The 116053-nt window shown below is 37.7% G+C and overlaps 9 protein-coding genes and 1 long non-coding RNA gene across 17 annotated transcripts; 3 read left to right on the forward strand and 7 right to left on the reverse strand.

The window, feature by feature from the left end:
- Positions 1-5033: 5033 nt before the first annotated feature.
- Positions 5034-14371, reverse strand: LOC136251004 (uncharacterized). 3 transcript variants are annotated; one of them, XM_066043397.1, is made up of 3 exons: positions 14250-14331; positions 9685-9817; positions 5034-6649 (listed from the first exon to the last, which is right to left on the reverse strand). In XM_066043397.1, exon 3 carries the CDS (start codon positions 6645-6647, stop codon positions 5133-5135), a length of 1515 nt encoding a protein of 504 aa, XP_065899469.1. In that variant the 5' UTR covers positions 6648-6649; positions 9685-9817; positions 14250-14331; the 3' UTR covers positions 5034-5132. The 3 variants fall into 3 exon arrangements, with proteins under 3 accessions (XP_065899469.1, XP_065899462.1, XP_065899452.1); XM_066043390.1 differs by lacking the exon at positions 9685-9817 and having other exon boundaries at positions 14250-14371; XM_066043380.1 differs by lacking the exon at positions 9685-9817 and having other exon boundaries at positions 14140-14259.
- Positions 14372-21137: 6766 nt separating this feature from the next.
- LOC136268431 (uncharacterized) lies at positions 21138-28966 on the reverse strand. 4 transcript variants are annotated; one of them, XM_066063785.1, is made up of 3 exons: positions 28874-28964; positions 28648-28781; positions 21138-22716 (listed from the first exon to the last, which is right to left on the reverse strand). In XM_066063785.1, exon 3 carries the CDS (start codon positions 22686-22688, stop codon positions 21204-21206), a length of 1485 nt encoding a protein of 494 aa, XP_065919857.1. In that variant the 5' UTR covers positions 22689-22716; positions 28648-28781; positions 28874-28964; the 3' UTR covers positions 21138-21203. The 4 variants fall into 4 exon arrangements, with proteins under 4 accessions (XP_065919857.1, XP_065919860.1, XP_065919848.1 ...); XM_066063788.1 differs by lacking the exon at positions 28648-28781 and having other exon boundaries at positions 28874-28966; XM_066063776.1 differs by having other exon boundaries at positions 28648-28962.
- A 3715-nt stretch (positions 28967-32681) lies between these two features.
- LOC136268455 (uncharacterized) lies at positions 32682-38984 on the reverse strand. 2 transcript variants are annotated; one of them, XM_066063808.1, is made up of 2 exons: positions 38845-38984; positions 32682-34265 (listed from the first exon to the last, which is right to left on the reverse strand). In XM_066063808.1, exon 2 carries the CDS (start codon positions 34259-34261, stop codon positions 32810-32812), a length of 1452 nt encoding a protein of 483 aa, XP_065919880.1. In that variant the 5' UTR covers positions 34262-34265; positions 38845-38984; the 3' UTR covers positions 32682-32809. The 2 variants fall into 2 exon arrangements, with proteins under 2 accessions (XP_065919880.1, XP_065919887.1); XM_066063815.1 differs by having other exon boundaries at positions 32682-34145; positions 38845-38978.
- Positions 38828-40204, forward strand: LOC136268470 (uncharacterized). Its single transcript, XR_010707015.1, has 3 exons — positions 38828-38992; positions 39044-39153; positions 39979-40204. It is a non-coding gene; the product is annotated as an uncharacterized lncRNA (long non-coding RNA).
- Positions 40205-56952: 16748 nt separating this feature from the next.
- On the reverse strand, positions 56953-79101 carry LOC136268476 (uncharacterized). Of its 2 annotated transcripts, none has more exons than XR_010707016.1 (2): positions 76460-79101; positions 56953-57092 (listed from the first exon to the last, which is right to left on the reverse strand). XR_010707016.1 is itself a non-coding variant. In XM_066063835.1 (2 exons), the coding sequence occupies exon 2, from the start codon at positions 59385-59387 to the stop codon at positions 57867-57869; it is 1521 nt and encodes a 506-aa protein (XP_065919907.1). In that variant the 5' UTR covers positions 59388-59389; positions 76460-79079; the 3' UTR covers positions 57724-57866. The 2 variants fall into 2 exon arrangements, 1 of the variants encoding a protein (XP_065919907.1); XM_066063835.1 differs by lacking the exon at positions 56953-57092 and adding an exon at positions 57724-59389 and having other exon boundaries at positions 76460-79079.
- Positions 61665-63866, forward strand: LOC136242050 (52 kDa repressor of the inhibitor of the protein kinase-like). The gene is made up of 3 exons (XM_066033380.1): positions 61665-62376; positions 62414-63457; positions 63509-63866. Exons 1-2 carry the CDS (start codon positions 61665-61667, stop codon positions 62914-62916), a joined length of 1215 nt encoding a protein of 404 aa, XP_065889452.1. The 3' UTR covers positions 62917-63457; positions 63509-63866.
- LOC136247401 (uncharacterized) lies at positions 77995-81090 on the reverse strand. Its single transcript, XM_066039081.1, has 3 exons — positions 80815-81090; positions 78674-80748; positions 77995-78580 (listed from the first exon to the last, which is right to left on the reverse strand). The coding sequence occupies exons 1-3, from the start codon at positions 81088-81090 to the stop codon at positions 77995-77997; spliced, it is 2937 nt and encodes a 978-aa protein (XP_065895153.1).
- A 1233-nt stretch (positions 81091-82323) lies between these two features.
- On the forward strand, positions 82324-83792 carry LOC136268489 (uncharacterized). The gene is made up of 3 exons (XM_066063849.1): positions 82324-82498; positions 82552-83070; positions 83122-83792. The coding sequence occupies exons 1-3, from the start codon at positions 82351-82353 to the stop codon at positions 83439-83441; spliced, it is 987 nt and encodes a 328-aa protein (XP_065919921.1). The 5' UTR covers positions 82324-82350; the 3' UTR covers positions 83442-83792.
- On the reverse strand, positions 83186-86489 carry LOC136268500 (uncharacterized). The gene is made up of 7 exons (XM_066063860.1): positions 86029-86489; positions 85348-85461; positions 85195-85295; positions 85008-85131; positions 84551-84901; positions 84308-84492; positions 83186-84236 (listed from the first exon to the last, which is right to left on the reverse strand). The coding sequence occupies exons 1-6, from the start codon at positions 86236-86238 to the stop codon at positions 84427-84429; spliced, it is 966 nt and encodes a 321-aa protein (XP_065919932.1). The 5' UTR covers positions 86239-86489; the 3' UTR covers positions 83186-84236; positions 84308-84426.
- Positions 86490-93331: 6842 nt separating this feature from the next.
- LOC136268510 (uncharacterized) lies at positions 93332-113579 on the reverse strand. Its single transcript, XM_066063872.1, has 2 exons — positions 113206-113579; positions 93332-94865 (listed from the first exon to the last, which is right to left on the reverse strand). The coding sequence occupies exon 2, from the start codon at positions 94835-94837 to the stop codon at positions 93350-93352; it is 1488 nt and encodes a 495-aa protein (XP_065919944.1). The 5' UTR covers positions 94838-94865; positions 113206-113579; the 3' UTR covers positions 93332-93349.
- Positions 113580-116053: the final 2474 nt, after the last annotated feature.

Here is a 116053-nt window from a genome sequence, read left to right on the forward strand (position 1 = left end):
CTATAGTGGTAGCAGCACAAATACCCTATACTATGGTCAACAACCCTTACTCCAGAAGCAAAGGGGCAGACGCTGCCAAACTAGATAATACCCACTAAACATGCACTCAGTGACTTGGATAATCATAACCTGACATTGATTAAAAAATAATGTTATGATTCATATATTCATATATTCTTGCTTTCATGACTCAGATGTGCCTGGTGAAAATCTCTTTATCAAGCATAACACAATTTTCAGATTGCCTGAATAATGGGTCAGTCAAATTATATCAACAGCTTTCAAATAGGTAAAGGTGAACGGCAGACCAACTTCTCCATAGGTCCTTTCTTATAGTATATGGCTAGTTAGATTTTGTGCAGTACCTAATAGAATAGGAAGCTGTATATAAACATAAGGAAGGCTCACCTTAAAGACTGTAGTTATATGCTGCATACATGCAGAGTCATAAATAGAGACAGCTTATACTTGCTCATGAATATAATCTCATGTCACTTTTACCTTTATATAGGCACTTTAGTGAGATGCCCTTCATAGACACAGCCTGACAATTTTATGATTATACAGAATTATTGCAACACAGATACAAAGTGATCCCTCTAGTTTCCCCCAATGAATTATTTGAGAGTATGTCAACAGAGTATATTATTACCCTGCAATTGGTAAGAGTCGATGGTGTTAGTGAACTAAAACATTTGTTAGGAATGATTTGGTTGAAACACTCAAATTTGCTGAGCAATAAAGCTGAAATTCTACAACTACAACAATTGTATACTTTTTCTACTGAAGATAAAAAGGTGGTCTTGAGGACCTGGCATGAGAATGAGTACATTGATGATTGAGATATGCTGTCAGTGGGCAGATGGTAACTTGCTACATTGCTGTGATATTAGTCATATAATGTGACCCTACAATACAAACCACAAAATCAATTGATGGTTTATTATGAATTCCCTATAGACCAATGCTTGAAGGCGTTTCTGAAGAAATAAAAACTACCCTAGGAGAGAAGATTTATTTTATCTTTGAGGGATATGATGAATTGCCGCAGTACTTACAAAGTGCTCCTGCATTTGCTAAGTTGACTGCCAGTGTATGTTGGTCTACACTTCTCGCCCTATAGCTTGTGTTAACTTGCGGCATTTGGTGTCAAGAAGGGTAATGATAAGTGTTTAAAGACCAAGTTGATGAGTTCATCTCAAAGGCGTTTAAAGCACTGAAAGTGCAGATAAGGAAGAATCCATTGATCAGGAGTTTCTTGTCTGTTCCTATTAATTTGACAATCATTTGCCATCTCTTTGTGATAGCTTCTTCTTTGCCAACTACAACGACAAAACTGTATAACTTGTGGGTAAACAAAACATTCTCTGAACACTTCTGAGAGGGTGGATGCTCAGATTTTCCACCAAATGCAAAGAAAGCTGTTTGGTTGCATTTAAAAATAAACAAACAAACCAAGCAATGTTTTCAAGCCGAAAGCTAAAGCAAAACTATGGTATAACCATTAATGGAAAAGGTGGTTTAGGGTTGCTTTTAATAATGCCGTTCATTTCGGTAAAGAAAAGTCATATAAGTTCATTCATATGACACTGCAAGGATTGTGGCATGGTACAAAACCAGTGCTTCATCTCAAATAATTTTTCTCTGTAGATTTTGAAATGGTTTAGCAACTTTACCCAGGAATTATGCAACTTAAGAACCAGAAAATTGTTCATCTAATGTTGCCCTCCAAGTGGATTAAAGCAATCTTAAGTGAACGATGTTTATGTGAACTGCTCCACCACTTATGTGAAGCACAAAATGCAGAGTTGTACCAACTAGTTGGAGACCATTTTGAAGGCAATGTTGACCTTCAGAAGTATACATTAAACCAGTAGTGCTCTTGGCTACTTCATAGAGCCATATCATGGAACACTGGATAAATTCAGGATTTCTTCATGTTTTATTGAAATGAAAGGAGCTGCAATTATACAGGATTCTTTTTAATCATGCCATGGCCTGGGTAGTCCTTCATGTGTTTCTCTTGACATATCAAATAATAACAATGGTATCAGCAGAGTCAAAGATGAGTATTACTATTGATTTTAGAGAAAACAAAAAAATGGGACTCTGTTGATACCATTGTAATTGTTTGATATGTCAAGAGAAACACATGAAGGACTACCCAGGTCATGGCATAATTAAAAAGGATCTGTATAATTGCAGCTCCTTTCATTTCAATAAAACATGAAGACATCCTGAATTTACTCAGTGTAGTTTTATTGGATTTGTCTTGTCCAATCAAGTTCCTGCCGTTTGTAAATACCTTCATCACAACACCCAGTTAAAAGAGCTGATTATTACAGAATACATTCTTGCATCTGCTTGATATTTGGTCACTGGCAGAGATGCTTTCTCATAACCATACTCTTCAGGTTTAGGATGCTAGCAACAATGTGCGCAAGCTAAAGGTGCAGGTTTTCTTTCTCATTGTAGAAATCTGTTATTAGCTGCATTAAAATTGCATTCCTGTGGCTTGCATTCAAAAAATAGTAAACTGATTTCCACTACCACTTTATTAGATTTCTTGACTTAAGCAACAACAAGATTGGTGACAATGGTGTAAAGAAATTCCTGAAGCATCCTCAGCATGATTGCAGTCTTGAACATCTTGACTTGGGATATAACGAAATCACAACAACAAGTAGGGACCCGCCGATTATGCTGGCGTAATTTTGAGCATAATAGGTGACTAAAAGCATTGAGCATAATACCAGCATAATAGGTTAAATATTTGTACCATAGTATAAATTCTTGCTGGAAAAATGACAATTGCAAAATAGATCGATATACTCTAATAGAGCAGTCAGTAACTCTAATAGAACAATCATCAAACTGACTGTTCTATTAGAGTATATCGATCTTTTCTCTTTATATGCAGCAAGAAATTATTATTTGTGTTCCAGCCACTCATTTTTTTCTTTCTATACAGTGTTAAACTAGTAGCAAAGCATATGAACTAAGGCATGAACATTGAGCATAATCGAGCATAATAGGTAAATATTGAGCATTAATTTAAGCATAATAGGTGAATTTTTTAGCAGTGCAGCATAGCATAATAGGTAAAATTATGAGCATAATCGGCGGGTCCCTAACAACAAGTGCACCAGCTGTTTGTTGTTGATTGTACAAGTCTTACTAGCTTTGAACTGTCAGGAAATGCCTTCAATGATAATGGAATAAACTTTTTGAAGGAGTGCTACATACAATGAACACTTACAATACGGATAAAATCATTAAATTTTACAGTGCCTACAAATAGTGACAGCACCAGTGACTGTTTGGCCAGTATGTTAATGTTGAAACAGCTAGAGATTCATCACGGTAATGATTTTGCTAACCATTTCATATTTAAAAGCATTTTAAGGAGTAACGTACAGTACTGAAAGCCTTACCACTGGTGGTGTATTTGGACAGCTAACTGTGCCTGAAGTTTTGCATGTGTTAAAGCACCCAAAGAATCTTAAAGAATTAGCAATACAGGAAATCAACAGGTCTGCCAAAGATTTTATGCTATTGTTGACCACACTGATATCAGTTAAACACTTTATATAGAGCTAAGATGAAGAAGCTGCAAAACCTATTTGACCACTCAGCTGTACTGCAAGTTTTTGAGATGCTGAAACAGAACTTAACAGATTTTATCACTGAGAATCCCAGAAGATGAGGTTGAATGCAATCTTTTGAGTTTACTGCAGCATTATTGTATCATAAATAATCCTGACGACTATCTTTTTTGCTAAAATAAATGTGGAGTGATCACTCAACCAAAGCAGGCTGTGCAGAATTTGTGACATGCATGGGAGGAGTTCTTAAAGTGCCTCTACCCTGACCACATGCAGAAAAGTATTAATTGTTATACCAGACATTAAGCTAGCAGGATAGACACAATCATGTATTGATGATGGATCCTAACAATGCTTTGTAAAATCAAACACTGTGGACTATTGTTACCAAATCTGACTAACTAGTACTGATTATGACTAGATTATTCATCCTTTTTGAGCTGGTGTGCTGCTGCTAGCAATATACAAGACATTTCACTCAACTGTAGAGCAGCATAGTGCATAGTGTGCTAAAGTTGTGTCATTTGTGAGAAAAGCATTTTCCATATCAATTATACTTCTAATGACATTCATTTTTTTATCTAGTGCCATTTGACCTTTGGTGACCTTTACAGCCTTTTTGTACTGACAATATAATTTGGCCAGAGACATTATTATTTTACATTTTAATCCAGATTAAAGATGTCAATCTAAGAAACAACTTGGCTTTTGTTTGAAGTCAATAGTTTCTTCCATTCCAAAGTTATAAACACTTTTATTTGTTATAAAAAAAGGAATTTCTGGTAATTTCATTCCAAGTTATGGTCATTTGTATTGTTAGCCATGAAATCCTATAAACTACATACCTGCCCATTGGTAACTTACACCCCAAGGGCTATTGACTTCAAATAAAAACTGAGTTTTTTCTTTCAACAAGATCTTTAATTTGAAACCATGTTATACTAGTATAAAATCATGCCTCATGATCAGCGAAATAAAGACAAATTTAAAATGATGAAAAAATGGCCGTAAAGGTCACCAAAGACAAGAAACATGCGATGGTACATCCACTAAAATAAATATCATTAGGAGCACAGTCTGTGTGCAAAGTTTGATACTTTTCTCACAAAGTACACCAAAATTAATGACCATATTTATGCGCTAGCTATACATATGCTGCTAGACTACAATGAAACTATTGAGAACATTTTATCATTAAGCATTGCTATTCTAGAGCATGCAAATTAACCCATCTCATCATTCTTGTAGTTGTATTGCAAAATAATTATTCTTTTTAAAACTTGAAAAATATTATTAATGGGATAACTACAAATGTATTTGCGCATCCATTTTACCACATGTCATGATTCTCTTTGAACACTCTGGACATTGAGATTTTATATTGTCAGGTAAGTAACACACTATACAGCATGCATGCCAGACCTGATCATGAGAACATAGCTATAAAAATTTCACTAAGATAGCAATTATGGTGATACACTATAATACAAAATTACACATGTACATGTACAAAAATACGTGCAAAAATCAATTGACTTCATCTTCAAGGGCAACATGAAAGTTCACACCTCTGTAACAGTGTTTAATAATGCACTGATCTTCCTTATTAGGATGAAGTTTCTTGTACATTGCCAGTGCGCCCGCTTGGAAATTTGAGCTACCACCTACTAGTACTAAACAATCAGATGTGACTGCAATTGTACGCTGTAGTTGAGCAATGACCACAGCATTGTCAAAATTAAGATACTTCTTAAAGCTGTTTTCAAATTCACTGATAGTTAGACTATAATTGCCAAAGACAGAGTTGAAGAATGCTTCATACAGCATTTCTTCGGGTTTCGTACTATTCTTAGAGTGTCTGTAATGAAGACTGCCATATTGTCCCAAGTCAATGGCTAATGTCCTGCTCCATTCTGGGTGAATGTTTAGGTATTGTGTGAGGTTCGTAGCACACTTCACCATATACTGCACCACATCATTGTCAGTGAATGCATCCAACCTCCTTGCCCAATTATAAACCTTTTCTACTCTGACCATCACACCATAGTACTTACCACAACTGGGATTAAACTTTTTAATATATCCTTTGCTAAAGTTCATCATTTTCACACTAGGGAGCAAGCCAACAGTGACAGTGTTGTCAGTACGGAATGATGGTGCCTTGAGATTGTCTCGTGTACGCCTTATCCCATGCCATAGAGCAAATATTAGTGTGACACTATTAGAATTGTGAGTACCCAATATATATTGTGAGAATTTTTCCATTGACATTGGAATGGATGAACTAAATTTTATACACACTTCATGTACAAACTGAAAACCAAGATCTCTGAAGAATTTTAATGCCTGCGCAGGAAAGTTTGTATCACCGCATTGTCTGCTACCATTTATTCTATCAACTTTCCTAAACAAGCCAGTTGGAGAAGACGCATCACCATTACATGTAAAAACAAGAATTGTTGTTTTGGGAGCATTTAACAAAAACTCTTCCCATGCCACTAGTTCTGCACAACCATTTTCTGTTGTTTGGTTATTCCAAAATTCCATATCATAAATATCCCCAAATCTCATTGGATTAGTTGCACCTGCAACAATTGGACGGAAATTGAAGGAGTTTTCAGAAACAAAAGGCTCAACAACTTTCATGTTAACAGAGTTTGCAAAGTATTGAAGACCCCAAAGATTTCTTGTAGCTGCTGTTTGTTGTTCATACAATCTATACGGCAAAATGTATCCCTGAGATTTATGTTGACTTGCTATATGTGGTGGTGAAAGAGTTTTACCAGGGGAGTTCTTAGTGACAGGCTTAATTTGCTTTTTTCCATCAGTGACACCTAGGTGGTTTCTTCTGTTTGCAACTTTCTTCACATTGCGATGGAGAACATCATCTTCCTGAGTTAGCATTGTTACCTTCAGCCACATATTTAGCTTGTCATACTCATAATAATATATTGTGCCACACACAAGTATTACAAAACAGATGAAGACAATGAAACTATAATATACACAACGAGTTCCACCTAACACGGTGCTCTTGCTCATTCCTGTAAGCCAACATACATCATACATAATTAAAATAACATTTGTTACACTACAGTGCACCTTAAAATAGTGTCATTTATATACAATTATACAGTAATAACATACACAACTAAGCACAATATTTTAAATGACTTAAACCATAATACAATATTTTTATGCATAAAACATTTTGCATGATTCGTTTATACTGAACAAAAAAATTTCATAGATAGATTTATTAATAGCTAATGAAAACTGGTTGCATGTTAATTTTAGCAATGAAGTTTTAGTGACAGAAAATGTCTAGCTATGTGTGTGGGGCTTAACCAGTAAAATAGTAACCATGATGTTGGAGAAAGAGACAGCTGCAGTCATTACAAATTGTAGAGATCCATAGTGTAATTGACAATAAATGTGAAAGGTTAAAAGAATCAGGAATAGTTCTGGAATAATCAAAATAATCATCTTTTAAATGCAGTATTAATGAAATCCTAATAACACAGTAGTATGTGAGTATAGTTTAGAGGATTTCAATTTCTCTCTCTTCTTTACTCGTTTTGCACTCCATTATTTCTCAAATTGCCATTACAATACCAGTGGGGTTGAGTTGTGTATATTGTAGTATCACTCTTGGAAATAATATTGAGGAAGAGTTTTGAGCAGCTATAAAGAGGAAAAGCCATGGGTACTGTATTTACTAACAGGAAAAAAACATGGTTGTCATGTATGCATAATTCCATGTCCCTTCTCAAAAGGACACAATTTTTGTATTTATAGCTGCCCTGTACCTTTGCCACCCTACAAACCAAATTTAAGCAAAATCATCTTATGCGTTAGTAAAGCACAAGCTAAGCTCAACTTCTTCATTATTAGTGGAGGCCTGCATCTTTTTACACACTTACATCTCTATAAAATATATTATACTTATATTGCGAAATTTGGTGTATGAGTAAAGACATACTAACATACATACCAAGACTGATCACTCTGGTGCAAATTTAATAAAATTAATGTCCATGGAGTCATGCTTGGGTGATTATTTGTATAAAAAGGTCGATTGTTTTTAATGCCTGCTGCTTATGGGAATAACTTGAAAATAATCAGTGTATAGGTCAACCAACATAGCTCAAGCTATTGATAGATAAATAACCTTTACACTACCTTCTAAACAGTGGCAGCAGGCAGCGGAGTCACCTTTATTTAAGGGGGGGGGGGGGGGGGGGGAGGGGAGTTTGGGAGTCTAGCTTGGTGATGCCATGGGCCTAGTTGTAAGTCAAAAACCAACAAAAAAAAGGTAACTACCTGCTGACAATAGCTGCCCTCCACACCAACTATATCTCCTTAATTATAACTACATACGTAGCTACACTGCTCCTCTGAAGAATACTGTGGCTGCTTTATTAGAGTATCTTGACTGCTAAACTTCTCTTGAGTAGGCCAATAAGATGATATCCAAGTTTTATTGTTAGAACCATTCTTCTCAAAGGACATAAAGTGTCTAAGATTTTATTACACACATATTTTCCCATTCAGTAGGCTTGTGTTGATTATGCTGGCATAATTTTGGGGATGAAAAGCATAAAACATAACGGAGCACAATGGGCAAATTTCTGCCACCACAAGTATAACTTCTGCCTGAACTTCTGCTATAAAGTCAAGGGCTAACCTGATTTTGATGGTGAAATGCACAAGTAGAAAATGCACTGCAGTCTTACTACAAGTTTGCACTCAACAGAGTGAGTTTTTTATTGTGGGTTTGAGTTTTATAGGACACATGCAGTGATGTATCAACTAAATCAAGGCATGGAAAAGCAGTTTAGCTGAGGTTCAATCATTGAATTTGGTATTATATAGCTTGTCTCATCGTCTGATTTTGAATAAAATACTTGCTGTACCTAGAGTCACAGCACCATGACTGAACATTTTGCTGCTAAATACAGTGCAGTCACCCAGTAATTCACACCCCAGTTGTATGAAGGTAAGTTTTTGTTGAGTTTGAGGCAAGCTAGAGGTGGCATATGTCTAGTATGCCCCGAGTATTCAACTTTAGGGCACGCGCCTAGTAATATTCCCCGAGCATTTGGCTTTAGGGTACACGTCATGTACTTTATAGTTAGGAATAGGGTCAGGGTTAAGGTTTGGTTTCTTCTTTACTGGTATTATTTATATAGGCTTCTTCATGAATGACATATATAAGGTACAAACTAAGGGTGTAGGGTAGCTGGCAACGCAGTAATACAGTGGTTAGAGCACTGGGCTAGAGTGTGAGAGGTCCAGGGTTCAACCCTTGCTTAATTTATTCAAGTTTTTTTTGTTTTCGTAGAGTTTTTGTCAAAAATTTTTTATTCACGTGACTGCCATGACTCTAGGCACTGTGATATGATGATTATGATTATTGGAAGCTCAATTGGAAGACAATACAATAGAAGCTCTGATGATAATAAAGTTAGTGTTGAGTCAGTATAGCTAGTGAATGTCTGGACATTGAAATAGTGAAGTCTCTGCAGGTCTGCAGTGAGACTGGGGTTAATATCAAGCAAGGAAACTATTTCAAAAATCTTGAGATTCTCTAATAGAACAGTCAAACACTCTAATAGAACAGTCAACGCATGCAACAGAAAGGAGAACTATTTAAGTGTTTATCCCCAGGAGGCTAATATGTTCTTGGCATTTTGCTGCATACATAGTAGTTGTTGTCCTTTGAATACCAATTGCTAAGATCAATCAGAAACCATGCATAATATTTTATACATATGTAAATATTTGCATACAAAACTACAAAGATCATGTGTACTAGGCAATAAAATGTTTATAGCTTCTGAGGCACTGTAGATATGCCCCTCCCCAGGCGTCCCCTGCCCTAATATGCCTAGAGCACAATGGCGGATCCAGGATGGGGTATTTGGGGCAAATGCTCCCCCCCCCCCCCCCATCCCCAACTCCCTCACCTTGTAGAGGATCAGCCATACTTCTGATTAAAATAGTTAGCTACTAAATTTTATGTCAAGATCAGTTATAAACTCATGAAAATATGTACTAGCATTTATTACAAACTCACTTGAAACCAAAGTGAAATTGTCACCCAGTAACTTCGTGTGTACTAAGCACCTCTAAAATTAATTATTGTGTTCCTGTTGTTTGAGACATTCAGTGCCTTTAAACAGCTTTTAAGACTTCACAACCATATGCATCTGAAAAGGCCAAAATGGAAAAAATCAAAAGTGAGACACTACTAAGAGATGTATATTTGCTGCTTCAAAAATGCAGCACTGAACTAGAGAATCTGGTTCTCCCCAACCACCTACAACTTAGTCTATTTGTGCCCCTCCCCTTGCGAGCTCCTGGATCCTCCCCTGTAGAACACATCCCAATTTCAAGCTATTGTTATTATTTGTATGTTGCAGTTGAAGTGACACTTTCCATTTATATTCTATCATATGAAGAACTTCTCTACACAGAAAAGCACACAAAATAAAAACATAATGCATTTCTGAAAAGCATAAAAACAAGCATAATAGGCAGAAAATTGGGAAAATGCCAAAAAGCATAATAGGCAAATTTTGGAGCATAATAGACTCAAGCCTATACATGATTTTATTATATTGTGTAATTGGATTTTGCAGTGACTGTTCTATTAGAGTATCTAGATTTTTCATGTAAAACATGGTAAGTTGCAGTTGCTCAATTTTAAAAAAGCAAATCCTGCTACAATATTGACTTTGATTCGATGGAATACTAGAGAAAAGTATTGCATTGCTTGATTACTTTTGTAATACTCTAACAGAGCGCACATTTTTTCGATAATTTCTACTACATAGAATGTTCTAGAGCAATCTAGATTTTCCATTGGTAGATCTTTGAAATTATGAACCTTTACAATGAGTAGATTTAAATTAGAATTTTCATTTATAAAGTAAAAATTAAACAGCCGTGATAGCAGCGACTCAGTGGTTAAGGATTTGGGTGGTCAGTATGGAGGTCGCTGGTAAAGTTTTTTTCAACATTTTATACCCTATGGTATTAGTATTATCAATTAATTTATCCAAATTAAGGGTACACAAAAGGCTTATAGTCTGTACAAGGTGGTCCCCAAAACACTTACAGTACAAAAAGCAACACAGAAACAATGACTAGCTACAAGCAAAACAAAAACAAAACAAACAAGCAAACAAAAAATCTATACAAAAAAGTAACAACGAGTAAGAGGCATCAGTTAAACAAATAACAGCGGAGCTGTGGTAACTATTCTATTCGAGTATTTCGACCAAGCAATTTACAGTTTTTTTGGTTTTTGCCTTGTAAATCTATAGCTGTAACAGCAATTTCTTTTAAACCACAAAAGATTTAGCAATGATAGTTAACCTATACGCATACTAATGATAGTTAACCTATACGCATACCAATTTTAAGTAATTCTCATAAGCGGTTTACCCTGTAAGCATGACAAGTCGGTCTTTCTAATGCAAATAATCATTTATACACCTGTAGCTCTATGACTACAAGTATAAGGAAAAAATAGGAATTTTAAGTTCCATTAGGGATCATAGAAAACAAAAGCTGGGAAACAAGGGAGGTTGCCTACACTTGCAGATATACTAGTGAACATTTAACCCCTACTTCAGTCTATACTCAAGACCAAGACTGAACTAGGGATTAAATGTTCACTAGTATATCTGCAGGTGTAGGTGACCCCCAATTTTTTCCTATGATCCCTAATTGAACTTAAAATTCCTAATTTTTCCTTATACTTGCTTGTTTACAGTTTTTATAACATTATATTATGACTGGTGAACCCTGGCATACCGCATCAAAAGAAAGGATGGCACGAGAAATAAAGTTTCCAAACATGCACCCCGGTTATTAATTACTGAGTTGAAAGTGGAGTGTCCATTACACTTTGCTTACAGCTATGTTCAGCCTGTTATACAGCACTACAAACGAAGAACAGTAGGAGAAGCACCTCTGCAATCAATCCAGTCACCACAAATAATATGGACGTTTTGTGCGACCCAACTATCAATTACTACCTCGCAAGTAGAGCGGTTAACACGCTTTGCTTTGACTTACTTTCAACCCGTAACACAGTGTTATAAACGAAGAACAGTATTAGAAGTGCCTCTGAAATCAATCCAGTCACCATGGATAACATGGACAATTCCCATTTATAAATGTAGGGGAGCCATGCTTTGCGCTACCGTGGATCGACACCTTGGGCTGTCAGCAAAATGAAATGGGACACAAAGGAGGACAAAGGTAAGTCCATAATGCTTGCATTGTAAGTACTGCGGTATTCCAAAAGACATGTCTCCAGACGAAGTGACGTCGAACAGTTAAAATATCTAACCAGTAGCCTTAGCTGTTATCAAGTTACACTTGCCTGAAGGCATCAGGCAGGCAGGCGGGTGGGCAGGCGAGCAGGTAGTTAGTAGAAAATTCCATTGTTTTAAAAATTTCATAACAATCTTATGGAGGTATTTAGGATCGTACCGAAGACACTTTTTGGCTTCGTTACACTTAACCAATACTGCCAAGGTACCAGGATGATATTCTGAAGCTGGTTTTTGCCTGATATGTTTGGCCAGAAAAACCCAAATCTCCATGATCCCTATAATATACAGTACTACCGTGCTGTATGATTAATCAGATTTGCACCAACTTACAGTGTAGTACAAGATCGTGCTGCAATACGCTCTTAAAGTGTACCAAAGCTCAAGAAATTGAGCTAAGCATTTGCTTTATAGTGGTTTTTGTGAAGTATGCGAAAAGGGTAATCTGAAGAAGAAAAAACAAGAAATTATGCCAAATTTTGAAGGCCTCATATTTCAGGCTGTGTAGCTCCTCAGGTACTTGCCTATAGACTGCAAACTGTCTGTGGATCAAGTCTGGGATTTTTTTCTGCATTCAGCAGAGTTTTCAGGCTCATGTTTCAGACTCCTTGTGCCACAGGCTAATTTTTTGCCTCCCTGCAGGTCCCTAGAGGGATAGTTGAACAATGATTTCATGATTGCATATAGGTAATCTTGGTCAAATTTGGTATGTGGGGTGCTAAAAGTAGAGGGCATTTGCAGTATAATAATGATTCCAATTCGAGAAGGGAGCACGGAGCTACGTAAGCATGAAAATCACATTTTTTTTCTCCTTGTAAATGTGTGGCGTGCCACCTTTCTTGCCTGCACAAAACACTATCGTGTGTCTTAATAATATTATAACAAATAAGTCATTCAATCAATTCACTAGTCAAGTTGCTGCAATTGTTGTGCATAAATGTTTTATATGCTTTGGTGACAACTATAGTAGAGGGATGAGCAAGAAAAGAGAGGATAGATGATGAGAGAAAGAAGACGTAGTCAAAAGATCTAGTCTAAGAGGAGGAAGAGTAAACAAAACAGCAATAAAAATCTACAAAATAAGCCACAGAAGATTCACTTCAGTGGTAGCTACCTGAACCATTTTTGACTCGGAAGAGTGGTATATCTGTTGAAGGAGCTGATGGTGATATTATGATTGCTAAACAAGCAACATGTAGCAATGATTAATTTTCCGCCAATGCCTAGCATATCCTTTGGACTGTACAGCAGCTACTCATGCTGTCTTGTCTATCGCACTGGAAAGTTGATAAGGCAGTTAGTGCACTAATGAGAACCTCTGAATACATAACTAGCTAATGTATAAGTTGATTATGGCCTACATGTACATGTGTGAACTATTATGTGAATGAACGTAAAAATTAAATGTGTGCATATCTCTTGGAGCAGTATCTTTAAATAATCTTTAGGTGTAGACCCTATCATGTTAGTAGTTAGCTAGGCTGTTTGTATAGTTTTGTTACTTAAACAAATTCAAAACAAATTATTCCCCATTTCTTGGATTAATTGCTACTTGAAATTAATATGCAAGTCAATAATAGGTAGAGGAGGTCAATAATTGAGACACACACTGTCCACTATAAATTATGCTGGGATCATTTTTTGTTGTGAGTAATGCCCGGGGAAATAATACATGCAGCTCTGTCAAAAATTTCACTGTTCTGCGATGTTGTATGCATGAGTTGTGGCACGTTAAGCCTTATAACTGGTGAACTACACCAAAATCCTGTATGAGTTTCCAAATCCCACAGAAAATTAAGCAGATTTGAACCAAAATTCCAGCTTGTAATTATCGATATTTTGGAATCATTACTAATTCACAATGCCAAACATCAATGAAATGACACTAATACAGAAAAGAAAAGATTTCATTTGCACCTGTATACGGGATTAAGTTACAGTTGGTATCAGACCCCTCGGTTCAACAAATCAGACCAAGAGATCTCAATCAACTGCAAATAAGGAGAGTGTCCAACTCCCAGTACAAATCACTGCTACAAGCTCGCTTTTGATCATGTGTAGTGTCCGTAACCTTTCTGGTGTTAGAGAACAGTTCATAGCTAAGTGATTTTGGACAGGTGCGAATAAGGCAGCCTTTGTTGTTGTTTGATTTACGCAAAAAAAAAAAAAAAAAAAAAAAAGCTTACTTGTAGTCAGTGTTTTGGTGAATGTATTCCAGTTCGGCACTCTCCCTCGCACTCTCCCCATACACATAGTAATTGACAAAATCGACCAACAGCAGTGAACAAAGTCTAACCTTCAGAGGTGTTTATTGAACGTCCGCTGGCGTAGCTAAACTCGGCAGTCACGCATGATTAGTTGATTAGAGGGACAATGAAAGAATTATGGTCTCGCGTGGCCACACCCTCAGGGTGGCGCTTATCTATTAGAGATTAGCTATAAACTAGGGTTTCTACTGAAAAGTAGCCAATAGGAAGGTGCTTCATTTTGTTGTTTCTGAAGATTTTCACACAGATTTATACCTCATTACCAACTTCGTCTGTAGAAGAAGGGACATGACGTTATGAATTGCAAACATATGGGAATGCAAATTTAAGGCAGCAGTGAAAAGACTGCTGCTGTTGAATAGCATCAAAAGTTATCAACCATCTATTACTACATGATTTAGCATCAGAAAATCAGGAAAATATTGGTGTTGTCATCTGGCAATTTCAGTATTTTATAAAATTACTGCATTTTATTTTGTATTAGAAATGCGATACTATAAAATACTGAAATTGCCAGGTGACAACACTAATAATTTCCTGATTTTCTGATGCTAAATCATATATTAATAGATGGCTGACAAACGTTTGATGCTATTCAACAGCAGCAGTCTTTTCACTGCTACACTATGTTGCCTTAAATTTGCATTCCCATATGTTTGCAATACATTATTTTTCCTTTTTAAATCATAACCTTATGTCCGTCCAAACTTGGTAATGTTCAAGTTAAAGCAAACAAGTGCTAATTTGTTATGGGAATGTTTGCAGCAGTCATTATCAGCACAATTTTAACAGGTGGGCAAGCAGGTGTGGTCTAATCGACAGAAAGGAATCAGGGGTTAAACCACGGAACCAAACACTTTTTAGCTTACCATTGTTGAATATGCCCATTGCAATTTATTAGTTTTTTTTTCTCTCAGGCTAGATGGAATGCCCTTACCACCACCCCCAGCACTGGCTGTCAAGTGCTGGACAGCTGGATAACACCAGCGACTATTAAAAACAAAGCTATTCGAGGGCATCGGCATTAAGCCTGCCCTCATGGATAGGCCAGATCAGTACTGGCAGATGTTGGACGACGTACCGTAAAGAGCGATGACCCCTCAAACACATAATGGCTGATCTTAATAAAGAGAAGCAAAGTCTGCATCTCATCCAGTACAAACACCAACTATTATTCATTTCCCACTTGTCAGCCAATTGCAACATGGAAGCAAGTTTCTTATATACTGTGCATATGGTTGCAGTCGGTCCCATAGCTACCTCCACAAGTAGAAAAAACCAGCGGAGAAAAGCAAGCCCTCTCAACCTATCATCAAAAGCATGTCTCTTCTCCTGCTCATTAGTTACATAGCACCGGGACAATGGAGAACGTGAATAGGAGCTTGCAAATGGGTTATAAACACCCTATTGTCAAAAAATGCATGTTGCCTATTCCGACCCCAAAAGTCCTGAGCTACAACACCAAGTCATGCACCATCCTCTCGATTAGCAGTGGCATACCGTAGACGCTTGCCATTCAAAGGCTGGAGAGATTTATCAGTAGCAGCTATGGTGATCAAAGCAGTGGATCAAAATAACAAAGGATTGATTGTGGGTTTAGTTGTCATTAGTAATGAAACATTAATTGTGGGATTGTTTTCTTAGTGATGGTTTACTCCTGATGTCAAGCAAAAAGCTCTCCTGATGAAGCTTCCAATCACTTAATTAATACACGACAAGGCAAGTCTTGTTACATTATGTATAAGTTGTTTCTGCCGACTGAGCTGATAATCACTATTATGGTATCATTTCTTTAGAGCAGCTGGCCTGTTAAAGTGTGTGAGAAACAGATATGCAGCCATATCAATGATAGAATGTGACTATCAATGAAATGCAGAATTGAAACACTGAGTGTAGTAGACTAAGTATTATCATTATAAGTATTTTCAGTAGTGAGTTGAAAGAACCTTTCTGTGGCTGCCACTAATAAATCACAGAAATAATGTATTATTTTTGAATCCAATACTCCTATTGAGACCAATATAAGAAAATATTTGATGTAAATGTCAATTGTCAACCAAAAACTTTCTTAATTTGTACCAATGGCTTAAAATACTTTTGCCAAGATTTCCATCTGGGATATCTAGTTTCTACCGAATGAGAAAATTTATAATGTAGCTATGACCTATGACCTGAATCAAGGCTACAGTTCCAGTGCCCCATCAGCAAACACAACAAGGGGAATGACATATACTGTTGTACTTTAGCAGCGACTTCTCATATGCTTTATCAAGAGTTCGTAGTATAAGTACTAAAGGAGAAAGTCCTATACTACCAATGTAGCCTGTACAAACACTTTTACTGGTGATAGAGAACTGTTGATGGATATTGAACGTGGGAAACCATTGCACAATATAGAACAAGGTGTTGATATTCTACCTCACCCAGTGTGTTTGCTGGAATGTACTTCTGTTGGACACACTCTCTTACTACTTTATATTATGAACTCATGCTTTTATAAATTAATCGCTTTTGATAGAGCAACTACATCAGACATAAGGTCCATATAATACCGATAGCTACTAATGGACTATATACTGAGTTAGCTACACAGGTTTAATACTATTGATCTAAAGAAACAGTGGCGGGACTAATAAAGATCATGTGGACAATATAACTATGATACATCAAGGCACCTAGATGAGCGTTATAATGTAGGAAAAATAAATAGTATGAAACTGCCTTGTACAAAGTCTGAATACCATGTTGAGTATAGGCAGTGGCAATTCTAGAGCTGGCATACAGGGGGGCACAGCATGGACGCTGTAGTATAAAGTAGAATTTAAGTGGGGGTCTGGGGGTTGCACTGTAGGATTTTTGGAATTAAAAGACTTTAAAATAGCCCAAAATTGCTGCAAAAATGATAACTAATAATGCCAATCTATACTGCAACTGTTTCCCAAGATTTTTCAAAACATATGTTTCAGCAGGGGGGATTCCTTTTAGAATCACCTGTGAGTTGAACAAGAAGGGCTTTTACTTGATGTAGAAAGCTTCGATTGACTTGATCCAGTCAGCAAGGCAAGCGCATGCATAACATTATAATTATAAGGAACCTGGGATCAAGGATTTCCTCTGCGTTCAACCACCACACTTTTCAGTATAATTTCTCATGCTTCAGTAAAGGCCATTTTAGCTGGTGGAGACATAACTTTATGGGCATCAATGGCTTGGCAAAAAGGATCATCCTGATAATTATTCTGCTGATGAATGCAAGGCCCAGTTGATTATAAGCAGTAGATGTAAAATGAGAGAAGCTAAAGTAACGTTATCATATCTTAACAATGGAATAGATTCTGACAAGCACTGATCATATGCATGTATATAGAAGTTGCATCAAAAGTGTAATGGGAGACATTGTGAATATTTAGTCAGTGGAATTTCCATCCTGGTGAGAGCAGGAATACATATTACACAACATTCTCCTGTACAATAACTATAAACTAATCATTTTTGTCAGACGTTGCATGAGGAGACTGGGCCGGAGAAGCAACCGACATTAACCTCAGGGTTATGGAAATTTTTTTGGTGGTCTTGATAAGAGTAGCTACTGGACTTAATACAGTCCAAGACTTCCAAAACAAATCTTTGGTTTGAAATACTATGGTGTCAGTAACAGAAAGGTTCTTTCAAAAACTCAATACCGAATTCCACTGCAATAAAAATTTGATATCATGACTATCACAGAATAGGTATGTTGTATAGCCTCTTGTATCTTTCACTTATCTCTAAATATTTTTAAAAACGGCTCCTACACACAGCACTATAAATCTCCAAGTGAATTGGCCTTCTGTCACCAGTTCCTTTCTGCTTTCTTTATGGATACATTATTAATGATTCGAATTGAGACTGATTGGTAGTAAATATCACGTCAAATTGATCAGCAGAAACAGCAAAAGCTCTTTACAGATCATATCCATTCCCGGAAATAAGACAACTAATCCGGTCCCACAATTAATATTTTGTTATTAATGGCAACTAAATCCATAATCAATCCCTAAATTATTTCGATCTGTTGTGTGATAAGTTTGATCACCTGGGTGCTGCTAATAAAGTCGTAGGGCAATAGCAAGCTGCACACCTTGATTTAATGTAGTGTTCCGTTCCGTGGTTCCATAGTTTAGCCCCTAATTCCGTTCTGTTGACTAGACCCCACTATTTTAACATTAAAGTGGTCACATGACCAAAAATCCCTTCACATAGGATTTCCACTGCAAAATAAGATGATGCCTCAGCCATTTTCATTGTTTCTGATGATTTTCACCCAGGTTGACCTTATGATAAAACAAACAATTAAGTGCTAATATATTTTTGACTGTCTATTATTTTCAATATCAGTGCAGTTTTAACTGCAAATACCCAACAAGTGGTCATGTGGCCAACAATCCCATTACAACTATAAGGGATGTGCTATAACACTACAAGATGTAGAAGTATTCGTGATAAGGCAAGAAAATACACTAATAATTGTGACTTTGGTCACCCTATAATACAATGATTTTCTAATAAGCTGTCCAATTTAACTATTATGATATTTTTGGTCATGTGACCACTTTTTGTATGCTTTTGTGTGTTAAACTTATGCTGATATTCAATGCTACAAGCACTCCAATAATAAATTAGCACTTGTTTGCTTTATCTTAAAAGTCTGTCTGTGTGAAAATCACCAGAAACAACAAAAGGAGACACCTTCCTATTTTGAGTTGGAAACCCTACATGATAAATACTCTTGGAAAAAAGGAGTGCTACAATAATGAACTAAAGAGACGCTGTCTGGGATAACAATATTGAACTGAAGGGAGCAAGACAGAATTAAAAAAAAGTACAAGCCAAGACCTTTCGGTTTGGAAACATTTTAGAAACTACCATTAGATTTAGTGTTGTTCCAGTACCAGCTTGTTATTTCAGTTCCAGTTCCAGTTCTAGAATCATTAACCTTTGTGGGAATAACAGTTCTGGTTCCAGTTCTAGAACTATAACTGTTAGAATTACAGTTCCAGTTTTAGTTCTGGAAACATAACCTTTAGAATTACAGTTCCAGTTCTAGTTCTAGAACTACAACCTTTAAGATTATAGTTCTGTTTTTAGTTCTGCATAATTAGTTTAGTGTTCCATTTCTAAAACAATGCACAGTGTGCGCTAAACTATGGGTTTTGATTTGAATCTGTCATGTATCTAGGCAGAGCAACTACTACAAAACTAACTATACATGCAATGCATTGATGCTCCAAGGCTTTGATTATGAGGGATGATTTGAAGTTAATTATCAAACATTAAACTAGGAATGACAGAAACACCTAGGTAGTGAGAATTATTGGTTTCACTTCAGTGTTGCATTGGGTGTATACAATCGCTGGACTGGATCGTGGACTGGACCAGTGGACAAGCCATGGACTGGACTAGTGGATAGACCATGGACTGGACAAGTTTCTTCTTTTTATTGAAAGTATTAATTTTAGGAAACTGGTTGTAACTACTGTATTTTTTCCACAGCAGCACTAAATTTAGACTATACATGTAGGTGGACCTGTCAATTTACAGCTTGTATATAGAAAAGTAAGATCAACAGATAAACTACAGCTACTTAATTTTGCTTACTTGAATTCCCATAGCTTGTGTTAGAGGATGCATGTTGAACATCAATACTGTATACTAAATGTTAAAAGCAAGAAGGATGGTGGACGTACACACATACACAGAGCTAAGAGTTTAACTGTAAATGGAAGTATTTAGTACTCCAATTTTTAACAGCTATTTTGTACGTGTTTCAAGATTGACTAGCAAACAATTCCTGCTCAAAGCATTAACACAAGGTTGTTATTTGTAAACAACCGTAGAAAAATGAACAAGCAATGCAGGTGGGCAAAGTTGATTCTATGCACATGTGTAACAATATCATTTCTTTTATAGCAGTATACTAGCTAAGTTCAATATCTCAAAAGCATGGAAGTTAAAAGCTAAAAATAATTGTCCTCAGAAACAAGGAAGAATTAACAATGGTTTCTAGCCTGAATATTTATAGGTATGAGTCCAGTTGTCCAGTCCTCCAGTTCAGCCTAGTGTTTCTAGCTGTATAACCTTTTGCATCATTCTATTGATTCAGAATACTTATCAGTTGTTGCTTTTATCAGCACACTAACTGTAGTCATGTAATGAGCATCGTATTTGCTATTTTTATAGTATTAGTTCCAGTAGTTGACAAATTTTCTTTTTAGTTCCAGTTCTAGTTCCAGTATTTAGGAAAATAAATTATTGTTCTAGTTCCAGTATTGAGAAAAGTAAAATTATTGTTCCAGTTCTAGAACTGGAGCTAAAATAAAACCGCTGGTACTGGAATAATTACTTTTAGTTCCAGTACTGAGAACTGGAACAACACTAATTAGATTAGCTGAAGCTAACAATGAAAATTCAAAAGTGGATTGAATTGTAAGGTAGTAACTACTGTAGCTGCCAAATCTACTGGTCATACTGCCCTAATTTTTTACCCTACAGCTATTGTGTCTTGCATGGTATACAATTTTGCTGGGACAAAATTGTATCACATTTCTTGTCAATAATTATATGTGTAAATTAAGATACAAGTAGTGAGGTACATAGAACTGTCATCTACGAGTGACATCACCAAAAAATAATATATGTATAATTATATATATATTGCACAACGATGGATTCCAATTCACCCAATCATTCTGCAGTGTTTTCTAATGAGCTCTTGACATCATTCATTCGTAACTACCACTTATTGTATTAACACTGGTATCCTTATATGGGTGTTTAAAACTTTGAATTGCATCTGACCAGCGATAATAATCTGACCAGAATTCTAAACTCTGAATTTCCATACACCACAAGCATAACACATACACTAACCACAGTCTCATAAATTCATGTAATAAACAAATTAAATAGTATTTTACATAGGACAATAAAATCCAAATTTGTCATTAAGATGATTTCAAATCTAACTTAAAATTTTTACCATAATAGCAGTGTTTAATTATGCACTGTTGTTGGACATCAGGGTGATAATATTTGTAAAAAGAAATAGCAACATCTTGAAATGTTGATCCTCCACCAACAAGGACCAAACAATCAGACAATGCAGCTATTGTCCGTTGTATCTGTGCTGTGTAAGTGGGGTTGTCACTACCAACATGTTTCTCAAAACTACTTTCAAATTCTTCAATACTCCATGAATTGTTACCAAACACAGAAGTGAAATACACACTGTACAATTTTTCTTCAATGCGGCTACTCAGAGTCATCTTCTGAAGTTGCTTTCGAAAGCCATAACTGCCCAGTCTTCCTAGGTCTATTGCTAACGTTCTTTTCCAAGTCTGATGAGTTTTAAAAATTTTTAAGCTTTTAAAGTCAGCAGCACATTCCAACATGCGATTCATGAAAGCATCAAAATCTGCATCTTTATATAAAACTAAATTTCTAAATACTTTCTCAATTCTGACCATCACACCAAAGTATTTATCATTACCAAATCCTAACTGCATCATGTACTTTTTACTGTCTTCTAAAATTTTCTTGCTGGGCAAAAGACCTAATTCAACTGTGTTTTCATTCTCTAGGGTTACACCTTGTAAATTTATTCTGTTTTTTCGTATTCCTTGCCAGTGTGCCACAAACACAGTGAAGTTGTCTGGTTTGTGAGAATCAAATATGTAGTGTGAAAATTTCTGCATTGTCATCGGAGTACTGGAATTGAATGCAATGCACACTTGACGGATGAAATTAAATCCTTTTGCTTTGAAATACGACAAGGCTCTTTTAGGAAACTTCACTTCTTTCCAACTGCAACTACCTTCTACCTTAGCACGATCTGTAACTACCTTGATCATTCCTCCATTAACTGCTTGTTGGAGTTCAGGCTTGTATCCTTGTACAAGAAGAAGAATAGCACTCCTAGGAGAGTCTGATATGAACTCCTCCCAGGTAACTAATTCTGAGCAGTTTCTCATGGTTGACTGTTTATTCCAGTAGTCCCTATCATAGATGTCACTAAATCTCATTGGGTCTGCCATTCCATGAACCACTGCTTCAAACGACATAAGGTGGTCCGTGAAAAATGGCTCAACAACTTTGATTCCAACTGTGTTAGCCCAGTACTGTAATCCCCAGAGATTCCTGGCTGATGAAGTTTGCTGCTCGTAGAGTTGATATGGTAAGACATATCCATATTGTTGTGATTGTTCTGATGAAGTTGGAAACACAGGATTGGCTTCACGAAGCTTAAATCTCTTAGAGTCCTCCACAACATTGCTATCATTGGTACGTAGCAATGACATAGTTGTTTCTCTCCATTTGGGAATGTCATTGTAAGAATAGTACACCATTCCACCAAGCAGTAGGTTTATGCAAACAGAAAACAAACCAAAATAATAACAAATGGAACGATCACAGCAAGATGAAAATTTCATGTTGGTTTGCTCGGGTTTACAAGATCACCTATAAACAAGAGAAAGTGAAATTAAAATCAAACTTCTACCAAACACTTTGTCGTGCATACTGTGCAATCAAAATGGAAGACAATACAACTTGTGTGACCCAGTGGAATACGTAGTAAACTGCTTAATAGACAACACAGTGAAAACTCTGTTATCCAAACTCATCTAATGTTTGGATAACCACAATATCTACAACACTGACTTTAAGTAGTTGCATATGCCATGTAAGTAGTTATTTAATTGCCAATAACTCCCAACACAGCTATGAATTTCATATAAGCACCATTAGGAAGCCCATGAAAATCTGTATACCAGTAAATGGGTACCATAACTGCCTTTTTGTGTATCAAGATAAAAGTGTACATGTTATGAAGTTATAAAAATTCTCCTGTACATTGCTTTTGGACATCTGGTTTGACTACATGGTGCTGTGAATATATTTGTGGAAAACCCAAAGAAGCTAGATCATGGTCTTTCAATGCAGTATATAGTTGTAAGCATAATACAGGTCACCATGGATTTATGTGTGAAGAAGCCCTATATAACTCAAAGGAACCACAAATTACCGTATAGCCTAAATATTTCAAGGGGGAAATTGTTTCCTGATTTCACGGTTTTGGGGGTTACCAGCAAAAATTTTAGCCTTGAAATATTGACCTCCATATAGTCTAATACATTTTGGGAGTGTTTGCAAATCCGTGAAAATTTTATTTTTAGCAACATTTCTCAACCTCGAAATATTTGCCCCTCAAAATATTTAGGCTGTGTGGTAGCTGTTGCATGTGTATAATGAGATAGGAATGTGAATGTGTGTAAGCACAAGAGTTCATGATCTCTTGGTGTAAACCAGCCACTTCACCTAGTAATTCATATTGCGGGTGTATCCATTCACTGCATTGGACTACTAGACTGGATTACTGGACTAAAACTTTCTCTATTTTCTTAATTTCTTGCCTTTTACAGCCACAGAAGTATTTTAGAAATCAACACCATTCATTACAAGACATAAACACATATGAAACTATAGCACATTGTTCACACACAAAAAAAACTACATTAAAACTTCAGTGTAGTTCCTTATCAAAAATAATTTGCCTACTCCTACCAATAATGCAAGCATGTACAGGCACTGTTAATGATGCTAATGCATCTGTCTGTCTTCTCTAACCTTCTTTTGTAAAATAGCACATATTGACTGAAAATTCAGTCAGCATTGCCTAGCCTTTCAGTAGTCTATGTATTCGCTATAGAATGGCTAGCTCCTTGGTTTATAATGCTTGTAAACATATTGCCATGAATTTAGTTTAGTACAGTATCTATAAAACAGAAACTATTATATGCAACTGTCTCAGCAAAAACCCGACTTGTTCGCACAAGCATGCGTATTGAGAAAATAGAAATTTAAACATATTTCGTAAAATTACGCATGCTACAAAAAAAACTACGCAAGTTTTTATTGGGCCAGTACTCAAAGAAGGAAGACTCAAATTGATAAAAACTATATACCATCCTATTCGCCTGTTCATGGAGAGTTTAAAAATCTTTGTTTTTTGTTTTTCTAGCTCCAACGGTATGCGTGTCACATACGTTTCTTTACGATGTGGTAAACGTAAACAAGATTGTCATCGTTTCTTCTACCAAACCGCCTTCATATCCATATGCGCAAGCATCTACAGGACTAATACTATACATTGGCTGATGTGCTAATCCATGGTGAACGTTTTAAGCCAAATTGCAATGGTGTAGACTAATCCAAATGGAAGTACTTATGGCTGCGAATGTAAGCGCCTGTAGTTTATTTTCAGTATAGTCACTGTACAAATCGATTACCTTGCTCTTCCTACTGTCTATCGCTATAATTCCAAAACTACACACCACAGAAGGCTGAAATTTTGGTGGTCCATTCTTTGGACGCTGCTGATATTGCTGAGTGAATAAAAAAAAATTAATTGTGCGAACAAGTTGGGTTTTTGCTGAGACGGTTCTCACAGTACTTATTAAGTATGTCATGGTACCTCAATTTGTATAGGCGTACAGTGGGCTATTAACAACAAGAGTTAACAGTGTATGGGATATTGCTCTCCATCTTCCAGATATTTGAAGAGCTTCATTCCCACAATATACTTTTTGTTTACAAAGCTATTCAAGAATAATGGAGTTTATCAACACGTTGTCTTAATAGATATTGTACTAGAAATATACCATGACATATACAGGAATGCCACTCACAGATTTTCATTTTCAAGGGATATTACATACTTTATATGCTCAAATAGAATAATCACACAATGCATGTCAGTATAAATAACAGAACATTTCACATGACATTGCATAGCAACATACAACATATTATGTGATATTTCTGCTGTGACTCAGTTGATCTACAAAACCATCCTTTTGGGCATACCATAAATTCTTAGATAATTGACAAGCGCTGGTAGCTACGTACATGAGTGAAATTTTCACCGAAACTGAACCGTTCACCTTTCAGTACATCTACAGGTCAAGAAGCAGCCCTACAATTTCTAGCCTGGTTTACACAAATTATGAATATTCAAATGGGATGGAGGGTAGGTGTTTCAAACAGATGAGAGTAGTTTTGGTAAGGTCCAACATGCCCTTTGGGAGGTCTGGATGTAGTTTGTACAATGACAAAATACATGTTTGCATAACTTCACGAGGCAGACCAAGCCGATACTGTGTCTCTATCACTTCTTTGTCTTGGAAGATCATTGGAAAACTATAAAAGATTTTACAAGTCTGCAGAAAATCTGGCTCAGAAAGCAAGTATAGTAGCCATCTTGTACTGGTGTCACAACATCATGGAATATTATGTTGTGATATATGTATCACAAATTATGTCATGGCAATCACAACATCCTTACTAACTACATTTCCTAACATTATAACAATGCAACACATCGGATCAAGTGTTCCACTAAAATCTGACTGCTCTATTAGAGTATATCTATTCCAAACAGCTCAGATGTTTTTACTGAGGCAGCTAGTACTATTTATTTATGTAACCACTTGTGGTCTGTCTCTGTGGAGAGTGGGATGGGAAACAAGTACAGTGAAACCTCACTAAGTGGCCACCTCTTTAATAAGACCACATCGTTATAGTGACCACCTCATTATAGTGACCACCTTTAGTAGGTCCCAAACACAGCTAAGATGTACTTAATAACCTCAATATTAAGGCCACCTCATTATTTTTTTAGTCCTAGAGGTGTCTCTATTAATTAGGTTTCACTGTATGTACGTAACATAATATCAAGAGTTAATACCACTATTATTAACTCTTGGTAATATTACTGCCCTATTGTGCAAAGCCTTAATGAAGCGTTACATTATACCGTGATCTGTGACTGCAATGATGTGACAGTCAGTGTTGGGCAAGTTACTTTGTAAAAGTAACTAGTTACATATTACATATTACTTGCAACAGAACTATTTAGTTACAGTTACATATTACCCATAAAATAAAGTAACTGTAATAATATTACATATTATATTACTTTGTGTCCACAGCCTTAAGCTGTCACGTGTGAAACTACCGCCTTATCATGTGACATGATTGCGCTGTTGGACAATATGCAAATTTTGGTTATAAGTAAGAAGCTGGTGAATAAGCTTCATTCAGTAGGCCTCGTTACTTCGCTGTGGCTAGACATTACTCAGAGGATAACTAACGAGATTAGTAACTTCGTTACTTGTAGTAATAATATTACGTAATATTAGATTCGTTACAGTAACTATATTGCTTAGGTAACGCGTTACATTTGTAAGTAAAGTAGCTTGCATTATATTACCTGTTTTTATAGCGTATTTCGTTATATTACTTTGTTACCACAAAAGTAATAATATTACGTAACGCGTTACATAAGTAGCGCGTTACTCCCAACACTGGTGACAGTCAACAAATGATTACACTCGAGCTGTCAAATCTGTGAGTATATAGTACAATCAATGGTAAAATGTTTTGAGATTAAAACAGTGCTATTTTAATAAAGACCCATGAAGAAACTAAAGCTTATAGGAGTCTAAATATTGACAATAAACTTTGTTCAATACAAAAGCAAACAATCAAACAAACAAGCAAAAAGACCAACTGTTGACTTGATCCTCCAGGTTCATGCAATCTAATCGCTAACATGATCTGGAAGCATGGCATAACCTTTAACACGTGATGGATGACAGATTCCAGACCACTTTAGGAAAGAACAAGCTATAACGAAAGAAATTAGAGGAAATTTAGTATACATCAGGGATTGAAAATCACTTTCTATCGGGTAGTATTGAGAATTGAATGGTGGACATTGGTTTTGACATCCATTACCATAGTGCTACAAATGAAACAAAAACTATTTGAATAACATACACAAGTTAGTTAAATATAGCTGTTGCAATGATTAATTTTATGTCTGCTTTTATAGTAAACTTTTATAATGCCCTAACTGGCAACTGTGACACTTCTCAATGGAACATCTAGGAGGATTTCACTAGATATTTTGGACAGTTAGGATATTGTTAGTATAGTGCCCTTGTAGTACAGAGATGTACACTGAATATAAATAACTACAGAATACCATACGTATATTAGCTGGCCGTGACTGGTCCGGCAGCACAAATGTCCCATCATAAATAACATCTTGGATGATGGTATATACTTTATGTTTAAAGAAGTGGTTACTGAACCAAAAGGTTATTTTAGAGTCTAGTAGTTGCCCTGAGCATTCAACTTTAGGGGCCGTGAAAAGTACTGTAGTATTAGCGTTAGGGTTAGGGTCGGGTTCAGGTTTGGTTTCTTCTTTACCTTTGGGTTACGTTATTCTTACTAGCTATACACTGAGACTACTACTTGAGTAATATATAAGATAGAAAAGTAAGGGAGGTGCGTAGCTAGCAGCACAGTGGTTAGCACACTTTCCTAAGCTGCAATAATCCAGGGTTAATCCAGGGCTGAGTTGTGGGCTTTTTTTTTTTTGCTTGGTGACCCTTTTTTTTTGTCTAAGTTTCACTGTTGCCAGTACGGCTTATTGAACCGACTTTCAGTTCAGTATCCTCTGCCTATGTTCAAAAAATGGTCGCGTAAAATAAAACCAATCATTATAGTCTTTACATTTTAATTACTATATTGGATCTCATTTGATAAGCTGGGTTCAGAAAGTGAAGTATCTTGGTGTTTTTGTAACTTCAAAATTGAACTGGTCCGACCATTGTAAACATTGAGTGCATAAGGCTACGGTTGTCTCAATCATCTTCATCGTATTATGTTTGGTGCTTCATTTTCAGCTAAGAACATTGCGTACAAGTACCTTGTGAGACCCCATCTTGAATATGCTTGTCCTGTTTGGTCTCCCTTTACTTCTTCTAACATTAAATTGATTGAAACAGTGCAGCGCAGAGCAGCACGCTGGATCTGTAGCACCTGGAATCCACAATCACATTAGTGGTCCAAGTCATCGGACGACTGTATTAGTGAATTGTAATGGCCATCCCTGCAGTCTAGATGGCAATTCTTGTCACTGTCAATTTTGTATCATAATTGGAAGGGGCGTACTGGAATAAACTTTAGTGAGTTCAATACACTGTGTACAAGGTCACACTCCCTAACTTTAAAAGTGTTTCCTTCTACTATCAATGCTTTCCATTTTATTTTGTATCCGTGGCATTCTTGTGGAACACTATTCCTGAGAACATTTTAGCCCGAAGCCAGGTTAAACATTTCAGATCTAGATTGAAACAGTTTTTAAAAAAATATGATTGTTTAACTCTGTACTTGTATTGTGTATGTTGTTCTGTTTTTGTATTTGTAACTGTAAGGATTGTATGTAAGGGTATCACCTTGTACAGGCACATGCCTTTTGTGTATCCCTTTAAACAATTTGATATAATAATAATCATAGTCGTAAGATATCTAGTGTCTCACCCTTCCCAGCAGCCCACTGCGTCTTTCCTTCAAATAGAGTGATTGGTGAACACCAGAGAGAAAACTACTTGCAAGGGAGCGAGCAGGAGGATACCATCCAGGAGAAATCGCTTGTGAGCAGCAGAAGAAATCGCCTGTACAGGAGAAATCGCTTGTGGGTTTTGGTTTTAGTATTTCTAGCTTAAGCAGCAACTGTACACAATCGGAACTCAGTTCACAAACTTACATCTATTGGCCGTGAAAGGTCGTCATCGGTATGCATACAACCTCGAGAATAACAACCATCGTAGCTTAGGTCACGTGATCTGCACTATTTGTGCGCTTTATTAGAGCAATACAATATTATTCTCCTTCATTACCGCTACATCGTTTAGTACGGATATATATAATGACTGCTATCTAGCTCTACAGCTTGCAGTATAAAATAACTGATTCCAGGTGGCTAATAGCTACTACAGAAACAACTAGCTACACCTTAGAATACCGAGGTTTGAAAAGTTAATAATATATAGCTATAAATGCAATGCACTATATGTGATTCGGTTTGTGGTTGCTTGTACTGATGCAGTTTTCATAGCTAGCAATCATTGAAGATAGCTGGCTATAAACTACAAAAAAATAAAGACATTTGAGAAATAAAAGGGGATGTTCCTGAACTCTCCTTGGTACAGTATGCACCTGCCAATTTTGATCTGATAGTTTTACATACATAGAAGTATTTACGCATATACAGCACATAATTCTGGATTAAAATTAGCAACTCTTCATACTGTCGTATATGCTAAGGTAGTAATTATAGCTAGTTACGTAGTATATAGTATAGTATATAGTATAGCCTCATTTTTAATTTCCATAATCCTCTACAAAAGTAGATAATCAGCTCCTTGAATTTATACAATAATGATGAGTCGCAGCTGGTGCATAGCTATATGGATTGTACAATTAAACAACCCAGCTTATGCCTTTTCTGAATTGGGTGAAATGGAGTCATATTGAAAGTAAACCTTCCTAGCTATAGCCTCATCCTATAATTATATATTTCCTGTCACCAAGTATCATGGCCATTAAAAATTCAGTAGAATCAACACAAGTGACCTAGAGATAAAAAATGCAAAGCAGATTAATGTATTTTTCCCAGAGACCATTTTATGACCATGTGCAACAGGGGCATAGCCAGGATTTTTTAAAGGGGGTTCCAACAGCAGTATTGCCTGCAGAGAGACTTTTAATATTTTAATGAATCAAAACTCAGCAAATTGCTATATTTTATGCAAAAGTACATTAATTATGATAAATGTAAGTGCCCCTGGGGTGAAGCTAATACTAGATAAAAAGCTACCTAGTGGAAACAGACAGCATAACACACACATAGAGAAAACATATAGTAATCTGTAAGTGATAGTTATCTCACTGGTATAGGAACCATAAATCCACTGGTACAAATGTCATGACTTACAGTCAGTGGCGATTCTAGACCTGACCTACAGGGGGGGCCAAGTAGGGAACAGCAGGACTATTGTTGTATGACTGTAATATAAAGCAGAATTTCAAGGGGGTCTGGGGGTGCAATCCCCAGAAGCTGCAGGATTTTTGCAATTTGAAGCCTATAATTTATGCTAAAAACATGAAAATTGCTAAAAATAACAATGCCAACCTATACTGCAACTTTTCTCAAGATTTTTAAAAGTTATTTTTCAGCAGGGGTCCATGGCCTCCCTACCTCCCTCCTAGAATTGCCTATGCTTACAGTCAAAACAATATAACTATACAAATATGCATAGCATGAATTCATTTTGCATAACACAAGTGATAAATTACTGGAGTTCTATATCTTTAAACACTGCACACCAAAGCTATAGCAGTATAAGGTCATGCTCAGTTTTGTTATAATGTCTGAAAAACTTCATAATAGAAATGGATATTTACATGCATGTTCTATTAGAGTATACCTGACTGCTCTATTAGAGTAGATATATCGATCTTTTTAACAGTTTTGAAGAGAACTCTGTAAATCCTTCCCTGAGAGATGAATGCAAGCTTTATCCATTGTTGTGTTGTGCCATTACGCTATATTACTCACTCGCTTTGTCCTGCCACGCTAAATGATGTGATATAAGGTCCTGCTTGCAGAAGTCTAAATTTTATGGGGTGGGGGTTCCTGAACCCCTTGGAACTCCCCCCTCCCCACTGCAATTGCTTTGGCATGGCCAGACATTGTGAGCAGAGAACAATTTAAGAACTAGTCTGCATGCTATGCATCAATCAACCTTAGCTTGAAGAATAGTCTAATCTAAAGCCTATATGGCACGGAACTCGTACTGGCATACTTTAAATGCTAATTCAAGTTGTCTAATGACCATTATCATGGCATGTATGGGGCATGTAGAGATGGTGCATGCAGAATTTTAGACTATTGTATGTAATTTCAAAGATACCTTGGCTAAGGTCTAAGAATTACCGAAAATTCAGTTTATAGTTGGCTTTGTTTTAATAGGAGGGGGACAATAAGTATCTATGTATCTATTATGCAGTTGTTCAGACACATTTTTTATTGTTTCCAAAATCCTGAAAACAGCTGCTTAAAAAAACATCATTAGCTAGCTATAGTAAGCTGCCAATATATTGTAAACCAGCAATTTTACTTTATTAAACACTAATACGGAATATGCATATGAAGCATTATAATTTCATCCAATTCTTTGCAATCTGCAGTTTCAATTAAGTTGTTTAAAGTACATAAGCTCTCAGTTGCATGTGTATTTTAAAACATCATCTACTCATCATTACTGAGTTCTTAAAATTCCTGGCTATTTTTCAAACACCACTTATCCCACCCCCGCCACCACCCTCTTCATTTTGAGATCACTTTCACTAGAACAAATCACTATAAATTCATGCTACTACACCAGATCTATCCGTGATTGGAACAATTTACCCATTCACACTAAAGTCTCAATCTCTGGATGTATTTTTAGATAACTATATATAATAATCTTATATTTGTGATTTGCTGTAACTTGATTAAGAATACTGAAAACACAGTTACAAACTAATGTATTCAGGGAGCTCCCATCAGTTTGAAACTGTACCGTATTTCGTGCAAAAAATTTTCGTGATAAAAATGTTCATGTAGAAATATTTTCGTCTGAATTTCGTTAATGACTGCTCTATTAGAGTAGTTCGATCTTATGTAAAAATTTTTGTGCAAGAAATTTTCGTACAAGTTTTGCATACGAATATTATTTTACAACGAAAAAAAAGCAAATTACGGTGTTTTCAGTATATTCTTGATCATAATCATGATCTAATCATACCAATATTAATGCTTAGGAATTCAGGTTTTCCTCAAACATCACTAATTGATTTAAAATGCTTGCACATGTTTCAAAATTTAACATGTAGATAACTCAATTCAGAGATATGTAAAGCATATGTCCATCAATCTTAAGAATTATTGATTCCATTAAAACCTGTGAGAATATTATAGCTATACTAAAAACTTCAGTGTCAGTAACACACATTGGAGACTGGAATGTATAGGATTTCACACATTATATATATCTGAGATAAAAGTGTATTTGGTTGCTCTATTAGAGTATTTCAGTCAAAACTGCTTTAATTTAGTGGTTTTATAACACAGTAAACACACACTTTAGACATACTTTCTGTATCCACTTTTGCATGCAAAACTAATTGTGATGTTAAAGGTGTAAAAGTGCCATGCTGTGTTTGTGGAATCACAATACATAATATCTTTCTGCCAATATATACATTTTACTAAACACCAATTGTTGACCAGTCTGACAAAGAATTACTGTACTAGACTAATGTGACAACAGTTTGGCAGCTTTTGTGCATGGACATTAAGCAGTTGGAGCACTTAATGTTACTATGCATATGCTCTTTTTAGTGAGTTTAATATTCAAAATTTATTCGAATGGCCAGAGGATGATAAACTGAACTGAGACATAATCACACATTACAGATATGACAGATTGCTTACAAAAGTTATACCTTTTCACTTTACCACATAATTATATTGTTCATGTACATGTACAGTATATGGCCATTTAAAAATAGAAAATCATATACATACGTATAGTGTGTACACGTACACGTACACACACACACACACACGCACATAGGACTCGTATAATTATCCTTAACAGTGCTTAATAATACACTGATCTTGCTCATTAGGGTGAAGTCTTTTATACATTCCTTGTGCAACAGCTTGAAAACTTCCACTACCTATCAGTACTAAACAGTCAGACTTGGCTGCTATTGTACGCTGCACCTGAGCAATAACCACAGGATTATCAATGTTAAGATACCTTTTAAAACTATCTTCAAAGTCATCAATAGTCCAGTTACTACTGCCATAGACAGGTGTAAAGAATGCTTCGTACAATATTTCTTCAGGTCTAGATCTCTTTTTGTTTTGTAAGTACTTGTGTCTATATTGCTTACTGCCATACTGTCCTAAGTCAATAGCTAATGTTCTACTCCATTTTGGGTGGTTTTTAAACAATTGTGTAAGATTTGTGGCGCACTCTATCAAAAACTTCAGTGTATCTTTATTATTGTTCTTTGCTAAACCATGCAGGTATCGCTCTATTCTGACCATAACACCAAAATACTTGCTACCACTTGGATTAACTTTCGTCATGTATGTCTCACTAAAATCAAGCATTTTTGTGCTTGGAAACAAGTTGCAGACAGCAGCACAGTTATGTAATGGAACAACTCCCTTAATATTATCTCGGCTGTTTGCCATTCCTTGCCAGTGACCAAAGATCATAGTAACATCATTGGGGTCATGAGTACCCAGTATATACTGTGAGAAATGCTGTATTGACATTGGAGTGGTAGGATTAAATGTTATACATACTTCACGCACAAAATAAAAACCAAGATTTCTAAAATACTTCAGGGCTTCAGCAGGAAATTGTGCTTGTTGACATTCTCGGTCACCTTCTATTTCATTAGGATTAGTTACTGTCCTAACATATCCAGACTTGTTTGTTGAAGAAGGTTTGTTACCCCACGGCAAAACAAGGATTGTTGCTTTTGGAGCATTTAACAAAAATTCCTTCCATGTCACTAGGTCTGCACAACCGTATTTTATAGCTTGTTCATTCCAATAATTTCTGTCATAAAGGTCACTAAATGTCATTAGATTGGAAACCCCATTAACAATGGGAATCAAATCTAAAGATATATTAGAAACAAACGGCTCAACCACTTTCATATTAACAGTGTTTGCCCAATACTGAAGCTCAAAGAGATTTCTGGCAGCTGATGTCTGCTGTTCATACAATCTATATGGTAACACAAATCCTTGTGAATTTTGATGTTGTAATGGTGAAAGAGTTCCAGTGGGAGATTCAGTTATGGTAGATTTTTGCTTGCCATTTCTATTGCCACCATGATTGTTTCTTTTTCTCAAAACTGTTTTGTCGTTGAAATAAACAACGTTGTCCCTTTCATTTTCTTCCCTTATATTGGTACCATAATATTGATAACAATACTTAGCAAAGCAGAGAAGTATAATTATGAGAGATAAAATAAATAATCCCCTTGAAGACATGATGTTCTTTCTTATGTATACCATAAAACTGTGTACAGAAAGTTATATAGTAATGTCAGTGCTATGCAACCAAGGAAGCACTAGCCCTGCAGGTATTTGTACTTGTATATCTGCAACTGGCTTTTAAACGTTTGTAGTTTGATTATTTTATACATGCAGGTAGTATTATATGGTTTCCATAAAATTAATGTCAAAGACATTATAACGGAATCCATATCTTCATAGACACACAGTAAAAACAAACTGGTGAAGGTCACTACTAATTCTGCCACAATACTCACTATTTTTGGGTAATGACGTTCACTACTTTTGTTGTGACCTTCACTACTCTTCTCTAGTGACCCTCGCTACATAGTAGTGACCGTCACTACACAAAAATAGTGAGTATTGTGGCAGACATTAATAGAGACATTCACTACATTTAGTAGTGACCTTCACTAGTTTGTTTTTACTGTGTACAGGTTACATACAGTGTATACATATATGTGACCGGATTTGCGAAAAGGGGTCTTCCACACACATCCAATTTACCAACTTTGACAATTTATAACTTCAGATTGGAAAAGCTAATGACTTGAAATTTGATTAGCAGTGTGTACCAACATAGCTTAATGAATGAAGAAAATGTCAGGTTTGCATGTTTCTTGAACACTAAGTTATGGTCTTCTGAGTTCATAGAATTGGATGTGTGTGGAAGACCCCTTTTCGCAAAATTCGGTCACATATACCATCTATACGTGTACTATTATTTTAGTGAGAACTGCATATACGTACACATATTAATTATATGTGACTAGGCCTGCAAAGTGGGAACAAACTACACCCGTCACACAATAGCTTATATTTTGGTATTGGAATAGAATATCTGCATTCTGCTACTTGTATTATAAAGCCAACTAAATGTTTAATAAGTCGTGATGAAAATGTCATGGTCATAGTTAAGTGCAATAAAAAGTTACGCAACATTAAAATTTTGGGCAAATTTTACGTGCTCACATGCCCTCCCCTGTCACATATTATGTGCTTAGTGTATAGATTGTATTGCTAATTATAGAGTGGGGACTTCGCACTTCATAGAATGTCCTAGAACAATCAATATAATATTATACAATTATAGAGTATTATGATTTTACACTTGTTTTGTTTTACTTTATAACTCTATACCTAGCTTTATTCCTTTAATTTTCAAACCATTGACGAAGGCACCGCTATGATGATTGGCCTATGTACACACCAATTTTCAAGTTATTCCTACGTACGTTTTAGCTATCCAGTAGGTTTAATCTTTTTACACGAAATATATAAACATTAATAGCACCATGGATATTTATCAGATTCATAGACATGGCTTCACCTGTACCAATGTCAAAGAATCGAGTGACATGTTTATGTTTTATAACAACTTTTGAAAAGTGTGAAGAAAAAATCTTGTTAAACAAACTACATATACAGTACAGAACATCCCACTAATCCACATTATTATTTATACCTAAACAGAACCAGTCCACATCTGTGGCCAGTCTTTTAACACATTGCTCTTCAAATTGTAACTTGAAATTGCAACTGGATTTGCGAAAGGGCATCTGCCACACCAGTGGTGGATCTAGAAATTTGTAAAGGTAGTTTGCCATAAGGTTGACACGTGAGTGAGTGTGCAAAGTACACTGCTTTGCATGCATGTTATAGGGAGGGAGGTCTGGGGGCATATTCCCCAGGAAACAGAAAAATTTAGAATCTGAGACAACAATTTTAATATACAATTATATACACAGGTAGAGCTACCTGTACACATGGTAACTTGTTCATCAGCATTTCTGTAGCTAACTGGCATGAAATCACAGAATTAAAACTTTTTTGCTAACCCATGGATAGCCTATCTGATCAAGCCTAATAATTATATTTTAAAAAATTTTATTTTTATGGGCTTCACACATGACTTACTGTGCCACAACAACTGTGTGACACATTAGAGGTTATAGTGTAAAATTAGTAAATCAATCATTGTGTAAACATTAGAATGGCTTTGCATGTGTCTGCAGAAAACTAAGCATACAGAATGAGCATAGCATTAGGGCACACGCCACAAATTCACTGAGCTGTTGTGGAAGCCATTTTCAAAAGGGTGTTTTGTTGAAATCTTGAAACCCTAAATCCACCACTGCACACACATCCAATAATTATATTAGACTGTAATTTTGTTTCAAATTTACATACAAATGTTCTCCATCTATTCAGCTATGTTGTTCTTCACAGCTGACCAATATCAAGTGAATATATAGTCTAAAGTTATGAATTGTCGAAGTTGGCAACTTTGATGCATGCAGAAGACCCACTGAATCCCAAAAAAGAACACGAGCAAATTACTGTAAGACAAAAAGTGAATATCTATTAACTCAAGCTTGTTTCAGTACTTTTTATTGGTGCACTATACTCTACTTTAAAATTCCTAATTTTTTCATGTAGTTGTCATTATTACTATTTTAAGCCTCCAGCACTGAAGGTCTGACTCTTAATGTGCATGAAAGAACATGTAATATAAACCATCCCCAAACAGATGGTCTAGTGGAGAATTTCAACACTGCATTAAAGCTAATAAGCATTGCAAGAAGATTTGTATGGACTAACACAAACATTCGGTGTTTGAATATAGGACCCTGAGACCAAGCCACATGATTTTGCTGGTGGATCCCCTGCATTCTATTTACTGTATGACTGCATGGATTGCCTATCAACTACACCTAGCTTTGTTAGAAGATGCAGATTACTGCACTAAATTGTTAGTCGGTCATATGACTACGTAAATCAACTGCAAAAGCACAATCCAAATATAAACTCAAATCTCCATTGCAAGAAATCAGTGACAGATCTAGAGCTATGATACACATGTCTCATGAAATCACATGAAATTTTCCTATCTTTGCCATACCATGGCTCTTAGTGAAACAATTATTTATTAACACTAACTGCTTGCTTCTGGGACCTGTAGATACCTGATGAGAATGGAAGCAAAATTCTCGTCAACGCGTTATTACTTCTGTCATCTGCACACCAGAAGCATCACCAACACATGATCTATCTCCTGCCAAGTTGATCCAGCTCAACGTGCAGAAAGATCATCACCGTGATACCTGACCTAATTCCTCTCTATTAAGCAGGAGGAATTGTGTGACATGGAACCCCCACACACACACGCAAGCATGCACATATGCACACGTCCTGTTGATAAGCTGTCGAAGATGACCACTCATGTCTTGAAAGGGACAGCAAAAACAACATCAAGTCCCGGCCGGTAAGTTACACACAGACAGACAGACACAAACACATGCACGAACGCACACATGATGTTGTGAGTGATCTGTCCAATCTTAACATAGTCATTCTTCTATGCCGCCTACTGTAAGTTTAGCTAACTTGTACATAATGAAATTTTTTTGCCCATCCACAAGCCAAATTTTTTACGGGACACAGAAAATTAGTTTGCAGCAGTTTTAATGAACAATGAAAAATGACCACATGAAAGCCCCAAATTCTGTGAGTGAGAAACTAGTAATCAAGCCTGCATGGCCTAATGATATTTCAGGAGGCTCTGGCAGTCACGCATATCAATGGTGTTAATAGGTTAATAATGATTGGAACACTTTGCCTGCAATTGTAGTTTTTATTATCTACTTTACCAGTTAGGCACTGGAGGGTGTGCACAGAAGGCAGAGCCTGTTCGAGGTGTTTACCCATAGCCTAGGAGCCTAAGCGAAAATCTTTGAGCTAAATATCCTAAAGTGAAAGGTGACAAATACCTAGAAGGCTCTGCCTTCTGTGTACACCCTCCAGTGCCTAACTGGTAAAGTAGACAATAATAACTTTGTCTGCAATTGTATAGTTAACACTTATTCTGTAAAGAATCTTTATTAGACAATTACTTACTTGACTCTAGATTTACTTTTGTATAAATTGCTAATATTGTATTGTTATGTGCTGATCCGGTATAGCTACAGGCTGTGCCTTTACCGTTACTTTTATAATCATAATCAAATAGCATGCAATCACTTCGTGATCTGAGCCATTTGGAAATTTAATAATGCAGCATAAACCTGCCCAGTGATTTGACAAATTCTGCCATGCCTGCTCAACAGCTTGTCATATACTGTATAGCTAAAACTCTTGAGGTGCCGATTAGTTTTCGGTGTCGGTCAAGACTAGCTAAATGTCAAATCTCTTGCTATCATACGGGGTATTAAAGTCTTATCCATAGGGTGGGACCAAGAGTTAATAATAGTGGAGGGAGAGTGTCTAACACTGCATAGGCCTGTAAAAAATGATCCTGAGAAATTCAAAGGGATTCCTTCAGATGTGTAAAATGTTCACACACGCAGAACAAGGTAATGTGATGATTGCACACTGAGAGAACAAAGAAATGTGATGATTGAAACAATCTTCACCTATAGATAATACTACAAATTACAGAGTTTTACAGAAAGAATTCCTTTGAATTTCTCAGGATTATTTTTTACAGGCCTATGCAGTGTTAGACACTCTCCCTCCACTATTATTAACTCTTGGTCTTACCCATAGGGTGGGACATAGTACGACACCCGCATCAGCCGACTTACCGAACTACTGAGAAGCCAGGCAGTGAGTTACTGGACAAGATCCGGCTCTCGGTTCACTGGTTCATTCACAGTCAACGGTTGAAAACTGAATGCACAGCAGTCTGCAGATCACCGGACACACCTGCCCGTAACCTCAAAATCACAACAGGTAAGGTAAGGGCGGGCGCCATGTAAGTTTTACAAGCCGCATAATTGTTAGGTTGTGGTGACAGGTGTGACAAAGGCGCCCGGACAAAGGCACGCTGTATAGCTGTGATTCGTAGTTCTACTAACTCAACCCCGCGCTCAAGTGAAAAAGACGGATAATTCGTAAGTTACTATGCTCCATCATTATATCAATTTATAAGCTTAGTCTCGCGCGAGTCACGTAGCTAGTGTCGGCCAGAGTGAATTTTTTTGGGGCACACTTTCAACTTAGAAAATTTTCACGCACTCTTTTGTGAGTATGAAGCAGCTTGTGTTTGCTAAATAAATGGACTGAGGATTGATCTACCGTACTTGTCTCGTTAAATTTAATAATGATGCCGGGTTCTCTCAGCAGCCAACACCAGTTTAATGGTAGTAGCTATATATCACAGGATTATGAATTCTAGATAGTCACTACCTATGGTCTTGTAAAATCTGTGACTGGGATGAAGATGTTTGATCAACTACACAAATAATAATAAAAACCACACCCTCTTCATATAAACCATGGTAACCTGGCAGTTGGCCACCTTTTTGATTGGGGCTTACGAGCGAGTAATAATTATTGTGAATAGCTGCAACTGATGTTTTCCGAGTTGATGGAAGGGGATATTCTTGGTACTTCCTGAGAAGGACAAGCTCCAGAAGCTGTTAAGATATAGCAGAGCTGAATTTTTGGTTGCGTTGTCACGGGGCTATGGGGCTATCTAATTTGAAGGCAAAGAGTGATTACGTGTAACGGTTAGTGGTAGAGATAGCTTACAGCTACTGAACTGCATCATTAGCTACTGCATGTTGCTGTGTACTGTGCATGTTATGGTTTTGTCCTTGTACTATGTCTTGTATTGAATGCAGTTGTCGATGTACTTAGTTATACTGGCTATTTAATCAGTTTGCTATATAACTAGCTATCCACACTGATGGAACAGTTTTTACTTATGTCTGTAGGTTCAAAGATTTTATTGATAATGGGTGGGACAAGAAAATAATAGATCCTGATCCTAGTAAGAAATACACACAGGCTCATCAAGCTGCTGTCACCACAGATTCTTCACAGTCTGCAGCACAATCCAGTGCTGATGATCATTCATGCTCATGGCCAAACTGAAGATTCCTACACACAGCAGATACAAGGAGTACTACCTCCAATGCTTGTTGATGACATTATCCTTATACATCTATAGGCTAGGCCTCTGGGAAGCAGTTCAGGCCTAAGAGGAAGGCAAGCAGTCAACCAGCTAACATAGATTATTCCACTTTGCAGAGAGGCCATCAGTATTTTATGGCGGGCTATATTCCTGGAAAATCTGTCATGTTTTGTTTGAAAGATGAAGTTGTGTGGATAAAAGCTTTGTGTTACCATATATAGTAGGGATGCCACGATAGTTGTAACATATGACATGTCGTGACATAAAGTTCCATGATATGATATGACGTAACTTTTTTTTACGTCGTGACATAAATATTTCATAATAATGCACACTTTTGTCATTAATTATAATGTAATAAATACTAGATGGTAGGAGAAAAATACAAATAAGTAGTGTTGTTAATGCCATAGTAGTGAAGGTATCTCCAATATTTAAGTTGATATTTTGCAGACAAATCGTTTCATAAGTAAAATGTGTTGCAAAACTAAGAATTGATTATGTCGTGACATATGACATGTCGTGACATAATCTCCATGAAATATGACATAAATTCTATGTTGTGGCATCCCTACAAACTATTAATCAACTATTGAGCATCTGTACCATTTGTAATTCTCACAGATTCAATAAATGTTTAGATGGTATTTAACAAATAAACAATTGAGTGCCTAACAAGATATCAAAGGGTTTTGAAAATTGGTCAGAAGACAACACACCATCCAAATCTGATTAGCTAAGGAGGCAACTGAGACAGACATTACACTTGAGAGAATATCGAACTCTGATTCAATGGATTGCTCTCTCAATGTGATTGCGAAGAGATACAATTTGCTGAGTTTCAACCACCCTTTCACCTAAAAATTGTGGAATATTCAACTTGACACCAAGTGGCAGCAACAACTCTTCAATGGTGAAACCATGATCTGCTATTATTTCATCTTTCTGCAGCAAGCTCAGAAATCCAGATCACTCAACTAACTGAGTATCAGATATACATCCTAAGAAACAATGATGACATGTCCAGCTGAGCTAATTACAATGAGTGTCTTTAATGTATTGGCAGATTTGCAATTGCTGTAGGTTTGGGATTGCAGTAACAAAGTTCACTCTAATTTCTGTTACATCTAATATCGCTGTTGTGTGAGGATACAGTTCTTTACGTGAAGCCAGCATTGTGTTTTGAATTGTACGTAGATCAATCTGGCCAGCAAGGTAGTAAACCCAAATGATGATAACTAAAATTTAATAAATACTCGAGAAACTGTTGATGCTGAAATTTCAAAGTAATTTGCTAAACCTTGCTCCTTTGGATTTAGTTGTAAGCGGACCAACATTAAAAATAATTTGTCAGCTTGGCTTAAAGCACTCGGATGCCCTATAGCTGCTGAGTCTGCATGGTCCCTCCACTTTGCTTGACAAGGTTCCATTTCTTTCACCTCATTACACCTCGTTATAGTGGCCACATCTATGAAGCCCAGATGTATTTTCCATAATTTCTCATTAATTTGATTTTCACTAATGTAGCCACCTCATTAATGAGGCCAGTGGCCACGACCCAACTGATGAAATTATTGTATAATTCCTTCAATAAAATGGCCAGTAAATAAGCAGGCATTAAGCCCAACACTAAACAGAAGCCAACATGACAAATGTTATTTTCGCACATACTACAGTTGATCAAATAAAGGAAGCTTTCTTTGCTTGTCATGATATGCATACGTAATTGACCATGAGTGACTGTTCTTCTGTTAGAGCTCTCGAACTTATATGCGAAACCTTCATACTTGATGTCCAATTTATCTATCAAAGCTGCACTTATTCTGGAATTGTACTCGATGCTTAATTCAACTTATTTAATTCCACTTGCAGTCATTTCTGACTTACTGTATGTTTCATCTCTACCCAGCAAATAGTGTACTAGCCATACTCTAGCTGTGTGTGTGTGTGTGTGTGTGTGTGTGTGTGTGTGTGTGTGTGTGTGTGTGTGTGTGTGTGTGTGTGTGTGTGTGTGTGTGTGTGTGTGTGTGTGTGTGTGTGTGTGTGTGTGTGTGTGTGTGTGTGTGTGTGTGTGTGTGTGTGTGTGTGTGTGTGTGTGTGTGTGTGTGTGTGTGTGTGTGTGTGTGTGTGTGTGTGTGTGTGTGTGTGTGTGTGTGTGTGTGTGTGTGTGTGTGTGTGTGTGTGTGTGTGTGTGTGTGTGTGTGTGTGTGTGTGTGTGTGTGTGTGTGTGTGTGTGTGTGTGTGTGTGTGTGTGTGTGTGTGTGTGTGTGTGTGTGTGTGTGTGTGTGTGTGTGTGTGTGTGTGTGTGTGTGTGTGTGAATGGTACAGTACTAAAGCCCACCTCATTAACAGGGCCACTTATCCAGGGTTCCAATTTAATGTAATTTATTAACCTCTTAAACAAGAGCATCTTACAGATGACAAAACAAATTCCTGGTTTGTTATAGACCAATATCGTTTGTAAATGTAAATAACAGTCTCTTGTACAGGAGCAGTAACAAGTCAACCACACTTGTGACCTAGTGCATGAATAGTATACCGTGATTTGCTTTGTAAAATAATTTCATATGCAAGTACTTGTACGAAAATTTCATACACGAGAATTTTTTGCGTAAGATTAAACCACACTATTTTGACTAATAGAGCAGTCATTTGCATAAATCATACGAAAATATTTTTACACAAAAATTTTTATCACGAACATTGTTGCATGAAAATAAGGTATGTACACATTAACCAGTGGAACCTGTATGTATTTGAGACCAACTTTACTTATAGCTACACTAGGAACAACTATAAGGTTAAATTTATGGTGGAGAGTACAGTTCCACAGTACTTATGTGATACTCCATTTAGCACTTCCTTCAGATGTATACAATGCAAGTGAGGGTTGTAAATGGTTTAGTACTGCTGATCCAATTGATCCCAAAATAAAAATTTAGCCAAATTAAGTAAATCAAGTGGGCATCAAGCGTTACAATTATAGTCATTTTGGCACAATGTCCACAAGTTCCAAGTTAGTTCTACATTCATAGCATCATTTTACCAACAGAAGAATTATCTGCAAGAGAAATAAACAAGTATAGCTACAAGTACCAAAGAGTATTTTAACATGCATAGTTAATGATCAATAAGTGGGTGTGGCTCATGTAACAGGCCACAATTCCCATAGGTGGCCATTGCACTCTTGCTTGATGTCATATACGTAGACTAGTTGCCTACAATTCCTTAACTGGACATAATGAATACTGTGTAGACAGTAGCATACAATGTTGGTGTAGCTCCTAAAGTCACCAAAACACACTTAATGGTGGATGTGGCTCCACATTAAGTTTCTTGACAAGATGCAACCCACATGACCTCCATATCATACCTTCGTATTTCTTTCTGAACCAGTAGTAAGATGAGCCACAATCAAAAGCACAGCTGCTTGTTCAGTAAGGTAGAGTCACTATACCAATATCCCTTGTAGAACCATTTGCAACCGGTATCAAAATTTAATCAAGTGATCAAGAAGTGAGTTTGTACTAAATTTAGCAATCAAGAATCCTCAAAAGAGGCAAACAAGCACCTTAAACAATATGCCCTGCACTACTTGGCAAAGTTAAGTGATCAAGGCCCCTATTCAGATAGTAATAAATATAGTTGATCAAATATCTCGATCCCGGTCACTGGTTTTACAGGACCATAATAGTGACTATCCCTTTTTCAGTTATCTAGTGCCAGAATTCATAATACCTGTGACACATACCATCAAACTGGTCACAGTGTTGGCTGCTGAGAGAACCGGGCATCATTATTAAATTTAATCAGACAAGTACGGTATATCAATCCTCAGTCCATTTGTTTAGCAAACACAAGCTGCTTCATACTCACATGCTAATCAGTTTCACCAATAGCTGTGAATACCACCAGGTAGTTACCTCTGTGCTGCAAGGCATTATAAATGTGAGACACCAATGACAAATCAGTTGGGCAGCCTGTGAGAAACAAAGGTGAGATTACACCTTTCCCCTAAACTCATTTTGCACTTCTTTTCTGCTGTCAAACTGGCTGAGGCTCTGTGAACTAAGTCTCTGAATCTTGACTAAATTAGTATTCGGTGTTACATGTGCAACATTATCTGGAAAAATAATGTGTGAAAATTTTCTAAGTTGAAGTGTGCCCAAAAAAAATTGCTCGGCCAGATCACTTTTTCTTCTCAGTTTGTGTTGGGTCGGGAAGATGGTCTAGCTATAGTCTGGTTTGTCAATACTAGGAATTGTGCAGCTGGAATGTAATTAACAGAATTGCATTATTAGATTCATACCTGCTACAGATCATGACTTCACTTGTGAATATGAAACCTTATCACTTTGCATTCTGTCTGGTGTATACTGGCCACTCTAAATAGATTCTCTGTTTTCCATTTTCCACCACAGCCAGCTCTAAAGATTCCATTATTCTGTATTCTTCCATTATTTGTTTTTCTTGCATACTCAGTGTACAGGTTCCATAAAATCGATCTTGTAAGGTTGTCAGTTCACGTTTCAGTGTGCTATCATTTTGGCACAGATTCATGTTTGTATTATTCCTGCCAAGGCAATTCCTGCAACATATATAAGATCAAGTACAAGCTGAAAATGTTTTTAGGCTGTTTGCTATGGCTGTATCCAGGTAAATAGTGGCTTGAAAAGCTGTGAATTTCATAATGGAAATTGACCGTCCGCAAATGTGTTTGAGAGAAGGACAAGAAACAGAAAATTTATTTGGAGTGGCCTATATATTCTTGCAGCTCGCACAAGTGCTAATGTTGATACAGACCAGACCCTCATTCTGGCAACACCAGACTAGTCTGACCACTCTATCAATTGTTATTCAAAATACCAGAGTATTACAAGCATATTACAACAACTGGATTGGCCCGCTCTACATGAAACCAGCTAAAACTGATGATGATGTATAAATAATTCCACTGAGGAGTGGCCAATTCCCCCACAAAACTCCAAAATTGTGTACCGTACAACAGGAAATTGAATTCATTAAACCTTTACTGAATAAGCGCCGCTATTTGTATTAATTTTGTGTGTCATGTGTAGGGACCCGCCGATTATGCTGGCATAATTATGAGCATAATAGGTGCCTGAAAGCATTAAGCATAATGCTAGCATAATAGGTAGAATATTTTGTAACAGTATGAATTCATGCTATAAAAATAGCTATCACAGAAAGATCGATATACTCTAATAGAACAGTCAGTAACTCTAATAGAACAATCACATAACTGACTGTTCTATTAGAGTATATCGATCTTTTCTGTGATATGCATTTTGACAAGTAGGTTTGTGGCTCAGCCACTTATTATTTATCCATAAACTGGAAATTATTAGCAGTGCATGGGAACTGAGGCATAAATAATTGGGCATAATTTGAGCATAATAGGTAAGTTTTGAGCATAAATTTAAGCATAATAGGTACATTTTTGAGCAGTGCAGCATAGCATAATAGGTAAAATTATGAGCATAATCGGCGGGTCCCTAGTCATGTGCATATATATATAGCAGAGATCGAAGTGTGAAATGAGACACTGAACTTTCAACTTGACTTTTAACAGAAGTGAAGAATGTCAATTTTGCAGTACTTTACAGGTATCAAGAAGTAATAATCAACTTTGTTTGTCATCTGCAATTTAACCAGATCCATATGGTTAAAGTTCTAACAGATGTTATTACATCTGCTAACACATAGGCCATCACAAAGAGTGAAATATCCCAGGGATATATTTATACTTAACAGATGTGCAACATTATAAAATTGGGAAGGGCTGCTGCCAGTGAAACAACTGACACATTGCGATACTATGCTCTGACCTTTGGTTGACAGAGCCCACAGTTAGGTGACTGAAAAATAATTATAATTATTTTATAAAGGCTCTCCGAAAAGGAAATTTATAGAGTTGCCTCGCAAAAAGAAGCAGGGCAGTCCAAGGCAACGAGTTAGACAAGCAATATGGTATGTTCCAATTTTCTGTGCATAGAAAGAATCTACATTGACTTCTCTGTTGTTTCGTGGTGATCTGCTGTGAATAGGATGAAAGATTCCTGAGTTGTAGGGTCGTAAAATTGGAAAAGTTTCCAGACAAGGCTTTTAACAGCTGATATTCGTAAGTTCAGAGTTAGAAAATTGCTCAAGAATGCCAACAAATCTTAACAATAGGCTTTGTTGTGAATCGCTTAACAGGAAAGTGCCAAATCGACATGACATCCAACTACAGTGGAACCTAAATTATCCAATCTAATTGGGGGAAAGGGTGTTCATATAATAACATCAATACATTTGTATACAGAGCTTTGCTCAACTACTCCAATAAGGCATACACTTGTTTACAAAATACTCTAATTGAGCAGTCAATTTGGTGTTCGGATAATCAAGTGTTTGGTTAATCAGTATTCAGATAATCAAGGTCCCACTGTAAGTTAACAGCGTGTCCCTCGGTGTGTTCAGCGAACCCAGATATATTATCCAGTTGATTGTATATAGCACTTGTTCTTGTACCGTACCTCTAGTAAACAAGAAAAACAAACAGCTGCCTGTGTATTTCATCTCCAAAAACATTTTTGTCACTAATTTTATACTTTAGTAGCTCATACGTATATTGGCTTAGTGCATTTACAGCAGACAAACATCACGGGATGTAGAAATAAAACAATATAGTTTCCAGTGCTGCTTTAAAAACTCAGATACCTCCTTTTGAATGGTGACAATAGATTTTGTGTCCGTGGTCGTCAATTTCCCAATGGTTTCTGTATATTGTTATGCCTAACCACAGCATCCAGTGGTTGTGCAAACTCAATTAAAAGATCATTTTAAATACTTTTCCTTACATGCAACTGGACAATCAAACACACAAAATAAAGAACATCTGTAATCAAAGTACATACATAACTGCCATGTACATACATATCATCTATTCCACAGGAAACTGTGAAAACAATTTTCTGATGAAATGTTTTTAATTACTAAGTGGGCTCTTATTCCTTCCTGTCAGAAATAAAATTCACTTGGATTTAATCCATAAGCAATTGCAATAACAATGTCAATAGCAAAACACCACAGTCATTTGAGCCTTTCTGCTTGTGTAAAGGGTAACGTTGGTTTATGGTTTCCAGTTTCATTAAAGTATGTAGCGATTCCTTGCCCAGGGAGCTAAAAATAGATTCATGAAACTTTTACTTCACCAGTCTCACATCCAGTGGTTGTGGCAAGTATCCAGTGGCTTTGATCTTTGCAGAAGGCTAGTTTATTTTCATTGATCTGGTCAGCCGCAGTGCATGGCTTACATTGAAATAATGCCAAAAGAAGCTTAGAAATTGTGACTTAAGAATCCTCTGTGCTTATTTATATAATTATCTCAATGTCTGTTAGCTTCTCTCCCAAAATAATAGCTAGGGATCTGCCGATTATGCTCATTATTTTACCTAATATGCTATGCTGATCTCAAAATTTTGCCTATTATGCTCAATATTTATACCTCAGTTCCCATGTTTTTCTAGTAAATTTGAACTTTATGGGAAAATAGTAAGTTGTTGAAGCACAGACTCTAAATCCTTGCTTGTCAAAATACATGTTATAGAACAGATTGATATACTCTAACAGAACAGTCAGCTGTCTGATCATTTTCTGACTGTTCTATTAGAGTATATTGATATTTTTCATTTTGATGAGCAAGAATTTACACAAGTGTCCTGTTATGCTAGCATTATGTTCAGTAGTTTCAAGCACCTATTGTGCTCATTATTATGCCAGCATAATTGGCGGGTCCCTAACAATGGCTTCTTCATTAAATTTCTTCTGTAGGTGGAGAACAAACAACTTCTACCACAATGCTATTTTGCACCACAGATCGGGTTGAGGTATTTCCTCACCACATACAACAATGATATATCTGAGCAGAGTACTGGTAGAGATAAAGGTCGAGACTCAGATCCACTATGGCTCTTACAACTTTCCTCCATCTTATTGCCATGGCCTCTTCTTTAACCATGGATGTTTACTTGTCTACAGAAAATGTAGTAGTTGTGGATAGTGTGGCACAAACCCTTTTACAAATTGCTGGAATGAACTGAGTGATCATGAACTGCAACTTGCAAGGCACTTCAAGTCCACCTTGGATAAAATCTATGTTGTACCTTCTACCAATCGCAGTGCACTGAGTGATACCACCATGTCGCATGAAAGCATTGCAAGAGACAGATATTCTTTGGGAAATGTGCCCTAAAATTGTGTCTTGCCCATTCATTTGTTTCAAGACAGCCACAGTGAGAGGGTCATGTGAATCTCCTACTTCATACTCATGAGTTCATACATGTAATAGCACGCGAGACAATTAGTATTATATTTTAGAGTGGTTTAACCAGTCCAAGCGTTTCATCAATTTTTAATTTGTCAATGTTTTTTCTTCTGGAGAAGTGCGGATTCGTCAAATTTTACTTACGTCAAATTTCCTGTCATTATGGTACAAGAGTCTCAATATTTACGTATTTCAGAATACAATATTACTTTTTTATTCACCAAGATGTTTTCGCTAGTAGCTATTTGTGCATGAAACAAAACAGTAGACAATTGGAGACCAGAGGAGCCTGAACAGGAGCACAAGGACAGTCAATTACTCCTAACAGTTGTTGTAGCTACTACTCACCATCAGACATCTTTATCATGGATTTAATTGTGACAAGTCAATAAGTAATCCAGTAAGTGTACTGCTATCCACTTGCACTTGTTGAGATGGACGGAAACAAAGATATCCAATTTTGTAGATGATTTTAGTTGGATTTCTCAGGTGGTGCATTAGGTTCCAACCCATTGGCAACATTTATTCAACCATTCCATTGTCGCAGAATTGGGTAGAGTTATTTTCTCTGCCCACAGGACATTAGATGGTGTGGATCTATACAAGTGATGACCAACAGATGCACTCTGACCACGTGGTTATATGATTGCTATTTCAAATTCATGGACTTGTTATATATATCCTGCACAATAACATATTTAACCCAAACAAGATCATCTAAAGCTGCCCCTATAAGTTAATAAGCTTGCTACATGAACGTATGTTTAAAATGTGACCAAATTATGGAAGTGGTTGGCAAATGCACATGAATAAATTGGGATATGTATGATTGTTAAAGATTTTACTCTGGTAGCTATACATATCTTAAGTTGTCGGGGATGCAGCCAACTAACTTTAAGCTATAACCACTGGTGTAGCCATGATGAACAGCAACTTCTCATGATTGTACCTGTGTGAATGGTTGCAAGGGAAGTGGGCAATGGTTATCACCAGAGCAGGTCGTATGGAGACTCCAGTCTAAATGTAGGAATCTCAAAGCCTCCTGATGCAGTCGAATTGAAATAAATACACATACGTAGACAACATCTGGGCACCTAGCTGTCCAAGTATCAAGCCTTATAAACCAGCTGGCCAGTTGCCAGAGCATTCCCAGTACACCATACACATCTCTAGAAATCCACTTTGGTTGCATGGCTGTGGTGCACGCAAATGGATAGTGGAGTATTTTGAAGCCTCATGGCTCAGCTTGTAGTAAAACGCAACATTCAACTGACAATTCCAGTATTTAGAGGGCTTTAGAGTTCCACTAAATACTTTGGCCTGTGGTAAGATAATCAGTTCTCTGTTTGAAGGGTTCATGCATGTGTGAACTGAAAATGCAGTTAAATTTGTCACTTTCTTCCCTATACCATTAGGTATACAAATAATTTACTGAAGTTTACTATTATCTAGATTAATAAACCTATCATCCTTATCTCAATAAGTTTTCGATATCTAGATAATCGCACACCTCTAGAACAAATGTTAACACCACATTCTTTCAACATCATCAATGTTTGGTTCAATGCCATTATATGAATGCTCACCTAATAATTTTTGTGAATAGACCAGCTGTAAATAATTTAATTATTTGTGTGTGTGAGTTTGTGTGTATGTGTGCGTATGCATGTGTGTGTGCGTATGCATGTGTGTGTGCGTATGCATGTGTGTGTGCATGTGTGTGTGTGTGTGTGTGTGCGTATGCATGTGTGTGTGTGCGTATGCATGTGTGTGCGTGTGTGTGAGTGTTTGTGTGTGCATGCGTGTCACTTGCCTACACCCCCCATTGTAACATACTCACTGATGTGAGTTTTTACAATTATAAACAATAATAATAGTGATCATTAATTATTATATTAGTTACTGGATCTCCCAGCCACTAGGAAAAATACAGACGATTTCTGTTATGAAGGGAAGCCATCACGTGCTACCACCAAATCGACACTTTTTGCTATCAGCAAAGATGAATGAGACACAAAGGAGGACATTGGTAAGTCCATGAAGAATGTGTTATACAGTACTGCTGTATGCCAAAAGGCACCTCTCAGGCCGAAGCAATGTCGAACAGTGAAAAAATCAAGCCTGTTGTATTAGCTGTTATCGAGTTATGCTTGTCTGAAGGCATCAGTTGGTCAGTCAGTTTTTGTGACTTGGCCACCTTAAGATTTAGTATTACATGATTTTGATTTTGTAATCAATATAATTAGATATGTAATTTGTGTACAGAGCAGACTCACAGACATTTGCCTTTTTACCTGTATGATTAAGATTGAATCTGGTGGCACTTTAATAATCCAATTACTAAACACTAGTGCTTCCAAACAGACATTTTCAAAGGGAAGATCAATTTAAGAGGTGGGCTATTTAGCTTCTTTTCCCTATGTTGAAATCCCTTGCATGTGTTTGTTTCTACCTGTCCGTGATGTATTATGTCTGGTTCATATCATTCTCTTTCCTACAGGATTTGCTGATGATCGTGTACTTGGCCAACCTCACTAAGACTCATTTAGCTCTAGGAGAAAAATTGTTTAAGATTGTTACCTGAATATCGTCATTGTTGTAATAATTATTATATTTAAATTTTCACATTATTCAATGGGTACAATTGTGTGCCCACTTGTACATGGAGAGATTGGGTGTGTATTTGTTAAAAAAGTTAGGTACTGAAAAAAGCTAGTTGGTCTCATGTGGTTGAATGTTTTGGAGGAATGTTACTATTTAGCCTGTTCACAGTAGAGGTTTTCACACTTGGACTAAATAAATTAGGTGGTTTATACTGTGATTTAATTAATGGGCATTTAAGCCCAGAGCAAAGTTCAATAAAACTCTGAGCCGAAGAACACAGTTATATATACAGCTAGAATTACTTTAAGGCTACAGTGAATTTAGCTAAACTCTGTGTCATTTACCTAGCAAATAGCTGAACTTCTACAACTAGATGTGGGAATGGTTTGGCCGTTTCGTATGATGTCGTGTTATGACGAGTATAATGTGTCAGTTAAATGAGGTATGTACTGTGGCGGCAATGATGTGATAGCTGAGCTGAAATTAAGTGAAGAGATTTAGGAAATTTCACAACTGCATGCATGTAGCTATACTCTCAGATGTAGGGTACACAAATGAAAAAAATCAGTCATGATTTAAACACCCTGAAACCTATCAGTAATATTTTGTACATTGCAATTGCATAGCCTGGCACAGCTAATTTATGACAAAATGTGGTTATATACATGTTGCAAGCACGGCTCTAGGATGTTGTCTAAGCAGTGGCTAAAAAAACTATTTTTTACAACTAGGCAAACCTGAGAGCGGGGGGAGGGAGGAGGGGGGGGTGGTATTTGTTACACATGTAAACAAAATTTGCATTTATGTTTGATGCATATACATATTGTACTCTATTGTTGTGATTGTCTAAATAGCTAAAGTAGTGAAGAGAGAACTTGTGTAGTGAGGATGGGGAAGGCCGAAGGGGGCCCAGGAAATTTTTGAAATGTAGCTGTGATGAGATTGAATTTGAAAGCAATTTCAGAGAAATGACTGAAATCTGGATGTTTTAAGATGAATTGAAAGGATAAAAGAACTACGTATAGAGGCAGCGTAGTTACAGGGTTTGAAAAATAAACTATTGTTTTATTAACTAGGTTTTAGGGCAATTTTAATCGTGGAGTGTAATAAAAGTAACTATGACTATAGGCTGAATTGTAGGGCATCTCTAATCAAATAGTGGAGTGGAGAAACTTTATGCAAAATAGCTATCTCAAGATAGGATCTTGAGGTACTTTCAGCCAAATCTCTGTAAAAGAGATTTAAGCTGCACACACACACACATAATAATATTATTATAATACATAACTTTAAGGTTATACTTTTCTGTGGTGCATCTTGCTATGTTAGCCTGACTTTTACAACTAGCCCAATCACCATTTACAACTAGCGCTTTGGCCACAACTAGCCCCCTTTTTAAACCCCTGTGTTTAAGGTAATTGCACAATATATAATTAGAGTTTGTAAGATCTAGAGCCCCTTCTAGAGGAGGGGACACTTGTAATCCCTATTGATAATTAAGTGCCACCCCAGAGAATAAGTCTACTAGGATGAAACTAGAGATGCACCAGGATAGCTAATGATTACTGTAAGCAGAGGGTCTATACTGAAGGGACACAGCCTTCCAGAAACAAACTGACTAATTAAGACATACATACATAGGGGATGATTATTGTGTTGCATGCAATGACTGTTCTATTAGAATATCTCAGTATGAAATGTTTCCTTGTGAAAAGTGGCTCCAATGTGTATTGTATGATTATGGTAAGAGGGGTGGATGCTTGCCTAGTTTCAGGCCTGAGATTAGTTTGGGAAAAACGTGCACATGCGTGTGTCTGTTCACACACCCACATGAGCAACCAAACAAACTCCAAGCTACAAATTCATTCTATGAATGAAGGCTGTTTGTCATTTTCATTCATGTAAGTAAGGGACATACCCCTTTATCTCAAAAGGATATGCTATTAATTCCTTGTAACTTATGATGCCTGTTACATTGTTTTTCAGCCATTAAACGCCTGTTACAGTGCATACAGTAACAAGCCACACCCCCTTCAAGCTGAAAGGGTTTATAGGTAAGCTAACCTTCAATGTGGCTTTGTCTTGAGAATTTTCCTGAGAAAACATGACAGACAAACTATAAAACAGTTGAGATGATACTTCTTTGCTATTGTCATTAAAGTGGTTTGTTCAAGTAATGCTTCCTTAGTAACGTGTAGCAATGCGTTAAGTGATGAATTAGGTGTATTGTTAATACATTAGGTGCAAAACAGGGTGTGACTTTAACTGCATGGCCGGTAGCATTTTAAACCCAGCACACACCCACAGACAGACAGACAGACACTGAAATTGTTTTTGAAAAAGCGTGTATTTGTTTATTACACCCATATTAATCTTCCATATTATTACTGTACAAATTAACCTTCCTGTTGTAGTAACTACTCATTGCACTGTAACTCTAAAGTTCCCAGCTTCTAAGGTTTACCGCTTCTAAAAGTTGTGCAAACATGTGGCACAATAAAAAAATCATAGTGAAATCTCTTTATCAAGCATAACACCATAATATTTTTTCAGATTTCCTGAATAACTGGTCAGTCAAATTACACCAACAGCTTTCAAATAGGTAAAGGTGAAAGGCAGACCAACTTCTCCATAGGTCCTTTCTTATAGTAACTATATGAATAGTTAAATTTTGTGCAGTACCTAATAGAATAGGAACCTGTATATAAACATGGGGGAAGGCTCACCTTAAAGACTGTAGTTATATGCTGTATACATGCAGAGTCATAAATAGAGACAACCTATACTTGCTCATGAATATATCTCATATCACTTTTACTTTTATATAGGCACTTTAGTGAGATGCCCTTCACAGACACAGCCTGACAATTTTATGAAGGATAACACAGAATTATTTCAACACAGATGCAAGGTAATCCCTCTAGTTTCCCCCGATGAATTTTTTTGAGAGTACATCAACAGAGTATAGTATTACCCTGCAATTGGTAAGAATTGATGGTGTTAGTGAAATAAAACATTTGTTAGGAATGATTTGGTTGAAACACTCAAATTTGCTCAGCAATAAAGCTGAATCTCTACAACTACAACAATTGTATACTTTTTTCTACTGAAGATAAAAAGGTGGTCTTGAGGACCTGGCATGAGAATGAGTACATTGATGATTGAGATATGCTGTCAGTGGGCTGCTGCAGATGGTAACTTACTACAAGATTACATTGCTGTGATATAGGTCATATAATGTGACCCTACAATACAAACCACAAAATCAATTGATGGTTTATTATGAATTCCCTATAGACCAATGCTTGAAGGCGTTTCTGAAGAAATAAAAACTACCCTAGGAGAGAAGATTTGTTTTATCTTTGAGGGATATGATGAATTGCCGTAGTACTTACAAAGTGCTCCTGCATTTGCTAAGTTGACTGCCAGTGTATGTTGGTCTACACTTCTCGCCCTATAGCTTGTGTTAACTTGTGGCATTTGGTATAAAGAAGGATAATGATAAGTGTTTAAAGACCAAGTTGATGAGTTGATCTCAAAGACATTTATAGTGCTGAAATTGGAAGGCAGAAAGCAGATGACCTGAAAGTGCAGATAAGGAAGAATCCATTGATCAGGAGTTTCTTGTCTGTTCCTATTAATTTGGCAATCATTTGCCATCTCTTTGTGATAGCTTCTTCCTTGCCAACTACAATGACACAACTGTATAACTTGTTGTGGGTAAACCTTCTCTGTTGTTTTTATCAACATGAACACTTCTGAGAGGGTGTATGCTCTGTATTCACTAGATGATCTTCCACCAATTGCAATGGATGACTTTGAAAAGCTGTGTTTGATGGTATTTAAAAATAAACAAACAGACCAAGCAATGTTTTCAAGCCGAAAGCTAAAGCAAAACTATGGTATAACTATTAATGAAAAAGGTGGTGTAGGGTTGCTTTTAATAATGCCGTTTATTTTGGTAAAGAAAAGTCTTATAAGTTCATTCACATGACACTACAAGAATTGTGGCATGGTACAATGCCAGTGCTTCTTCTCAAATAATCTTTTTTCTGCAGATTTTGAAATAGTTTGGCAGTTTTACTCGGGGAATTATGCAACTTAAGAACCAGCAAATTAAACAAAAAATGGAACATGGAGTAAGACTCGTCTTTGACTCTGCTGATACCATCATTATTGTTTGATGTCAAGAGAAACATATGAAGGACTACCCAGGTCATGGCGTAATTAAAAATAATCTGTACAATTGCAGCTCATTTCATTTCAATAAGACATGAAGACATCCTGAATTTACTCAGTGTAGTTTTATTGGATTTGAGCAGGAATGTCTTGTCCAATCAAATTCGTGGCTTTTGTAAATACCTTTATCACAACACCCAGTTAAAAGAGCTGATTATTACAGAATAAATTCTTGCATCTGCTTGATATTTGGTCACTGGCAGAGATGCTTTCTCATAACCATACTCTTCAGGTTTTGGATGCTAGCAACAATGTGTGCAAGCTAAAGGTGCACATTTTCTTTCTCATTGTAGAAATCTGTTATTAGCTGCATTAAAATTGCATTCCTGTGGCTTGCATTCAGAAAATAGTAAACTGATTTCCACTACCACTTTATTAGATTTCTTGACTTAAGCAACAACAAGATTGGTGACAATGGTGTAAAGAAATTCCTGAAGCATCCTCAGCATGATTGCAGTCTTGAACATCTTGACTTGGGATATAGCAAAATCACAACAGCAAGTGCACCAGCTGTTTGTTGTTGATCGTACAAGTTTTACTAACTTTGAACTGTCAGGAAATGCCTTCAATGATAATGGAATAACACTATTTTTGAGGGAGTGCAACATACAATGAAGAATATTGGTTTGGTTGACACCGAGCAATGTAACATCTTCTTTACAACATGGATAAAATCATTAACTTTTACAGTGCCTACAAATAGTGACAGCACCAGTAACTGTTTGGCCAGTATGTCAATGTTGAAACGGCTAGAGATTCATCATGGTAGTGATTCTGCTTGTTTTACTAGATAGAGACATTAAGCCAACAGGAGTTTTAGGATAGACACAATCATGTATTGATAATGGATCCTAACAATGCTTTGTAATATCTTGCAAGCCCTGTGGTGTAACATGGACTATTGTTACCACATTTGACTAACTAGTACTGAGTATGACTAGGTCATTCATCCTTTTCAAGCTGGTGCGCTGCTACTAGCAATATACAAGACATTTCACTCAATACTAGAGCGGCATAGTGCATTAAAGTTGTCATTTGTGAGAAAAGCACATATCAATAATACTTCTAATGGCATTCATTTTTTGATATAGTGCCATTTGACCTTTGGTGACCTTTGCAGCCTTTTTGTACTGAAAATATCATTTGGCCGGAGACATTATTTTACATTTTAATCCAAATTAAAGATGTCAATCTAAGAAACAACTTGGCTTTTGTTTGAAGTCAATAGCTTCTTCCATTCCAAAGTTATGAACACTTTTATTCGTTATAAAATTCTTTGAATTTGTGGTTATTTCATTCCAAATTATGGTCATTTGTATTATTAGCCGTGAAATTCTATAAGCTACCCGCCCATTGGTCACTACACTCCAAGGGCTATTGACTACAGTGTTGGGAGTAATGTGTTACTTATGTAACGCGTTATATAATATTATTACTTTTGTGGTAACTAAGTAATATAACGAAATATGTTATAAAAACAGGTAATATAACTAAAGTTACTTTACTTACAAATGTAACACGTTACCTAAGTAATAATAGTTACTGTAATGAATTCAAATTATGTAATATTATTACTACAAGTAACAAAGTTACTAATCTCATTAGTGATCCACTGAGTAATGCCTAGCCACAACAAAGTAGTGAAGCCTGCTGAATGAAGCTTATTCACCAGCTTCATACTTGTAATCAAACACAATCATGTCACATGATAAGGTGGTAGTTTCACACGTGACAGCTTAAGGCTGTGGACACAAAGTAATATAATATGTAATATTATTATAGTTACTTTATTTTATGGGTAATATGTAACTGTAACTAAATAGTTCAGTTGCAAGTAATATGTAATATGTAACTGGTTACTTTTTAAAAGTAACTGTCCCAACATTGACTTCAAATAAAAACTGAGTTTTTTCTTTCAACAAGATCTTCAATTTGAAACCATGTTTTAATAGTATAAAATCATGCCTCATGATCAGACAAATTTAAAAATGATGAAAAAATGGCTGTAACGGTCACCAAAGGTAATTAATTATATAAAACATGCAATGGCACATCCACTAAAATAAATGTCATTAGGAGCACAGCCTATGTGCAAAATTTGATACTTTTCTCGCAAAGTGCACCAAATGACCATATTTGTGTACTAGAGCTGTACGTGTGCCACAGAGTACAATGAAACAGTATATCATTAAACATTGCTATTCTAGAGCATGCAAATTAACCCGTCTCATCATTCTTGTAATTGTATTGCAAAATAATTCTTTTTAAAACTTGAAAAATATTATTAATGGGATAGCTACAAACGTATTTACGCATCCATTTTACCACATGTCATGATTCTTTTTGGACACTCTGGACATTGAGATTTTATATTGTCAGGTAAGTAACACACTATACAGCATGCATGCCAGACCTGATCATGAGAACATAGCTACACACAATTCACTAAGATAGCAAATTAATTATGGCAATACACTATATACAAAATTACACATGTACAAAAATACTTGCAAAAATCAATTGACTTCATCTTCAAGGGAAACATGAAAGTCCACACCTCTGTAACAGTGTTTAATAATGCACTGGTCTTCCTTATTAGGATGAAGCTTTTCGTACATTGCCAGTGCACCTACTTGGAAATTTGAGCTACCACCTACTAGTACTAAACAATCAGATGTGACTGCAACTGTACGCTGTAGTTGAGCAATGACCACAGCATTGTCAAAATTAAGATACTTCTTAAAGGTGTTTTCAAATTCGCTGATAGTTAGACTATAATTGCCAAAGACAGAGTTGAAGAATGCGTCATACAGCGTTTCTTCGGGTTTCATACTATTTTTAGAGCGTCTGTAACAGAGGCTGCCATATTGTCCCAAGTCAATGGCTAATGTCCTGCTCCATTCTGGGTGAATGTTCAGGTATTGTGTGAGGTTCGTAGCACACTTCACCATATACTGCACCACATCATTGTCAGTGAGTGCATCTGCCTTCCTTGCCCATTTATAAACCCTTTCTACTCTGACCATCACACCGTAGTACTTACCACCACTGGGATTAAACCTTTTAATATATTCTTTGCTAAATCTCATCATTGTCTTACTAGGAAGCAAGCCAACCATGACAGTGTTGTCAGTACGGAATGATGGTGCCTTGAGATTGTCTCGTGTATGCCTTATCCCATGCCATAGAGCAAATATCAGTGTGACACTATTAGAATTGTGAGTACCCAACATATATTGTGAGAATTTTTCCATTGACATTGGAATGGATGAACTAAATTTTATACACACTTCACGTACAAACTGAAAACCAAGATCTCTGAAGAATTTTAATGCCTGCGCAGGAAAATCGGTACCACTGCATTGTCTGTTACCAGTTATTCTATTAGGATTATCAACTTTCTTAAATAAGCCAGTTGGAGATCTTGCATTACCATTGCATGTAAAAACAAGAATTGTTGTTTTGGGAGCATTTAACAAAAACTCTTCCCATGCCACTAGTTCTGCACAACCATGTTCTGTTGTTTGGTTATTCCAAAATTCCATATCATAAATATCCCCAAATCTCATTGGATTAGTTGCACCTTCAACAATTGGTTGGAAATTGAAGGTGTTTTTAGAAACAAAAGGCTCAACAACTTTCATGTTAACAGAGTTTGCAAAGTATTGAAGACCCCAAAGATTTCTTGTAGCTGCTGTTTGTTGTTCATACAATCTATACGGCAAAATATATCCCTGAGATTTATGTTGACTTGCTATATGTGGTGGTAAAAAAGTTTTACCAGGGGAGTTCTTAGCGACAGGCTTGATTAGCTTTTTTCCATTAGTGCCACCTTGGTGGTTTCTTCTGTTTGAAACTTCCTTCACATTGCGATGGAGAACATCATCTTCCTGAGTTAACGTTGTTCCCTTCAGCCACATATTTAGCTTGTCATACTCATAATAATATATTGTGCCGCACACAAGTATTACAAAACAGATGAAGACAATGAAACCATATACACAACGAGCTCCACCCATAATAGTGTTCTTGTTCATACCTGTAAGCCAACATACATCATGCATAATAAAAATAACAACGTTCACACTACAGTGCACCTTAAAATTGTGTCTTAAATTTTAATGATCTACCAATGGATAATCTACATTGCTGTAGAACATTCTATATGTGTTCTATAAGAAATCTTAGGGTATTACAAAAGTAATCAAATAAACATATAACCAAGCACAATATTTTAAATGATAATACAATATTTTATACATAAGACATTTTGCATGATTTGTTTATACTGAACAAAAAATATTTCATAGTTAGACTTATTGATAGCTAATGCAAACTGGTTGCATGTTGATTTTAGCAATGAAGTTTTAGTGACAGAAAATGTCTGGCTATGTGTGTGGGCAGTGGCGTAGCCAGACCCGGGCATCAAGATATTCTGCCCTACCATCAGCTTTTCCAGTTATTAAGCATGTGAGCTTAAGAACACCGGACTCGCCGTACACCAAAAGACTGTTCTAGAATACACACACGAAGTACACTAACTTTTAAATAGATCTTTGAGATTTCACACGTATTGCAAGTTGTGTCCGAGGTTGTGTCCAGCGCTCGTCCCGAGGGTTATTTTAGGGGTTTTCCCAAGGGTTTTCCTTCTGTATTTGCAGGCAGGTAATTTCGCTGTTACACGTGATATAATTAAACACGTGTTGACATCGATCGTGGAGCATAGGCCTCGTTGTGACAGTATTTTCAGAATTCCAGCTGTTCGTCTAGCGATTAATATGAGTGCTGTGAAGCAGCTATCATTGTTTAATTTTGTCAAGCAAAAGTGCACTGCGAAGCAGGCAAAAGCCACAGAAGATCCTGGGCCTTCCTCCAAAGAAGAGTCTCAACTAATAATCGATATCAGTGAGGATACAAGCAAAGTTACTAATCAAGAGTCAGAACAGTATCAGCTAATCAACTTGAGGGAGGATCCCAAAGTTGAAGGTGAGTTTTATAATGATGATGGGATTGATGATGAGATTTATGCTGCTTTGGTGAAAACGTCTAAAAGCCCTAGCCCTTGTTGTACACCTGTTATGGTGTATAGTTCAGATGATGATGAAGAAACCAGCTTTGCAACTAGGTTCTCACCTCAATTCTCACCAGGTCCTGACGAGGTTGATGGCATGAGTATGAAAGTGCCACAATCACATCATGCAATTACATGTAGTAGCGCAGCATTGGACAAATCTTTCTCCATAGGCACAGCCACTAGTAGCACGTCTCAGTTGTTTGGGGATTACCGTGGGCCCAATAATGATACCTCCAGCACAGCTGCAACTGGCTCCACAACTGAAGTATGTAGTGCTTCATCCTTGGCCTGTACAACTACACTTGAGTTTTCTTCATGCTTGCCAAAAGATATTGCTGAAACAATAGCCTTTCCTCCAGTTCAGCCTGTTAATACAAAGTATCCCTTGACTATGATTTCAAAAGTACCAAGGTGCTTTAATGCAGCCTGGTATAAACAGTATGAATGGCTAGAGTATTCAGTAGAGACAGATGCTTGCTATTGCTACCCTTGTCGGTTGCTTGGTGCACAGAGTGCTATGGGTAAGAGTAGACCTGAACAAGTATTTACTTTATCTGGGTTTAAAGACTGGAAGCATGCTACTGGTAAAAAGGGAGCTCTTGTTGGTCACTCAAATAGCCTTAGCCACAAAGAAGCTATGGTGGTATGGGAACAGTACAAAATTAATTCCAAGCGTGGCACTTTGCTTCCCAACCAGGTAGACAATTCCTGGGATGTTGTTATTCAAGAAAACAAACATTACATAAAAACCATAGCAGAAGTACTGTTGCTCTGTAGCAGGCAAAACATCTCAATTCGTGGTCATAGGGAAGGGATAGAATCTTCAAATAGGGGAAACTTTCTAGAAATGTTTGAATTGATAGCAAAACATGATCCAGTAGTACTAAAAAGAATGTCTATAACAAAATCTGCAAAATATACATCACACATGATTCAGAATGAGATATTAGGCTGTATGGGTGACATAGTCCAAGCCAAAATTTGTGCAGATGTCAAGAAGGCTGGTATGTATTCGATATTAGCAGATGAAGCGAGAGACTGCAGCAAAGTTGAACAATTGGCCATTATTTTAAGGTATGTTGATCTAGGGTCTGCAACAGTACATGAACGGTTCCTAACATACGTTGAAGCAAGGTGTCAGAATGCAGAAAGTCTAGCTGCTCACATAATAAGCACCTTAAATGAACATAAATTAGATACAAGTGCCATAGTTTCTCAAGGTTATGATGGGGCATCTGTGATGAGTGGGTGTTGCACAGGTGTACAACAGCGTATCAAGCAAGTGGCTCCCCAGGCTGTTTATGTGCACTGTTATGCACATTGTTTGAACTTGGTTTTAGTGGACACCACTAAAATAGTATCAGAGGCCTCAGAATTTTTTGCCTTAATGGAAACATTGTATGTTTTCATGTCCACAAATAAGGTACATACATTGTACATAGAGCAGCAACATCATTTATATCCCAACAAACCACCTCGTCAATTACAAAAGTTGTCAGATACTCGTTGGGCCTGTAGGTTTCTTGCTGTTGATGCAGTCTGTAGTACATTTCGGGCTATCCTTGCAACACTGCAGAAAGTAGTTGATAGTGACGACAAAGTAAAAGTAGTTGAAGCCAAAGGAATTTTGCTCCAAGTACATTGCTTTAAATTCCTGACAACTCTTGTCACATTCAGTCAATTGCTGTTTCTCACAAAACAACTATCTGATCAGCTCCAGAGTTCACAAACTGACATGGCCAAAGCAGCTGAATTGGTAGAGGGAACCATGAAAACTCTTCAACAGTTTAGAAGTGATGGAGAGTGGAGAAAGTTGTATAAATATGTCAGTGATGTGGCTTCCTCACTTAACATTGAAGTTTCCCCACTAAATAGTCGGCCCCAACGTAGCCAGCGATTGCCAAAACGGCTTGTTATCCTGCAATCTGTAGGATCAAGACAGCCAGTAGAGAGTCATGAAGAGTATAAGATTTCCCTTATATTATCCAGTTATTGATGCCATGATGTCTGAGCTTCACAAAAGGTTTGAGGGTAACAATCTGGCACTGATGAAAGCAATCCAGTGTTGCAGTCCAGAGTCAGTACATTTTCTTGATATAGACCACCTGGCACCTTTAATTGAAGGATATAATCTTAGTAAAGATTTGCTCACAGCAGAATGTTTAGTAGCTAAACATACATTAGATGAAAAAGACCTCACCTCCATTAGTGATGTGCTCAAAGAAATCTATCCGTTAAAGGTTGCATTCCCTACCCTGGTTAAACTTCTTCAAATTTCTCTCACTATAGTGGTAAGCACTGCAGAGTGTGAAAGGTCATTTTCATGCCTTAAGCGTACTAAGAGCTTCTTGCGATCCACAATGTCTGAGGAGCGGTTGAATAACTTGGCTATCTTGTCCATCGAACGGGACCTGTCAGCAAATATTTCAATGGATGAAGTTATCCAGAAGTTTGCTGGGAAAGATAAAAACAGAAAAATAAAATTATCGTAAAACTTGTACTGATGACACTATTACTGTCTACCCACTTCATACATGCACAACTTTTCTTTGTAATTAATAGAACATCATCACTTTCAGTATAACAGCTGTGCTGTTTGCATTTAATATAACTTTTGTAGCCAATCATGTAATTTTATATGTACTCAGTCGTTTGATGCTATTTGCAATAATTAACTTTACTTACACTGACTATGCATTGATGGTTTGACGTCTCTGTTGTCCTGTACAGATTCCAGAACCACGAGGTGCACCACGTAAGGCAATAAATAGAATGATGAAGATCGCGTGATCGTAAACCGCACGCCGGGGGCTGAGACAGCACGAAGAGTTTTAAATTTCTGGTGTTGGATGTATGTGTGATCAATATAGAAGATATGATCGTGCCCTCATCGTAGTGCAGCAAGGGAACGCGCGGAATGGAGGCTGGCTGGTAATCTGACAGCTGTAGTTTGTGAAACGATTAAATGTTAGCGAGAACACCCAAGTCACCCATTGGAAATTTTGAGTTCAATGCTTAGACATTTTAATGACGGTATGGAATAACGTCTTATTTGAACAGGTTATTTGTTCTGATCTGTTGCAGGTGCCAGGTGGTTTTACGGCACTGCCACGTGATAGTAAGCGCCCTGTGCTATACAACCAGGTCTGACAAGGTGTGGTCAGTACAAGGTAGCGAAGGCAACCAATGTTTTAGCGTTTATGATTAGTAAGGCTGTAGCTTCCTACACACAGATATAGGATAGCTGGATCGTACAGATAGTCATCGTAGTTTCCTGCACGCAAGGATAGTTAGATCATGCAGATAGTCATCGTAGCTAGGTGTGTTTTTTTTGTTGATAATATATTGATGTCCATATGAAAATGGGCATGTGTATGTGTGTTGCATGCTTTGGGGTCTGCCCACCCAATGCCCGGGCATGGCTAAATCTCTAGCTACGCCACTGTGTGTGGGGCTTAACTAGTAAAATAGTAACTATGATGTTAGATCAATTGGAGAAAGAGACAGCTGCAGTCATTACAAATTGCTGAGTCATTACAAATTGTAGAGATCCATAGCGTAATTGAGAATAAACGTGACTGAAAGGTTAAAAGAATCAGGAATAGTTCTGGAAGAGTCAAAATAACCTTTAAATGCAGTATAAATGAAATCCTAAAAATACAGTCATCCAAATGGTATGTGAGTATATTTTCAGAGGATTTCAATTTCTCTTTCTTCTTTACACATTTTGCACTCCACTGGTCCTCGAATTTCCATTAAAAATACAAAGTTGGCTGAGTTGTGTGTATTGTAGTATCACTCTTTGCAATAATATTGAGGAGCAGTCATAATAAAGGGAACCTTTGTCACCCTACATACCAAATTTAAGCAAAATCATCTTATGCGTTAGTAAAGCACAACCTAGGCTCAACTTCTTCATTATTTTTGCAGGCCTACATCATTTTACATACTTACATCTCTATAAAATATATTGCTGCGAAATTTGGTGTATGAGTAAAGACATATTAACATAGCAAGACTGGTCCCTCTGGTGCAAATCTAACAATGTCCATGGAGTCATGCTTGGATGATTATTTGCATAAAAAAAGTCGATTGCTTTTAATGTCTGCAGCTTATGGAAATAACTTGAAAATAGTCTGTGTATAGGCAATGTGCAAAATAACGTTCAAACACCGGCAATTTCCGGTCAATTACACCAGGTGTCAGCCTATAATTGATTTTGCCCAGCCCTTTCAAAGTTTATAGTGTTAGGATTGAGCTAGGAAGGAGGCCAGACATGATGGTATTGACATGTACTTAAGTTATGTGTTGTTGGCTTGTACTGACGACCACAAAGGCATGCCCAAGTTTACCTCTGAGGTTAACAGTTTACTATGTTGTGCCAGCCTACTTGTATCAGTCACCTGTACTGCAGTAGTTAAACGTATTTATAATCTGATTGCCATTAGTACTTTTACTTGTGGTATTCATGATATCACCTGCACAACCAGATTTTAAGCTAGAATGAACAATGTATCTGTTCATATTAGAAATAGAGCCACTATATATTCTAAGCCTAAGCTAAGTTTGACCATATACAGGGTAGCTATATCATTCAAAGGCAAGCAGAAGGTCTTGACTGAAGTCCTTATGACTCGTTTCCTACAAAGGCCCAATTGATTTCATAGAAGCCCTTTCATGTGGCCAGTAGCTACCCTTTAAAATGCTGTACTATCAGTATCAGTGAGTGTTTGACAAGTAATCGGCTCTACAGTACATTGGTAGCCCCAATGTTTGAAACAAATATACAAGTGGTAGAAACAAGTGGTAGAAACACAGGAAAGGAGAAACAATAAAAGTTAAAATGTCCGGTCAAATTGCTTTATGTCCACTTAAATTTCACAATGCCCTGACAGTACGACAGGACACGTCTGAAAAGTTATTTTGCACACTGATAGGGCAACCAACATAGCTCAAACTATTGATAGATAAATTACCTTTACACCAACTGCTAAACAGTGGCGGCGGAGCCACTTTTATTTAAGACGGGGGGGGGGGTCTAGCTTGGTGATGCCATGGCATAGTTGTAAGTCGAAGACCAAAAAAAAAAAAGGTAACTACCTGCTGACAATAGCTGCCCTCCATACCAACTATATCTCCTTATTTATAACTACATCCGTAGTTAACTGCTCCACTGTGACTGCTTTATTAGAGTATCTCGATCTTGACTGCTAAAATTCTCTTGAGTAGGCCAATAAGATGATATCCAAGTTTTATTGTTAGAAAAATTCTTCTCAAAGAACAAATTAAAGTATCTAAGATTTTTATTACACACATATTTTCCCACTCAGTAGGCTTGCGTTGATTATGCTGGCATAATTTTTGGCATAATAGGGGATGAAAAGCATAAAGTATAATGCTGGCATAATAGACAAATTTCTGACACCATAAGTATAACTACTGCCTGAACGTCTGCTATAAAGTTAAGGGCTAATCTGATTCTGATGGTGAAATGCACGAGTTGAAAAATGCACTACAGTCTTACTACAAGTTTACACTCAATGGAGTGAGTTTTTTATTGTGGGTTTGAGTTTTGTAGGGCACATGCAGTGATGTGCCAACTAATACCAAGGCATGGAAAAGCAGTTTAGCTGAGCTTCAATCAATGAATTTGGTATTACATAACTTGTCTCATCGTCTGATTTTGAATAAAATATTTGTTGTGCCTAGAGTCACGGCATTGTGACTGGACATATTGCTGCTAAAGTCACGGTCAGTAATTCACACCCCAGTTATATGAAGATAAGTTTTTGTTGAGGTTGGGGTTGGCATGCGTCTAGTATGCCCCAAGTGTTTGACTTTAGGGCATGCGCCTAGTAATATTCCCCAAGCATTTGGCTTTAGGGTACCCGTCATATACGTTAGAGTTCGGTTAGGGTCAGAGTTCAGGTTTGGTTTCTTCTTTACCAGTATTATTTATATAGGCTTCTTCATGAATGACATATATAAGGTACAAACTACTAATGGAGTAGGGTAGCTGGCAGTGCACTAATACAGTGGTTAGAGTACTGGGCTAGAGTGTAAGAGGTCCCGAGTTCGATCCTTACTTTAGTCAAATTCTCTCTCATTTTTTAAGGATTTTTGTCAAAGTTTTTTTTTATTCACGTGACTGCTGTGACTGTAGGCACTGTGATATGATGATTATGATTATTGGAAGCTCAATTGGAAGACAATACAAAGCTCAGATGATAATAAAGTTAGAATTGATATAGAACTAGTTTGTTACTGCAATGGTAGTGCATTCCACCATTTAGTAGCTTATAATGAAAGAAATGCTTGGTGAAACTTAAGAGTTAGTGTTGAGTCAGTATAGCTAGTGAATGTCTGGACATTGAAATAGTGAAATCTCTGCAGGTCTGCAAGTGAGACTGGGGTTAATATCAAACCAGGAAATTACAGTCAAACACTCTAATAGAACAGTCATCGCAGGCAACAGAGAGAATGAGAACCATTTAACCCTTAAACGCGCATAAGCCTATATATAGGCAGATTACGCATGGTCTTGAAAACGCATAAGCCTGCTTTTACGCATGGTTGTAAACAAAGCGCTGTAACTTTTGAAGTGTATACCATATGGTTTTGTGTAACTTGTGCCATTCTATTCGTGATGTAATAAGCATTAAAATGATACCTAGGGGTTTACCCTATGACCAAAGCATAAGATCAAAAATCGGCGTGAAAATAATTTTCAACAACTAACCACAAAAAATATATTACATACCTTTAGAAAATGATCCATAACTCCTTGACAGTTGGTCCGATTTGCTTCAAACAAGTACTATTCGAATGGCCATTCAATGGCGAATCAGGCCATATATAGCTCACGTGACTAAAACCCAGAATCGAAACTACGATTGAAGTGAAGAATGTGGTGTTGCAATAAAGCGAGACATCGATCTTCTTCGCTTTTTAACAAGTAAGCCATTGTTGTTACAGTGGTTATTTAACCTTCCCCAAGTAGACCAATGAATAAGTTTTCTATTGATATATGGTTTTAGGCTAATAGATTTAGGAAAGACTGTCTTACCTCACCATATAAGTTTGTTTTGTGTAAACACGCATTCCATAAATGTTCTGTGTGCATTCAGGACTAATTCCTTAAAAGTTTCATGCGCGTTTAAGGGTTAAGTGTTTATCCCCAGGAGGCTAATATTTTCTTGGCATTTTGCTGCATACATAGTAGTTGCTGTCCTTTGAATACCAATTGCTACAACTCAGAAACCATGCATAATATTCTATACGTAATTATTTGCATACAAAACTACAAAGATGTACTAGACAATAAAATGTCTATAGCTTCTGAGGCACTATAGATATGCCCCCCAGCTCTAATATTCCTAGAGCACATCTCAATTTCAAGCTATTGCTATTATTTGTATGTTGCAATTGAAGTGACACTTTCAATTTACATTGTATAATATGAAGAACTTCTCTACACAGAAAAGCACACAAAATAAAAGCAAAATGCGTTTCTGAAAAGTATAAAAACAAGCATAATAGGCAGAAAATTGGGGAAATGCCAAAAATCACAATAGACAAATCTTGGAGCATATAATAGACTCAAGCCTATACATGATTGTATTATTTTGTGTAATCAGATTTGTAGTGACTGTTCTATTAGGGTATCTGGATTTTTCATGCAAAACGTGATAAGTTGCAGTTGCTCAATTTTAACAAAGCAAATCCTGCTATAATATTGGCTTTGAATCGATAGAATATTAGAGAGAAGTTACAATGGTATTGCATTGCTTGATTACTTTTGTAGTACCGTAAACTCCAGTTATTAGGTGCATACTTCACCAGGCACTTGTCTAGCAGATACCATCACCTGTATTGATAACCCACCTGGACTGTTGTTTCCTCAACTGAAGTACGCTATTTGACTGAACACTGGTAACTAAATTGCTGTAGTATAAGCACGAGTAATATATATTCTCCTAGCAAAAACCTGTTACAATCACTTATTAAGCGCACGCGCTTAACAAGCGTAGTGTACTTCACGAATAATTCCTCCGAAAATTATACTTGTGCTAAATAACCAGAGTCTACGGTACTCTAATACAGCGAACATTGTTTTGAGGATTTCTACTACATAGAATGTTCTAGATTGTCCATTGGGAGATCTTTGAAATTATGAACCTTTACAATGGGTAGATTTAAGTTAGAATTTTCTTTTACAAAGTAAAAATTAAACAGCCGTGATAGCAGCGACTCGGTGGTTAGTATGATGGTCACTGGTAAAGTTTTTTTCCAACATTTTCATGCACATTTTTTTACCCCATGGTAATAGTATTATCAATTTTATCCAAAGAAATGTTAGACAAAAGGCTTATAGCCGGTAGGTACAAGGTGGTCCCCAAAACACATACAGTACAAAAAGCAACAAAAAAACATTGACTAACTACAAACAAACAAAAACAAAACAAACGAGCAAACAAAACAACTATACAAAAAAGTAACAACAAGTAAGAGGCATCAGTTAAACAAATAACAGTGGAGCTGTGGTGACTATTCTATTAGAGTATTTTGACCTAGCGATTTACAGTTGTTTGGTTTTTGCCTTGTAACTCTATAGCTGTAACTGCAACTTCTTTTAAACCAAAAAAGATTTAGCTATGATGATTAACCTACATGCATACCAATTTTTAAGTGATTCTCATAAGTGGTTTACTCTGTAAGCATGACAACAAGTCGGCCTTTCTAATGCAAATAATCGTCTATGCGCTTGTAGCTCTATGACTACAAGTATAAGGAAAAATTAGGAATTTTAAGTTCCATTAGGGGTCATAGAAAACAAAAGTTGGGAAACAAGGGAGGTCGCCTACACCTGCAGATATACTAGTCAACATTTAACCCCTACTTCAATCTATACCCAAGACCAAGACTGAATTATGGATTAAATATTCACTAGTAGGTGACCCCCAATTTTTTTTCTATGATCCCTACTTGAACTTAAAATTCCTATTTTTTCCTTATACTTGTTTGTTTATGTTTTTTATAACATTATATTATGACTGGTTAACCCTGGCATACCGCATAAAAAGAAAGGATGGCGCGTGAGATAAAGTTTCCAAACGTGCGCCCCGGTTATTAATTACTGAGTTGAAAGTGGAGTGTCCATTATGCTTCGTTTTCAGCTATGTTCAGCCTGTTATACAGTGCTACAAACGAAGAACAGTAGGAGAAACGCCTCTGCAATCAATCCAGTCACCACAAATAATACAGACGATTCGCATGACCCAACTATCAATTACTGCCTCGCAAGTAAAGCAGTTCTTTTCAACCCATTACACAGTGTTATAAACAAAGAAAAGTATTAGAAACGCCTCTGCAATCAATCCAGTCACCACAGATAATACAGATGATTCCCATTTACAAATGTAGGAAAGCCATGTTTTGCGCTACCATGAATCGACACCTTGGACTGTCAGTAAAATGAAATGGGACACAAAGGAGGACAAAGGTAAGTCCATGATGCATGCATTGTATGTACTGTGGTATGCCAAAAGGCATGTCTCCGGACAAAGCGACGTGGAACAGTGAAAAAATCTAAAGCGTAGCCTTAGCCATTATTGAGTTACACTTGCCTGAAGGCAGGCAGGCAGGCAGGCAGGCAGGCAGGCAGGCAGGCAGGCAGGCAGGCAGGCAGGCAGGCAGGCAGGCAGGCAGGCAGGCAGGCAGGCAGGCAGGCAGGCAGGCAGGCAGGCAGGCAGGCAGGCAGGCAGGCAGGCAGGCAGGCAGGCAGGCAGGCAGGCAGGCAGGCAGGCAGGCAGGCAGGCAGGCAGGCAGGCAGGCAGGCAGGCAGGCAGGCAGGCAGGCAGGCAGGCAGGCAGGCAGGCAGGCAGTTAGTAGAAAATTCCATTATTTATAAAAATTTCATAACAATCTTATGGAGACGTTTAGGATCGTACTGAAGGCACTTTTTTGCACTGACAAGGCACCAGGATGATATTCTGAAACTGGTTTTTGGGTGATATTTTTTGCCAGAAAAACCCAAATCTCCATGATCCCTACCTATAGTATACAGCACTACCGTACTGTATGATTAATCAGATTTGCACCAACTTACAGTGTAGTACACGATTGTGCTGCAATACGTTCGTAAAGTGTACTAAAGCTCAAGAAATCGAGCTAAGCATTTCCATTGTATAATGGTTTTTGTAAAGTATGCAAAAAGAGTAATCTGAAGAAAAAAAAACGAAGGAATTAAGCCAAATTGTGAAGGCTCATATTTCAGGCTGTGTGGCTCCTCAGGTACTTACCTAGACTGCAAACTGTCTGTGGATCAAGTCTGGGATTTTCTTTCTGCATTCAGCAGAGTTTTCAGGTTCATGTTTCTGACTCCTTGTGCCACAGGCTAAGTTGTTTCCTCCCTGCAGGTCCCTAGAGGGATAGTTGAACAATGATTTCACAATTTCGTAGGCTATCTTGGTCAAATTTGGTATGTGAGGTCCTGAAGGTGGAGGGCATTTGTAGTATAATAATGATTCGAAAAGGGAGCACGGACCTACGTAAACATGAAAATCACATTTTGTTTCTTCTTGTAAATGTGTGGCATGCCGGTTTTCTTGGCTGCATGACACACTAACGTGTGTCTTAATAATATTATAACAAATAAGCAGTGGCGTATCTAGACTTTCCCTATTGGTAGGGCACAGCTAGGGCACTGTATATGCTGCTGAAGGTAGGGGCATACCCCCAGAAAAAAATTGGATTTCAACGGCTGCAAAATGGCATCCGAGGCAATTTCAGCTAGCCTTTAAAGTAGTTTATATATATATATATATATATGTATATTTAACCTGTTCAGATTGTACGGTAACACTAAAAACATTAGAACAAGACAACACTACACCTATACCTGATAAAATCTTACAAGGATCTATAGATAAGAACTACAAGAACACTAGGAAGACATGTCCTTATCAATATCACAGCAAGTGATATAATCACATGATGGGCGTTAGTTGTAGTTTAGTATAGAATAACTAGTTCACTTGTTAGATAATGCAATGATCCATGAAAAGTTGGTGATTGTGGGTTTCGTAGTCTTCAGTTTGGTAGGGTACTAGCCAAATTTAGCTGGGTCTAGGCCTTACAAAGCCTTGCCGTAGATACACCACTGCAATAAGTCAGTCAATCAATTCATTAGTCAAGTTGCTGTAATTATTGCGCATAAGTGTTTTGGTGACAACTATAGTAGAAGGAAGAGAGAAAGATGAGCAAGAAAAAGATAGGAGAGAGATGATGAGAGAAAGAAGACATAGTCAAAAGAGGAGGATGAGTAAAGAAAATAGCAATAGAAATCTACAAAATAAGCCACAGAAGATTCCACTTCAGTGATAGCTACCCGAACCAGTTTTGACTCAGAAGAGTAGTATATCTGTTGAAGGAGCTGATGGTGATAGTGAATATATGATTACTAAACAAATAACACGTAGCAATGATGAATTTGCCGCCAATGCCTGCTATATCCTTTGGACTGTACAGCAGCTACCCATGATGTCTTGTCTATCATACTGGAAAGTTGATAAGGCAGTTAATGCACTAATGAGAACCTCTGAATACATAACTAGCTATTGTATAAGTTGATTATGGCCTACATGTACATGTGTGAACTATTATGTGAATGTACGTAAAAAGTAAATGTGTGCATATCTCTTGGAACAGTATGTTTAAATAATTTTAGGTGTAGACTAGGGCTGAGAGATACTGTCATTTTAGTATCACGATTGATACTAAAGCCACTATTCATGATACTGAATAGTTCACGATACTTACAAATAAGTCAATCATAGCTGGTGCTACATAGTGTATTGCTCAGTATTCCTGCAGGAAGTCTTTAAAGGTAGCATCAAACTAGCCACTGTCATCCTTGTTTACAATAACAGTTATTGTAACACATGCTTTGAGGCTATGTTATGGTGTTCACACCTCTCTGTAGGGGTAACCAGGTTATGACTTACAACAATTCTTAGCCTAGTACAGCATGGGTAGGTAAAAACAGTGGACCCGGGGACCCACGGAAATCTAACTCTGCTTGGAATTTTATACACTTCACAGTATTCTATACTTGTACTAGGTACCTTTGCAAGTAGTCTTGCATGGCCAATTCACTTTTTCTCCCCTCGCGGCATCTCGCACGATGTTTACACCAATTAGAAATTATAAACGCCTATGAAAAGTGTCTGGAGCTGACTGCATTTATAGGCCACTGCCTGCTGCACAGTACGCATACTAGTCTATTATGCTGCCTAGCTACTAGAGTAGTTTAGGAACATTGTGCAAGTGCATCATGACGTATGAAGAGCTGCTGGAACTTGCTTAGCTTGTAATTGTTCACCTGCTGGCACAATGAGTATGCTAGTCTAATATGTCACCTAGCTACTAAAGTTTAGAAACATTGTGCAAACAACTACTCTGGGAAAATAGCGAGTGACCTGTAATTAATGCAGTCAGCTTCAGACACTTTTTCAGAGGCACTTATAATTTCTAATTGGTGTAAACATCGTGCGAGACGCCGCGAGGGGGAAAAAGTGAATTGGCCATGCAAGACTGCTTGCAGAGGTACCTAGTACAAGTATAGAATACTGTGAAGTGTAAAAAGTTCCAAGAAGAGTTGAATTTCCATGGATCCCAGGGTTCCCTGGTCCCGGGTCCACTGTTTTTACCTACCTGTACAGCATAACAAATGGATTTTTAATGACAATAATATACAGGCATGATATCACGATAGTTAATAACAAAATACCACAATATCAATACTTTCAAAATATCGCGATATATCGTTAAAACGATAATATCGCTCAGCCCTGGTGCAGACCCTTGTCATGTTAGTAGTTAGGCTGTTTGTATTACTTGAGCAAATTCAAAGCAAATTATGCCTCATTTCGTGGAATTAAATAGCTACTTGAAATCAATATGCAAGTCGATAATAGGTAGAGGTCAATAATATTCCAGTTGCATGTAAGGGAAAGTATTTAAATTGATTTTTTAATTGCATTTGTGCAACCACTACTTCGCAGGAAAGTGCTGAATCAACATAATAGCCAACTAAGTTAATAGCGTGTTGAGCCAAGATACATTGTCCAGGTGATTGTAACACTTGTTCTTGTATTGTAGACAACAAAAACAAGTAGTTGCCTGTGTATATTCATCTCTGAAAAACATTTTCATCACTAATTCCATGCTTTACTGGCTCATAACTCACTATTGGCTTAGCATATTTACAGCAGACAAACATTACCAGATGTAGAAATCAATGTAGTTTCCAGTGTTGCTTAAAAACCTTGGATACCTCCTTTAGATTCAAGGTGACAATAGATTTTGTATCCGTGGCCGCCGTCCGTTTCCCAATGGTTTCTGTACATTTTTATGCCTAACCACAGTATCCAATTCACTACAAAGCTTATTGTTAAGATATGACTTTCTAACTCTGAACTTACAAATATCAGCTGTGAAAAGCCTTGTCTGGTAATTTTCTAATTTTACGGCCCTACAAACCAGGCATCTTTTTCACAGCGGATAACCACTAAACAACAGAGAAATCAATGCAGATTCTTTCCATGTACAGAAAATTGGAACATACCATATACTGTACTTTGTAAGTAACGGAAGTTTTACTGTAGGTTATCATCGTTTCCCAATGACTTCAATACATTTTTATGCGCATCCACAGCATCCAGTGGTTGCACAATGGGCAATTAATGCTGATTGCATTCCTAAGGTTTTACAGGTACATGCAACTGGACTATTGGAATGCACACTGTTCACTATAAATTATTCTGGGATCAGTTTTTGTTGTGAGTAATGGGAGATAATACACACAGCTCTGTGAAAAATTTCACTGTTCTACGATGTTCTATGCATGAGTTGTGGTGCGTTAAGCCTTAGGTGGCCGATAACCAGTGAGCTACACCAAAATCCTGTATGAGTTTCTAAATCTCACAGAAAATTTGGCTGATCTGAACCAAAATTCCAGCTTGTAATTATCGATATTTTGGACTAATTCACAATGCCGAACATCAATGAAATGACACTACACAGAAAAGATTCCATTTGCACTTGCATACGGGATTAAGTTACAGTTGGTATCAGACCCCCTCGGTAGCTACCCTAGGATTTGTCAAAGACTGGGTTCAACAAATTAGACCAAGAGTTCACAATCAACTGCAAATGAAGAGTGTCCAACTCCCAGTACAAATCACTGCTACAAGCTCGCTTTTTTGATCTAATAGTGTGTATGCCGTGACCTTTCTGGTGCTTAGGGAACAATTCATAGCTAAGTGATTTTGGACAGGTACGAATAAGGTAGCCTTTGTTGTTGTATGTTCTACGTAGCGATTCCGGAAGAATTTTAAAATTGATGGAAACAATTTCTATTTAGCACAGGCTTGTGCAGCGCTCCCCAAGGATCTCATAGACACTTAGTTTTTAAAAATCCATCAATGGATGATGGAGTTATAAGCAATTTTATCCTTTAAAAATGGTAAAATTTTTTCCGCTTTTTTTCATTTAAAAAGTCCCCAAAAATGGCACAATTGAACAAATGTTTATAACTCAGGTTTGCAAAAACATTTTCAACTTCTGTTTCCTGATATAAATACCTCAGTACGTGGACTATAGTGCAACCATCATTATAAGACCCTCTCAGTAAAGGTCACCTCTGTAGAAGGCCACCTAACAGTTGCATGAACTTAGCATATTACAAATGGCAAAACAACTTGCACTTGGTCTGAATGCAAACACTCTGTACTAGTCACCTTCACCCAAAATACAATGTGCATGCAAAACAAGGACTTGTACTGTTCGTTTATATCTGCTTATACAGTCATTTTTACTGTTACTTTTTAGCTCCTTGATAGCTACCAAGGTGACACACCAGACAACTTGGTTATTTATGTTTCAAATTTGCTGACTTTTTGCATATTAATAATGAAAACTACATGGACAAAAATGTTGCACTTGGTGTAACTAACATGTGCTGGGTCGTTTCTGGCAAAGACAACATTACACTGTGGTAAATATATTGAAAAACAATCTTAGAATTGGCATAAAACACCACATAAACACATTTATAGCAGGAAACTAACAGCACCATCGTGTTCCTCGTCCCCAGAAACCCTAGAAACGATCTAATTGTTTGATCAAACACTCGTACGGCAGCGAATCAATTGTGCCATTTTCCCAATGGAGGATTCACGGAGAAAATTTTATGCAGAATTTACGGAATTCCGGAATCGCTATTCTACGTAAAAGAAAGCTTACTTGTAGTGTATTGCTGAATGTATTCCATTTCGACACTCTCCCCATAGCTACACAGCTAAGGAGGCCATTGTTCAAACTGACAAAATCGACCGACTACTGGCAGTAGCTCGGGAAGTACATGTAGAGTAGTGGTGGTAGTTATGAGACACTTAACTTCAAAGCATTGCTATTACCTTAAACTGTAACCCTGGTATTTCACAATACTAATAGGGAAAGGTATGCCCATAAACTATATTATCCTAAAATTTCAAAAATTTTCATAACATTTGGTGGTCTGCTTAATCATTTTTCTGGAACACTGTAGGTGTGTGTATTATGAGACATATGGGGGTATTATGAGACGCTGTGCTTGCAAGTTGACTATTTCGTATTTGATTATGGTAAATTTCATATGTAAGAGGTAGCAGGGACACTGTAGACAGTCAAAGTAGATTAGTTGACTTAGTACATGCACTTCACATCTTCGTACTCTTTACTGCATAGTGAGTGGTACAAAGACAATCATTGACAGTCCTCCATTATGATATAGCAAATTTTAGGAGCTATATTATTCCCAAATTAGTATTGTGGTTGACTTATAATTACTATTTGTGATGATCTGAATAGGTACTATCTCTTTACTTCTGAATCTGCAGGATTTAACTCACTACACTTGTTTTAAGCTATGTGACCCATATTACCCCCTGTCCCATAATACCAGCCTCTACTCTATAGTGAACAGAGTCTAACCTTCAAAGATGTTTATTGAACGTCCGCCGGCGTAACTATCGGTAGTTCCCGAGGTAGTTCCTAAACTCGGCAGTTGTCGTGTCGGGGGTGATACGGTTCGCTCCTAGTAGCAACTGCTCGTGATTGATCGACCACACACGGATCCACTACCGTGTTTTTCAGGTTTCTTGCGAAAATCAAAGCATAAACGTGATCAAGCACGTGATCTGTAATTCAAACATCTCGAACTTGCAAGGCATTTAAAGTGAATATTCGCACCTTTTTCCGATCATTGTACACGTTCAAGTATTGCTAGTATGTTGCAAGTTATGTAAGCCTTGCTAGTTCGAAGCACAGATCACGTGTTTGATCACGTTAATGCTTTGATTTTCGCCAGAAACCTGAAAAACACGGTACTAACAGCCTAATTAAAGCCTTCAAACGCATGCGACAGTACACGTGATACAGCATTACATAATACATTACAAACAATAACAGTTAGTCAATTCTCGACATCCTCCGGGGCCAGGCGAAGTACGTTTGCCCACTCAGAGATTCTCTCCAGTGCCCTTGTTGCAGCTCTTCTAGATGGTCTGCCGGTTGAAGGCATCTCAGCTGTTGCTTCTTGAGTAGTTTCATCACAATCAGATCTTGACTGAGGAATTCGAAATTGTTCAGCATCACTACTTGAAATCTCCAACGGATATAATTTCACAATGGGTCTAGTTGTCTTGTAATTGCTCATTCTAATGTGAGCAGCTCGAACAAGGCTATCATTCCCTTCAATGAGGTCTTCCACAACTGCGAGCCTCCAGTGAAGCCTGGATTTGTCATCATGCACAATTACTATGTCTCCCTTCTTGATAACTCTTTCATTACTTCCTGATGCCTTGTAAAATTCTCGCGATGAAGTTAGATATTCACACTTCCATCTTTGCCAAAACTGTTGAATCAGCCTTGTTTGTCTGTTAACTGATCGTCTGAGTGTAGTATCATTCACTGCAAAGTCAGGATCATTCAAGTCAACTGGGTCATCAAGTGGACATGGAAATGGCCGTATCCTACCATAAAGCAGATGGGATGGCGTAAGTGGCTCTGGGTCAGTTTCATCTGACAATATGTAAGTAAGCGGCCTATCATTCAGCATGGCTTCTATCTCTGTGATAACAGTTTCAAGCTGCTTTAAGGTGACAAATGTTCTGCCAAGTGTCTTCTTCACCGCCTGCTTGGTTAATCCAATGATACGTTCCCAGAATCCTCCGTACCATGGGGTACGATTGGGAATGAAATGCCAGATGACATTCTGGGATTCTAGAGCTTCCTTCAATGCTTCTGAACTAAACATCCTCTGTAATTCCTCCGCCGCCGCCAAGTATGTAGAGGCATTGTCAGATATCATCTTCTTTGGTAATGATTTGTGACTGCAGAATCGACGAAATGCCAACAGAAATGTCTCTACTGTGAGGTCAGTCACAACTTCTAAATGTACTGCTCTTGTAATTGCACATTAGAATAAACAGATGTACACTTTCATCTCCTCTCGCTCCTTAACATAATTATAGTGCCCCAGTGAAATCGACTCCAGTAACTGTAAATGGTGGAGCTTCCATGACACGAATCTTAGGCAGTGGTGGTGGATTTGGTGACTTGAATGGTTTCCCTATTAATTTCTTACATGGCACACATCGTCTTAACACACTCTTAACGCATTGTCTAATACACGGAATCCAGTATACCTGACGGAGTGCAGTGACTGTAATGTTTACTCCTCTGTGATGAAGTTTCTCATGTGTATCAGTAACAATCATCCTAGTCACTGTATGTTTGCTGGGGAGAAGGTAAGGAAATTTGCTGACATCAGTGGTTGGTGCATTATGTATTCTTCCTCCACAACGTATGAGTTTCTTATCATCAAGGAGCAGACGAAGTTGCTTCACTAATGGAGGACACTTGGATGTTTTCTTACACAAGAAGGCAAACTCTTCTGAATAAACTGAGTGTTGAACTCCAGTGATTAATTCTCTATGAGCCTCAGATAGTTCGGTGTTGGTAAGAGGTCCAGATTGTAAAGGTGTCTGTTTCTGAAGATGGTGTAAAAACTGGTAGACATAAGCAGTTACAGCTGTCAAACGGTAAAGATTGCTGTAGCGTGATGGATCAACAGTTGTAAGTATGTCTGTTCGACTCTGCTTGAGGGTTGTACTTACCACAAGTGTGGGTTGTTCTGTAATTTACACATCTAAGACACTGGTTGGTGTCCATTGTGGCCACTTAGTTCTATCCAGTAGCCAGTTGGGGCCATGAATCCATAACTGAGAGGAACGTAACTGTTCAGTAGATATGCCTCGTGTTAGTAGGTCAGCAGGATTGTCGCCTGAGGGTGTGAATGACCACTTCTCTGATGGAAAATCCTTAACTATTTCTGCTACTCTTGGCTTGACAAAGGAATTTGATTGGCCTCTATGGTGAATCCAGTGTAGCACTATTTGGCTATCTGTCCAGAGATGGACTGGAATTGGCTGAAAGTAAGTTGACAGAGATGATTGTACAAATTTTGCTACTCTAGTGGCAGTAACAGCAGCCATTAGCTCCAGTTTAGGTAGCGTTAATGCTTTGATTGGAACGACTCGACTTTTGGACATGATGAAAGAGAGGTTGTCCTTGCTATGTAGATAAACAATCGCACCATACGCTTTAATGCTAGCATCTGCAAATACATAGATATGGTCAATCTTTCTATCTGGCAGACTGGGGAAGTATGCTCTTGGAAGAGTCAGGATGGGAAGAGCAAGAATGTCACCTCGTATGTTCAGCCATCTGTCGGTAATGTTGTTGTCAAGTGGGGTGTCCCATGTGCATTTCTTTTGCCACACTTCTTGAAGTAAAATCTTAGCACGGATAGTGACTGGAGTGGCCCAACCTAAAGGATCGTAAAGCTGCGAGGAATCTTGCAAAATATTTCGTTTTGACAATATGTTACTTGGTGGTAATGGCTTGGGAACTAGTGACAGGGTGTCAGTCAAGGTATTCCAAAGAAGACCTAGCACATGTACAGTTGTGTTGCTATCAATGGACTTGTCGGCAGTGGCAGTCTGTTGCAAAGTTGTGCTGTTAGTAGCCCATGATCGAAGGTTAAAATTTGCTTGGCTCATGATATGTCTTGCTTGTGAATAATACTGAAATAATTGAGTGTCTGTGTCACATCCAGATATGATGTTGTCAACATAGATGTTCCTTCGGATGTCTTCTGAGATCGGTGACTGGTACTTACGCAAGTGTAAGTCAATCGTTGCATGCAGCATAAATGGTGAGCTGGCAGTACCAAAGGGAACAGAAGTAAAACGGAAAACTTGAAGAGTGCTGTCAGGGTTTTCTGGTTGGATAGGCCACAGAAAACGTGTGAAGTCTCTATCTGATTGATCTAATCTCACATGGAGGAATGCCTTCTCTATGTCGGTGGACAACGCATAGTTGTGCAGGCGGAAGCGTAACAAAATAGCACACAAATCATTCAAGAATGGTGGTCCAACTTGTAGACAATCATTTACACTGGTAGCATATGAGTTTTCACGGCAACTACAGTCGTAAACAATCCTGATGGGTGTTGTCAGGGAATCCTTTTTGACTGGGTGATGGGATAGATAGTGAACAGGTGTAGTAAAGGTATTGTCGACACGTTCAGTGAATCCACGACGTTCTTGCTCTTGAATGATGTTGTGATACAGATTGAGCAATTCAGGAGTTAGCATCAGTTTGGTGAGAAGAGTCTTAGTTCTACGTTGACAGATGTTGAAGTTTGATGGCAAATAAGGTTTGTCATCCTTCCATGGGAACTTAGCACAGTATGTACCATTTGGTAATTGGGAAATGCTAGAAGCTTGGTACGTACTGAGGAATGAAGAACTGGATTGTTGAGGACATGTTCCAATGGCTTCTACTGACCACAGTTGTTCTAAGTTGGGTTCCTGATTGTGATCTGCAATGGTCGTCAGCTGTAACAATATTGAAGTTGATAATTGAGTGGCAACTTGTGGCATTGGGCCAGAGAGTAGGTATCCCAGTTTAGACTGCTGGGCAGTGGGACCATCTCCTCGGATAATCCGATCTTGTACAAATGACCAGTAATGATCAGTGCCAATGAGGATAGAGATGGTGAATTCTTTATTGATAGTAATAGGAGTCGAAAGTTTCAAACCTTTCAAATGTGGTAAAGTGTTCAGAGCTAGATGATAAGAGTTGGAAATAGGTGTAGCAATTGTCGGTACAATTAAAACTGAAATTGATATAAGTTCACCCGCTAGTGTTTCTACCTGGACAGTGGCAACATCAAGAGTTTGAAGGGATTATGATTCTGCTCCAAAGGATGATAAAGCTACTTGCATACTAGAGGTTGGCTTGACTTGTGGTTCAGTGGCTAATTGTACGGACATAAAAGAGTGCTGGGCTCCCTCATCAAATAGAATATTGGCATTCATTCTCATGTGACCATTAACAACTGGGGCTACAGCAGTCTTCAACAAACATATAGGGGAAACCTTTGGAGTATTATGTGAAGCCGGAATTACAAATGATGATACTGGAGTAGCAAAAGGTACAGACGTAGCAGGTTGAAGTTGTGTGGTTGTTGGCTGTGTACTCTGAGGATTGCTCATTGGTACAGTAGTAGTATGATCTTGACCTCCATTGCACAGGCTTGTGTGGTGTTTGCATTTACAATGCCGACATCGAAACCTTGAGGTGCATTGAGACACCTTATGTCTGGCCAAACAGTTATAGCATAGATGGTTTTGCTTTACAATCTCTAGACGTCTCTGCTGGTCAATTATGACAGTACATTGGTGTGTGGCATGAGGCCCTTTACAGAAAATACATGATGGTCACCCTTTATCTTGTTTTTTTGTGAATGTGATTGGGTTTAGAGCCAATTAGGAATGCAGCTGTAGATTAGGATGAACCCAAAGGTGAATTGTGGGTCCCACACTCTAATATCCGAATCTCTTTAATGACAGCTGACATTAACTGAGGTAATGACCATTCTGGGGTGGTCTTCGATCTAGCTATGTTCAATTTGACCTCTTTAGGAAGCTTTTCACGAATAACAGTGACTAGTAGGTCTCCATATGTCTCTCCAGATTTCCCAAGGGAAGATAAGCCACGAGTATGACTTTCCACAGTGTCGTGAAAGTTGCGTAAACTGTGCAGTGAGTTTGTGGGCCTCGGCAGTTCCAACAGAGCTTGCATGTGTGTATCAATAGAGGTTTTGCAAACGAGGGTGTGTCCTGGTTACTGTTGCTATACGCCATCTTCGAAGGCAAAAGAGGCACGCGTAATGCTATAAATACCCGTAGTTGTAGCGATTTATACCTATAGTAATTGTGATACGGACGAGTCTCAGTGGTAATCTCAGTGAAAATGATGAATTCTTGCTGCGTTGTAGGTTGTAAAAGACGTGGTACGGAAGGTTTCTACTTGATACCTGCTATCCGCACAACCCAGGGAGTACAAACGGAACAGCTATCAAGGAAGCGGCGTGAGGCATGGATTGTCAGTATACATAGGGAAGGTTGGACATCCACAGCATCTTCTCGTGTGTGCTCTATACACTTCAGGTCAGGTTAGCTAGACATGCTTATATACTTGTTATCAGTAATTAACTAGCTAGCTATATTTGTAGGTAGGCCAGCACAACTCTATGAAACAACTGATCCTGACTGGGTGCCCACTTTATACATGGGCCATAAAATTTCTGTTCCTGACCCAGAAAGGCACAATAGGGCTGAACAACGGGCTAAAAGGAAGAGAGTTGTTTCTGATTCTGAGGATGTTGGCAATGCTAGTTCTGTAGCAGCGCTAGTACAACCACCAAAACAACCACGTTTACGGATGATGGATGTCAGACAGATGATGCTTTCATGCTGGAGTACATACAGTTACAGAGGGATAATGACAGGCTAAGAAAAGAGAATGATGAGCTTAAAATGAAAGTATCATACTTAGAAAAAACTCACATATCCAGTGAGCACTTGCAACAGAGCGATCACTTACTGAAATTTTACACAGGTAGTTAACACATATTTTTGCCATAATGTAGATTATGACTTTAGTCTTTACAGGTATTGCTGAGTGGTGTGTTTTTAAGGCTTTGTTTGACCTTGTATCATCAGCCTTACCTGATAACACAAGATTATCAAAAATGTCTATCTTAATCATGTTCTTCATGAAACTTCGCCTAAATTTAATGGATGAAGACCTTGCATTCCGATTTGGGGTGCATTGTAGCACTGTATCTAGATATTTTCACCATGTATTGGATGTAATGGCTGTGAAGACTGCTCCTTTTATCAAATGGCCTGACAGAGATACTCTATGTCAAACAATGCCCACAGCATTTAGAAAGTTTTTTAAGAAGTGTGCAGTTATAATAGACTGCACTGAAATTTTCATAGAGAGACCATCAGATTTACTGGCACGTGCACAAGTTTGGAGTAATTACAAGCATCACTCCACTATTAAATTCTTGATTGGAATTACTCCACAAGGAACAATTTCTCATATATCAAAATGTGTTGGTGGGCGGATGTCAGATAAAGAAATTACTGAACAATCTGGCTTAATTCAACATTTGCTTCCCAGTAAGATGTATTACCATCATTGTGCATTTTACAACACTGTTAATTATTTAGGTGATGTGATATTAGCTGACAGAGGCTTTACATGTGATGACTATGCAAGAATGGCTATGGCTGAAGTGAAGATTCCTCCCTTCACAAAGGGAAAGAAGCAGCTAGAGAAAGTAGAAGTTGACTGGAGCCGAGAATTGTCTGTAGTCCGAATACATGTAGAGAGGGTGATAGGTGTTCTTAAACAAAAGTGCACTATATTACAAGGAACATTACCAATTAGACTAATTGTTGGTGATGAAAATGACAGTACCATTGATAAAATTGTAAGTGTATGCTGTGCATGTGTAAACTTGTGTCCATCAGTTGTTAGTCAAGATTAAAATTTAGGATTTATAGCTGAGTCTTTATTGAGATTCTTTTTGGAGCCTTTACCTTTGGTAAATTGTGGCAGCTTTCGACAAGATGGACAATACCTACGATTTTTAGGGGGGCATCTGATCCGTAGACAGTCAAAATGGAACCACTTTATAGGACACTCTTCATTGTCACATAATACCATGCCACCAAAGCTTGGTTCTTGACAGTAACACCATAATCTTGTGTTGTCTTCATCTTCACAATCCAGGTGGTCTTCAGTTGGTACTGTTCTTGGTACAACATTTGCTGTGTCAGCCACTGGTCTCCTTGTGTACTACTTCCCGATGATTTCTGGGAGCATTCCATAGACAAAAAAGTCATATAGTGATTCTAGCTTTTGTTCAAAAAAATCATTGTCTGCCTTAATCCTTTCGATAATAAACCCACTTTCGCTCCACACAACAAAATCACAATATGTTACTTTACAGATAGCCATTTGCATTTGAACTTGATAAAAATACGCATGTTCTCTTTTTAATTTCCATTTTCCATCATCATTTTTCACCATATAATAGTTTGTATCAGCTGATGTATCATCTGGTAATGCATCCTTAAAACAAAATGGGCATTTGATCTCTAGCACTCCGTGCCCATCTTTGCAACATGAACAATTTACCAAACCATCAGGTGACGCACCCAAATATGGCCGGTCAGCATCAATAAACAAGCCAACTTCAGAGCACTGAAAATTTTTGTGTTTTGTAATGGCTTGTTGCTTGTAAGCATCAAAGGCAACCTTTTCATGATCACAACCCCACCTATTGTGTATGTATAAATGCACATATAACTCATGATCAGATGACAAATTATTATAAATTTAGCTACTCACTTTGTTGCTTTTGTTGTGAACTTATGAGCTTCTGGATAGCATAATCTTTTGATTAAACTTTGGGAAGGTGAAAGTAAGCTCGTTGCAGTCACTGCCTTAAAGTTTGAGGCAGTGATCCTTCAACTCTTAGTTGATGACTGGCCCCTGGTCACTTCCTCTAATTTTGCAATTTGTTCAGCAGTCACCTACAGCATACAGTAATGACAGAATTACTATGAAAAATGGTAGCCATGCATGACAAACCTTGATAGTATCAATGGTTCTCTCACATTCAGTTAGAAGGTCATGATATTGAAGAGTCAGTGCCTCTGGATTGTACAGCTCCATCATTGCTGTAGGGTAGATTGATTGACTCAAAATAGGAATAAAATTGTCACTATATGGAGGTGAAATCTTTAGTATTCCAGGCTTTCTTTTTGTGTAATTGTTAATTCCATCATAAAAAGTGTTCAATTCAGCATCTGATGGGTCAGATATCTCTGCAGTGGAGGTCTTATTTTGTGATGATGTAGCATCTGTACTACCACTATCACATCTCTGCCTTTTACCACTTGAGGATCGAAACTTTATTTCACAAATTTTTGCTGGAGTAACCTATAATTGGAGATACAAATGTTATACGTATAAACAGCTAGTTAAATGAATCCTTTTATGCAATGTGGGCAATATACTTTCAAAACTTTTATCTATATTTACTTACACTCTTTGCAGGTGGAAGCCACATGCATCTTTGTGATGTAACTGATGCTGATCTCTGTCGTATACTGTTAGCAGCCACAAGACTGGAAATAATGGCAGCAATATGGGAACAGGCTTCTCCTAATCTATACAATTTCATAGATAACATCCTATCACATGATCTTGTCATGTTTTGCAAACATACATACCCTGCCATGCAATTACAGTGTGCTACTAATATCTCTCCATCCTCTTCTGGTACAACCCATGGTATAAGTGGTGTGCCAGAAGTCCTTTGTGAATGCATAACCTATATAATATGTGATGGTTTGAAACAGCGTAACTGGCCCATGATAACTAACCTTTCCTTTTATCAAAAATCTCTTTTGTTGAGGTCCAGTATAGCTGTGTAATTTCAGCCCATGTACCCATCCAGCCCTTAGAAAACTTTCACCATCAAGCATTCCTTTCCAAGCCTGCAGGTGTGCATGTTATTGTTTATTTAACCCAGGCTATAGCTGTATCAATAATATTAAGTTCTCTTGAAATGAAGTGTATAGTTATACAGCACTAATTGAAGCTTACTATCAAGGTCAACTGGCTTTCATTACACTGCTGAACTCATTTATCAGCATTGAACTTATTTACACACCCTATGATGTAGTTGTACAATATACCTAACTCATCAATTAACACGTCTTCACCTTTTGTGTTGTGTGGCAACCATTGTACTATCTGGATATAGCTATCACTCTTTGTGCTTTGACTTGAAACTTGCTTGCTATAGCTTTATCTGTAGCAGTGCCTATTTAGCTCAGCTTTTCCATGCACTAGCTATAGCTAACCAACATTAACAGCAAGCCATTATGACCAATTCATGTAGCTGATTAAAGTCAATTACTTCTAACCATATAAAATTACAGCCTTCATAAACAACTCAGCTGGTAATTTAAAAAATCTGTTTAAATAATATGCAGCTATATATTATGCATCTATATTAGTAGTAGCTATATACATGACCACTAGCTGAACAATACAGCTACCTTAAGTTCCTCCCTTGTGTATGGACTGGGTGTGTTAGTCATGTAATAAACCATGTCGCTCCATGTCACGCTTGGAATGTCCTGTGGATCCTCTTCCCACTCGGAGATGGAATAGGGATCAATAGCAAGGCCTGCAGAAACGACTTTACTTTCGTATCTCTCCCGTGTTTCACTAGAAAGTGACATAAAGTACTCTGACATAACTTCCATTATGCGTACGGTATCTTCGAGAATGGCGTCTATAGTAGCAATAGCTTTAAAATCACCGAGATGTATTACTAAGACTCGTCAGTGTCACAATTACTATAGGTAAAACCGATAACTACGTGTATTTTAGCTATTACGCATGCCTCTTTTGCCTTCGAAGACGGCGTATAGCAACAGTAACCAGGACACACCCTCGTTTGCAAAACCTCTATTAGCTGTTCAGTTTGGCCAAAACTTTCTTGTAGAATAGCCACTGCATGTAGGTAATTGTGATCACTGAGAGGAAACCCTGCAATAACCTTAGCTGCATCCCCTTGGGCCTTCGTTAAAACCCGGAACGGACCGGACCAGAATTTTATTGTTGAGGAGCGCGTATCCAACTAAAATAAATTTCGGTGCGCTTGCAAGGGATACAGGACGTGGACTCTGTTCTTCATTTGCACTCAGGGCACGATTGTCTACTGATATCCAGAGTGGCTGATGGTGATTTCGAAGCAAATATAGTCGTATACTGGTATATATACAAGTTTGCGAAGCGGAAACGTAGCGTATTACAAGGACTGGATACTCTCACCGTAGCTAACAATGGTGGTGAGATACAAGCTGGCCAAGACTGGTCAGAAATCATATACCTGGACTGATCTGTATACATACCGTACGCAAGGAAATTTAGACTTAAGAAAATTTTGACTAATCAAACCCGATTCGTCAAATTCTCTCACGTATAAATTTCCTTGCGTACGGTATGTAGATCAGTCCAGGTATATGATTTGTGACCAGTCTTACAGTAGCTAGCTTGTATCTCGCCACCATTGTTAGCTACGTGAGAGTATCCAGTCCTTGTAATACGCTACGTTTCCGCTTCGCAAACTTGTATAAATACCAGTATACGACTATATTTGCTTCGAAATCACCATCAGCCACTCTGGATATCAGTAGACAATCGTTCCCTGAGTGCAAATGAAGAACATAGTCCACGTCCTGTATCCCTTGCAAGCGCACGGAAATTTATTTTAGTTGGATACGCGCTCCTCAACAATAAAATTCAGGTCCGGTCCGGTCCGTTCCGGGTTTTAACGAAGGCCATCCCCTTGCAGTTGGGCCTTCAAATAATTGAATTTCTGCACACCACTTAGATTGGGATTGGAGTGGATGGCAGCTCGGAAGGAATCCCAAAAAGTTAGCCATTCTAAGGGGTGTCCAGAAAACATCGGTAGAGTTAACTTAGGTAACCTGCTCGCAGCAAACTGTGGAGTATGATTGGGAACTTCTGGTGCGGTAGTAATAGGTGTTATCATCAGGGGTTCAATACTTCTAGTACTCACTATGGGGAGTCTGCTGGAGGGTTGACTAGTGTCCAGGTTGAGATGAGACAATGTCGGTAAAGCTGACGGTATAGAATATAAGGGAGCTAGTGGATGGGGGCTAACTGCTTCAGTGCTTCTTGGAATTAATGGAGGAGGCCCCAAACTGTGGACATAGCTCACTGATGGGTAAGAAATTGATGAAACAGAAACTGATGTTGAATTGAGCATTGAAAATGTAAGTGTTGAAGAGATGTTACTGGTTGGAGGGCTACCACACACTTTTGGTAATTCAATATCAACATTTGAAACTGATTGGTTATCAACACTTGTGACTGAAGATTCATTAACAACATTACTGTCATGCATACTTGTTGATTGGGAGCTAGCTACACTACTCACAATGTCCTGGTGTGATTTCTGGGTTACATCATTGTCATCTTCAATTGTCTCTTGTTGGGATGATGGTGTAGCAGGACGAGGCTGCTTTGACAAAAGCTCCACTTGCTTCTTCAGCTTATTGATGTTCTCAATAATAAGATCTTGCCCCTCCTCAGAGTCCATGATTGCCTCTTCTAGCTCGCCTGGATCCTGAATCAGTTCTGCGATCTGTTCATCCAGCTTGGTAATCTGTTCATGCTTCTTTTCTAGTTGCGAGACGGCAGTGGTAAGGTAGATAAGGGCTAGTTCATCGATCTCCTTGTCGGGGGTTTCATCTACCTTGTTGAGGATTCGCGTGACGTGCGAACGATACACTCTACGAGAAGTCTGTAGGCGAGTCAGCTGCTCCATCGCTGGTAGTGCACTGAAAAAAATGCAACGGCAAACAACTGTTTATGTTCCGTTGGTGCTTGCCTCTCCGGGTACCGTTCAGAGTAGAACTACAGCTTGCCACGGTACCACAGCGTTTACGCATGGGGTTGCGAAGTTTCAGCGGCTACAAGGTGAAAATCCTGGTCACAGCACCAAAATGTCGTGTCGGGGGTGATACGGTTCGCTCCTGGTAGCAACTGCTCGTGATTGATCGACCACGCACGGATCCCACTGCTAACATCCTAATTAGAGCTTTCAAACGCATGCGACAGTACACGTGATACAGCATTACATAATACATTACAAACAATAACAGTTAGTCAATTCTCGACAGCAGTCACGCATGAGCTTGCGCACGAGTATTATTATTATTATTATTATTATTATTATTATCAATTTTTCCAAAGATGGGTAACACAAAAAGCAATACTGCCTGTACAAGGTGATCCCCAACACAGAACATACATTCACATGTACAATTACACACAAACAAATACAAAAGGAACATGAACTACTTAATAATTACAAAATCAATAAACCTAATTACAAAAAAAGATAATGTTTTAACCTAGTCTTAAAACTGCCAGCAGTCCTTTGAGATAAAATTTCAAAAGGAATTGAGTTCCAAAGAAAAGGTGTAGTCACAAAAAAATGAGTGCCGAAATGCGTTGATAGTTGACGACGCAAGATTTAATGTCAAAGCATGTGACCTCGTAGCCAATGTGTTGAAATGAAAATACCTTGAGAAATTGATGGCAGTTCTTTTATGATAAATGGAGTAGAGGGTCCAGATAGATATATAGCTTCGACGTGTTTTAAGTGAAGGCCATCCCAGTTTACTGATGCAAACCGACGACGACTTAGACCATTTTTGAGCAGCTGCATCCCAAAAGCTTTTAATCCAGCGTGCAGCTCTATTTTGCACCGATTCCAACAAACTAATATCCTGTGCTGTGTACGACGCCCACACTACGCAAGCATATTCAAGGTAGGGTCTAACCAGTGCTTTGTAAGCACTAACTTTAGCTGCTTGGGTACAACCAAACATAGCACGGCGTATACGGTTCAGGCACTTAGTAGCTTTACTGACTACATATCGACAATGATCATTCCACCTAAGTTTTGAGCTGATTACAATGCCAAGATATTTAACTTTCTGTGACCATGGAATTGGATGAGATCCAATAAAGTACTCAAAGTTGATTGGATGGCGTTTATTAGTGATGTTAACTGCTTCACACTTCTTTGGATTTAATTTAGGATGCCACTTCAAAGACCAATTATAGACACTTGACAAATCCTCCTGTAACTTTAAACAATCATCATAACACGACACCCGAGAATAGAGTGAAATATCATCAGCAAAAGATTTAATTGACGAATGCTTGACAACGTGTCTAATGTCATCAATATATAAGATGAAGAACAGAGGACCCAAAATGGAGCCCTGAGGAACTCCGGACGCCACAGGGAGCCACTCTGAAAACTGACCATTTACAACAACCCTCTGAGAACGTGTGGTAAGAAAACAGTTAACCCAACCAAGCAATTCACCAAAGGGACTTCGGTCTCGCGTGGCCAGACCCTCAGGGTGCATGGCGCTTATCGATTAGAGATTATAAACGCTCTTGGAAAAAAAAAGGAGCACTACAATAATGAACTGAAGGGACACTCTGGGATACAATAATGAACTCAGTGAAGGGGACAAGACTGACACCGGACATGAAAATTAAAAAAAATTAAGTACAAGCCAAGGCCTTTCGGTTTGGAAGCATTTTAGAAACCGGGGGTAGCTACCATTTATGATTAACTGGAGCTAACAATAAAAATTCAAAAGTGGATTGAATTGTAAGGCAGTAACTATTGTAGCTACCAAATCTACTCCAATCAACACTGACACATGTTTTACACTCAAATTTGTGAGTTTTATATACATACATATACTCGCCATGCTGCCCTAATTTTTTACCCTACAGCTATTGTGTCTTACATGATGTACGATTTTGCTGGGACAGATCTCTTGTCAATAATCATATGTGGTAAATTAAGATAGCTACAGGTAGTGAGGTACGTAGAACTGTCATCTGCGAGCAGCGTTGGGAGTAACACGTTACTTATGTAATGCGTTACGTAATATTATTACTTTTGTAGTAACAAAGTAATATAACGAAATACGCAATAAAAACAGGTAATATAACGCAAGTTACTTTACTTACAAATGTAACGCGTTACCTAAGTAATTTAGTTACTGTAACGAGTCTAATATTACGTAATGTTATTACTGCAAGTAACGAAGTTACTAATCTCGTTTGTTATCCCCTGAGTAACGCTTAGCCACAACGAAGTAACGAGGCCTACTGAATGAAGCTTATTCACCAGCTTCTTATTTATAACCAAAATTTGCATATTGTCCAACGACGCAATCATGTCACGTGATAAGGTGGTAGTTTCACACATGACAGCTTAAGGCTGTGGACACTAAGTAATATAATATGTAATATTATTACAGTTACTTTATTTTATAGGTAATATGTAACTGTAACTAACTAGTTCAGTTGCAAGTAATATGTAATATGTGACTAGTTACTTTTACAAAGTAACTTGCCCAACACTGTCTGCGAGTGACATCGCGTTGAAAAACAATATTATTACAGTATGTATAATTATATCGCAATAATATTAATTGCACAACGATGGATTCCAACTCACCCAATAATAATGCAGTGTTTTCTTATGAGCTCCTGCCTCCTGACATCATTCATTCGAAACTAGCAATTATTGTATTAATACTGGTACCCTTATATGGGTGTTTAAACCTTGAATTGCACCTAACCAGCAATAATAATCTGACCAGAATTCTAAACTCTGAATTTCCATATACCACAAGCATAACACATACACTATAGCCACAGTCTCATAAATTTATGTAGTAAATAAATTAAATCAAGACACACGGTAGTGTGTCGTGTGGCCCAAGAAGCCGGCGCGCCACACCCGTGAGTGTATTGACAGGAAGAACGAAAACGTCATTTTCACACCTTTGTATCTCGGTGATCACTTATCCGATTGGAACAAATTTGCTACACAGTTTCCCGCCAGCCAGGGGAGTCTACATTCCAAATTTGAAGGAAATCGCTCCAGCCATTTCCGAGATACGAGCTTCCAAAGTTTCTTTTTTTTCCTTCGTTTTTCTTCTTCTTCGTCTTTTCGCACACTTGCAAAAATTGTTATAACAAGCAAACGCGTACTCCGATCGCCTTAACATTTGGCACACAGAATGGGAGTCCGACGGCGCATCCTAGCATCAAATTTGGTATAAATCCGATGAATGGTTCAGGAGTTATGACCGATTATTCGCGTAAAACAAGATCGATTTGTTGTCACGCCTACAGGGTAAACCGCTCCATGGAATGAGTTGAAAATTGCTATGTAGATGGAGTAACATCGTAGGAGTGCTTTTTGGTGGTTTGAAAGGAATCGAGATAAAAACCATGGAGACATGACACAAAATCCAACCTGTGTCACAATTACGCGATCGATTTTTATGAATAAAAAAAAGTATTAATTTTCACGCCTACTAGGCAAACCGCTTAGAGCAATGAGCTGAAAATCAGTGTATAGCTGGAATAATCTTCATAGAAAGTCATTGCAGTAGTACAGAAGAATCGAATTACAAACCACTGAGTTATGATTCGAAAGCCAACTCCGTGAAGCAAATGCGAGATCGAGATACTCTAATAGAACAGTCACCCTAATAGAGCATTCGGCTAATATATTTACTCCATTATAGAATTTTATTACATCACAAGTTATTCTGTAGGGAGTTCAGCTGCAAACAGTTAATCTTATAGACAGTTCAACAAGAAGCAAGTCACCATGTGGAGAGTTAAGCAAATATATCACTATAGAGATTCAGAACATTGCAGTCACAATGAAGAAAGTTCAGCTATAAACAAGTCATGCACCCTGTAGAGAATTCAGCTACAATTAAGTCACTCTCTAGAGAATTTAGCTACACAGAATTCAGCTACACACAAGTCACTGTGGAGAGATCAGCTACAAACAAAACACTTTGCAGAGTGTTCAGCTACAACAAATCAACCTTTAGAGCGATCAGAATGAACAAATTAACACAAATCTACCTGTAGAGAGATAAGCTAGAAACAAATCACCCTGTAGAGAGTTCAGCTACAAAAAATCACCCTGTAGAGACATCAGCTAGAAACTAGACACAATGTAAGGAGTTCAGCTACAAGCAATCACCCTGTAGAGAGTTCAGCTAGACGAAGTCACCTTATAGAGAGTTCAGCTACAAAGAAACCATCATGTAGAGAGTTCAGCTACAAAGAAACCACTATGTAGAGAGTTTAGCTGCAAACAAATCACCTGTAGAGAGTTCAGCTAGAAACAAATCACCTGTAGAGAGACCAGCTAGAAGAGCTCACCCAGTAGAGAGATCAGCTGCAAAAAAATATCCTGTGGGGAATGATGGGCATGTAATAAATATATGTATATAATTTGTATAATTACTAATAAAATCAAAAATAATTGAAGTATTAAAAATCTGCTTTAAGTTCTTTTCTTCTTCCTGTGGTAAAGAAAAAACACATGGGTTAAAATACAAAAAGAAGTGATATCTAATCAAAAACAACCAAGCTGTAAAAAAAGGTGCGGCCCCCAAAAAGGCCATGGTGAAAAAAGATGTGAAATCCAAGGTGGCAGCCAAGAAATGGCTGTGATGATAGGTTAATGGTTACATTTTAATAACGACAATTCAGTTGAATTTTGTGCCACTTGTTCTTGGCACCAAATTCACCTGAATTGTTGTTATTAAAATTTTTACCATTAACCTACCATCACAGCCATTTCTTGGCCGCCACCTTGGATTTCACATCTTTTTTCACCATGGCCTTTTTGGGGGCCGCACCGTTTTTTACAGCTTGGCTGTTTTTGATTAGATAGTATTTTACACATGACAATAAAATCCAAATTTGTCATTAAGATGATTTCAAATTTAAATTAAAGTTTTTACCATAATAGCAGTGTTTAATTATGCACTGTTGTTGGACATCAGGGTGATAATGTTTGTAAAAAGAAATAGCAACATCTTGAAATGTTGATCCTCCACCAACAAGCACTAAACAATCAGACAATGCAGCTATTGTTCGTTGTATCTGTGCGGTGTAAGTGGGATTGTTACTACCAATGTGTTTCTCAAAACTACTTTCAAATTCTTCTATACTCCATGAATTGTTACCAAACACAGAAGTGAAATACACACTGTACAATTTTTCTTCAATGCAGTTACTCAGAGTCATCTTCTGAAGTTGCTTCCGAAAGCCATAACTGCCCAGTCTTCCTAGGTCTACTGCTAACGTTCTTTTCCAATTCTGATGAGTTTTAAAAATTTTTAAGCTTTTAAAGTCAGCAGCACATTCCAACATGCGATTCATGAAAGTATCAAAATCTGCATTTCTATATAAAACTAAATTTCTGAATAGTTTCTCAATTCTGACCATCACACCAAAGTATTTATCATTACTAAATCCTAACTGCATCATGTACTTTTTACTGTCTTCTAAAATTTTCTTGCTGGGCAAAAGACCTAATTCAACTGTGTTTTCATTCTCTAGGGTTACACCTTGTAAATTTATTCTGTTTTTTCGCATTCCTTGCCAGTGTGCCACAAACACAGTGACGTTGTCTGGTTTATGAGAATCAAATATGTAGTGTGAAAATTTCTGCATTGTCATTGGAGTACTGGAATTGAATGCAATGCATACTTGACGGATAAAATTAAAACCTTTTGCTTTGAAATACGACAAGGTTCTTTTAGGAAACTTCACTTCCTTCCAACTGCAACTACCTTCTATCTTAACACGATCTGTAACTGCCTTGATCATTCCTCCACTAACTGCTTGTTGGAGTTCAGGCTTGTATCCTTGTACAAGAAGAAGAATAGCACTCCTAGGAGAGTCTGATATGAACTCCTCCCAGGTAACTAATTCTGAGCAGTTTCTCATGGTTGACTGTTTATTCCAGTAGTTCCTATCATAGATGTCACTAAATCTCATTGGGTCTGCCATTCCATGAACTACTGCTTCAAATGACATAAGGTGGTCCGTGAAAAATGGCTCAACAACTTTTATTCCAACTGTGTTAGCCCAGTACTGTAATCCCCAGAGATTCCTGGCTGATGAAGTTTGCTGCTCGTAGAGTTGATATGGTAAGACATATCCGTATTGTTGTGATTGTTCTGATGAAGTTTGAAACACAGGATTGGCTTCATGAAGTTTAAATCTCTTAGAGTCCTCCACAACATCACTATCATTGGTACGTCGTAGCATTGACATAGTTGTTTCTCTCCATTCAGGAATGTCATTGTAAGAATAGTACACCATTCCGCCAAGCAGTAGGTTAATGCAAACAGAAAACAAACCAAAATAACAACAAATGGAGCGATCACAGAAAAATGAAAATTCCATGTTGGTTTGCTTGGGTTTACAAGATAACCTATAAACAGGAGAAAGTGAAATTAAAAACAAACTTCTACCAACTCCTTTGTCGTGCATACTGTGCAATCAAAATGGAAGACAATACAACTTGTGTGACACAGTGGAATACGCAGTAAACTGCTTAATAGACAACACAGTGAAAACTCTGTTATCTAATGTTTGGATAACCAAAATATCTACAACACTGACCAAGAGTTCCTTTAAGTAGTTGCCTATGCCATTAAGTAGTTATTAAAGCACCATTAGGAAGCCCATGAAAATCTGTATACCAGTAAATGGGTACCATAATTGCCTTTTTGTGTAACAAGATAAAAGTGTACATGTTATGAAGTTATATCGGACATCTGGTTTGACCACATGGTGCTGTGAATATATTTGTGGAAAACCCAAAGAAGCTATACAGATCCTGGTCTTTCAATGCCGTATATAGTTGTAAGCATATAACTATAATATAGGTAACCATGGATTTGTGTGTGAAGAAGCCCCATAACTCAAAGGAACCACAAATTAGCTGTAGTATGTGTAAAATGAGATAATGTGAATAAGCACAACAGTACATGATCTCTTGGTATAAACCAGCCACTTCACCTAGTAATTCATATTGCGGGTGTATCCATTCACTAGGTGGATTGGACTACCATACAGAGGGAAACTTTGGAGGAGGAAAAATTTGGCGAATCAAGCAAAATATCACTGTTGGCAAAATAAAATTTGGCAAATTTTTAGCAAAGCGTACACCCTATTTAATTAATTAGATTTACTAATTGCTGTGTCTGAAGCGAGAACTGGGAGTGCCATGCCTCTTCGGCGCCTGGAGTCAGCTATCAACTAACAGTAGATCTACACCCTCTGGAATAGTGAATATCGTACTTAATATGGTAGGACTTGCTATTTGTCACGCCCGTTTCTAGGTGAGGTTTGAGGATACTAGCTACGTGTACAGTAGTTAGCTGAGTATAGCTAGCTTGCCACCTAGTGAGGTATAGTTGAGGCAAGCCTTGTTCTAGCATGATGCCTGGCCCAGTAGCCCTTGGTCGAGTAGAAAATTGATTAGTCTGAGGGTTGGTTGCTATTTTCTTCACCAGCGAAAATATTTGGATGGGGAAAATTTGGCGAATTCATGGTCATTCGCCAAATTTTAATGGCGCCAAAGTTTCCCTCCATACAGTACTAGACTGGATTATACTGGACTCAAACTTTTTTCTATTTTCATACTTTCTTGCCTTTCACTGCCACAGAAGTATTTTAGAATCAATACCATTCACTACAAGACATAAAACATATAAAATGCACATTGTTCACAAACAAAAACTACATTAAAAACTCAGTGTAGTTTCTTATCAAAACTAATTTGCCTACTGCTACCAATGATGCAAGCACATACATGCAGGCACTGATAATGGTGCTAATGCATCTGTCTGTCTTCTCTAACCTTCTCTTGTAAAATAGCACATATTGACATAAATTCAGTCAGCTTTAGATCTGCATTGCCTAGCCTTTCAGTAGTCTAAGTATTCACTATACAATGGCCAGCTCTTTGGTTTATAATAAGGCTGAAACGAATAGTATGAATATTTGTTATTCGTTCGTTAAGAAATATTCTTTATTCGTTAAATATTCGTTAATCGGATAATGTACACATTTAATCTTGAAAACATTTTGACAACTGAAAACCGTCATTTTAAAATATAATTTTTCATCTTAATAATACATGAAAAGGACTTTTCTTTTTTTAACATTTAAAGTTTCAGTAGTAATCAAAGTGATTTTGTCCCTTTCAAGCACCTAATTCAGAAAATTCTTAAAGAATAATTCGTTAATTCGTTCGTTAATTTGAAGAATATTCGAATACCTAAAATTTAATATTCGTTTCACCCCTAGTTCATAATGTTTGTAAATAGCAACAAGTATGCAGTGTTTAGTTAGAAAGAGAAACGCTTCTCAATGCACACACTACCTAACAGGCAGGTAAGGCTGCATCTTTGTGACAAACTACATGTAGTGTACGCAAGAAGAATTTAAACTATTAATTATGAACTTATCATATAATTACATAGACCGCTAAAACTGGACTACAGCTGTATAGCTGTAAATGCTAGACAATATGCTGAGAACTTTGAGTATCTGGTGTTCATCATATTATGCATAGCTAATCACTTTGGAAAAGGTGTTTGCGCAAATTTCATGTGAGTCAGTCCAGTACTCCAGTCCAGTGAATGGCTACACCACTCATATTACCATGAATCAAGACACACGGTAGTGTGTCGTGCGGCCCAAGAAGCCGGCGCGTAACACCCATGAGTATATTGACAGGAAGAAAGAAAACGCAATTTTTGCACCTCCGTAGCTCTGTGCTACCTTGATGAAACAAGACGAGTTTTGCTGTGGACATGCCCTCCAACTGCAGCACTCCACATTCCAAATTTGAGTGAAATCACTTTGCGCGTTCCCGAGATATGCGACTTCAAAAATTGGCTCAGTTTCTTCGTTTTTTTTTCCTTCTTATTTTTCTTTTTCTTGTCGCACACTTACAAAAACTGCTATAAAACTCGAAAGCCATATCCGATTGCCTTGAAATTTGGTACACAGAAGGGGGATATAAAGGCGCATCTCGGTACCAACTTTGGCTGGAATACGATAAACAGGCAAAGAGTTATGAGTGATTATTCACGAAAAATAACACCAATATGTTGTCACGCCTACAGAGTAAACCGCATATGGGAAGAAGCTGAAAATCGGTGGGTGAATAGGTTAACTATTGAACCTCAAACCTTTTGTGGTTTGAAAGAAATCGAGCTAAAAAACAGGAAGATACAACGAAAAAACCAACAGTGTGTAACAATTACGCAATCAAGATTAGCTAATAAAAAAAAACGACTGCTTGCCACGCCTACCAGATAAACCGCTTGGGGTAATGCTTTGAAAATCGTTGTACAGATGGAGTAATCATCTTAGAAAGGATCATCAATGGTGTAGAAGAATCAGACTTAAAGCCACGGAGTTATAACACGAAATCCAACTTGGTGCAGCAAGTGCGAGATCGAGATACTCTAATAGAGCAGTCATCCTAATAGAGCAGTCACCCTGAAGAGAATTCAAGAGATCAGCTAGAAACAAGAAACCTGTATAGAGATCAGCTACACACAAGTCACCCTGTAGAGAGATCAGCTAGAAGAAGTTACCTTGTAGGGAGTTCATGCAACTATGGAAAGGGATAGTTCAGCTAGAAAAAATCACCTTGTAGAGTTCAGCTACAAAGAAACCACCATGTAGAGAGTTCAGCTACAAACAAATCGCCCTGTGGAGAGATCAATAGAAGAAGTTACCTTGCAGAGAGCTCAGCTACAAAGAAACCATCATGTAGAGAGTTCAGCTACAAACTAGCCACCTTGTAGAGAGATCAGCTAGAAGAAGTTACCTTATAGAGAATTCAGCTACAAGGAAACCATCATGTAGAGAGTTCAGCTACAAACAAATCTCCCTATAGAGAGATCAGCTAGAAGAAGTTACCTTGTAGAGAGTTCAGTTTCAAACAAATCACCCTGTAGAAAGATCAGCTAGAAGAGGTCACCTTGTAGAGAGTTCAGTTACAAAGAAACCACCATGTAGAGAGCTCAGCTACAAACTAGTGACTTTGTAGAGACATCAGCTAGAAGAAGTTACCTTGTAGAGAGTTCAACTACAAAGAAACCATTCTTTAAAGAGCTCAGCTGCAAACAAATCACCTGTACAGAATTCAGCTACAAATAAATCACCCTGTATAAAATTCTGCCACAAGCAAATTGCCCTGTAGAAAGATCAGTTAGAAGAAGTTACCTTGTAGATAGTTCAGCTACAAACAGATCTCCCTGTAGAGAGATCAGCTAGAAGAAATTACCTTGTAGAGAGTTCAGCTACAAAGAAACCACCATGTAGAGAGTTCAGCTGCAAAGAAATCACCCTGTAGAAAATTCTGCCAGAAACAAATTGCCCTGTAGAAAGATCATTTAGAAGAAGTTACCTTTTAGAGAGTTCAACTACAAAGAAACCATTCTGTAAAGAGCTCAACTGCAAACAAATCACCTGTACAGAATTCAGCTACAAACAAATCACCCTGTAGAGAGATCAGCTAGAAGAAGTTAACTTGTAGAGAGTTCAGCTACAAAGAAACCATCATTTAGAAAGTTCAGCTTCAAACAAATCAGCTGTAGAGAGTTCAGCTACAAACAAATCTCCCTGTAGAGAGATCAGCTAGAAGAAGTTACCTTGTAGAGAGTGAAGCTACAAACAAATCATCCTATTGAAAGATCAGCTAGAAGAAGTCACATTGTAGAAAGTTCAGTTACAAAGAAACCACCATGTAGAGAGTTCAGCTACAAACTAGCCACCTTGTAGAGACATCAGCTAGAAAAGTTACCTTGTAGAGAGTTCAGCTACAAACAAATCTCCCTGTAGAGAGATCAGCTAGAAGAAATTACCTTGTAGAGAGTTCAGCTACAAAGAAACCATTCTGTAAAGAGCTCAGCTGCAAACAAATCACCTGTACAGAATTCAGCTTCAAACAAATCACCCTGTAGAGAGATCAGCTAGAAGATATTACCTTGTAGATAGTTCAGCTACAAACAGATCACCCTGTAGAAAGATCAGTTAGAAGAAGTTACCTTTTAGAGAGTTCAGCTACAAAGAAACCATTCTGTAAAGAGCTCAGCTGCAAACAAATCACCTGTACAGAATTCAGATCACCTGTAGAAAGTTCAGCTACAAACAAATCTCCCTGTAGAGAGATCAGCTAGAAGAAGTTACCTTGTAGAGAGTGAAGCTACAAACAAATCACCCTATTGAAAGATCAGCTAGAAGAAGTCACCTTGTAGAAAGTTCAGTTACAAAGAAACCACCATGTAGAGAGTTCAGCTACAAACTAGTCACCTTGTAGAGACATCAGCTAGAAAAGTTACCTTGTAGAGAGTTCAGCTACAAAGAAACCATTCTGTAAAGAGCTCAGCTGCAAACAAATCACCTGTACAGAATTCAGCTACAAACAAATCAGCCTGTAGAGAGATCAGCTAGAAGAAATTACCTTGTAGATAGTTCAGCTACAAACAAATCACCCTGTAGAAAGATCAGTTAGAAGAAGTTACTTTGTAGAGAGTTCAGCTACAAAGAATCCGTAAAGAGCTCAGCTGCAAACGAATCACCTGTACAGAATTCAGCTACAAACACATCACCCTGTAGAGAGATCAGTTAGAAGAAGTTACCTTGTAGAGAGTTCAGCTACAAAGAAACCATCATGTAGAGAGTTCAGCTGCACAGAAATCACCACTGCCCAAATTTCAAGGCAATAGCTCTTTCCAATCTGAAGTTATCAATTGTCAAAGTTGGCATATTGGATGTGTGGAAGGCCCCTTTTCGCAAATCCGGTCACATATGCATTATATGTGACCGGATTTGCGAAAAAGGGTCTTCCACACACATCCAGTTCTATGAACTTGAATGACCATACCTTTGTGCTCAAAGAAGATACTAACCTGAAATTTTGTTCATGTATTAACCTATGTTGTTACTCATCACTGTCCAAATTTCAAGGCAATACTATTTTCCTATTTGACATTATGAACTGCCAAGTTCGTAAATTGGATGTGTGTGGAAGACCCCTTTTCGCAATCCGGTCACATCAAGACACACGGTAGTGTGTCGTGCGGCCCAAGAAGCCGGCGCGCCACACCGTGAGTATATTTACAGGAAGAAAGAAAACGTCATTTTCACACTTTTGTATCTCGGTGATAGCTTATCCGATTGAAACCAAATTTGCTGCAGCGTTGCCCGCCAGCTAGGGGAGTCTACATTCCAAATTTGAAGGAAATCACTCAAGCCATTTCCGAGATATGAGCGGCCAAAGTTTCGTTTTTTTTCTTCGTTTTTTTTTCTTCGTTTTTTTTTCTTCTTATTCTTCTTCGTCTTTTCGCACACTTGCAAAAACTGATATAAAATGCAAACGCGTGCTCCGATCGCCTTGAAATTTGGCACACAGAAAGGGAGTCCAAAGGCGAATCCTAGCATCACATGTGGTGCAAATCCGATGCATGGTTCAGGAGTTATGACCGATTATTCGTGTAAAACAAGATCGATTTGTTGTCACGCCTACAGGGTAAACCGCTTCATGGAATGAGTTGAAAATTGCTATGCAGATGGAGTAACCATCGTAGGAGTGCCTTTTGGTGGTTTGAAAGGAATCGAGATTAAGACCACGGAGATATGACACAAAACCCAACCTGTGTCACAATTACGCGATCGATTTTTAGTAATAAAAAAGTATTAGTTTTCACGCCTACTAGGCAAACTGCTAAGAGCAATGAGCTGAAAATCGGTGTATAGCTGGAAGAATCTTCATAGAAAGTCATTGCAGTAGTATAGAAGAATTGGATTACAAACCATTGAGCTATGATTCGAAAGCCAACTCCGTGTAGCAAATGCGAGATCGAGATACTCTAATAGAACAGTCACCCTAATAGAGCATTCAGCTAATTTATTTACTTCATTATAGAATTCTATTACATTACAAGTTATTCTGTAGGGACTTCACCTGCAAACAGTTAATCTTATAGACAGTTCAGCAAGAAGCAAGTCACCCTGTGGAGAGTTAAGCTACAATTATATCACTGTAGAGATTCAGAACATTACAAGTCACACTGAAGAGAGTTCAGCTATAAACAATTCATGCACCCTGTAGAGAGTTCACCTACAATTAAATCACTCTCTAGACAATTCAGCTACACACAAGTCACTGTGCAGAGAGTTCAGCTACAAACAAATTACCCTGTAGAGAGATCAGCTACAAACAAACCACTTTGCAGAGAGTTCAGCTATAAACAAATCAATCTTTAGAGTGATCAGCAACAAACAAATCAACTTGTAGAGAGATCAGATAGAAACAAATCAACCTGCAGAGAGATCAGCTACAAACAAATCAGCTTGTAGAGAGATCAGTTACACACAAATCAACCTGTAGAGAGATAAGCTAGAAACAAATCACCCTGTATAAAGTTCAGCTAAAACAAATCAACCTGCAGAGAGATCAGCTACAAACAAATCACCTTATAGACAGTTCAGCTACAAACAAATTACCCTGTAGAGAGATCGACTACAAACAAATCAACTTGCAGAGAGAGATCAGCTACACACAAATCAACTTGTAGAGAGATCAGCTAGAAACAAATCACCCTGTAGAGAGTTCAGCTACAAACAAATCAATGTGCAGAGAGATCAACTACAAACAAATCACCCTGTAGAGAGATCATCTAGAAACTAGACACAATGTAAGGAGTTCAGCTACAAGCAATACACCCTGTTGAGATTTCAGCTACAAACACATCAACCTGTAGAGCGATCAGCTAGAAATAATTCACCCTAAAGAGAGGTCAGCTACAAAAAATCACCCTGTAGAGAGATCAGCTAGAAACAAACCACCCTGTAGAGACTTCAGCTAGAAACAAATCAACCTGCAGAGAGATCAGCTACAAACAAATCACCCTGTAGAGAGTTCAGCTAAAACAAATCAACCTGCAGAGAGATCAGGTACAAACAAATCACCTTATAGACAGTTCAGTTACAAACAGATTACCCTGTAGAGAGATTCGCTGCAAACAAATCAACTTGCATCTACAAAAAATCACCTTGTAGAGAGATCAGCTAGAAACAAATCATCCTGTAGAGACTTCAGCTACAAACAAATCAACCTGCAGAGAGATCAGCTACAAACAAATCACCCTGTAGAGAGATCAGCTAGAAACTAGACACAATGTAAGGAGTTCAGCTACAAGCAAATCACCCTTTAGAGAGTTCAGCTATAAACAAATCAACCTGCAGAGAGATCAGTTACAAACAAATCAACCTGCAGAGAGATCAGCTACACACAAATCAACTTGTAGAGAGATCAGCTAGAAACTAGACACAATGTAAGGAGTTCAGCTACAAGCAAATCACCCTGTAGAGATTTAAGCTGCAAACAAATCACCCTGTAGAGAGATCAGCTAGAAACTAGACACAATGTAAAGAGTTCAGCTAGAAGAGGTCACCTTATAGAGAGTTCAGCTACAGAGAAACCATCATGTAGAGAGTTCAGCTGCAAACAAATCACTCTGTATAGAATTCAGCTAGAAAAAGTCACCTTGTAGAGAGTTCAGCTACAAAGAAACCGCCATGTAGAGAGTTCAGCCTCAAACAAATTACCGTGTAGAGAATTCAACAACAAACAAATCGCCCTGTAGAGGGATCAGCTAGAAGCAGTTACCTTGTAAAGAGTTCAGCTACAAAGAAACCATCATGTAGAGAGTTCAGCTACAAAGAAAGCACCATGTAGAGAGTTTAGCTGGAAACAAATCACCTGTAGAGAGTTCAGCAAGAAACAAATCACCCTGTAGAGAGATCAGCTAGAAAAGGTCACCTTGTAGAGCGTTCAGCTACAAAGAAACCATCATGTACAGAGTTCAGCTACAAAAAAATCATCCTGTAGAGAGTTCAGCTAGAAGAAGTCATCTTGTAGAGAGTTCAGCTACAAAGAAACCATTATGTAGAGAGTTCAGTTACAAAGAAACCACCATGGATGTAGAGAGTTTAGCTGCAAACAAATAACCTGTAGAGAGTTCAACAACAAACAAATCACCCTGTAGAGAAATCAGCTAGAAGAGGTCACCTTGTAGAGAGTTCAGCTACAAAGAAACCATCATGTAGAGAGTTCAGCTACAAAGAAAGCACCATGTAGAGAGTTTAGCTGGAAACAAATCACCTGTAGAGAGTTCAGCTAGAAACAAATCACCCTGTAGAGAGATCAGCTAGAAGAGGTCACCTTGTAGAGAGTTCAGCTACAAAGAAACCATCATGTGGAGAGTTCAGCTACAAAGAAATCATCCTGTAGAGAGTTCAGCTAGAAGAAGTCACCTTGTAGAGAGTTCAGCTACAAAGAAACCATCATGTAGAGAGTTCAGCTACAAAGAAACCACCATGGATGTAGAGAGTTTAGCTGCAAACAAATAACCTGTAGAGAGTTCAGCTAGAAACATATCACCCTGTAGAGAAATCAGCTAGAAGAGGTCACCTTGTAGAGAGCTCAGCTACAAAGAAACCATCCTGTATATAGTTCAGCTATATTTTAAGTCACCCAGTAGAGAGATCAGCTGCTAAAAAATATCCTGTGGGGAATAATGGGCATGTAATAAATATATGTATATAATTTGTATAATTACTAATAAAATCAAAAATAATTGAAAGTATTAAAAATCTTCTATAAGTTCTTTTCTTCTTCCTATGGTAAATAAAAAAACACATGGGTTAAAAAAAACCCAAAGCCAGCCTATATATGCAGTATACAAATACAAAAAGAAGTGATATCTAATCAAAAACAGCCAATCTGTAAAAAAAGGTGCGGCCCCCAAAAAGGCCGTGGTGAAAAAAGATGTGAAATCCAAGGTGGCAGCCAAGAAATGGCTGTGATGGTAGGTTAATGGTAAAAATTTTAATAACGACAATTCAGGTGAATTTGAGTTTGGGGGCTGCACCTTTTTTTACAGCTTGGCTGTTTTTGATTAGATTTAGTATAGTATCAAGAGTTCATAATATTATGGGGGGGATTATGAACTCTTGATAGTATCTATGAAACAGAAACTATTATGTAGGATTCTCTATTATTTGCATAAAATTACAGTACTGATTAATGTTAATAAGGTCATTGTTGAATTGGGGCATTCAGCCCAACCATTACTTTTAAAGTTAGTGCTGGGGTGTGTGCCAAGATAGTTTTGAAGGGATTTCCACTTGAAGGTAGATCTGGGATGGGGGAATATATAGCCCCCAGACACCAATGAAGATTTAATTTTATGTTTCAATTGCCAGAGAGTGCTACAAATAATATACTGACGTATATGGTATGCACATAGTACCTTGTATCATTGATATTAGAATAAAGCCAAATTATAACTGTATTGCCTCAGTAGCTCTAACTAGCTAGCTATGTAACTAACATATTAGTTATCATGTATGGAGTAACACTATTATAGTTAATATTATAATACTTTATCTAGTAGCTATAAGCTGCCATGGTACCTCAATTTGTATGAAATTCTAGGTGTGGGCTATTAACAACAAGAGTTAACAGTGTATAGGATATTGTTCTCCATCTTCTCAGATATTTGAAGAGCACCATTCCCACACCTATACTTTTGTTTACGAAGCTATTCAAGAATAATGGAGTTTATCAACACGTTGTCTTAATAGATATTGTACTCGAAATATACCACAGGAATGCCACTCACAGATTTTCATTTTCATGGGATATTACATACTTTATATGCTCAAATAGAATAAGCACACAATACATGTCAGTATAAATAACAGAACATTTCACATGACATTGCATAGTGACATACAACATATTATGTGATATTTCTGCTGTGACTCAGTTGATCTACAAAACCATCCTTTTGGGCATACCATAAATTCTTAGATAATCGACAAGCGCTGGTAGCTATGTACATGAGCGAAATTTTCACCAAACGGAGCCATTAAATTTATCACCTTTCAGTGTACCTACAGGTCAAGATAGCAGCCCTACAATTTCTAGTCTGGTTTACATAAAATTATGAATACACAAATGGGGTGGAGGGTAGGGTAGTGTTTCAAACAGATGAAAGTAGTTTTGGCAAGGCCCAACATGCCCTTTGGGAGGTTGGATGTAGTTTGCACAATGACACAAAATACACGTCTGCATAACTTCACGAGGCAGACCAAGCCAATACTGTGTCTCTATCACTCCTTTGTCTTGGAAGATCACCGGAGGATTATACAAGCCTGCAGAAATCTGGCTCAGAAAGCAAGTATAGTAGCCATCTTGCACTGGTGTCACAACATCATGGAACTTTATGTCTTGATATATGTATCACAATTATGTCGTGGCAATCACAACATCCCTACTAACTACATTTCCTAACATTACAACCATGCTACATATCTGTATAAGTGTATCAAGTGTTCCACTGCTCTATTAGAGTATATCTAAATACAATATTCTTCATCCAGACAGCTCAGATGTTTTTACTGAGGCGGCTATAAATTTCAGTTACTTCTAGTAATATTTATATATGTAACCACTTGTGGTCCGTAATGTAATATTACTGGCCTATTATGCAAAGCCTTAATGAAGCGTTACATTATACCGTGATCTGTGACTGTGACTGCAATAATGTGACAGTCAACAAATGATTACGCTTGAGCTGTCAAATCTGTGATCTGTGAGTATATAGTACAATCAATGGTAAAATGCTTTGAGATTAAAACAGTGCTATTTTAATAAAGGCCCATGAAGAAACTAAAGCTTATAGGAGTCTAAATATTGACAATAAACTTTGTTCAATACAAAACAAACAATCAAACAAACAAGCAAACAAACAAGCAAAAAGACCAGCTGTTGACTTGATTCTCCAGGTTCATGCAATCTAATCGGTAACATGATCTGGAAGTTCTTCTGTATTCAACGTAGGTACAGTAGGACCTCCATTATCCGAACACCTTTGTGTCAGCTAAATCACAAAAGTGTTCAGATAAGTGAATTTGTTCAGATAACTGAAGCCAGAGCACATTTATATACAGAGCTCTGTTGAAATACTCTAATAGAACATACACCTGTGACAAAATATTCTAATAGAACATACACCTGTGACAAAATACCCTAATAGAACAGTCACCGCTACTGTTCGGATAATCGAGGGTTTGGATAATCGAAGTTCGGATAATCGAGGTCCTACTGTACTATAATTAAAAATTAAACAGTACGGAAATGTTTTTGTGTTACCCCACGATCCCAACCCTAGTGACACTCAAATGAAGTATGGAGACATGGCAAACTTGTCAGCTGGTATAGGCATGTCCAATACATTTGCTTTTAAAGAACTATTTTATTCATTGTGTATTGCCTACCTCATGTCCGTTAGGTAGTTTTCCGGGTGTAATATGTGTAGAGCATCTCACTGCGAGTAGAATGATGCTAGAAGAAACCCAATTTGTGGAAATTTTAGTGTAGCACCTAAACCAATCCAGTGTAACAAATTTCCCCAACATAGAGTATTTCGGGACCATGGCATAACCTTTAACACATGATGGATGACAGATTCCAGACCACTTTTGGAAAGAACAAGCTATAACGAAAGAAATTAGAGGAAATTTAGTACATATTAGCAAGTTGAAAATCACTTTCTGTCAGGTAGTAGCTATTGAGAATTGAATGTGGACATTGGACCGGTGAACATTCTAATCGCATACTGATGTTTTGACATATAGTGCTACAAATGAAACAAAAAAATATTTCTATAAAAGTTAGTTTAATCAAGACACACGATAGTGTGTCGTGCGGCCCAAGAAGCCGGCGCGCCACACCGTGAGTATATTGACAGGAAGAACGAAAACGTCATTTTCACACCTTTGTATCTCGGTGATAACTTGTCTGATTGGAACCAAATTTGCTACACAGTTGCCCGCCAGCCAAGGGAGTCTACATTCCAAATTTGAAGGAAATCGCTCCAGCCATTTCCGAGATACGAGCTGCCAAAGTTTCGTTTTTTTTTCTTCTTCTTCGTCTTTTCGCACACTTGCAAAAATTGCTATAACAAGCAAACGCGTACTCCGATCGCCTTGAAATTTGGCACACAGAAAGGGAGTCCAAAGGCGAATCCTAGCATCAAATTTGGTACAAATCCGATGAATGGTTCAGGAGTTATGACCGATTATTCGCGTAAAACAAGATCGATTTGTTGTCACGCCTACAGGGTAAACCGCTTCATGGAATGAGTTGAAAATTGCTATGTAGATGGAGTAACCATCGTAGGAGTGCCTTTTGGTGGTTTGAAAGGAATCGAGATAAAGACCACGGAGATATGACACAAAACCCAACCTGTGTCACAATTACGCGATCGATTTTTATGAATAAAAAAGTATTAGTTTTCACGCCTACTAGGCAAACCGCTTAGAGCAATGAGCTGAAAATCGGTGTATATCTGGAATAATCTTCATAGAAAGTTCTTGCAGTAGTACAGAAGAATCGGATTACAAACCACTGAGTTATGATTCGAAAGCCAACTCCGTGTAGCAAATGCGAGATCGAGATACTCTAATAGAACAGTCACCCTAATAGAGCATTCGGCTAATTTATTTACTCCATTATAGAATTTTATTACATCACAAGTTATTCTGTAGGGAGTTCAGCTGCAAACAGTTAATCTTATAGACAGTTCAGCAAGAAAACAGTCACCATGTGGAGAGTTAAGCAAATATATCACTATAGAGATTCAGAACATTACAAGTCACACTGAAGAAAGTTCAGCTATAAACAAGTCATGCACTGTGTAGAGAATTCAGCTACAATTAAGTCACTCTCTAGAGAATTCAGTTACACAGAATTCAGCTACACACAAGTCACTGTGGAGAGAGTTCAGCTACAAACAAATTACCCTTTAGAGTGATCAGCTACAAACAAAACACTTTGCAGGGGGTTCAGCTGCAACAAATCAACCTTTAGAGCGATCAGCAATGAACAAATCAACACAAATCTACCTGTAGAGAGATCAGCTAGAAACAAATTACCCTGAAGAGAGTTCAGCTACAAAAAAAATCACCCTGTAGAGACATCAGCTAGAAACTAGACACAATGTAAGGAGTTCAGCTACAAGCAATCAACCTGTAGAGAGTTCAGCTAAAACAAATCAACCTGCAGAGAGATCAGCTACAAACAAATCACCATATAGAGAGTTCAGCTACAAACAGATTACCTGTAGATAGATCGGCTACAAACAAATCACCCTGTAGAGAGATCAGCTAGAAACTACACACAATGTAAGGAGTTCAGCTACAAACAAATCACCCTGTAGACAGATCAGCTACAAACTAGACACAAAGTAAGGAGTTCAGCTACAGGTAAAGTACCCTGTAGAGAGTTCATCTACAAACAAATCAACCTGTAGAGCAATCAGCTAGAAACAAATCACCCTGAAGAGAGGTCAGCTACAAAAAATCACCCTGTAGAGAGATCAGCTAGAAACAAATCACCCTGAAGAGAGGTCAGCTACAAAAAAATCACCCTGTAGAGAGATCAGCTACAAACAAATTGCCCTGTAGAGAGATCAGCTACAAGCAAAACACCCTGTAGAGAGTTCAGCAACAAAGAAACCACCATGTAGAGAGTTCAGCTACCAACAAATTACCCTGTAGATAGATCGGCTACAAACAAATCAGCCTGTAGAGAGTTCAGCTAAAACAAATCAACCTGCAGAGAGATCAGCTACACACAAATCACCCTGTAGAGAGATCAGCTAGAAACTACACACAATGTAAGGAGTTCAGCTACAAATAAATCACCCTGTAGAGAGTTCAGCTAAAACAAATCAACCTGCAGAGAGATCAGCTACAAACAAATCACCTTTTAGACAGTTCAGCTACAAATAAATTACCTTGTAGAGAGATCAGCTACAAACAAATCAACCTGCAGAGAGATTAGCTACACACAATTCAACTTGTAGAGAGATCAGCTACAAACAAATCACCCTGTAGAGAGATCAGCTAGAAACTAGACACAATGTAAGGAGTTCAGCTACAAGCAAATCACCGTGTAGAGAGTTCAGCTACAAACAAACCAACCTGTAGAGCGATCAGCTAGAAACAAATCACCCTGAAGAGAGGTCAGCTACAAAAAATCACCCTGTAGAGATATCAGCTAGAAACAAATCACCCTGAAGAGAGGTCAGCTACAAAAAAATCACCCTGTAGAGAGATCAGCTAGAAACAAATTACCCTATAGAGAGATCGGCTACAAACAAATCAACCTGCAGAGAGATCAGCTGCACACAAATCAACTTATAGAGAGATCAACTACAAACAAATCACCCTGTAGAGAGATCAGCTAGAAACTACACACAATGTAAGGAGTTCTGCTACAAATAAATCACCCTGTAGAGAGTTCAGCTAAAACAAATCAACCTGCAGAGAGATCAGCTACAAACAAATCACCTTTTAGACAGTTCAGCTACAAATAAATTACCTTGTGGAGAGATCGGCTACAAACAAATCAACCTCCAGAGAGATTAGCTACACACAATTCAACTTGTAGAGAGATCAGCTACAAACAAATCACCCTGTAGAGAGATCAGCTAGAAACTAGACACAATGTAAGGAGTTCAGCTACAAGCAAATCACCGTATAGAGAGTTCAGCTACAAACAAACCAACCTGTAGAGCGATCAGCTAGAAACAAATCACCCTGAAGAGAGGTCAGCTACAAAAAATCACCCTGTAGAGATATCAGCTAGAAACAAATCACCCTGAAGAGAGGTCAGCTACAAAAAAATCACCCTGTAGAGAGATCAGCTAGAAACAAATCACCCTGAAGAGAGGTCAGCTACAAACAAAACACTTTGCAGAGAATTCAGCTACAAACAAATCAGCTTGTAGAGAGATCAGTTACACACAAATCAACCTGTACAGAGATAAGCTAGAAACAAATCACCCTGTAGAGAGTAGCTACAAGCAAAACACCCTGTAGAGAGTTCAGCAACAAAGAAACCACCATGTAGAGAGTTCAACTGCAAACAAATCACCTTATAGAGAGTTCAGCTACAAACAAATCACCCTGTAGAGAGATCAGCTAGAAACTAGACACAATGTAAGGAGTTCAGCTACAAGCAAATCACCCCTTTAGTGAGTTCAGCTACAAACAAATCAACCTGCAGTGAAATCACCTACAAAAAAGCACCTTGTACAGAGTTCAGCTACAAACAAATTACCCTGTAGAGAGATCGACTACAAACAAATCAACCAGTAGAAAGATCAGCTACACACAAATCAACTTGTAGAGAGATCAGCTACAAACAAATCACCCTGTAGAAAGATCAGCTAGAAACCAGACACAATGTAAGGAGTTCAGCTACAAGTAAATCACCCTGTAGAGAGTTCAGCTAAAACAAATCAACCTGCAGAGAGATCAGCTACAAATAAATCACTTTACAGACAGTTCAGCTACAAACAAATTACCTTGTAGAGAGATCGGCTGCAAATTAATCAACCTGCAGAGAGATCAGCTACACACAAATCAACTTGTAGAGAGATCAGCTACAAACAAATCACCCTGTAGAGAGATCAGCTAGAAACTAGATACAATGCAAGTTCAGCTATATACAAGCAAAATCACCCTTTAGTGAGTTCAGCTACAAACAAATCAACCTGCAGTGAGATCACCCACAAAAACGCACTTGTACAGAGTTCAGTTACAAACAAATCACCCTGTAGAAGATCAGCAACAAAGAAACCACCATGTACAGAGTTCATCTGCAAACAAATCACCCAGTAGAAAGATCAGCTAGAAGAAGTTACCTTGTAGAGAGTTCAGTTACAAAGAAACCATCATATAGAGAGTTCAGCTACAAAGAAATTACCCCGTAGAGAGTTCAGCTAGAAGAAGTCACCTTGTAAAGAGTTTAGCTACAAAGAAACCATCATGTACAGAGTTCAGCTACAAAGAAACTACCTGTACAGAATTCAACTACAAACAAATTACCCTGTATAGAGATCAGCTAGAAGAAGTTACCTTGTAGATAGTTCAGCTACAACAATTCACCCTGTAGAAAGATCAGCTAGAAGAAGTCACCTTGTAGAGTGTTCAGTTACAAAGAAACCATCATGTAGAGAGTTCAGCTGCAAACAAATCACTCTGTAGAGAGTTCAGCTACAAAGAAACCGCTATGTAGAGAGTTCAGCCTCATACAAACTACCTTGTAGAGAATTCAACTACAACAAATCACCCTGTAGAGAAGAAGTTACCTTGTAGAGAGTTCAGCTACAAAGAAACCATCATGTAGAGAGTTCAGCTACAAAGAAACCACCTAGTAGAGAGTTTAGCTGCAAACAAATCACCTGTAGAGAGTTCAGCTAGAAACAAATCACCCCGTAGAGAGATCAGCTGGACGAAGTCACCTTGTAGAGAGTTCAGCTACAAAGAAACCATCATGTAGAGAGTTCAGCTGCCAACAAATTACCCTACAGAGAGTTCAGCTACAAAAAATCACCCTGTAGAGAGTTCAGCTAGACGAAGTCACCTTATAGAGAGTTCAGCTACAAAGAAACCATCATGTAGAGAGTTCGGATACAAAGACACCACCATGTAGAGAATTTAGCTGCAAACAAATCACCTGTAGAGAGTTCAGCTAGAAACAAAATACCCTGTAGAGAGACCAGCTAGAAGAGGTTACCTTGTAGAGAGTTCAGCTACAAAGAAACCAACCTGTATATAGTTTAGCTATATTTCAAGTCACCCAGTAGAGAGATCAGCTGCAAAAAAATATCCTGTGGAGAATAATGGGCATTTAATAAATATATGTATATAATTTGTATAATTACTAATGAAATCAAAAATAATTGAAGTACTAAAAGTCTTCTTTAAGTTCTTTTCTTCTTCCTGTAGTAAAGAAAAAAAACACATGGGTTAAAAAAGCCCCAAAGCCAGCCATAGGCCGGCTTTGCAGTATACAAATACAAAAAGAAGTGATATCTAATCAAAAACAGCCAAGCTGTAAAAAAAGTTGCGGCCCCCAAAAAGACCATGGTGAAAAAAGATGTGAAATCCAAGGTGGCGGCCAAGAAATGGCTGTGATGGTAGGTTAATGGTTACATTTTAATAATGACAAATCAGGTGAATTTTGTGCCGCTTGGTCTTGGCACCAAATTCACCTGAATTGTTGTTATTAAAATGTAACCATTAACCTACCATCACAGCCATTTCTTGGCCGCCACCTTGGATTTCACATCTTTTTTCACCATGGCCTTTTTGGGGGCCGCACTTTTTTTTACAGCTTGGCTGTTTTTGATTAGATTAAATATAGCTGTTGCAATGATTAAACTTGTCTGCTTTTATAGCAAACTTCTATTATGCCCTACCTGGCAACCTCTCCATGAAACATCTAAAGGAGGATTTCACCAGATATTTTGGACAGTTAGGATATTGCTAGTATAGTGCCCTTGTAGTACAGAGATGTATATACACTGAATATAAATAACTACAGAATACCATATGGCCATGACAGGCCCGGTACGTGGCACAATTAAATTTAATGTCCCACCATTGATATAACTTAGATAACGGCATTCTTTATGTTTAAAAGATGGTTGCATAAATAAAACCAATTAGATTAGATTAGGTTATACATTTTTGTCAAAAGACATGGGTACACAAAAGGCATATAGCCTGCTAACGTGCTCCCCACCCAAAGTACATGCACACACTCATAGTATCACATAAGAACAATCATTATAGTCGCAAGATATCTAGTGTCTCACCCTTCCCAGCAGCCCACTGCATCTTTCCTTCAAATAGGGTGATTGGTGAACACTGGAGAGAACACTACTTGCAACGGAGGGAGCAGGAGGTTACCATCCAGGAGAATCGCAGCAGGAGAAATCGCTTGTGGGTTTTTGGTTTTAATATTCCTGAAGCAGCAACTGTACACAGCGCTCGGTTCACAAACTTACATCTACAGATTGGCCGTGAAGGGTCGTCATCGGTATGCATACAGCCTTGAGAACGAGGGGTCCGACACTCTTGAAATCTCGTACGCTTCGTCAGAAATCACATTTGAAATCATGAAATCACACACTCAAAAGAAATCAGAAATCACACTTTTTGAAAACGAAAATCGTAAAACTCCGTATATTTCCGTAAATTACTGACTCATTGAATTACGCGATATTATTAATTGGAACATAACAGAAGTGATTTAAGGCCCGAATCACTTGATCTGGCACTGGTTCGGCTGCCAATCTCTTGAATTTTACAGCCCAAGCTGAGTCCACTAATGGTCAAAAGCTTCCATCACTGGAGCCATAGATTTTAGAGGCGCAAAATCTATGCTGGAGCCACACGAGTGATCTGAGAATCCATCTCGGAATCTTATTCAGTTTTAACTAGCAATTTAGGCTCTACTCGCAGCCACAAGTGACGGTACATCATAGTGACTGCATGGGTTAATGATGAAACGGGTAAACCATGTAGAAGGGCTGCAAACTATAAGCACACTTTTGCAAAGAAAGTAGTTCCCAGCATTAGCTTCAGGACAAATAATTATGCAGCTTGTCTAGAAAATATGTATGTCAGTACTGGTTAGTAACTAGCTACTAGGTATAACTTTTCAAAGATTAGCTCACATAATATGATTCTACTTGTTCAGCTGACCCACTAAACATCTTTACATAACTCGCAAGCAAACATTTCATATAAAACAATCCTGGCATACACAATGAAGACCATGGATGTATCCAGATCAGTTGACTGTGTACTTAGGTGTTTCCTGCCACTGTGGTTGTTAGTCAATATGGAATGAGATCAGGGTTGTTAACAGAGAGCCATTCCAGTTTTCAATACCATTGTGAAGGAAGGGATGTGCACGTTACTGATGTTAGCAGAGATATTGTTTATGTCAACTTTCAGGTGTGATTTAATCTATTGTGTATTATAAAACTGGTAGGTAATACATACAAGTAGCTATCTTTCTGCATATAGCTAAGTCAGCTTCATGCAGATTAAATACATCACATATTGATCAGATAAGGTTTATAAGTTCTGCTAAATTTTGCAGGTATGTTCATTGCTGGCAATGCATCATATTGGTTTGCATTATATTATTTGAAGAACTGATAATGCAGGATGCATTGGAGCTAACAGTGTATAGCACACAAATTTTACGGAGAACAATTACCTAATCAGTGACTTTATGGAAATACAATGCCAAAATGGTCCTCAGACACTATGCTCTTTGCTCGGAGGACATTATAGATTTTGTTTAGGTTTTATAATGTAGTTAAGTAGGTGTAACTTGTAAGTAGTTTAGTTTATTGTAATTAGTGTGGTAGTTTGTAATTTGCTAGTCTTTGTATTCTTTTGTGCTTAACTTTTCTGTGTACTTGTTTGTTATCTATTTTTGTAAATAATTTTACACCTTTTTCATTACCTAATCATTACTGATTGAGTCCAAGTCTATCTCCTACCAAAGATACTGTTTTAAATTCATCATAACTCAGTGATAAAAGTGTAACTGAAATCATGTGGACCCACTGATGACACGCAACCATGTAATAGTAACCAATTCCAATATACTTAATTAATCACATGTATCACCATCAGCTACTTTTATTATTATTATTGCTGGGCATGCCGATGTCCCAAGGGAAGTGAGTAATGCTCCAAGGAAAAAATACACAAGATAACAACAGTAGAGTAAAGTATCAATTATCGGACAATATGATGTTCGGACAGCTGCTACCCACTTCCTGGAAATCCTGCAGCTTAGGTTATTGTACCAAAAGGTAGGCTACAATAAGCAATAATTATCCTCCAACAATCAGCTTTGTGTGATTAAAAGCTTAAGAGTTACAGCCAATAGTATGCTTAGTCCGATAAAATCTATGCTCGGATAAAACTATCAGTTGTCGGACTTTGATTTTTACTACCAGTAAACAATGTCCAATTTATTTCAAATTTGTATGCAATATACCTGTACTCATTAGCTATTAATGGCCAAAAAATGGTTTCGTTATCTTTAGCATAGAGGGAGTACGAGCCCCCCAATTTTTAGCGGTATTGTCGGACGCCCTCCGCTTTAATTTAGCCATGCCCACCAACAGAGTTTGTATGCTTTTGCAACAAATGCACCAGTGCTAAACCACAGAAGAAGGTAAATAAATATCTCTCAAGAGTAGAGGTGTGTTTTAAAGTTGATATTCAGGATATTTCCATTGGAACGCAGTATTTTTGACTCCTAAATGAAGGAGATGCGCGCAAGGTGGAAAAATGAAGTTATGCAAAACCACCTTCTGACCACCTACATATGCTAGTCTTGGTGTCCTATCACAAATACTGTCACGAAAATTGAAAGGCTTTTCTTTCTCTACCTTATATGGGTGAAACAAAAAGGACGAAAATGTTGCTTTGTGCATCCATAGAAGGTAGAAAATGGAATATCTTTTCATTTCTAGGTGGTATTCGCGATTGAGGCACCAAGACTAACAAATGTGGTTGGTCAGAAAGTTGTGCCTCGTAATTTCATTTTTCCACCTAGCGTGCATCTCCTTCATTTAGGAACCAAAAATACTGCGTTCCAATAGAAATATCCTGAATATCAACTTTAAAACA

This window comes from Dysidea avara, chromosome 1, assembly GCF_963678975.1.
Source record: "Dysidea avara chromosome 1, odDysAvar1.4, whole genome shotgun sequence".
NCBI classification, from domain to species: domain Eukaryota; kingdom Metazoa; phylum Porifera; class Demospongiae; order Dictyoceratida; family Dysideidae; genus Dysidea; species Dysidea avara.

Excerpts from the sequence above, each read along its gene's own strand:
- LOC136268489 (XM_066063849.1), top strand. The coding sequence starts at position 82,351 with ATGCTGGAGTACATACAGTTACAGAGGGATAATGACAGGCTAAGAAAA. Across the intron at positions 82,499-82,551 it reads CTTACTGAAATTTTACACAG|GTATTGCTGAGTGGTGTGTT; the intron begins GTAGTTAACACA and ends TAGTCTTTACAG. Across the intron at positions 83,071-83,121 it reads AATTCAACATTTGCTTCCCA|GTGATGTGATATTAGCTGAC; the intron begins GTAAGATGTATT and ends TTAATTATTTAG.
- LOC136247401 (XM_066039081.1), bottom strand. The coding sequence starts at position 81,090 with ATGAGCAATCCTCAGAGTACACAGCCAACAACCACACAACTTCAACCT. Across the intron at positions 80,749-80,814 it reads AGCCAACCTCTAGTATGCAA|GTAGAAACACTAGCGGGTGA; the intron begins GTAGCTTTATCA and ends GCCACTGTCCAG. Across the intron at positions 78,581-78,673 it reads CCAACCAGTGTCTTAGATGT|CAATCTTTACCGTTTGACAG; the intron begins GTAAATTACAGA and ends ATCACGCTACAG.
- LOC136268476 (XM_066063835.1), bottom strand. The coding sequence starts at position 59,387 with ATGAACAAGAACACTATTATGGGTGGAGCTCGTTGTGTATATGGTTTC.
- LOC136268500 (XM_066063860.1), bottom strand. The coding sequence starts at position 86,238 with ATGGAAGTTATGTCAGAGTACTTTATGTCACTTTCTAGTGAAACACGG. Across the intron at positions 85,462-86,028 it reads ACACAAGGGAGGAACTTAAG|GCTTGGAAAGGAATGCTTGA; the intron begins GTAGCTGTATTG and ends GCACACCTGCAG. Across the intron at positions 85,132-85,194 it reads CACTGTAATTGCATGGCAGG|ATTAGGAGAAGCCTGTTCCC; the intron begins GTATGTATGTTT and ends GAAATTGTATAG.
- LOC136242050 (XM_066033380.1), top strand. The coding sequence starts at position 61,665 with ATGAGTGGGTGTTGCACAGGTGTACAACAGCGTATCAAGCAAGTGGCT. Across the intron at positions 62,377-62,413 it reads ATCAAGACAGCCAGTAGAGA|TTATTGATGCCATGATGTCT; the intron begins GTCATGAAGAGT and ends TATATTATCCAG.
- LOC136268510 (XM_066063872.1), bottom strand. The coding sequence starts at position 94,837 with ATGGAATTTTCATTTTTCTGTGATCGCTCCATTTGTTGTTATTTTGGT.
- LOC136251004 (XM_066043380.1), bottom strand. The coding sequence starts at position 14,206 with ATGTGTATGGGGAGAGTGCGAGGGAGAGTGCCGAACTGGAATACATTC. Across the intron at positions 6,650-14,139 it reads CACCAAAACACTGACTACAA|GAATGAGCAAGAGCACCGTG; the intron begins GTAAGCTTTTTT and ends GTTGGCTTACAG.
- LOC136268431 (XM_066063788.1), bottom strand. The coding sequence starts at position 22,688 with ATGAAATTTTCATCTTGCTGTGATCGTTCCATTTGTTATTATTTTGGT.
- LOC136268455 (XM_066063808.1), bottom strand. The coding sequence starts at position 34,261 with ATGGTATACATAAGAAAGAACATCATGTCTTCAAGGGGATTATTTATT.